This window comes from Rhipicephalus microplus, chromosome 2, assembly GCF_043290135.1.
Source record: "Rhipicephalus microplus isolate Deutch F79 chromosome 2, USDA_Rmic, whole genome shotgun sequence".
Taxonomy (NCBI): domain Eukaryota; kingdom Metazoa; phylum Arthropoda; class Arachnida; order Ixodida; family Ixodidae; genus Rhipicephalus; species Rhipicephalus microplus.
This window is the reverse complement of record NC_134701.1, coordinates 244164039-244308217: the sequence shown is the minus strand read 5'-3', so window position 1 is coordinate 244308217 and position 144179 is coordinate 244164039.

Genomic DNA, 144179 nt, shown 5'->3' with positions numbered 1-144179 from the left:
ATATCAATTTCTGTATTCGCTCTCTGCTGTCTGGTGAACCTCCCTGCCTTCTTCCTTTTGTGTTCCTTCTTTCTCTCACGTCATCGGTGAGGAGTGTGACTTCAAACTTTCTAAGAGTTTTGATTTCCTTCAAAATCAAAATTTGTGTCGTTTAGAGTGAAATTCGCTCATAATGGCATGGCTGTAGTGAATGAAGCATGTGGGAGATATATGATGTGCAGAAAGAAGGACATATAAACGGTAGGTTGTTCCACTTTTCCATAAAAAAATATGTAAGACTAAAAAGAGAGAGAAAGCGAGGTGAATATGACTGAAGTAGTAACACGCGAACTGTCGGCGTAGTAGTGAATGATTCTAGCAAAGTATGTTCGCTCAGCTTTATGCCGGCCACAGCAGGCCGAGGTGGGAGGTATGGTGCTCAGTGGATAGAGTCGTGTCACTTCCTGGATCGCATCACTCCCTGCCATTATTCTTGCTGCACGCATTTCGCCGAATATTTTAGCCTGCGACACTTGAGGAAGGGGTGTCTGTCGTTTGAGAGTTCAATTACGTGTAGCACTTGCACTTTCTTCTTCTCCCTAAAGAAGTATGTAATAACTCACGAGGCCAAGAGTAACCTTTAAGTGCTGTTTTTGGAATGCGAGACTTAGCATCTACGTGTGAAAAAAAAATGTATTTTTTCCCAGCACATGAAGTTTGGTTGAAATGAAGTCGCAAAATCATTTGTCTACCTGTAATTAAAAGTTTGCGTAATTTCACCTTGGTGGGTTCAGATATCAGCAGCAGAATGAGTGCTTTAATGTTCACTTCGATTCTCCTCAAATTGCGTCATAATCATTACTCTAAATTAAAAAGCAGCAAATGGCGTCCCCCACGCTTTCCTCGACTTCGTTGTCTGTTTTTTTCAGTTGCTTTATGTAACGAGAGAACGAGTCTCTTGAACAGTTCCTACTCCTTCGTAATTCAGATTTGACACTTGAAATATATAAAGAAAAATGAAAATATTACAAATGACTATCGAACAATAAACGTTTATTTTTCATCCTCCTTCTTGCAAATACCTCTCACCATCTCTTCATGCAACATGCCGTGGTCACTGCGGCCTTTAATTTAAGATACTTCGCGCGCTAAACAAGTTTAGAAGTAGTCTCTTGTACTATACTTCTCTTCTTGCCTTCTTAAAGAGAGTAATGCTAGCAACTAACAGCCGGTCATGCGAACAACTCGCACTCCAAAACAAGTGCCAGTATAGTTTCCAGAGGCGAAGGTAGGAATAGGGTGTAAGGTGTAACTCGGTTCTTTTCAGCACCGCAAAGGCGCCTCTCGGCAAACCGTATCGATTTACACGTGACGTCGACTGACACCGCAGATATGCCGACTCGCGTGTAAAATGACTCGTCCACCGTGATAACGTTTTAAAAGGTGGCTCTTTGTATTTCATGTATAAAACAAAACAGCTAACATAGATTTGCCTTTATTACGCCCGACATATTGTTTATGCAGCAAACCAGCACAACGTAAACAGTCGTGACGCTGCATAGCAGGTAAATAATATTAGCAGCACCTCTCTAAAATGTGCTTGTTTTATTTTTGCACTAAAAGAACGCTAAACTCCTATGTTGGTTCTGCAAGCTTCGCGTGCAGCGGGTGCCGAAGAATCATCTGTACACTCTTAAACACCGCGTAGCCGAAACGCACCTGCTAACCCTGCAAAGCGGCGACTCTCTTACACGTGAACCATTTCTTGCGTGTGCTGATAGTGTTTCGTGTGGATCTTTGTTTCTGGCTTTTCGCCTCCAGAATTCAGAGGTATAGGCCTATATATGCCGCAGATATTCGCGAAGCATAACGCCCGGATGGTCCGCGTTCTCAAAAAACTGGTTACTTCTGCCGTCTCAAATGTGCACCAAATAGAAGTTCCCGGAGAAGTCTTTTGCTACCAGAAATAAGAAAGGATAGCTCCAGCCAGCAATTAATTGTGGCGTGCTTACTTCGAATGCGGTTTGCGGGTTCAGCAGGCCAACCCAAGCACTCGCGAAGAACGCCCAAGATCCCGCGAGGTATGAGCGCATTAATGATGCTCTTAAACGTCCCCAGCTTTCAAATCACAATGACGCCCGTTTCTAAGGGACGTAATGTGTCTTGCGCTATGCACAGCACGTGTGCGACGTTACTCGCTGTTTCGGCTCCGAGGTGCACATGGTGGAACTGCAGCGAAACTGACACTCTTTCCGCATTCGATCGTGATTTAAGATTATGCTTTGAACAGAGACTCTAAAGCTGAAACAAGCGAGCAGAAAATCAGCTTTGGCACTTTTCAATCAAAGCAGGAGTGTAGGCCTTGATTCTCCGCTTGGGGGTAAATATCCTATTTACTACGCTTTTGAGCTCACCACCCGACTGACAAAGCGCACCAAATTACACTTCAGTGGTTACCCAGTCAATGTGGAATCATCGGCAATGAACAGGCTGATCAAGCTGCCCGCTCAGCCCATGCAGAAGACCATGAAGTGCTGCTACCACTTTCTAGGACAGATGCTGCACGAAAGCTCCGCTGGCTCCCTCGCCAGAAAACAACATCACAATGAAGTCAGCCGCACTTCAAGCATACCCGACTGTACTCGCTTGACCCTACGTTAAGTCTTCAAGTCCCATCGAGACTTCGCCGAGCAGACAAGATCCTCTTATGTAGGCTGGGCATTGCGTTCAGCAACGCCTATACGTATACGCTTTCCGCATCGGGATGGCTGACACCGCAGCCTGTGGCCGCTGTGGCAAAAGAGAAGCCATCAAACATATCCTTTGTGACCGCCTAGAGCATAGTGGACAACGACTATGCGTTCGCAAGGAACTCAGCGAATTAGATAATCAACCTCTGTCGGAGGAAAGAATTTTAGAATATCGACAAGATGCAACTTAACACAAGAAGGCCCTGAAAGCGCCACTGCACTTTTTGCGATCGACCAGCCTTTTTGAATGGTTGTAGCCAGAACGGCTTTCCTGTGTGTGTTTTCGTTTTCTCATGTGTACACGTGTGTTTTTTTTTGGGTCCTCTCTATCTACCCCCTTTTTTTCCTTTTTCCCCACTCCCAGGGCTGAGTAGCGAACCGGATGCCATTATCTGGTTAACCTCCCGGCCCTCCTGTCTCTCTCTCTCTCTCTGTGTGTGTGTGTGTGTGTGCGCGGCGAAAACGCCTCATGTACTTCGGCTGCACAAGATGCTCATGCAAGCAACGACAGTCTTTCCCTCCTTCTCTACTCTTTGTCCTCTTATAGAAGCTTCCGCGCTGCTTGTACTAGACACCATTTCATACATAAATGACTGGTCGCCGAGGTCCATGGTATACGGGTTACGGTGCCCGGCTGCTGACCCCAATGTCGCGGGCTCGATCTTGGCCGCGGTGGTCGCATTTCGACGGAGGCGAAATCTTTTAGGTCCGTGTGATGTCAGTGTACATTAAATAACAGTAAATGGTCAGGATTTTCTGGAGCCCTCTACTACAGTGTCCCATATAATGGTATCACGGTTTTAGTGCAAACCTCCCCCCCCCCCCCCCCATTGCTAATATTAGCACGGATAACTGCGTGTGTGGTTTTCGTACATGGTCGACATTGGTCGAGTTGGTGCGGTTCCAAGTGATGCTAAAAGATCGCAAACAATAACGGCAAAACTTTGTAAGACTTAGCAAACAATTACGACTAACTGGTGTCCCTGACGCTCCTTCAATCTTAGAGAGTTTTTTTTAAAGTTTTTATTAGCTTTCATGAGAACTAGTTTGAACTTAACTAAAAGCCAACTCTGGTGATATTTCGACTATCTCAAAGTAATGGCGTTTCTTTGTTCCTGAGACACTCTTGTCACGAGCCCAATAGCTGCAAAACCCGACCGGGCGCCCTGTCTGCGTTTCATGTACTATTTGGTAAGAACCGCAAGCCGTATACTGGTCCGTCCAGCGCGTAATATGAAAACTGAAAGACAGACCAGCGAAGCACCGGGCTAACACCAAAGAGGAAGGAAGGAAGTTTTGCCATGCTGTAGCCGTGCCAAACACTACCACCGTCGCCTTGTGGTCAGCATAATAAATGCTGTAGCGGCCAAAGTAGCGATGTCATCGGCTGCGTGACTTCTGATGACATGCCAAACATGACGTCAGATAGACACTGTTGCCAATAATTCTGGCAAGCGAGGTGAGCTTTTCGAGGCAATCTTAAAAATTCATTTGCGAACAATCAGCGCAGCTCTCAAGCCTGTAATTTTGCAAAAATGACGGTAAGTGCAAAGGAACGTATCCAGCAGTTTCATTAAGGTACACTGACCTAAAGAAATTGCTGTAATTGGCCTTTATGCGTTGAAATGACAGCTCAACAAGCGAATTGGTCTCCGAGAAAGCGCAATGTACAGTCAGCGCCTTAAACTGAGCCCAACCATGCCTTCTTGTTAGCATTAACATAGCTACCTAGCGTCTTATCTCCTTCTTATTCAAATGCTGTTGTGTTAATATTTTTGGCGAAAATGTGGGACGCTAGGTTACGTTATGGCCGGCTACCGCAACATCATATTAATAATATACAAGATACACACAAATATAAAAAGTTGATGACAATAAAGAGAAAATTCATCAAAAGCACTATGAGCATATATGTACAACATATGGCGTAGAACACCTAGCATAAGTATTTCATTTAAATCTAGCGCATGCTATCAGAATCTCTCGGCAACAGAACGCTGTTATTATTTTTTTTCTTCATTTATTTCACCTGTGCAGTTTGGTCGAAACATCATGAACAACCTTTTAGATATAAGAGACCCTGCGTCGATGCTATGGAGCTGCACTAGTAACGTTAGAAAAGAGCCTGACATTTTAATTGTTGTTCACTGAACCTATAGGAATGCCTCAAGGAGGGATGAGTCGGTTTACATAAGCGCGAAACTTTGTGATTCTGAAAGCGCTGGTAAGTACCAGGCCTTTAACCTGTAACACAAAAACAACGTCATCGAAAAGCCCACGAATACGTAGGCGAGTCATTAAATATCCGAAAACACCTGATCTCACGTTTTTATTTTAGAAAACGGTGACTATGCGACACAGCAAGAGGTAATTCCAAGCCGTTTTTTTCTTGTCGACTTTTCCTGTAGGGCAGGCCTGCACGAAGGCAAAACCGAGCAGAGAGCAGCACGTGTTTGCGGTTGTTGCGTAGCGCGGACCGATCCCGCCGAAGCCACCACTGTTGCGAAGCGGACCTCCGATCCCGCCGCTGACCTCCACTGTTGCGAACGACGGACCGATCCCGCCGAAGCCACCACTGTTGCGAAAGACGGCGACGGCAACACGGCCCCGAAGAGCGCCACTGCTTTCAACTCCGCCGGGAATGTCACCCGCCGTTTGGTAGCGTATGTTTCTCAGCTCGCGACTGCTTCTGCGCAGAGCCGATAAGACGAGCGGACGAGACGACGGTGAGTTAAACAAGGTTTATGTACAGCATATATACAGAGGCGTTACAATTTCGGTACTGGGGCCGACAGAGACTCGAAGAGCCGAGCTCTCCTCTCTAACACATAGGTCAGCCTTTCGCCTAAGACCGCTGACTCACACACATGTCGGGCCTCCGACACGGGGACTCCTCTCCTAGGACCTCCGATCACGACACGCCGCGGGGCTTCTTTTATTTACACCGAGTCCAACCAAAGTGTCCAATCAGAAGCGCCGCTGGTCGTCCGGGCAGATTCCGCCAATGGGGGTCGCCGCGCCATGCGTCAGACCACCAGGCACGAGAACGCCGGCTCGCTGTCACGTGCGCCGATGACTCAATGCATGTGGGCGAGAGAGGCGCCGCGCGTGTTCACGCCGTCGAGTTGATCGCGCCAGGCGGACTGCGGGCTGGCCTTGACCCAGATTGCCTTTTTCAGAGGCACGGACGTTTGACGAGGACTCGCTGGCATAACAGCACCCCCGCCGCCAGACAATGCACCGGAAAGACGAGCTGCTTCCACGGGGCTCGGATGTCAGGTGCGCTCGTTCGCCTGGTCCCTCCAGGTTCGCCTCCAGGGCCATGGGGAGAATACAGCTCCAGACTGGTCCGGGAACACATCCCATTTTTGACGACGGATCCCAGCTCCACTGGCTTGTCGCCACAACGTGCTGACCAGCTTCACTCGTCTCTTCTGACCATCTTCGGGTTCAGCACTTGTCGATGGTTCTGCAACTTGCTAAGAACGGTTCGACAGCAGACAACACACGACACAAGCAAGTGCCCTCGGTCACCCGACAGAACACCAGACAAAGTATAGTACAACATATACCTATCTACGTGTCTATCGGAATTTTGTTCCCTCTACATCAAGAGGCACATGTGGGACAAAAGACTCTTAAAATGACAACTCAATTTTTTTTTCCCACGTACAACAACGTAACGAATTAGAATACCACAAAGTTGGCCCCTTGAGAGCACTCTGAACGAGAGCGCTCAGCCCAGGTCGTGATGAGGTCAAAATTTTGCCCCGAATCGCCAGCCAGAAACCGAAAGATTGAGAAGGTACCAGCTAGAACGCACTGCTCAATGCACCTGCATTAGCGTTTAGCTTTCTCCCCCCCCCCCTTTTTTTTTTCTTTAGCGAACGTCAAAGTTGCGCTGTGGAGCAACATGCTCCACCTCAGTAACCGGCCACTTTTAGGCGACGATACCTATGCGGCACCAAGAGCGGCTCACACTTGCGACGTTGCACAGGGGAACAACGATACGGCTTGCTACTGATTGACTCCTCACCGCTTAGCTCGATATCGTGTTCGATCACCCTCATGTTTCCGGGGCGGTCCGAAAACACGTCTTCAAACTCGGAACCAATCTTTCTCAGGTCCTCTTTCTCAGGTCCTCCTTCACTTAAGCTAGGCTCTAGGTTTATCTGCTCCCAAATTACTTTCGATCCCCCTTCGATCACCTCACTAGAACTCAAATTTTCTGCTTCCTCTTCCTCTGAAGCCTTCAACAGCTGATTTACGACCGCTTGATGTTGAACATTGGGTTTCATCAAGTTGTAAATTTTGTTCTGCCGCCTTCCTACTTGCACCTCATAAGTTGTATCGCAAGGCTTCGATAATACTTTGGCGGGCCCTTCCCAATCAACCTCAAGCTGGTTCCTTTTGGATGGCTGCAGCCGCATTACCTGATTATCAACTTCAAAAGCGCTCTTCTTCACCGATTCCTCGTAGTGCTCCTTCGACAGCACTTTTGCCGCGTTTTTCTGGCTTTCCACTAGCGCTTCAATTTGGCTTTCCACTAGCGCTTCAATTTGGCTTTCCACTGGCGCTTCAATCGAGAGATCCTCACGCTGCTCTCGAATGAGCATCTCTCGATCAACTCTCGGCAGCTCGCTCCAACTTTCCGCTACAGGCGAGAGCGTTGCAGCCCTCTCCCTCTGATCCAATGGCGCCATGTCGTCTCCCTTTACGCATACCTCGCAGGCCGCTTCCGCGACGGGCCGCTCGCGTGACTGCTCCCATGACTCATGCGGAAACTTTCCTTTCTGGGGTTCCGTCGACCCGCCGACAAGGCCACTTGAGAGTTCACCGCATGGAACCAGATCAAGCTGCCGCGATAGCTTCCGCGCTTGCGATCGCGTGAGAGCCATGCACGCTAAGTTGGGGAAGAACGATTTGCCCTGCTCTTTGAGAGGCTGCTCTGAGTTGTTGGAGAATAGATAAGGAAAACGATCATTTAGCGCGGCAGACACAGCTGCTTCGGTGCGAAGCTTACCGAACGGGCCTTCAATGACAACCGTGGCGATTGGTAAGCGAACACTCTGCACCTCGGCGACTTGCCTAATCCACGCGCATTCTCCTGTGAAGTCATCCGGAGACACCAATGAAGGATGGACAACGTCCATGGTTGCCGCTGAGTCTCTAAGTGCTCGGCACGTTTTCTCATTGACCCTAATTTCTTGGAGATACGGCTCCAACAACCGAATGTTTTTTTCTGATTCTCGGATCGTTGCGAAGGCCAATTTTTCCTGACAGTTTCTCGCGATGTGCCCTTCCTTTTTACAGTTGTAGCAGATTAGCGGCTTCCGTTTGTTTTCCGATTCAAATGCCTGTGTGGTAGAAACCTCACTCGATCTCTCCGCTTCTGTTTGCCCTTCCCCTACACTGTCCTTCGTAAGAGACGGGTCCTTTTTGAAATTACGGTGCGGAACGGGTTTCCGTTGATCAGGTTTCCTTGAAAAGCCCTCTTTCTTTTCATCCTTTTCAACGCGCGCTGCCCTGCTATGCAACTTTCGGCGAGTATAATACTCCTCAGCTAACTCAGCTGCCTTGTTTAACTGTACTTCACCAAGTTTGTCCTGCAGCCAAAGTTTGACATCCTCCTCGATGCAGCGGTAGAATTGCTCCAATGCAACGCATTCCACCACTTTATCGCGGTCGTCATAAACACCTTCGCCCTTGAGCCATTCAATCAAATCGGCTTTAAGACGAAACGCGAAGTCAACGTGTGACTCATTCCCCTTTCTAGCATACCGGAACCTTTGCCTGAAAGCCTCGGGTGACAACTTATAACGTCTCAAGAGCACTTCCTTAACCTCGTCATAGCTCTCAAACGCTTCCCTCGACAAGCAAGTTATCGCGTCGGACACTTCGCCGGGAAGAAGAGCTAGCAGGTTCCGCGCCCAAAGAGACCGCTCCAAAGCATTTCGCTCACAGACGTGTTCAAACTTGACGAGATGCTTCGCCATGTCCTTGCCTACTACGAACGGTGGCAGTTGGTCCCGAATTCTAAAACCGCTGACCTGAACCGTCGGAGAAGCTACGCTAGGCGCCTGCGAACACTGTAGGATCGCCAATTCTAGTCGTTTCATCTCAAGGCGCTCCTGTCTCTCGGCCTCCTCGCGCTCGCGACGTTCTACTTCTCGCCTTTCAGCCTCCTCACGGCGTGCTTTAATATCCACCCAGGCCTCATCGACTTCCTCAGCCGACACTCCCTCATCCTTCATGATCTCAAGGATCGCTTGCTTTCGTTTCGCACGGCCCAAAGTAATGCCGAGTTCCTCACAAATTTCGATGAGTTCCTTCACTTTAAGGTTCTCCATCGTTCACACTAGCCTCTTGCTGTTTGCCCCTGTTAACAATTTACTTGCCGTACCCACTATAAGTCAACTAGCAAGACGCGCAAGCAATTTTTCACTCTCCCGTGTTTACCCCCTCCGCATTAACTTTGGTTTCAAAGCACTTTGACTTTGCTTGAAACGATCAAAGCTCACTCTAATGCTTCACACAGCCCTTCTCTAAACTACTACAACCTGAGCTAGAGCAGTCTGGTGAACTGAGGGGAAAACATCAGGCACTCACCGCATCGATGTCGCTGACGCCGGCCGATCCCGCAGCTGCCAACCACTGTTGCGTAGCGCGGACCGATCCCGCCGAAGCCACCACTGTTGCGAAGCGGACCTCCGATCCCGCCGCTGACCTCCACTGTCGCGAACGACGGACCGATCCCGCCGAAGCCACCACTGTTGCGAAAGACGGCGACGGCAACACGGCCCCGAAGAGCGCCACTGCTTTCAACTCCGCCGGGAATGTCACCCGCCGTTTGGTAGCGTATGTTTCTCAGCTCGCGACTGCTTCTGCGCAGAGCCGATAAGACGAGCGGACGAGACGACGGTGAGTTAAACAAGGTTTATGTACAGCATATATACAGAGGCGTTACAATTTCGGTACTGGGGCCGACAGAGACTCGAAGAGCCGAGCTCTCCTCTCTAACACATAGGTCAGCCTTTCGCCTAAGACCGCTGACTCACACACATGTCGGGCCTCCGACACGGGGACTCCTCTCCTAGGACCTCCGATCACGACACGCCGCGGGGCTTCTTTTATTTACACCGAGTCCAACCAAAGTGTCCAATCAGAAGCGCCGCTGGTCGTCCGGGCAGATTCCGCCAATGGGGGTCGCCGCGCCATGCATCAGACCACCAGGCACGAGAACGCCGGCTCGCTGTCACGTGCGCCGATGACTCAATGCATGTGGGCGAGAGAGGCGCCGCGCGTGTTCACGCCGTTGAGATGTTCGCGTCGGGCAGACGGCGGGCTGGCCTTGACCCAGATTGCCTTTTTCAGAGGCACGGTCGTTTGACGAGGACTCGCTGGCATAACACGGTGCTCATTACGAAATAAGGGGTCGCTAGATTTATAAGCTCCTGTGCTGTATAACATATGAAACAAAGAGTAGAGGTCCTGGTGAGGATAACTCTGATAGCCGAGGTGATTTAACGCTAACATAACCGCGCTAGCAGTTCTTGGAGCTCGCTGCGTGCTGTTCCAACCGATCGATCTTGTTTAGATCGCGTACGGGTGTGGCTATTACAAGGCTTATGCTCAAATGTTGTTCTGTGCGTAAGTGCCGTCAATTACGAGTCAGTCATCAATAGAATGAGATCATCGCGTCCAGTAAATGCACATCTGGTTTATTCTGCCAGCAATTTTCACTGTCGCGTACAAATATTGCTTAGTCTTCAATTTAAAAAAGAAATTAGTGCATTAGTTATTTCCACAAAGCTAGGTAATCGCAAACTACTAAAAAAAGAGTGCTTTGTGTTAGGCCTTTGAATCCCTTATGGCAATTGTTTATTTCACCTCGTGGTGATGTGCCTACTGCACATTGACGCAGTATTTTTCTGAAGATAATCCCATGAAGGAGCACGCCGATAATGCCACTCGGGCTGCTCTTGGTAGCTCACGGGACGATACCACACCACTTTCAATGTCTGACGCGGCCACAAGTATTCGAGGGCTTGCGCAAGAGATCACGCTCTTTCTATGGTGCCCACCAAGCAGCCGAACCAATCGTACCAGTCGTCAACAGCGCCTGAGCTTTTTGATGCATCCTTATATGCCAAGTGGACTCCGCTGAAGAGAGGCCACACTGCTTTATCAATTATGGTTAGGTGTGACACTTAGGAAATCGCATGCCTTGCTCAGTGGAATGGCCGACAACGCTCCCTGCAATCTCTGTAGTTGTGAGTAGACGCTACGCCAAATTCTGTCTGACTGTATGGTCTATAATGTTCAGAGGAAATCACTGGCGTCCTTTACTGCGCACCTGAATAAGAGACCAATTTCTGTTTAATATGTTATTGCATGTCGTCGACAGAGGAACACGCAGCTGAAAGTGACCAAAGAAATACTGAGGGTTTCGAGAAAAACGAGCTTGGACAAGCGGCTGTGACATTGATGTCGCGTTCTACGCCAGTTGACGGACTGTTACTGACTGCGTGCCAGTGTACGTGCTGTGTGGTGTGCTATCTTTCTATCTCTTTCCTCTCCTTCTTTTAATATCCCTTATCCTGTTCCCGCATGTAGGGTAGCAAACCTGGCCTCCTGGACTCATTGACTTACCTACCTCTCCTTTATTGCCATTAATTCTCTATCTCTGAAGATAGGTGCAGCGCATAAATGTAATACTATATGAGCATGCGAGAACTACATTTCTTGAGACGCGTGGAAGGTTAACTAATGTAGTCGTATCAGAGTACAGCAGCAGCAACAACAACGACTACAATAAGAAGGACAACGACAACAAAATTCAACAAGGACGACGACGTCTGCAGGTCCCTCGCGCTCACTGTGTTGTTGTGTTCTTTAATGTATCTATTGTATTCTCTAATGAAATTTCATTGTATCTTCTCATCCTGAGAAGTGCATAAAGAATCACCAACATTGCGTCACCACTAATGCCGCTATACGGTGGCCAGCTATGGATGAGCTCATCGCGAACACATCGAGGCACGTCAAGATCCCGACATATCCGAAAAGCGCTGCATATGGGAGGAAATAACAGAGTGTTGGCGTTCAACATTCGGAACACGCGAGCCATAAAATGCTGACGGATGCTTCGAAAACCCGCTCCAGGCCATCGCTGAACGCACCTCGGAAGTGAAACCTCAGCATGCGCAGCAATAAAGACATGTATGTTTTCGTGAAGATTCCTTTCACCGCCTGAAAGCCGCCCCCGTCCGAAGAAGCTGACCCCGGAGCGTGAATGGAGGATCGCTGTGGGTTGGTTTCTCCATCGAAAAGCCGTTATCGTGAGCGAGAGAGCTAAAGAGAGAGTAGGGTAGGTCGGGCAGCCTGTAATGTTCAGTGCGGCCACGAGAATGTCACATAAGCGCTAGCGCGCGCTCTCTCTCCGAGTCGGGGGATAAATCCACTCACGGAGGGCCTCCGTCTTACAAACTGGCCAGCACCTTGGCGGCTCGTGAGACCCTATAACGGCGTCGTCATCTCTCACTGGCCCCACAAAAACAGCCCGGGGGGGGGGTCCATCCGGGGTACATTTATTTCCGACGTTGGAGTCTGGAGTCACGTTCCCAGCGTCGCCGAGAGATCGTCGAACCCGCGAAGGTCCACTATCTCGCTCTTAGGGTTCTGCGGGACACGCCAGCTAGCGCGCACATTCCACGCGAGGCACCTTCTCAGGTTGCCCGACAACGCTAGAAGCTGCCGCAGAGGAGGCACCACCGCCGCTGACTGGAGGGGGTGCCCGAGGCAAGCAACGCGAGCACCCGCAGTGCCCCCAAAACCGGAGGCTCCCTCTGCAAACTCTCACATGAAGTCCGCCGCTTGATTGGCCGAGGAGCTTTGAAAATGCGTGCGCTGACGCTGCTTCTTCTACTACACGTACGTGTACGGGCAGTCCGCATTGCCCCCCTCCCCCCTATTAATGCCTCAAATACCGCTAAACGCGAGCGTGCGGGCGAGAAGTTACGGTGCGGCCACGGGGCCGAGAAGCGGCAGTGCTGCGAAAAGACGTGGACCGTGCGCGGAGCTTCTTTCCTTTTATTAGAGCCGGGGCCAGCTGTTCCTCTGCACTCACCTCCTTGTTAACGTTGCCCAGTGTCCGCTATCACCCACCTTCTCTTTCGACGCACGTGTAGCGTTCGGGGCGCGAGTGCGCTTTAAAAGGCTTCTTTGGGGGATGGCGTCCCCTGTTGAGCATTGAACCAGGAGCAGAGGGATGCCGCCCTATCTCCTTGTTCGGCTATTACGAAGGAGTGCCCGGCAAGTAGGCGTATTCCGGTTCGTTTCGGCGAACAGAAACCGTCTTCTTTGATGTCCGTGGAATGTGTCTTACTTTTTTGTTCTCTCTGTGAGAGTTTTTAGGCGTCATCATGCCTTGAGTTTCATCGCCGTTTGTTTCACTGTATTATCTTTGGTACAATGGTGATTTGAAGCACGGTCGCTCATGGTTTTTGTTCAAAATGCACATGCGCAAATGTAGAAAGAAAAGTAATCTAATAACCATGGGTTGGCAAACTCCCTCATGACTTGACTCACTCGGACTTACTCCGACTCAGATCGAGCAGTGAGTGTGAATCTGAGCGAGTCAAGGTGAGTAATGTTTTAGTGAGTCGTTTGAAGAAAGCTTTCGTGAGGGTGAGTCCGAATGGGTCCGGCCCAGTAAAAAAAGGTTGCTGTATCTGAGTCCCAATGATTCGAACACTCTAAGTGTATTTCATGAGTGAAATTCAGTGAGCTCCATAACTTTTGCCGACCTATGCTAGTAACAAACGATCACCTTGCTAACCTTTCTTTTATATTTTATGTCGGGCTCTACGACTACTTCACCATCGTACTTCCGTCACGAAAGTGACGTTAAAAATATACACTAAGAGATTGCAAAGAAAAAAAATACAAGAAGGCTACCAGCAGCCTCTCAATTCTCAGCGCGCGGCGCTAGCCACTACGCCATAAAACGTACCCTGTCTAGATTGTCATGGCAAGCCATTTACATACACCATGCACCACTTGGCTGTCTTCAGAGCTTCGAAACTTTCACGCGCTTTCATTATCAGTGGCGAGTTGGCACGATGGGCTCGCATTGGGCGCCCTCTAAATTTCGTCGCCTCCACGAAGCAACGAAGCGCAGCCTCCATGGAGCGTGGTCTCTACTGCTCGCGCGCTTGTCAGACTCGTTATTCAGGAGAGGGCAAAGGTCACTTCGCACGCTGCCGCGGCCGCGTTTATAAAAGGAGCACGCTGCTGACACACGACGCAGGAAGAGTTGTGACACTAGTTCGCGCTTCTCCTTAGTCTACTTGTGCGCTCGTTTCGTGCGTCTTTCCTTCAGTTTGAACAACGCGCTTTAAGTGTCGAGCTGTGACAGATATTAGTTCGAGCTTCTCCTGTGCATACCAATTTCGTGCGTGCTTTCTGCTTGAGCATTGAGCTGCAAGTTTTGAGCTGCTTGCCATTCCTAACGTGACTTTTCAATTAGTTTCTGTTGCTTAAACAATGCAGAATAACAGCTCAGTTATCTTTCTAAGGACACATTTTACTTTCGTGTTATACCGATTCTTATATAGGGGAATCAATCGCATTTGTTAAGTAAATCGTGAAATTCAAGGAGATATGCCGCATGTCATATCCCAATTTGATGCGATTCCAAAGTGGTGGCTCTCATGGCACCTTAGATAATTTTTATGAGAAACCAGGCAATCTACTCGCATTATTAAATTTTGGTAGACAGAGATTACAATGAAAGCTTGACGCCTCAAAGTGGTCAGTAGCACTGAATCAGGATGCTTAAACTATCAACAACTTACGAATACGATAATTCCACAGTACGTAACAACTAATACTGCTCAATCTAGTTAGGTACATCGTTTTGTTGCTTAAAGGGGCCCCGCAACACTTTTTGAGCATGGTCAGAAAACGCTGCTGATTGGTAGTGACGGATCCTGAAAACATGCTTCTCAAATATTATTACTGGGCACGTGGCCTTGAATCCACAGAAAATTCTCGGTTAGCTAAAATTCGCTTTCTCCTCTCTCGACAAATGTCCCTACATTCTCAAAATCACTAGTTCTCATGCCTAGTATCAACAATTGGCGGATTAGAACATGGCACGCTCGGTCGTCACTGGGGCCGCCGCGTGGGGCCGTGACTCGTCCACGCGTGTGCACTGGATCACACTAGAATGCCGCGCATTCGAAATAAACAAAAAGACGCGTGACCTCTTTTCTACCTCTGTGCCATCCCTCCATGCTTAACTTCCAGTGCTTTTGTCGGACGAGAGAACACAGAATGCAATTGCAGCGTGTGACAATCTTTTGTAACTTTGTTCGTGTTAGACGAACTCTGAAAATTTTTGCGGTGGTGAATTCATGAGGCAATAAGCTCCCTTAGCGAATCCTTCGCATGGCTACTTAGAAAAGTTTTGCATGGCCCTTTTAGGCTGTCAGATGTTACTGCTAAAATTTGTCCAGTCGGTCTGGTCCTTCTTTCTTAACTAGAACCCTAACAGCCTGAGTCATCACGTTAATTTTAGTGAGCAGCTTATTCTCGTAACGCCCAGTATAATTCGGTTCACTATATTTCAAAGCACGGTTATATACGAGCAATTCATACCGAGTGTTCGCAGTACCCCATTTGTGAGTTAAGACAATGACAATTTGCTTACCTAGGCTCCTAGTCAGATGCTGTGACAAGTGCTAGCTATAGAACCTTCAGTGTAGTTTCTCTGCAATAAGCAGCGCTGTACACAGGAAATGATAGGCAGGAATTTCGAAGGGCATCACCTTCAGTCCGTGATTATCGATTGTCTATGTCACGCTAAGTGTTCCATTATGCCAGTGCTGTCTTTATGATTGGATTCGTTTACTATTTTCATTTATTTGCCCCCAGTCTTCATAACCATCTGCCTGACTACACACCTTTCGCCCCCTAAAGGCCCATATGACTGCGCCCCCTATTTACCATGTCTTGTGCTTACTGGGGCCATGAGAGACGTGTGACGCAGCGTAGGATGGCTCCAGCGTATATTAGTAAACAGAGTGCTCAGATGACTGACATCTTGTTGCTCTCTTCTTTCTTGCTCTCTCAGATTGGAGATATCGAGCAAGTCTCTCACGATAAAACTTCCACCCCTAAGTTTTGTGACCTTCTATACGAAACCCAGACGCGGCATTCCTATTTTGGGTGCTCACAAGCAACCTCACATGACCCCTCAAATGTCGTGCTGTTTAGACTCAGCCGACTGCCCCGCTTCCGCAACGCGACCTCATATTAAGCCCACATCGGGTTCATGCTTCTGCCGCAATGTAATGACAATGGTTTATGTAGGAAATGTGCGTGTGCCGGTTGGAAATAAGCGCAAGCAGAAACACTGCCTGAATGTGCACTGCATGAGCTGTCGGAAACTCACGCAATGCAGCTAGATCCGCCCCTTACATGGTCGGCGTAACGACCCATGCACGCACTGCATTTATGCATGTATAAACTGTACCTGCTTCATACTCTGGAGTATACTTTTATGTTTAGAAGTTTACTCATCCCCGCTCCCGCTCGTATACCTTTTTTTAGATAAAAAAAAATGTAACCTCATAGAAGCTAGGTGTATACCAAAATAGTGCTTGGTTTTTGTATACGCACAGCGATATGGGCATTCCGTACATATTGTGTTGGCCCCGCTGGAAAGTAAGCCTACTCGGTCGTTCGTCAAAGCGGACTGCAGGTACATCATGATATGGTTACGAGGACCGCTACGGCACACTTCGTGCAATATACTTTTGAAGAAAGGCTCGTAAACAAAAACAAAAAAAAAACAAAAAACAGATAAGGGGGGGGGGCGCATTGCACCCTGCTCAGTCTCTGCTTCGAGCGCTCGCATGGTCTTCGACTGGTCTACCAATTAGCTTCTGAAGCCTTTAGCGAGCAAGGCATGTAGTTAGGCTTGAAATTAATTAATAGTAGTCCTGATAGATTGTTCACATATACCGTTTCCTTCCATTTGGTGTGTGCTTAATCCTTTGTGGATGTTTCGCGCACACGTATACGCAAGCACGCGCTTAAGCACTTGAGTTTTGATGAGACACCCTCATTAAAACGTGACTGTCTCAGTTTATTTTGCTATTTTTGCTTATGCTGACCGTTGCCTTTACTAGTAGATAGAAAGTTGGTTGCCATGCTACGAGCTATCAAATTATTGATGACGTGGCTACTGAACTGCCCTACCTCATTCAACGTCCGCACCCCGTAGATGGTCCCACAATGCTTTGCGACTGTGACTCTCTTACACCATGTCCCAACCAAAGGTAGAAACTCAAAAGTCGTTAATCGAAACAGCTGAGCGTGGTGGTCAGTTGCAACAATATTGAATCTGCGTGATTAACGTTGAATTTGCATAAACTATTTATTTTAGTTCTACCACGTTGCCCAAAAGAGTATGTCATTAGCATCACGTTTGGATAGCTAATGTACCCTAACATTTACGTAACCATAAAGCTCAATAAAGGGGTGAATACTCTGCTCATTCTAATTGTGAGTTACTGAACAAATTACGCGGCCAATTGTACATGGATGCTTAGTTTTGAAATGGTGCGGAAAACACTCAAATTTTATATATAGAGTTAAATAATATTCAGCCGGCATACAATTCAACATACTGATCAAAACTGGACGCTTTTGAAACGGGAATTTAGAGGCTCTGACTTCGCACTCCCCATGCTATACACTTTGTTCAAAGGAAAAAAAAAGAATGACAGAGGTACAAAGAGGCCAACGAAAACGCGGATTTTCTTTTATATACAGCAAAAAGTTCTACTTTTCACAGCGATAAGGTGGTTGAGAAGGCTACGGGGTTTCAACAGATAGTCATTATACTTACTGTTGAAAAACTTGTGCGTATGACTATTGAAAAAAAGGTGCCATATCTACAATCCGCCCTCTCCATCCATACATTAAACAGTTTCTATTATCAGCGTCTTATACATGATCCACCAAATGCATAATTGGTCAGAGACATCTCCAATGCAAAACACTAGCTTTCTTTATCGTTTATCGAGAAGAATTACTTGGCTATATTTCCACAGAAGGGAAACTGTCAACGCTTGATGCACTCCAGTGGTTTCTTGAACATTTAGCGTCACCGTACAAACCTTAAATACAGAGGCTCGTAATGAGACCAAGCGGATTCACGCCGACATCGCGCTTCAAGATCACATCGTACAGTCCACAGCGTTGAATATTACGGCAGTAAATGATTACTTCGAAGGCCTTATTGACACAATACTTCAGTGCCAGCTGGTATAAACGTGTTGGTGTATTACATTGGAGAAGCAAGACCTCAAAGTTTTTCTCACCATGCAATAACCATACCATGCCGGATTGAGCGACGCATTGTGGCTGCATATTGATTATGTGCATGTTAATTAGGCAGTGTCAGTTATAATATGTGGGGCTCTCATCGACTCTTTGCATTTATTCCCTCATACGCCCTTTCTCCTTCTCAAGTATAGCGTGGCAGACTGGACCAGGTAACTTACCGCTCTTTCTCTCTCTATCTCGTTTTCCCTCTATCGTCTTGTGTAAAATTCATTAGCTTACACGTGAAAGCTAATAACGAGTACCTTTCCCCGTCTCTTAACGGCAAAGGGGATTGGCTGAAGGGATAAACAAAAAAAAAGAAAAGACAACTGGAGAAGATAAAGAAGAGGAAGACATTACGAAGGGGTGGTCAGATGTATCATACCTGCAAGCCCGGAGCTTGCCGCGAATCTCTTACGTGAGGCACAGGTAATTGAAAAGTCATGACTGCCTTTTCGCGCCCGTAATCTATCCACCAGTAGTGCACGAAATAGACGGCATCCGGTGGAGTGGCCTTTAGACCGTAGGTCGAACCTCTCTCGCGTTCCGCGCAGAACGGACCACATCACGCCTCCCGGTAAACATCGCATGTGCCCGGTCACGTCGAATTACAATCACGGCTGCATCTCGCCGCCCACTTGCAGTTGGAAGCGAGAGCAAAGGAAAGAAAAAAAAATATTAGCTACGCGGCAGACTGGATTGCCGCGGAAATGTTGCCGAGGCCTTTTCAGAGGCCTGCTGATGAAGATTAACGCAATCTCAGAGGTGGGTAAGTTCGATAGAAGGTGAAAAACCAAAATTAAAAAAAATCCTAATGCTTCGCAATGAGGGAGGCCTCAACAGGGCGAGGAAGCAGCAAATGCAGTGTGCAGGTAAGGATATTTACTCGTTGGGCGATGATGCCACACCATTTTTACGCTCATGTATTTTGATTCTCGCCATTTGCCGCTGCGCGTCTCTCTCTTAACGCCGCAACTATCGCATTGCTGATTCGGAAGCGTGCGTGCTTATTTTCTGGTACCTTCTTATTTTTCGTCTTGTTGCACGAACTGCGAGCGAACGGGAAATGTCGGAGTCGTGATTCGAGTGCCGCGATAAATCTTCGCCGTTTGGTATCCCACATTTATTGCTCGTCACTTCGCTTGGAATCTCATTTTTTTCTTGATTTTTTTACTTCGTATTCAGTGTTCCGAGGATGTGCAACCGTGGATGATTTTGTTCAGCAGAGATAGTACACAGCGAAAAATGGGAAGCATGAAGACAGACATGCATGCCCGCGCACGTACGCATGTGCGCGTGCACACACGCACCTTCACCAACGAATTGACGCAAAAGTGATATACTAACATTCTATAATGACAAGAAGGTACAGTTGTAACCTTCGGTGAGAAAAAAAAAAGATGCTAGTGACGTGTTCACTATAGTAGCATTCGAAAATCATACGTATTTGGTTGTCTGTTGATTATGTTCACTTCACATTAAACCTCATCTGGGAAGTATCTATCTATCTATCTATCTATCTATCTATCTATCTATCTATCTATCTATCTATCTATCTATCTATCTATCTATCTATCTATCTATCTATCTATCTATCTATCTATCTATCTATCTATCTATCTATCTATCTATCTATCTATCTATCTATCTATCTATCTATCTATCTGTCTATCTATCTATCTATCTATCTATCTATCTATCTCTCTATCTCTCTCTCTATCTCTCTCTCTATCTCTCTATCTATCTATCTATCAGGTAGATAGATAGATAGATAGATAGATATATAGATAGATAGATAGATAGATAGATAGATAGATAGATAGATAGATAGATAGATAGATAGATAGATAGATAGATAGATAGATAGATAGATAGATAGATAGATAGATTTCGCGCAGCCTGTAGCTGCGCGAAATCGAAAAGACCAGCATGTTTGCGCAGAATACTCGCCAGGTCATTACGCTCATTGGTGCTGAGAGACTTGTCAATTATTGCCACTATAGAGGTGTCCCTGGCGTGAAAATGATTGGAATCGGGCTTATCCGGAGAATCACTTCTCTCTGCAAGGATGGCAAGGGAGAACGCCTGATGTTGGCGGATCTTAGCAAGTTGTAGACCCTCTGGCAGTGCCGAAGGTTCATTGGAGCCGTTGATCACCCACAAACCAGTATGCCCTTGCACAACCGACAACGTACAATAGGGTTTTATACCATTTTTCTTTATGCAGGTGGCATCAAATGTCGTCTCGGTTGCAGGGGAACTGACGATAGGAACACACTTGGCAGACAAGGGTGGTACAGTTGTGTCCATGGACACGGTAAGGGTGCTTTCTATACAGGGCGGGCTTTCCATAAACGCTACAGGAACATTTGAATCTACTGTAATCTCTCCTGCGCGGCAATCGACAGTGGCACCACAAAGATTCAGGAAATCGAGTCCTAGAATTACATCATGCGTTGAATGAAAGAGAACAGCAAGATCAGCGATACAATTCTGGCCACTCAAACTAACAGTCACTGTGCAAACACCAATAGGTTGTAAGACATCTCCGCTCACTCCACGAAATCTATCAGCACGGTCCCAACGGAACATAACCTTTCGTCCAAGAAGGAGTTTGAATGCTAGACTCATCACTGATATGGTTGCACATGTGTCCACTAAGGCCATTGTTGAGACACCGTCGATTAGCACACGAACCTTATTTCGAAACATGCAAATTAAAGAGACATTTCTGTGGAAATCGAAGACTGTCCAGCGACCTCACCTCCAACGGTCGCGCCGACAAGTTTTCCGGTGGCGGCGAAGGGTATAGGCGCCTAGGAGACGGCGACCGATTGGAGCGAGGGGCTGGCGGGGGTGTCAGACTGCGGTCAGAGGCCGGAAAACGGTGTCGCAGAGGCCTCCGTATCTCGCAGGATGCGCTTCCAAGGAACGTTGGTGCTCGTGCAAAGCCAGACAGGTGGGATTTCGGTGAGCAGTCGTACCTTGGTGGCTGCCGGTAGTTGCAGTACCTGGCAAAGTGGCCTTCGACGCCACAGTTGTAGCAGACGGGTAGGGGTCGTTCGCCGAACCACTGCTGAGAGCGCTCCGCTGTGTAAGGTCACCTACCCGAATGAAGTGGAGTAGCTTGCTGAACGGGAACTGCCCGCCTCTGTGAAGCGGGGCCGGTACGAAGGCGTAGGTCATACCGCTGGTTAGGCGCGAATGAGTCTCGGCGTGGCCAGGAAGTTCCAGCTTCGCTAAAGTCCGTCACACATACCGATGGTGGCATAGGAGCGAACGGCGCCGGGTAGTAGGGTGAACAGGTAGGCGGATGATGGATGGTGTCATCGACCAGTGTGTCTTGTCGCTGTAGCTCTTCGCGCACTATTGCCCTGATAGTAGCGGTAAGGTCTGCAGGCGGGCTTACGTCGACGCTGGCGACCGTTGTGACATTTGCCAGCATACCAAATTTCGGGGCAATACGACGGGTCTTGAGCTTCTCGAAAGTACGGCAGTGACGTTGGACGGCGGAGACGGAAGTGAGGTATTCCCTGCCTATCAAAAAATTGTGGACGTCGTCAGCTACACCCTTCAGAAGCTGTCCGACCATTTCCTCTTCAGACATATACGGGTCTATGATCTTGCAGAGCATCAGAACCTCCATTATGTAGCTGGTACACATTTCTCCAGGATGATGATGAGCCTTCAGCTTTGCTGGCACTCGCCGACAAAGGGGGATGGGCCAAGAACCGGGTGGCAGGATCATCAAGTGTGCTAAGTCAGGCATTCAGGTAGTCTCGTAGCCGTAAATAATAATAGACTAACAAGGTAATCTTTTCTGGTGCCATTACGTACTCACACACGGCAGAGTAAACCTCCCTGTGGCTATGAGTCTAGGCGCTTCGAACCAACGTGCGCTGCACGCTTTTCTTTTTCGAATCAGAGTCACCGAAGCATTTCTTGAGTTCTTCGACGAAACGATCCCACGTTGTTAAGGAATATTCGTGGTTTTCGTACCACATCAAAGCGGTTTCCGTGAGAAGCAGCGCGACATTTCCCAGTTGGTTGGTGGGATCCCAGGCGTTGTACCGGCTTACCATTTTATAATGTGTCAGCCACGCATCCACATCTTCCCCTGCTCTTCGCGCGAACGGGCGGGGTTCCATATAGCGATACCGAGGTGCAGCCGGCACTGACCTTTGCGTGGTTGAGAAGCCGTGACCTTCGCTCTCGGTCATGACGGTTGTTGTCGGTGCAGACCAGCAAGACGATGGCTCCGGTGAAGTTCAAACAGCTGTGGCTCCATGGTTCGTCGACGTGCTGTACCCCGCACCTCCACCATTCTATTACGTTTAGTAATGTGTTTATTACGCTGTGGCATACTGGTAGACTTGAAGGGGTCGTGCACCGGAAGCCTATCTCGCTAGCCGAACGTCCTCTTCTCTAATCTGCCTGTTCCCCGCTACCCAGAGGCTCATACCCAAATCACATATGCATAACACTATCTATCTATCTATCTATCTATCTATCTATCTATCTATCTATCTATCTATCTATCTATCTATCTATCTATCTATCTATCTATCTATCTATCTATCTATCTATCTATCTATCTATCTATCTATCTATCTATCTATCTATCTATCTATCTATCTATCTATCTATCTGTTTGCTTGTTTGTTTGCATGCTTGTCTGTACGTCAGTCGCGATCCATACGTTACTGCTCGCTATCATTTAAAATCCATCGACCAAGTGAGGTAATCTTGCCAGTCAGGCATGCAGTCAGCTAACCAATCAGGCTATCACTTCACCGTGATATGCAATAAACGCCACCGCAGTACTATACCGTTACTTTCAGTGACTATTGCAAAGGTGCACTCAACTGTGGCACTTGTAAGCTTCTGCATGTATGTTTCCTAGAGCGTAAACTACAGCGTTTGCCAATTAAGTGCCTTGCGCCGCTGCAATGTCGTCTTCAATAGAAAGAGCCATTTCCACGTGCACATGTTTACTCGAAATGTGTTACTTGATGACCTGAGCTGCAGGAAATTAAGACATGATAACTAAAAGAGCAAGCAAATTATTTCAGTTGGGAGTGTACGACATGTACGTTCGGTGATTTGAAGAACGCTGACCTGGGAAAAAACAGGCATCCATCCATGACACTCATTTATCATCGCGTACTCACGACCAGATCGCGTGCTTGTTAGTAAAAAAGTAAAGAGAGAGAGAGAAGCGAAATTGAGCTATTCGCGCCTTTGTGTATCCTGACGCAGAACGTCGCTTGTGTTTACCTTAGCTCTTTTGTTTCCAGTGTGCCTATGAAGTGAAGTGGGAGCTCCGGTATAGTTCATTAATAACACTTTGTCGCGTCGCCATGACGCTGACCGCGCACGCAGGAGGCGTCATTGACCCTGCCGGAGGCGACACTGAAGAAGCGAGATCCTGCAAGCCTGCTTGAGCTTCGCACACGCATAGGACACGCACAGGGTTCCCAGCAGCTACCGTGACGTGTCATTCGAGCCTCTTGTCCAAAACACCGGTGGTCAGGAGAGGCGCTCGGACTAGCGGGGTCCACCACCACACTCTTCGCGCAGCTTAGTCACTCGGCGTGCAAACGTATGCCGTGACGAGGCTTCATTACAACGTTACTATATATAGGCCCGGCACGGCGTGTTACTCGCCGAATAAGCCGTAAATGTCGCGTGGCGGTATACTTTCATAGTATAGGGGGCATCGTGAAAAAAGTGAGCGCACGTGGACGGTGACGAATTAGTCCTCTGTATATGCTTGCTCAGAGAAGGATGGCTCCGCTATTGTTCGCATACTGTGTGGTTACCGGAGGCTTCGCCTTCAAGGACGGTTTGTGTGTGCAGGACCTGGCGATTTCGTCAATGCACGGTCAAACACTTGGTGACACTGAGAAACGCACTCTGCTTCCGTGTGCAATGCGACCTCGCTGTACACGCGCTAGTACCGTGTGTTGATGAGTCTTTACAAATGGGACTTGGTGCATACTCGGGTATAACCGGAGTCATCGCCTGACAGAGTCGCCCTGCGTTATTTCGTGCGTGCTGTTCCCGTGTACGATGACCTGAAGTATCGGATATAGATGCATTGATATTTGGAAGGGTTATCTCAGGTGCAGGTACAACGAAATTACCGGCGCTCGCTCACCTGCGTCTTCTCTGGACATTCAAAAAAGTCTCCGTCATCATCATCACCACCACCGGCACTTACAGACCTCTCAACAACGCCTAATTTATTTTAATGCCCAAATAGTTTTCAAAGATAAATCATGTTTAGCTCATAAGGAAACAAATGTATACTCTAATTAGGGAGTGCTGTTGTGTACCGAGACACACTAATTGGTGTCGTAACCTACCTAAGTCTTGTTTCTCGCTTGTCTTTCTTTTTTTATGGCGTCTCTTGTATATTGCCACGTTCCTTTCCTCAAGTTTTGTTATCGCCCCGTTACACTATGTTCAGCGCGAACCGCGCCTACGGTGTTGAAGAAGCTTCGAAGCTGAAGTAGATCATTTTGTTAAGGTTACGCCCACTTCGTGAACCTTTCAGATTATTATGGAACCTACGTCGCTGCTGCGAAACGCTAGAATTTTCCATGGCAAGTGTATAAATGACGACACGCTTGATCGACGGCCAACGCTCTATTCACCGCTACCAGTCCAAGACTGCCACCGTAATCCGACTTTCAGTTTACTGGACACGCGTTCGCCCAAATAAGCAGTTTATTATTCGACTCGCAGTGTGCCCCATTCGTCCACATCATGAACCCGTGACATCACATTACTTTTTCATTTCCTCTTTCTCAATCACAAGGTTGCCAGCCGGTCTAAAAGTGGCTAATATGCCCGTCTTTACGTCTTTTCTTTCCTCTCCTGTTCCAACGCTGTCGCACATCTCGAAGTCATATCAGAACAAATTACGCAGAACACCTGCGTTACCGCCACCCGTGGTTTGTTCCCAAAAACTTTACCTCAAGTATAGGCGCCACCTAGTGGATGAATATATTGAAAAGTTGCCTTACGGTAAATCAGCAGCTGCGGCGAAAGAGCCCAGTTTGGACGTTTCCGTTTCCAGGTGCGGGGCGCTCATTTTAGCACGCATGCCAAGAGCGGGTGAGTCTGGCGGATGCGTGCCTACGCCGCAAACTACTCGGGCTTTAATCATTCCCAACTGGAGCTCTGACGGAATGCCCATCTCATTGAAAGTTGAGTGCCCACACAAAGCGAACACTTTTGGAGTTAAGGCGAAAGCATCTGGTCTTTACACCGTGCAACCGTGCACTTTCCCCGATAGGAACCGCACTCATGCGGAGGATGAACGGCTTGTCTTCGGCTTCCCTATGACACCGTAAAAAATTCTCTCCATCTGCCGCAGTTTACGCAGTCTCTTACTTCGAAAGTGCTAGTTGGAACAGCCTTGTAATATGAACACTTTAATTTAGAAGCACAACATAGTTATTTGTGAAAAAATAACGACATGCTTTCTGTGTTGGCAAAAAGAGTGGAAATTGGGGGAGGGGCCAGACACATTTGCCCGCAAGTTTGGGCACGTGCGAAGGTCTGCCCACGTGCTATGAAAACCTAGCTGATGAGCCTTACTCGGTGGAAGAGCTGTGCTAGTGCGTCTGCTTGTCCTAATTAATGAAAACATGATGAAGATCTTGTTTCAGAGAAACCTGGTCCTGGACGATGAACTCCATCAAGCATCGTTCTTGGAACTTCAGTCATTTGAACTTGTACCAGCACCGAGAAATGCACATTAACAGGAAGTGGCCAAGGAATAATAATAATAATAATAATAATAATAATAATAATAATAATAATAATAATAATAATAATAATAATAATAATAAAAAGAAAAATACTTACAAAAATTAAGAAGAAGTAAGTTACACAACCGAATCACTCGATAGAGAGTGAATAAACTGTTAGTAAGAGGTAACTCACATTCACTTTCAGAAAGAAACCACGCATCCCGATTAAAATTTATATATCAAATCATTAATGGGCATTACAAGGTAGATATTGGAAAAATTATTTTATTTTCTTCAGGTTACGCCAATAGGCAACGCCATGATCGTACAAAAACTCCCCTCCGTACCCACAATAACTGATTCAAATATTCTTTTTTTCCCCAGAACTGTGCAAGATTGGAATATTTTAAATAACCATCAAGTCACAACACAGTCTTTAACATCCTTTGCCACTAGTGTGAAAAAAACATAAAATAATTTTACTTGTGCTAGTTTTTTTTTTCTTAAAATGAGAGTGACTTGTCATCTGTCAAATTTTGTTATATTTGTTTACGTTGTAAAACGCAAGCGATAGTTATTTGTTTGCTTTGTGTTATATGGCTGCCTACTATATGAAATGTGATAGGCTGTTCCATCTGTTTGCCTTGTGTTATATGCTGATGTGTACGTCTTTTGTACTCACCTGCTAAAATCCCTCCAGGGGATTGTAGTACCAATAAATAAATAAATAAACAAACAAATAAATAAATAAATAAATAAACAAAAACAGTGTCAGCATTTACAGCCATATCTTAGAACACACAACCCAGCAATAATACCGACGAATGACACTTGTATGACAGGGAATGCAGTATGGAAAGTCATGAGACAGGGAGACGATGTGTTTGACTGCGTTGCTTTCGGAATCCCCCCCCGCCTTCAATACTTGCCCCGCCGCGGTAATCTAGTGGCTAAGGTACTCGGCTGCTGACCTGCAGGTCGTGGGATCGAATCCCGGCTACGGCAGCTGCGTTTCCGTTGGAGGCGGAGATGTTGTAGGCCTGTGTGCTCAGATTTGGGTGCAAGTTAAAGAACCCCAAGTGGTCGAAATTTCCGGATTTTTCCACCACGGCGTCTCTCATAATCATACCGTGGTTTTGGGACGTTAAACGCCACATATCAATCAATTATCAAACCCTCAATACTTTTCCCTTTCTATTTTTTCCCAGAAATCGAACACCCCACACACATGGTTACAGAGTCGGAGTGGAGGAGCGTTAGAAATGATCATACTCCCACATCCATTCCCTAGCCCCAACAACGGAAAAGGTCTATTTAAATGACGGAACATTGAGCGATGGCAATATTTAGCGTCTTGAGAGCTGTTTTTAGAACGTGCGTGTGTGAAAGGTGCGACATGCTTCTCTTTACTTCATTTCTTATATTACTCGACTAACTAATGTTGTAGAGACCATGAGCATGATATGATAAATGTCATCCACCATCTCTAAAAGAAGTTTCTTGAGTATAGCTGCAGGCGCGATTTGCGACTGTGGCCTGTTTTGTTTGTTGCTAAAGCTAAAATGTGAAACAGATTCGATTTTTCATTCCAGTTCAAGTGCATGGGAGGGAAACGCGAGGTCAAATTGTTTTATTGCGATAGCAATTATATGAATCTCTCGGCTGGAATTCACTGCTGGCGTCGGCGTCGACGTGTACGTCGATGCCATGCACCGTATGTGTATACACCAGAACACAGTGAACTCAGTGCTTGTCACCAGTCTGAAAAGCGTGTGGCGCCATCTGTTGCAAGCACAGTGAAGCAACACCCTCAGATGCCACGCGAGCAGACGCTCTGCAAATCAAATGCGAAGCTTCACAACCTCAATCCAGCTGTAAGCATGTTTCTCGCTGTTCTTTTGCTGAAATTTTATGCTGATTTCGTGGGAAACGTCGAGGAGACCTTTCTCGAAAGTCCGGAATGTCTGCAGCATGTGTAATGCAGACTGCGGAAGCAACTTCATTAGGCACGCAATATCCGACTGAAAGAAACACGAACAGCGGAAAGCGTTAACTGCGACGTGCCTTGGCTGTGACAAGGCAAAATTTGTGCTATAAGCTGGCGTCAACGTAGTGCTAGAATGTGGCGCCAACTTACGCTCATGCACCACATGTGTATAAATTGCCAGTCCTGCGGGGCACTCGAAACACACACGCAATGCAAAAAAGTCAGCCAGAAGAAGATTTTAAAATGCTACGGTGATGCCGGTCGAAAGCACATGTAGATTAGCCTAGTGACAGTCAAGGCATGTCGCAGTTCGACCGAGTCGAAAGCCATGATTTCCGCGCGCGTCACTTCTCTTTACATCGCGATAGTAGACCTTTAAAGTTGTACTAAACATGTGCGGTGTGTGCATCCAAGCGTGAGTCGTAATACGTATATTCTAATATTGACATGCGGCCTGCGAAAGAGTACGGTAATAGTTTTGTGTTGCATACTACAGGCATACTGCACGCAAATCGATGCTGTAAAGTAGAGCAGCTGGAGTCGTGCTTGAATAAACGAAATAAGTATACTTGCTCGTACACTTTACTGGGCTCGTAGTTTTTCCTGCCGATTGCGATTATATCCTAAGGCGGCGGAGCTCAGCATTTTCGTTGTGGACAAAAATCTCTCCAATATCTCCAATCACAAAACACCGCACCTGCAAGATTCCCACGATGCACTGTTAACTTCACAGGCAGTGCTCAGAAATCTCTTTTTCTTGCGCTGGTTGTTTTCGCATTAGATGACAGCGCAGTGGTACTTAGATGACATTTTATAAGCGGGAGCAGCGTGAACAGGTGTTCGCTTTTTAAACTCCCAGAGCCACTGCATGCTATCAAGGCGCGCCTTGGCAGTTCAAAACAAACAATGGCTTCTCTGGGAACGAGCGTATACCACCAAGGGCGCCTGGGTGAGATATGGGCGTGCTCTCGTCTATGCGTATTTATATATGTGAAAACGCAAGAAAGAAAGATATTCCGAGAAAAATGACCCCGTATCTGCGTGTTTCACTGCAAATGTCATCGACAGACGATAGTCTTGTGTGTGGAGAGAGTGAACAAAACGTTTATTTGATGTTCTGCGCAAGAAAATTGGTGAATTGCATTCTGGGAGCTCTGCGTTAGAGAGTCTTGAACCGTGCAGCGAAGGCGAACCAGCACATCGAGGCACATTAGACACGAGCGCCATCTAGCAATTATCTTCGAAAACGAAGGAAGGCGTGTGCGCCCGCGGAGAAAGATGCGTGGCTGTCTTGGAGGCGATAAGGTGTAGAACCCAAAGCGACGGCCAAGTGCCACCGCCATGTCGTCTTAGCAATGCGTTGGAAACACTTGCCTTTTTGAGCATCGCGTTGCAATATCAGCGCAGCGTGACAAACGCTACGGTTCTCAGAATTACTTGTGTGTGCCTTCTCTAGTATAAAGACACACATACAAAACATCGGCGTGCTGTTATTGGGCTTCAGATATGCGCAATAATTGCTTTTCAATTGACGATTGCACCAGTATGAACGCTGAAACGTGAGCAATATTTGTGGGCGCTGCGGATGGAGTTGACCGTTTCAGGTATCGTTAAGTGCTGTTTGGGGCATCATTACCATGGGCAAAGAGACAAATATACAGACAGACCATATTTTAGCGTCGAAGGTCCCCAAGAAAGACTCTCATCTTTAAAGGGACACTGAAGGCAACTATGAAGTCGACGTGGATTGTTGAAATGGGGGTTCAGAAACCTCGAAGTGTTACTTTTGTGCCTAGGAAGGGCTTATTTAGAAATAAAATCACGTTTCAGTGGTCTGCATCGGGTTAGCGCACTTCAAATTACCCGCCTCAAAAAGCGGTCCGACTGGACCGACTCACGTCTCTGTTGCCGTGCACAGCGTTGCCCAGTTTTACTGCGCTAGCGGCAGTAGACCGAAAGCAGCGGAGCCACAGCAGCAACACCGGTCATTGATCAATATCCTGCCATTGAGTTCAAGATAGCCAACGTTTTTTTTTTTTTTCAACTGCACTACGTTAGATGGCACCACATGTCCCGTGTAACCACGCGAAAATTGTTGTGTAACCACGCAAAAGCATGGCGCCATAGTAACATGACAAAATCACCCAATGAAGTGCACGCGTCGGCTTATGCCTCATAAAACATAACCCAACCCGTGGCCTGATACTACGGAAAATTCAGGAGCATTTTCCGTAGCTGAGTTAAGCGTGCCTTGCCTTTTGAAGAAGCTTTCAATTGTGATCTCTTCTTAGTAGACGCAACACGCATCCGTGGTGCTTTTGCCTACAAAACGTGCCTGGCTTACATGCACGACGTGGAAGTCAGCAACACACCTTCTTTTTGTTGCCTCACAAGGATGCAAACATGCTTGTTCTAGATACATTTCTCGCAAGCTGTTTGCGTGGCTTTTTGGAAACAACTGTTGTCGGCTGGGTGCTTGTCTTCGGCAGCGAGCGATAGCGTGATGGGTTGGCCGTTGTAACAACAACAACGATCGGTGCTCGCGGCTCCTTTAGAGCCTCATCTCAAGCGCTCTTGTTTTTGTTTCCCTCGATGTTCTCCCGTAGCTCTCAGGAGACGCCCTCCTCAGTCTTGATGACTATAATTGCCGTTTTAATATTCGTCTTTATTGTGCGCATACGGGCACATTCACTTCAAGATGAGCATAACGCAACTCGTTTGTGCCTGCAGGAACAAAGAAATGTTCTTAACAAAGTGGGAGCGCCACCTGTAGTGCGGCTTTAGTCACATGACTCGGCCAGTGCCGCCGGAGATAAGAACAAGAGCTTTGGGGCCCAGCGCAGAAGTACGCTGAAGCGAGTAACGCATCACCAGTCACTGAGCGCAATATAACAATAAAAAAAGTAGAAAACAATACTGTTTCCGAGGCAAGTGACAAGTGAGCATGAATTTATTAATGCTCCCGCGAAGATATCTCCGTGTGCGTCCGTGTGTGCTACCACTCGGTTATAGATAAGGAAGCACCAGCGTCCGCGGCACATGTACGAGGTGGAAAGGCGGACATTTGGCGCCACGCGCGTGTTTCAAAACATGGAAGATGAGAAAAAGTCAAAGCGGGAACCGGGCAAAGTTTACGACGCTGAAAAGCACGGTGTACATTTTTTCTTTTTCTTTCTTTGTTTGTTCATTTTTTACGTTGAGAACGAGTCTATATTGCCTTCAGTATTTTGCTAGTGTCGTCATTGCTTTACACTACACCACCCAGCTTCTGTTTTTGTTGTCAAGCCGGGAACGGGCAAAGTGGAGGTGCGAAACTGCCACTGGCGCGCCGCTATCTTGAAACCAGAGAACACGAATGTTTTGAATTACGAAGCCTACATTTACGAACTATTACTCTTGATTACATGATCTGGAAGACAGACCATTTGTTTCGCAGTAGCGGCAAAAAAGTAAGGCAGGAGGTATGTATGTGCACACGCGTCAAGTGATGGAGAGGAAGGAGAAATAAAAGAGCTGATGCAAAAGCACTGAGGTGTACGCGCGCATACAAATTCAAAAGATAACAAAAACACAGAAAAGAAACAACGTGTTAGCGATAGCAAGAAAGTCTATTTGGCAGCTACGATTGGGGAAGGAGAGAGGTAAACGAGATTAGTAAGGCAGGAAGGAATGGGGAACAAGTGAAGGCAATATGTGGGATATGAGCCAGCCGGCTCGTGAGTGCGCAATATGAAAAGCACACGAGTTGAAATGCGTAACGCGAACAGCTTGGGAAGAAAAAGCGGGCTTACTGTTGACGGCTACTGTATTGTTTCTTGTTCATTTTTGCGCTTCGCTTTTGCGATTCAGTCTGCACTAGTCCGTTCCCTGTTCAAGCGTTTTCCCGATGCGCTTGTCTCCTTTTACCGACACACTCGTACCATGAGTCGTATACCAAATATGTAACGATCATTACTGTCATCAGTAATACTAAGAGGAGCAAATCAATAGGCTTTACCCGCCGACGTGGCTCGTATGTAAAGGTGCGTGTCTGCTGAGTCAAAGGTCACGGGTTCGAATCTCGCCCATATGGCAGCTGCGTTTCGATGAAAGTAAAGTGTTAGAGGCTCGCGCGTGAGCGTAGGCAGGGGGGTGCGGACGGAGTACTTATCCCACTTTCTCTTCCACCGCTCGACGCTCTAGAAGATTGCACCATCCTAGGAGAACGTCCTGCCTACACTCACAGGCCCGGGTATTTATATTTATATGTGCGGAAGTTCAGGTGGTCGAAATTTCGGGAGCACTCCACGATGACGTCCCTCATAATCATATCGTTGTTCTGTTACGTGAACCAGCGACAATTATTATATGACTTGAGAGGTTTCATGTATATGTCTGCGGGGCATAATTTACCCATCCATGTATCTGGAAAAATGCTCAAGCCATTCACTAAAGAAAACGTCACCGGCTTCGTGGTAGGCGACGTTTGGTTTACTGGCGTGTATTGTAGACCAAATAAAGTTGTTTCACTCACTCACTCACAAGCACACACTCTCTCACTCACTAACTCACTCACTCACTTACTAACTCACTCACTCACTCACCCACTCACTCACTTTCCGCCTTCGTGTTTCGCAATATGTTGCACGGGATAATCACTTTCGCACAAAACAGAGAAGGCGGAACTGTGGCTTGTTTTGCGTATCAGTGATCCTTCGATAAGAAATAGAAAATGAAAGAAGAAAAGAAAGAGTGAAATTGAGAGAGAGAATAAAGGGAGATAAATGAAATAAGAGAGAAAGGAACAAAGCGAGGGAGACGATGGAAACAAGAAAGAAAAAAAAGGAAGACAACTTCAGCTCACATTACACATTATAGCGGTTCAGTCAACCACACTGAAGATAAGCTGGCAGCCCTTGTCGCCAGTGGCGTCTACGATGTCACTACCTGCCTCCAACGATTGCAACTCTCGGTCTGCAAAATGAATGCGACAGGCCCAAGTCACAAAGTAAAATGATAGCAAATAACAAAAATAAAAGATAGAACACGTTTATAGTCAAATGCACCCCGTCACGTGGCCAGACCCATCCCCCTCATTCTCCGCCATCGTGGAAGCTATCGGACCGCGAATAAGGCTGCCATAAAATAAATTAACGGCTCCCCGTTCTTAACGACCACGCAATATTCTACCGATTTTTTTTATAACTTGAGCCCTCTGTATTTGCCTGTATTCAAATTTAAAACGGGGAGCTGACGTCAGTGTGCACGACTTCGCTAAGGGTTAACATACATAAATACATACATACATACATACATACATACATACATACATACATACATACATACATACATACATACATACATACATACATACATACATACATACATACATACATACATACATACATACATACATACATACATACATAAAATTATTTCAATTCTGAACAAGAAGAGAAAGAAAGAACGTTTCTTGTGGGGGCAAGGTAAACATCTAGTGTAGAATATCGAAGTAACGAGAGAAGCGAAATTGTCGAATGAACAATGGACCTGGTGGCGGGGAGCGTCACATGGAGCGTGAAAAATGTGCGTAGATTCATTAGGCACGCTTTGTCAGGCGGCAGAACAAGCTTAACGGGACACCTGACCGGAGATGGGGACGATCGAGACGTAAATTAAAAGCGATATCTGACAGGAAGGAAGCCATGGAGAGCGTAGTAAAAACTGTCAAACGTGCTTTCGATCTTATCGATTTTCGCAGACTCTCTTTGGCGGCGTCTAAATAACTTCTTGCATTTATATACATGGCAGCGTAATTGTTTCCGTTTTCCTACTTCAGTGCGTGTTATTTTTCGCCACACTTTTCCTCTATTTGTGTGTGCGGTATGTGTAAACTGCGGTAATGTGGGACAAATATGTGAGGCCAGAAAGCGCGATCAGTCAAACGACTAATCTGTAAAAAAAAAGAAAAACAACAACTTCATATCTTCTAATCAACAGCTTCTTTTCTTACATTATTTTCATGAGTGTGTAGTTTACTGGATAATTCTCAATCATAAATCGAGTATACATATAGAACAAAAAGATGATTGCATGTCCAAGAAGTGAATGAAGATGAGTAGGTGAAGCAACGGGACCGTTCGGTGTTACCGTAAATCACCCGCGACACTGACCACTCACGTGTGTAAGTGAGTGATAAACCGTTGTGCCGTTATATACATTGTTTGTTCGTTATAAATGGTACGTTGTACTCAGTTGTTAATTTCGATTTGCCTTCATTATTGCTGCTTTGTGGTAATGAATCCAGCCTGAAGTTCGCAAAGACGATGTCTGTTAACGTTCCCCTGGTGGTTGTTGGTTGTTTCTAGTTTTACGAAATGGATCGTAGAACATATCGAGAGATCCTATACTGCACAATCCAGTCGCCCGTGATCAAAGTCGACATCGTCACCAGCGTCATCGTCATGGCATACAGTGGGTAGCTTGCAGGTGCTGTACTAGCGGTGGCTACGTTGCGACATTGGATAGACCTTGTTCAAAAGCTGCTTTGCATCTAAAACTTTCCAGGGCACCAAAGCTGTTTATTATCTCGTTTGAACGCCCTGGCGTTCACAGATGCATGACGATTCTTGCGGTTACCTCCGAAATGTTAGCCTGGTTTATCGCTTGCCTTGCTACTCCAGGTTTCGGTAAGGACTATAGAAAATGGGAACTAATGAGTTTGTGTCTACGGAATGCTGGAGTCATACACATATTAGATAAACAAAAACCCTTGTTACTCCCGGAGCTTGAAGTAGTATTGCGTACAAAGCAAGTTTGGTGGCATCATTCAGCGACGTTTTCAGGTGGCATCGGGAATTATAGAGGGATCAGTTGGATGCGAAACAAGGTTGTATCAATTCGTTGCCATGGTCACACCAATAAACGTTTTCTCAGTGGTGCAGCGTCAATGGAAAAATCTCGGTTTTCACATAAGATTGCAACATGTTCGTGCAATGAACAGCGTAGAGCGAACTGGAAACCAAGGAAAATTCACAACGGCACAAGGTGCTAATTTCCTACAATGTGCAGGACAGAGACCTCGGTCCGTGTACGTAAATTCTTTTTGTGTGGTCATTCGCATTGCAAAGGTAATGCGCAAACAAGCCCGAATCACAGCGTTACATTTACGGTTGCTCCATTAGAAAACTACAGGTAAGCAGTGAAAATAGTTTGAAACTCGCACTCCTTGAGTACACGGCTTCATCTGGCTTCTTAAATTTGGAGTGATGCTTTCACGTAGTAAGAGAGCAAGAGTAAAGGACAGCTGGTTGTACATAATGAAAATTGTCGTGTGCTATTAGGAAACGAAGGGTGGTGTATGGAACCACAGTGGACAACACAAGTCCTTTGTACAACGACAGTCCTCTCTGGTTCTATCTACAACGTTTTGCGTTGCCTAGTAGCGTGCTGAAAATTTTCTCGAAATTATGTGGACAATAGAGCGCACTGTTTATGCATCAAGCATAGAGGAAGCGATGAACAAAGTGATGGGTGGGATTGAGATATTAAGGACTACTTGGATTGAGATATTAAGGACTCGCGCAGCTCTCCTTTTGGTGAAAGTAAATTTTGACTTTTTAGACTATAATATACCAAACAACTTACCCCTGATGTTTAAATGCCGTAGATTACGTCCAAGTTCGTCATATATGGCAGCTAAATAAAGATATTGTCTTCTATTGACGCTCACGCGGCTGTATAATGTATCGAAATTTGACTTCCTCGCATAACCTGTGATCCACAACCTTTCATGTTGTCCGCCTAACGGGTGTTGCGTTCTTCCTTTCAGCATCTCGTGCTGTTTGTGAGATATCCATACCAATAGACAGATGACCGGGGTGAAGGACACGAGACTGCGATCCCGGGCCAACCATTACACTGCGTGGCTCATCGTAGTGGTGTGCCTACGCGTTACATGGGCCCTCAGGTCTCGACTTTTTTGCCACCAGCCGTGATTTTGCTGTTTTGGCTGTAACCGGAAGTGTCGCTGGACTCCATCGTACATGTGCGTACTTTAGAAGAATGTTAACTTGTCCGTGTGTTTTTGTTCAGCCCGACCACCTTTGTTTTATGAAGGCCGAATCAAGCCAAGTTTTTTCTTTTTTTATGACGCGTGGGCCCATGGCGGACAGCCGCGCTATTCGGGTTTCCCACTGTGCAGGGTTTCACAGGTGGGCCCTCAGTGATGTTGCCTTCAAGAACTGCAGCAGGGCTCATATGGCAGTCTGGGCTGGTGTACTTGGAGACCATGCTCCCAAGGCACATTCGACACTGTGGCTAACGCTACCTTTCGAAATATTCCTTTTAAAACGAAATCTGTGAATGCCAGTGCGCACAAATGTGTTCACGATCAACGAATGAGACGCCATTGAAACGTGGCGCGTAGAGCTAATGGTTTTAAAGAAGCGTCAGCGTCAAGGAATAAGTGTTTACGAATATCAAAAAAGTACCCCTAAATGTAATCTTTCAGCAATGTTTGCTTTACACTAGACGCAAGAGGATCTTCAAAGCAATATACAGAATCAGATAAGTCAGGCTTTCGCACTTTTCCCTAACAGCAGACAGCAAAGCCTAACTTATGCCAACGTAACGTAAAATTCCAAGCGTCATTTTTATACAGTGAGACTTTTACGTAACAGGTTATAGCATTTTGCTTGCGTTTTGTGAAACGTGTTATGCTTAAAAGCAAAGAAACAACAAACGGAAAAAAAACGTTAATCGATTCTCTCGTGTCTTGCTGCGGCAACGCTGAGCTGTGAACACTGAAGCTGTTCCGGTCGCGTGTGTGCGAAAAACTAGAATAAATATTTTTTCGACGTTCCCGGAAATGGCGACCAAATTGCGGGTGACGAGCAATTTCACCCGAAGCTCACGTTTAAGTGCCGACTAATCGCTTTAGAATGAGCCTGCGAGCTCCCTGCAATGAAGCAGGAAGTGTACGACAGCCAATATAAACAGAAAAAACACAGCTAGCCACATGCCACACCATTTTAAACAAACCAGAATCACCCATAATTTCACACAAGAGAGAATTGTGCATACGGTTGCCTTATGTAACATAATGACGGGGTAATCAACAACAACAACAACAAAAAAAAAACCACCAGGCCTGCCGGTTTGCGCAGCAGTGTCATAGCTAAACCTAGAAGAGCAGTCTTTCAGAGCCTTTTTTAACACTCTTTGGGTAACCGCTGTAAGCACACTTGCAAGGTACCCACTGCACCATGAATCATTGTGTGGTAGGTAGGCATTCAATATGCCATAATTTGTCCTTCTTCGTAGACGCATGGTACCCACTCCACACTTGAAAGACACATTTTGAAATTATTAGATGTGAAGTAGCTCTTTGACTAGCCTGTGTAACCATGTCCCGTGCGCCCACACGAACCTTCTTGCCACAGGTGTTGAAGTGGTACTAAGTAGGTCAAGTTGCAGCTGTGCGTTGACGTCACTCTCTCCCTCACCTACTGCAGCTGCAGGCTCCTCCGCCCGCTCACAACACACTTCTCTCTCACTTCACCCTCTCCACCATCTGCAAATCTTGACCACACGTCGAGTTGAAACACTCTCTGGGCTCGTTTATTTGCGATGAAACTTACAAAAAACCAAACCAGCCTCCCTTGTCCTTGCGTTTCAAACAAACGTTTACTTGAGTAAACGCTACACCGAGTTTCGCTTCAAATCGTTCTTCGACGATCCACGTCGACGCCCGTTTCAACCGGGTCCACGCCATGCGCACCACCGCTGTTTCGCATCCCATCATGGTTCCCTTCGCAGAGATGGTCCAAATTTTTGTGCTGTAGCTGACGATGATGAAAAATTATTCCTAAAACCTTTTTATTCGCCACACCCCCCCTCCCACAAAGAGCATTTGCGCTACAGTATATAGGTGAACAAGATCAAGTGGTTGTAAAGGGTTGGAGCATTCGGCGAGCCACTCGTTGCGCGAATTGCATTGTGTGACCGCTGGTTGTTCCTTGGCTGTAATAAGACGCCTTATTACTCGTATTAAGGCGATTCCTTTTACGACATCATCCCTGCCTAAGGCCAGTTTGCAAAGGAGTCGAGAGCACCGGCGTGGCTCAATGGTAGAGTGCTGGGCCAGCACACAGGGGACCCAGGTTCGAACCCCATTGTGTTCTTGGTGTCTCTTATTTCGTGCGAAAGTTGTTACGGGTGCTGGTGGTGGCAGTGGTGGCGGACAACTTCGGCGCATGTGATCCGTGTTGTGATCTCATAAAAGCCTTCGCTGTAGAACTTATTTGTAAAGTGGCACTTGAAAATACATACAGCCTATATTTATCGATTTGCGCGGAAATGGTGCAAATAATAATAATAATAATAATAATAATAATAATAATAATAATAATATAGACAAAACTTAACAAAATGTTGAATGTCACGTGTGTAACATTCGCGTGTACGGTCGAGTGAGTGAGTGGACTGTTAATTGATGGAGGAAAAGGAGGAGCACTGGGAATACCACATTTACTTGCCCACAGTTAGATGTCGATTCCTGCTTGACGCCCATAGTTCTGCGGCGTTAGCTTCCTCGTGTCTTAGAAGGGCCATTGAAGCTGCTCTATTGAAACGAGCGAGCATCCACCTCAAATTCGGCAGGTACTGTTCTATTGCCAGATCTACCGGATAACCCCGACAAGGCACTTGGTATAGTGCGTGGGTAGTCTTATCGAGTACCCACATATTACCAAGTATGCATAGACTATGTTGCTTATTGGCCTTATGCATACGTGCGTGATGAAATTGTTAAGTGGTTACATGCAGTGCAAACAGTGCTAACTTTCTAACATCAGGCGATCTATGGTCGCATGTGTGGACGCACTTTTGTTGGGTCACGGAGCGCTCAGAGTGGTGACTTGTGGATATAGTGATGCAGTAAAGCGCCTTTTACTGACTGAATAATCTACAGACCAGATAATTTAGGCGTAGATTTGTTTAGTTAATTAAAAGGACTGCGCTCATTATCACTCATCTTTGTTTCTTTGTTTGTTTTGATGATATTTAGGTACGATGTTGCTTTACCATGTAGTCCTGCGGATGACGAGGTCCGCATCCAAAACACCTGTGTATAGTAGAGTTCTGAGGGGGCTATAGTATACGTTAAAACTTACGTGATGTGAATGCGTATATGCGTTTACTTGGCGATACTGTGTGTCAAACTTTCTAAATATTTCGTTCTAAAAAGACAGGCATGGAAACACGGACTCACGAAAAACGTTACAACACCCCAGATGCCAACTAACAAGTGAACAGATGGACAACGGGGGAAAAGAAGGCTTGGAAACTTACATCGGACATGTTCATGCAACAGGTTGAACCAATTAATGCGGCAGGCGTGGAGGTCTACATGAAAGATAAACTGTAATGCCATTCGATTTCATCTTTATGCAATTTAATCGACGGTTGGCTTAATTGAGTAAGCGCTACCACTATTTCATCAATATGTCATGCATCAATTATCATACGCATTTCTTCATTTCTGTGGCTGTACAAAACTGTGCATTCATATACTTTCAGCATGCCCTTACACCCCCGACAATGTGAGCCTGCCGTGAGCAATCTCTTATGTTCCAATAAACTCTCGTTAATGCAGTGACCCGTCTGTCTTACGCAGAAGCGGCCACTGATGAAAGGCGGCAATCAGATTATTTGTACGTGTGTTTTACGAAACAAATATCTTCCGCTTTTCGTCCTTTACTCGCCTATTCTTTCCCTGCACATCTGCGCAAATCTTACATAGTTCACTTGAAGCTTTAAAAGCAACATTAAAACCGCAACTACTTTCTACTTTATTTAGGCTGTGAAATATACAATTAATATACGGTAGACCAATGACACGTTTTTTTTCCATTGCTTTCGGCAGTCATGCGCGGACTTGACTTAACGGACATTTTTTAAACATTCGGCGACAGTGGTACTGCCATTCAAGGATAACCTATATCTAAAGGAGGTGCGTATTATTTATGTTAAAGCTATCGCTCATGCATCTTTAGGCTCGCACGACTTGGTGAGCACAGACTTAAGGCAAGACATGACTCTACCATTTTTTTTACAACCACCAAGTTCTTCGACAAAAAAGTAACAGTGGTTATGAATATTTGGCAATCAAAAGCGAGAAAGTTTTGTGAAATGCGTAACAGCTGAAATCCACATCATGCCATTGTTCACTTCATACAACGTAGTAACGTTATGTAGAAGTAGTGACTTGGACACGCCTGTTACCTATAGTTTACTCACTCACTCACTCACTCACTCACACTCGCAACCACCGTGGTGGTCTTATGTGCAACTAAGAATTTGCGTTCACTGCTGGCTTGAAGGTGGCGTGGTCGCATCCTTGTTGCGCGTCCCCATTTCTATTGGGTAAAGTGCCAATGACCCGAGTACAATAAGGGGCATGTTAAACAGCTTCAGGTAGTCGATATTTCTGGAGCTCTCCATTGCGGCGTTCCTCATAATTGTATCTTGGTTTTGGTAATAGTTCTCAATCAATTAATCAATCCGTCAATACGGGGAATCACTTTTACCCTTTTGTATGAAATTATTTCACTTGTTCAACACAGCCTCACGTCAAACTTCGAAGTTTGTGCAAGCAGTCACGGAAGACTATCGGGCGTGTACCAGAACAACCAACGGACCAGAACAACTATCGTTTCTCCGATTACATTTCCCACGCGAACAGCTATTGCGCACCGGCCGGCAAGTGTGTGGCAGCCTTCCGTTTGTACAACGAAAGTCTGCTGATATTCGAATAGATGTGGTATATAGTTGACGAAAAGACAAAAAAAAAAAGCTGCTGCTGCGGCGGCGGGAAGCCATTCGCGAGAAACGGGATGATCGGGACGACATTCAGGGAGAGCCTCGGCTGCCAAGAGGTCGCGAAGTGCAGGGTTGACGCCCTCCCTGGGTACGTGAGTAGTGCCGGAAAATGGCTCCCTGGGATCGGCTAATTTATTCATGCAGCATCTGTGAAGGGTCCGCGATGGTGGCAGCAGCAGCCGGCTGCTCTTCTAGCCTTGATAGATCCCGACGTCGCGTCAACGAAAAAGAAGCATTGCCTGTCTGTGAACGAAATTCTTTGTTCAATTTTTGTTTCAGTTTTCAGAATTTTTTATTGGCTATAAGTACTGCGTTTTTCCGTACGTTTTGAAATTGAGCTGTTATTTATTGGAGTGCTGGCGCTGCAAGTTTTCGGGTTTTTTTCTCCACTGAATGTATCTTGTTAGAGGTAAAAAGTCACAGTAGAGTGCTCTTCAGACCTATCACTGTACATTGAAGCGCGCATTAGTAAGCAAACTTTGTTTCCTCCAAACCCCTCCGGTAATGTCTTCATTGCGTTAAACTATTATTGTCATTAAAAATATTATTAGTGAAATATAATCTCTATACCTCTTTTTCAGTATTGTTAGCTTCGTTCGAATAAAAGGACTATCCTTCGAAGACGCATCATGTGGCCCATTGCTATTTGAGCACGTCTGTATTGTGGCCGGACACGTGTATTATTATTATTATTAGTATTGAAATGTAACGTCACTAGATAGAGGTGTGACCTTTGCATATACGCGACGCGTCACATGTGTTTACAATCAACTATGTAGGTAATTGATATCTGAGGTGTCAGGAGTCAGAGAGAGAGAATAAAGATGAAGAAAAGACAAAGAGGTTCACAATGGCTGAACCTGGTCAGCTACCTTGCACTGGGGAGGGGGTAAGTAAAATAAAATTAGAAAGCGAGACGGAAAGAAAAGTCACTCCTGCTGTCGACAAACCGGCAGTTCTGTGCTTAACAACAGAGATGGTGAGTCATACCCGTGTCTTAACCAAATGAGCACATTCGTTGCATTACATAATTTGTATGCGCGGTCCCATGCACCCAAAATCTTTTCGATGATGAAGCCATGATGGTGCTGCTTGCCTTCTAAAGCAGCAAACTTCTAAAGGCTTGCGAGAACATGAGTGATGATATCAAGCAGCTGCAACTCGCTTTGAGCTGTCGGTGTCTGCATCTTGCTCAACAGCACGCTCATAGCACTGACCAGGGTGCTGACCATGCCGATAACTTGTCCTTCGTCCGTCAATTTATGAGGTACCGATGAAGTGTCCCTCACTGTCGAAGTCTGACGCCTCTCGTCAGGCGCATGTATCTCTGGAAGTTCGGGCTAAGGGTTACCTTCATTTATGGTAGAGGCATCACTGTCCTTCGAGACCACTGCGTTCGGACTGGGTAGTAAGAATGAAGCGTCTATTCCACTGCTAGCAGAGGCGCCTATGTACTTAGAACCGACAGCGCTTGGCCTGAGTGGGAGATGTGGAGGTGGTTTCGGGCGCGCTTCGCGAGGTGACGAGATTTTGGAGGCTTTGTTGCAGCGCCAGCGACGGGACCGTCGTCGCGTAATGGATGCGCCTTTTTCTCGGTGTGAGATGTCATCTTTAGCTCTTTTCTTCAGTACTATTACCTCTCTTCAAATAAAAGGACAATCTTTCAGAAGGACACTTCATTGTCGTCGCCTGGCACGTGTCCTTGTTGTGGTGCCCAGTGCACCGGGAACAGACGGTGGAGTTCGTGCATATACCACTCAGGTGACCTAACTTCGTGCACCTCTATCACTGAAGTGGCTTCGGTAAATAAGTGTGAACAGGGTAAGTGGTCGACTTTTATGTGTGATGAAAGTGATTCGCCCTTAAATGTAATTCTTACGCATCGTGAATTTCCAATACAACGTATACTTGTAATTTTGGCATCTACCGAAGCCAGCTTGATAAAGACTGGTAGGTCCGAGTTGGTAGTGGCTTCGGCAGCATCATATATTACCCCTGTGCTGACTTCTTTGCCAAGCGTTGTATAAGAGCGGACTTTCTTCCCATTAAGTTCCGTAACTTCACGCAATTTGTCAAGCGCAGTCGCATGATTGACGTCAATTGCTAGGACGTTCTTGCGAATGTTCACTGTGACTTTTGCTTCGTTCGGTACCGGTGCCTCTAGCTTTACAGACACGGCTTTCCGCTTAAGGCGTCTCATGTTGTCATTGGTGAGAACTGGCATGATAAGGGTGGTTAATACCTCGGTATTCCGAAGATCGCATGGTGGGCTCGTGCACTAGAATCGGGTGACGTGCTCAGAAATCGCCTCGGTCGCTTGTGGTTTCTCACAAGCTCGTTGATGTCGTGCCCTGATTCTTCAATGCTGACGTAGTAGGATACGGTGTGATCGCTGTCAGTGCCACTCTCGGAGCTGTAGCACTTCTTGGAAGCAACACCCTTGGTCATTCCAGTGTCCGGTAGTTTCCGTAGGGCTCTACCTCCACGGCACACCAGCAGGAGACCGCGCTTGACAGGCGAAATGAAAATTCACTGAAATTCATACAACTCAAACATTCGGCATTCTGCGACAGTGGCACTTCATCGTCGTCCCTCCTTCTAGAGTGAAAACAACGATATGATTATGAGACAAGCAGTCGGGTGGGGTGGCGAGGTAAAATTTTAGAATAATTTTAACGAACTGGGTTTTCTTAAGGTCACCCAGAATACAAGCACATGGTATACCAGCATTTCGTTCTTCTAGAAATGTGGCGCTGGCTAAGGGAATGGAAACCACTTTCGCGAGCTTGACAGCGCGGTACGTTACCCGCTAAGATACCATGGCGTGTCCATACATGCATTCGAGGGTCGAGTTCTGCAGCGGAAGAACCTTCCAGGGCAGCTATGGGGGCCTCCTATTGACTTTAATGTCGGCTGTCCTGAAATATGATGCAACATTCAGATGAAAAAGGGTGCCCAAAGATAGGGAGAGATAGGGAAGATAACCCGAAAACAAATATCTGACTTGGTATCATGCACTGGGATAGAAGAGATAGAAAAGAAGGAAAAAGAGGAAGGAGAGAAGGAGGCGTGGATGTAGGAATACGCACACGGACAAACATAAGTGTCACAATCGTTCAAACAGGCAGGTCATTCGCAGGAACTTCAATAGCGCTTTCGTCGCTTTCACGCGAAAAGCTCGGTCTTTCCGGCATTCTAAGATTTCTTTCTCAGAAAGCGGCTGGCTGTCGAGTGACGCAATCAGTGCTTCTAGGAACTGCCTCTGATAGCTGTATTAAGGGTATTGACATGAAACATGCTCAATTGTTTCACCAGTTCCGCAATGTTCGTTTGCAACACTGTCTGCCCATTTGATGCGGCAGTCAAAGGCGTTCGTGAAAGATACCTCAAGCCACATGTGGCAGAAAATAGGTGCACAGGAAAAGCGGAGAGTTCAGCTATACTGTGTACAGTTTGCTACTCTACACACTATGAAGGGAATCGGCAGGCAAATGAGTGGGAGACAGACGAATAAAAAGCAATCTGTGTTCAGTGAGTGACGTTTCTTTGAGACCAAGCTGTTGAGACCTGATCAACAGCACACAACGAAGACTCGTAGTTGGGTACTTCAAAAACAAAAGCTGAAACGTTACATAGCAATGCACAATGCCCTACTTATATAAAAAGTACACTTACGTAGATTGATGAAACACGTGGAAAGATTAGAATGTCTGCTACATTATTCCTTGGGGGTAAAGTCATCGGGATCTGAATTCTTTAATGAGAATAGCGGGATAAGCTTCACTGACAGAGAGGGATTAGGCTGGGTAGCGAGCGACCAGGTGGATTTCAGTGTTACATGTGGTGATTGTTTACTAAGCAACAGAGAGTTATGAAACTTTTCGCTAGGTAATGAAACGACATATGACATTGTCTTCCTAAATATTAAAATATCTGCTGAGCTAAAAAAGCCGTAGCCACCCGCAGTCTGAGGTGGACCACGTCGCACGTTGCACATCGGTGTATAGTTGGTCCTGAGGAACACCATGTACTAAGGATGCACCCTATTTTATTAGCAGAACTGATTTGTGAACGGTTTTCGAGAGACTGTGTTGACAAGTTGCTAAGCAGTAGCGTGCTTGACTATTCGGTGCATTGTGAAGAAGAATAAAGCAGTGCTTCGGACTGGAGGAATCGAAGACGACAGACATTGTGCTGGTAAGCAGGATACATGAATGTAAGCAACAATTGAGTTGTCCTTTTTTCTCCTTGTCTCTGATACGTCAGTCTCTTTGACCCTCGTTATTACTCTGCTCGCCACGGCTGATCAACTTTTAGGAACAGCGGTAGTCTTCAAAAGCCACGTGGGTATCGATTTGCCAATCCACGCGTGGTGGCCGATTTTACAAAAATGCCCGAGCCACGCAGGCCAAATTCATTTACATGAAAAAGAACTTGTTGTTGGGCTGGTTGGTACAACATTTCTAAAGTTAATTCGAGCGCGAACACACGACACAATCACTCACACGCGCACACCTAGGCATCAAACACACAGAGCGCAGTGTGTGTTTGATGTCATGTGTGTGCGTGCGTTCGCGTGTGCTTGTGTGAGAGATTATGTCGTGTGTTCGCGCTCGTGTGCGTGTGTGAGTGATTGTGTCACGTGTTCACGCTTGAATTAACTTTTAGAAATAGATTTACATGGCACCGTCTCGCGAATAGAAGACTGGCATCAAGCTGCGTGCGACAAAACTTCGCGCGGAGCGAGGTAGCTTCCAGTGAAGTGAAATGAACTTTATTTGGTCCTAGAGAACTGGTCAGACGCATCCCTAAGAGGGGACCACCGCAGTTGCTGGCCGCGTCCACGCCAGGACTGGAAGTCCGAGGCCCTCCGCTTGTCCGCAGGCTTCCTGGACTGCCGAGTATTGGACTGAGAGCTCAGAGCTATTAAGTGCCCTCTCCCAGTCTGACGCACCACGAAAGACGCCAAGCCATGGCTTTCCCAAAAGACCTCTGGGGGCCACGTGGAATGGATCGGAATACAAAACGCCACTCTACTTTTTTCGTGTTTTGCCATTATTGCGTTCCGTAGAGAGAGAATGTGGCGTCCTAGCGAAGCGGGTCGGAGGGAGATCCGGGCTTGACAATTGAAGGGCCCCGTTCAAAGACAGCTTAGTTTGGGAGGCCCACTTATGCTATTCGTGCTTGGCCTTGCCCTCGTCAACCAACTTCTGCTATGCGCCTCTTCCCTCCTCGCCTCGTCCCGGCGGAGTTGGAGGCAGGCTTTTAATCTTCCGGCACGAGCTGTTTCTCCGAATGAAACCACTGGAGTCATCTTCACTGGAGCTGGTGCCCTCTGTCGGACTCAGAATGCGTGTGTGCAACACATTTTTGGCTTTCACTGTCAGCTGCCTACGCACCCCCCCCCCCTTCAGAAACGCTTGAATCGCGATCTATTTTTTTTTTTGCGAATAACTAGTTAGGCCTAGCAATCACGTTCGTTTGTTGCATGTTTGAGTCCCGAGAGGAGATCCACAACTGATTTCGACGACGTTGCAATACGGGGAACATGAATTCTAAGAAGGGGAATAGTAGGGTTTTATAGATTATCTTTAAAATGTCTCTACGTGTTCCTTCGATGGAGGAGTATACATAAAAAAAGTGCCTTCAACGTCATGAAGTGCTCATTATTGAGCGAATTTCGGCCGTTTAAAAGCATGTATTAAACGACAGGTTTAGTTTCGCGTCCACAGCAGCCGTACGGGCGCGGCTTGTCATTGAAAATTGCTAGCAGGCTGCGTCCGTACGACTGCTACGAGCGCGCAACTAAATCTGTCTATTATTAGATTTGTCCGGTTAAGGTGCCTTCTATTTCTCATCGTAATACGTGAACTTTGGGTTCTGTAGGTGCCAATGCAGAAACTTCTATTGCACATTGACCGGAAAATCAAAACTTGGCATTTCATCATGTAATTCGAAAGCAAGGAATCATGAGATTGATACATACCAAATTCTTTCATCGAGCTCATATTTGGTGCGTATCACTTACTATGATGAAAAGCTACGAAACACAACATGCAATAACTGAATGCAGGAACAGCGCAACCTAGAAGTAGTTGCTTCGTATACGGAAGCTAAAAAAAAGGACAGAAAAGAGTGCTGTGTTTTTCACTTCCGTAGTTACGAAGTAACTGCTTCTAGGTTGCGCTGTTCCTGCATTCAGTTATGTCCTACCGACTTAACCAAGCTTCCACGCTTCACAACATGGAATCTTATAGAGAACAACACTGTGCAAAAAAGCGTGAGGAATATAGAAGTTTGCGCCTGTTGTGTTTCGTTACTGTCATCGTGTTTCTTGAGTCAAGTTTTTATTTTTTTAATGCGAATGCATTTCTTATTTGGGATATGCCAGGCGCCCGTCGGGATTCATCCACCACACTCTCCCAAAGCAACAGCTGCGGGCGCGCGCGTCCCTAGCAACCGGAGCCCCACCCCCTCGACTTGAAAGTGACTTGCCACCGCCTCAGTGCAGTGCGTTTGAAACGCGTTTGTAGCGTTTGTGCTGCCAGCGTTAGTGTAGCATTTGTGTTGATAAGACACTGACATTATGGCCGTCGGGTACACTGACAGCTACAGTGCTTCGCCACTCCTTCTCTCACTGTTTGCTCCTCCCTGCGCCCCGCTCTCCAATCCGAAAGAGTGAAGCGCACGCCTCACTCTTCTGTTCGCTGGCTGGGCGCCTCTCAAGGCGATGGCTGAAGTCGATCAAGACAAATGTCTGACGGACATTGTACCCTCTCTCGGCACAACAAATACATTCGCATTTCCTTACGACTCCTTTCGGGGAGGTGGGGGCTTTTTTTTTTCTTCGCTATGTTAATACCAACTCGCACACATGAATCTCATTTGGCCTCACACTGAAGCTGTCACTCAGATTAGGGAGCTTGCACGATCGGCGGTGACGCTATGCACTCTGGGTAGGCAGCAATTTTTTTTTTTGGTCAGAGGCGGCCAGAGAGTTCAGCAACGCATTCACATTTTCGAGCGTTGGCGTAGCTTGCAGGCGTGATTCGAGTGCGAGCGCAAAGCAAATTTAACTCCAAGGAGTGTCGCGCACGATGTCAGCGTCACTGGTGGACTACACTGCAACGCTGTACCAAAAAGCCCTCGAGCGGTGCGAAGAAGGGGCGAGAATTCGCTGAGTAGATCCATTCACAGTTCGTGCGGGCGACTATGAAAGCGACGTGTACTTGTGGCCGCGTGTCGAGAGCTCCGACGGTCACAAATTTCTTGTACTGAGAACGAGTTTTATTACGCGGGAGCCGTTGAAGTCGAAAAAGACCTTCGAGGGCCACAACTTTGTGACGAGTGACTGGGTGTGGGAGCCGTGGGTGAAGAAAGTCGCCGCCGACACCATGACCGTCGTCACTCAAGTAGGACGTGTTAAACTGAGGAGCGCTCTTCTCGCCCACTTACGCCGCACGCCACGTAGAATAACACTGCAGTGAGAGGAAAGATGTTTCGCCGTTCCCGGCCATACGTGTGCAGTGCGCGGCAAAGACCTCGCCATCACTGTTGCTCATAAACAAGACGTCGACGGGGGCTTGTTAACGCACTAGGAGTGGTTAACCTAGGACAGAAACAAAGATTAGCATCTACGGCAAAAAAATAATAATTTGTGCGTCTCACTTCAGTGACGACGATCACGGTGTTGGCGGTGACTTTCTCCACCCAAGGCTCCCCCACAGAACCACTCGTCACGAAAATGTGGCCCTCGAAGGCGCCTTTCTCATCTTCAACTGCTCCCGGGTAACCAAACTCGTCTTCGTAATGTGAATTCGTGAATATCGGAGCTGTCGACGCGCGTCCACAAGTCCACGTCACTTACACGCGGGTGAATGCGTAGTCGCCCTTGCGAAGCGTGAATGGCTCCACTCAGCAAATTCTCGTCTCTTCTTCGTACCACTCGAGGTGTTTTTGGCACAGCGTTGCAGCGCAGTCTTCCAGTGACGCTGACATCGTGCACGATATTCCTGGTAATTGAATTTGTGTCACGCTCTCACTCGATCACACCTGCAAGCTCGCACGAAGATCGAGATCGCGAGCATAAATACAATGTTCCATTGCACATTAATCCACTGAAGTTATCTGCTGTGTCTTCAGTGAAGCCTTCAGCAGCGGAGGATGCTTCGTATTGACCAGCTCTGGGGTCAAACGTTTTTTACGAACGACAATGATGCAGACTGAGTTGAACCTGAATGAGAGAGCAAGATAAGAAATGAATACTGAGTAAGAAGAGTCGGCGACGTAAATGCCTGAGAGCAAGATGAATAAATGCAACACGATGGCGTGTCCTTAGCATCATACACAAAAGCACCGCGTGGTGTTCGTTCATGCTGGCTTGAAGAGGAGAAAGACGGGAGGCGGGTGGCATTCTTCGCACTGCTTTCACCGAGGTCTTTCCTTTAATCTATCTTTCAGGTAAGCGGGACAGGTGCAGCGGTCAGTCCTTCTGAGTATGTACAAAGCGGCAAGCGCGACGCACTTCCTGCGCTGCAGGTGGTCTGTGATTTGTTTTCACTCGCTAGCCTAATTAATTGACGGCGGCATAGAATTACCATTGAAAGCGCCACAGTTGCGCGTGAGGGGGCGAGTGGATACAAGTGCGGCGTGCCCTTTAACTCTGAAAGAGATGTAAGAGGATGTGTTGAGAGACGAGATTAAACGGTGACCAGATTAATTTGGCCGCACTGCGCTTAGGCGGCATGCCTAATCAAGGTAAACAGGTGTGGGCAATATTAACGAATGCAATTGAGTAGCCTGAAGCGCACTGTTTCTAACTATACTTCTGTTGGAACATATTTAACTCGGCGTACCTAAAGTTAGCTATGGCGCGGCACGCGCAGTGTTGATTTAGCGTAAATAGGCGGTTTCAAGGTTACACTGCTTATGGGCGTTGCGACGTCCCCAATTAGGACACCTTCCAGAATGTCCAACACTTATTCGTATACAAACTTATTTAGCGGATTCAACGTACTTTGGAAATAGATGTTATGCGGAGCATGCGGATCCAAGGTGAATGCGCTTTAATTTTTTTATTGAGCAAGGGGTTATAAAGTGGCTCTAATATATGTACAAATTCACGCATAACAATCGTCACACAGCCGCATATGTTTGATATTTGCAGTTTCGTAACGATGCCAACTGCAACTTGATTATTAGCAACACCAGAAGCGGTCAGATATAGGAAGCGCTGGTGTTAATTTGCACCGGGGCTCACGAGGATGTTAGCCTTCGACGCTGCTACACAAAATGAACTTTAGCGGAGTGCACCTAACCACAATTTACGTTAACCTGACATGACGGCTGTATTATAGAAGTACATATGTAATATTTATAAAATTTATTAGCCAGTAATTCAACCAGAACGGACGTTTCATGAACAATAGCGTACATTTTGCAAAGTATTTCCGAGACCTGGCGTGGCTCTGTGGTAGAATACTTGATTGTCACGCAGAATGCTAGAATTATGTTTCTGCTGGGACCCTATCATTTATTTTTTTCATTCGTCTGGTCAAGACTGCCTATGTCAGCTTTTACTGAACGCTCAAGCGTTAAAGGTACCCGTGTGTGTTCTCGCCGTTCTTGGGTATGCACCGCATACTAGTTGAAAAAGTTCAGGCCCGGGTAAGTGTCACTGTTTGACAACGTTCTGACGACGTACGCGATAAAATTGTAACATTAATATTGTCATGGCCTGCGCCTCGTCTTTGTCGAACCATCTTACCATCCCCTACTGACTTTGGTGTACACCAAGTAAAGAGGGTGATCACGAGAGTACCCAGACATAGATAGATAGATAGATAGATAGATAGATAGATAGATAGATAGATAGATACCAAACGTGCTTGCAGTACAAAGAGATGATTGATTGATATGTAGGATTTAACATCCCAAAACCACCATATGTTTATGAGAGACGCTGTAGTGGAGAGCTGCGAAAATTTCGACCACCTGTTGTTCTTTAACGTGCGCCCAAATCTGAGCACACGGGCCTACAGCATTTTCGTCCCCATCGAAAATGCAGCCTTCGCAGCCCAGATTCGATCCCACGACCTGCGGGTCAGCAGCTGAGTGCCTTCGCCACTAGACCACTGCGGCGGGGCTGCAGTACAAAAAGAAATGCTTCGCATTAAGAACTATAACTCGTTAATCACTTTGCGTACAAAGCTTCGAGATAACTGCTTGATACTGTTTAGATTTAACTTCTCGAACCCGCCATATGATTGTGAGAGACGTCGTAAGGGGCGCTTCGAAAATTTCGAACACCTGTGGTTCTTCAACATGTACATAAATCTGAACACACGGGCATACAGCATTTTTGAAAACTTCGAGATGGGAAGTACTGTTCACTCAATGAATCCCTAAATAAGTTTGCGACGCTGTTTTGGTGGTGGTGTACGTGGTACAGTTATGGTCTCAAACCATTTTTGATCTCTCTGAAAAGAACCTCTACATATGACTCGTGACATTGACACAAATGCAACTCTTGAATGTCATTCTCAGCCCATGCTGGAGCATACAGTACATACAGCACATGCATTTAGTGCTTACTGGAACCGAATAAGGCAAAAAAGAGCATGAAAGCTGAGTGAATTTGACAACAGAATCACTGACCAAGTGACACGCTCTTCGTAGTTATTCTTTTATTTATATAGAGAGAAATTGTTGGAAGGTACGCTACGCTAGAGCTGGCTATCCCAGTAACTTGTTAGTAATGGACAAGGCAGAAATACGACAAAGAAAGAATGAAGTCGGGAATGCACGGTAATTTTTGTCCGGCATATTAGGGAAACTGACGAAACGTCGCAATGTGACTTTTCAATGACATTTTGGCGTGCAATTCTTGTGTAGTTCTCGCTATTTCCATGGCTTAGTAGTGTCGCTGGCATAGGCCAGCGCAGGGGCGCTGCCGCCTCTATATTCACTATAGGGCAGCGGAGGGGGGCGCAAAGTATGCCCAATACATTAACGTACTTGGAAAGGAAATAGACAATGACCCCTCCCCCCCCCAATTAAAGTGCCTCTGTGCATCTAAGGTCGTCGGAGAGACTGATCTTCCTTCATTATTTCGCTACCCCTTATCCTTCCCAACTGCAGAATAAGCTCCCCGTCTCTGCATTAACTTTTACTCTGAAGACGAAGAAGTGTGTTTTGAATAGGAGCTACTTCTGCTAACTCCAGCGTATTTCAGTGGTAATTTAAGTCTGTTGATCGGTTTTCGCTGCTCCCTTGGAGGGGATGGATGTAGACCACCCCGGGCGCCTGCCGGCACCAGCGGCGTCAGCGGCGGCCGCCTCCAGAAAGCGGATGGGACAAGCGAGTGACAGCGGCAGTGAAGATACTCATGCTTACTATCTCAGCAGTGAGGACATTTCAGATCACGGTTTCCAACCTGTGCTGAGCCGCAAAGCGAAGAGGAGGAACAAGAGGACATCCTCATCCTCAACTATTCAAACTGAAAGTGAAGCGCCAAAATCGAACACTTATACCATCCTGTTTCTGCCTGCACTTCCTACCGTCAACATGAAACGCCTCAACATACAGTCTGTGTCGAGGTGTCTGGAAACGCTCGTGCCAAATGAGATCACGGACATAAGAGTGAACGCCAGAAAGAATATACTGACTGTTGACGTTTTGCACGCAAGTGCGTTGGGCGTTCTGCGCAGTGTAACTGGCTTGGACGGCAACCAGGTGCGCTCTCATGCTCCTTGGGATGTGATGTAGTAACCAGCGCGATATACGACATAGATGTGGCTATTTCCAATAATGACTTACAATTTCTTGTCAAGTCAACAACTGATACTCCAATTGTTGATGTCACCCGGCTAGGCAAGTCTCGCTGTGTGAAGATTGCCTTTAAGAGCACATCATTCTCCTCTCATGTGAAGGTGGGGTACTTCAGACATGCTGTGCGGCCTTTCATTCCAAAGCCTCTCCAGTGCCGTAAATGCATGAAACTTGGACATGTGAGCAGTGTCTGCGAGAATTCCGTGGTATGCCACCGCTGCGCCGAGCCCCATGAAGCGGATAAGTGCGCCGCAACTGTCAAGAAATGCTCTAATTGCAATGAATCCCATGAAGCCACATCGAAGGACTGCTCGCGGATTCAGAAGGAAATTGCCATCTTGAAGGAGATGGTGCGCGATCACTCATCTCATCGAGAAGCCGCAGCTAAAGTCAGAAGGCGTCGTTCACGTCGACGTCGGTCTTCAAGGACGCCCGCTACCTCCTCGACACGTTTACCAGATCCCTCATCAGAACCACCTCCTTTGTCTCCCAGACCACATGCCGTGGGAAAGGCTGTAAAGGACAACGCCTGTGAGCATACCCTAACTGCGACAGAGTGGCCTGCACTTCAAAGGGAAGCAGCATCAAGCGAACCGAAGGAGTTTCATGACGGCCAGTCCGCGATCCCGGTTCGAGATCTTTCCAACCAAGACAGACAAGTGACTGCAATCGTGCAATCATTAGTTGCCACGATTCGCACGCTACTGAGCAGCATACAATCTCCGTCTGCTAAGAGTGCACTGCAAATACTGGATGCACTGAATCCAGTTCTTGCTAACGTCGTATAAGCATAATGGCTCAACAAAAACTCATCTTCCGCACTGAAGTTAAAAGTGCGTCGATTTTTCAGTGGAATGCCAGAGGCATGAACTCCCGTATCTCGGACTTTCGCCAATTTGTTTGTTCGGGCAAATCAATTTCCTATACTTGTCATATGTGAACCAAACGTATCAACGTCTTATAGATTGTCCGGTTATGAAGCTTTATGTTCAGCCGCTTGCGAAGAACGAAGCAAAGTAATTGTTTACATTCGCACAGACTTGACCTATCTTTCGCACCCAATAAGTTCAAATGACAACAATTAGTACGTGTGTCTTCGTGTAAAGAAGAATGCAGTTTCGTTCATGCTTATTGGTGGATATATATCTCCGTCATCGCGATTTGACTGCGACAGAATAAAAGACATTCTAATGAGGACCGATGGGCCCTGGATCATCACCGGTGACTTCAACGCCCATCACACGCTTTGGGGGAGCACTAGGATGAATGCCAGGGGCCGGAACATTGTTACATTCGCTTCTGATTACGACCTTTCCATCATGAACGATGGTACCCCAACATATCTGCGGGTCTCACGTATGGCAGTTGCCTTGACCTGACATTGGTGTCACGGTGCTTCTCTCACCAAGTTAAATGGTTTTGCGATATTGAGACTCATGGGAGTGATCACATACCCACCTACGTGACGATCGATGGTATCATAAAAAATTTCTCTTCCGGTGTTGTAATTGGCACTGACTGGTCGATGTTTACATCGCGTGTTGAGGACGCTTGCCAAGAAGGCGTCGCCTGCAGCCTGGAAAATACCATAGCGGAAGCTATGCAAGCGTCCAAATGTAAATTACCATTTTCGTCTAAAATAACACAGCTTGACATCGAACTGGAAAGATTACGAGCTATACGAAGGCGTGCTGAACGACGATACAGACGCACAAGATCAATTTACGATCTGAGGGAAGCAAGACGGCTCCAGAAAAAGATTCAACGACGCATTTACAAGCTGGAGAGTGAACGCTGGAAAGCATTCTGCGAATCTCTAGACTCTCATAAACCACTGTCATATATCTGGAGAACAGTTCGTGGTCTTCGCTCCTCTCCGCAACAACGGCCCCCTTTTAAAGCTTTGGCACTCCATCATGGAAAAACAGAACTCGAGGTGGCTGAAGAATTTTGCACGAGAGTTGCCGGGAATATTATGAATGAGAGAATCGACGCCGTGATCGTTCCTGAGACGCGATTACCAGAAATGGACATTCTATTCACCATGGAAGAACTGGAAGGTGCGTTAGTCGCTTCTAAACGCATGTCATCGCCAGGTCCTGATGGTATTACTAATAGTGCGTTGGGACACCTTGGACAAAAAGCCAGAAAAGAACTTTTAACATGCTTCAACAACTCCTGGCTCAGTGGCAGTGTTCCCCGAGAATGGAAAATAAGTCGATTAATACCACTTTTGAAATCGGGAAAATCACCATTGGACTTGACAGCGTATCGCCCTATTGCCCTCGCAAGCTGCCTCGGAAAAGTGATGGAAAGAATGGTTCTATTTCGTCTCGAGTGGTACTTGGAACGATACACCAAATAACCTTCTTGCATGGCAGGCTTTCGTCGGGGCCGCTCCTCCATCGACTGTGTCCTTGACTTATCGACATTTCTTCAGCAAGAAAAAAGTCGCAAGCGCATATCAGTCACAATCTTTCTTGACGTGAAGGGTGTATATGATAATGTAGCTCACGATGCCATCCTCACTTCTCTCGCAGCAATGGGCATTGGTGGACGAATGTTTCAATGGATAAAAGATTATATAACTGGCAGGGGTTTCTTTGTGCAAACATATGAGGTTACAACTGCTGAACATTACACCCTGTGGAGTACCTCAGGAAGGTGTTTTAAGCCCCACATTGTTCAACGTTGCCCTCATTGGTCTGGTGAAGGTTCTGCCAAAGTCGGTGTGTCTATCCATATACGCCGATGATATTTGCCTCTGGAGTGCTGCAGCTAGTCGCCCTCAGGTGCGTGGACGAATACAGCGGGAAGCAACCCTCACAACAGCCTACCTTCAAAAACAAGGCTTAACTATATCAACTGTGAAGTGCGTGTTCATGGCGTTTACACGCAAACCAATGACGCCATACCCTGTTTACATCAATGGGCAGAGTGTCAATTATGCACGGACGCATCATTTCCTGGGCATAATAATCGACAGAAGCCTTTCGTGGAGCCCGCATTGTGCGTACTTGAAGAAGAGACTGCTATCTATTGTGCATATAATGAAATTCATGTGCGGGAAAGCATGGGGAACTTCTGTGGCCTCCATGCTACAGCTGTACAGGGCCCTATTTCTGGGTCTATTGCGCTACAGCTTGCCGGTACTGACTAACACTTACAAATCCAATACTCATTCATTGGAGAGTTTGCAGGGTCAGGCGCTGCGTATCTGCCTAGGACTGCCCCGATGCGCTTCTACTTATGCCACAATCATGCTTGCCAAAGACCACCCGGTCAGGACATATAGAGTTGTGGATTGCCTCAGAGCGCACATTCGACATGCTATCCGTGTCCCCGACCACCACTTGGCCCTTCTACCCTCCGGAAGACCACGTGCTACGTTTTCAGACGTCATAGCCAAGCACCTAAACAGCATTCCATCAGGATATACGCCAGCTGCGAGAATGGCATGTCCTTTGTGGTTCCTCGACCAGCCGCAAGTACGTCTAGAAATTCCGGGGATCAAAAAGAAAAACTATCACTCCAGAGTATCATTGAAGCAAGCAACACTGCTATTATTACATGAGTTGTACTTAGACCGAACGCAGATATACACTGATGGGTCCGTCTCGTCCAGCAGCTCATCAGGTGCCGCTGTAATTCCGGCTGCAGCAATGACAATCAAGTTTAAGGTGTCGCTAATGACTACACCTACGGCATCAGAGCTTGCTGCTATGAGGGCTGCTTTACAATATCTCGTTCAAGAACGTCCAGCAAAATGGGTCATATTATGTTATTCGAAGGCAGCGCTTCAGAGTTTGCAGTCTGCCATGCGTAGGAGGAGTCATGACTAATTGGTACAAGAAATAAGACATCGCCATCATGAAGCTCTAGCACGAGGGCATGATATTATATATCAATGGCTGCCTGGACATATCAGTATTACCCGAAATCAATTAGCCGATGATGCAGCCCGCTCAGCCCATGAAGGAACCCGTGTAGTCCCGATTCCTCTATCAAGGAATGATGCAGCAAGACAACTTTACCTGCTGGCTCGAGATCTCACACACACGTTCTCGTCGTCTACCAGCTTCCAAAGGTGTCAATTTTATGAACTGGATCCTTCGCTCAAGCTAAAGCTACCATCACAACTTTCCCGCTCCGATGCGACACTGTTATGCCGCCTTTGGTTGGGTGTTGCATTTACAAAGGTGTACTCCTTTCGCATTTGTATGGCGGACACTCCTACATGCGACTACTGCGGAGCTCAAGAGACCATCGAACACGTCCTGTGCAGCTGCGCTTGCTACGACACACAGCGATTCCAGCTCCGGATGGTTTTGAATCAACTTGACCCCGGATCATTTTGTGTGCAGAAGATACTAGGACCTTGGGCATCTGCCTCAGCTGCGCAGAAAGCGACTAAAGCACTGCTACTTTACTTAAGGTCAACAAACCTGAGCGACCGCCCGTAGACTGTGTGTGCTCGCCGAGTGTGCTCGTGATTGTGTGTGCCTTCTCATCTCTCTGCAACCTCTTTTCTCCCCTTCATCCCTTCCCCAGTGCAGGGTAGCAAACCGGTTGTGCGTCTGGTTAACCTCCCTGCCTTTCTTTGCATCTTTATCTCTCTCTCTCGTTACTCTGTTTTATTCATCTAACTATAGATAGAGAAAAAGCTTCGTAAGTGAGCCGTGACGTGTAAGATTTTTAACATTGGAGTTGTCTTTCAGCCTTAAGGGATAGGCGCAGTCTCACTTCGCTATTAAAACGTATTGAATGAAGGAAATGTGCCGTACCTAGTCATAATGCTATCTCGGGCCCTACGTGCCAAGAACGCGATATGATTGTTTGGCATGCTGTAGCGAAAGCATTCGGACATTTCAATTATGTTTTTTAACGTGCACTGATATCGCGCAGTGTAGGGAAGCATTTAGCAATTTGCGTCTATTGAAATGTGACTTTCATGTCACCATCTGAGCACCGTAACCGTTGTATCGCTGAGACGGTCCTTGCTGAACAAAGTCTCAGACAGAATATGTGCGCATATGCAAATATCATGCAATGATTTATTGTTGCGTTATACAGAAACAAACGTGTGTCGATATGTAACTTTTGTGCAGGCCAAAAGAAACATATAAGTGTGGAGCACGTAAGAGGTCCAAGGCTGTCACAGGCTGTCGTACGCTCTAGACGCTTGGCGTAACGCAGGCGAAAGCGCAAAGTTTGAAACACCGGGAGCAAACGAGAAGTAGAAAGAACAAAGAAAAAGAAAATGAAAATAACGATGGATAAACAGAGAACACGCAAAAAAAAACTTGACATTGAGAATAAGAAAAAGAATAGGAAAAAAAGATGATCGGAGAGGAACGAGGAAGGCTTCCCAGCTCCGCACATCCATCAGGCTTGGCGCCAAAAGTGCGTAGCTGGCTAAAAACTTCGTTTTGCTAAGCATTCATTCGCTGAAGCCGCGATTTTCTGTCGAGCTAGCGATGCAGCGAATGTATTGGGTGAATTTTGTCTCTTTCACCAAGGGTGAAACAGGTGCACACGGAGGCTTTGCGACGACAAATTAGTATCGACAGCTACAAAGGCGGTGTACGCGATGCTAAATACATATGAGGTTCCAAACTCTCAGCTGTCTTCGATATAACACTTACGGGAATATATAAACCCACATTAACATCGGGATCTGAACACGAGTTTGTATTTTTTCCAATCATATTCGCGGCTTGCGATAAGGTTACTTACGAGCGGTCCTTCTTGAAAGCTGCATGTTCAACGGCCAAAAAAATCTGAAGGCGTTTCTACGTATAATGATTAACAGCGCATGTTTAACGCGAAAACATTTTGCTGCGCTACATCGTGAAAGAGACAAAGAGTAAACAAAAATTTTGGCATTATTCATGTACTACAGTCACACAAAGGCATACTGTCCGGTTTCTCACTGTCCTTCCTGTCCTCCTCTTCATCCTCCCCCTCCTGTTCGATTTAACGCAAAACCTACAACATAATATAAAAAAAAGAGAAAAGGCTGGAGAATGGGAAGAGCAATATCTTATACACCCCTTGCAGAATGTTTGCCCCGAGGCACCACTCCACAGTGCTTGCAATGCCGTCACCCGCCTTAATTAGGTGTTAGTTGCCGCGAAAGCGTATACTGGCTAATCTGGTTAGTAAATCGGTGACCGGCTTATTTTGCCGAAGCGCTCGGCTCTGTTTCATAGCTCGCTCAATTTACGACTATTATCTACGTGCATGCTGTTTCTCGCTCTTCCCACTATTTCCCAACAACCTCGAACCACAGCGCGTGCAGTGCAGGCGTGGGTTTTGCGGACACAGAAAACACCTTACGGGAGCCTGATTATGAGTGTAAAAGAGCGAAATAAACAATCACAAGACTTGAGTCGGTGTATAGGGAGCTCCTAATTGACGCTTGTACTGTGCTTCGTTAAACAGTAAGTGCGGGCATTTGTTCGGGGAATGAACCGCGCGTAAAGAGGCCGCGGCTGGTCGAGATTTTTCGCAGAATCGCGCCAGGTCTTGCTGCCTCGTGCAACTATTGAGCGCGTTACGCTCCTCATTAGGGCCTCGAAGGCACTACCACCGTAGACTCCCGTGCCTGATTCCAAGCCTGAACTAACATATAAAAGATATAACAGAGGTGGGGCAGGATCTATATAATGGGGCCTCTTGCTGTTTTGCTGCGAGCGGCAAATCGACGTAAAGCTTCCTTGTCACGTTGTTGTCATTCTGTCGTGGTGCCAGCAACAGAGTAACAATCGCATTACCGGAGAATGTACGGAGACGGCGTTACACACAGAGGCTATTGGGCACCTCCCTTTTAAATCCGGCTTAACAAGTTTGCCAGAAGCGAGAATCGTGTGCGTGGTAGCGTGTATAAGAACTGCGTTGTTAATTTGCCGCTGTAGAGCAACAAGCGTTGAAATCTCGCCTGCCAGGAGCAGCGTCCATAGCGGGCACAAAAACAATTTCAGGCAGCGATTATTTGTCAACAGAAAATAATGTTTGCAAACACAATCAACAGAACGCAGGGCGTGAAATGTAGTGACTTTATCATCACTTCTATTCTTCTCTTCATCAGTTCCCCGTTGAAAGAAGAAGCTAGCACTAACGCATGGTGCCTAAGCTACTTTGTTATAATTTCCGGATACGTCGCAACATTGAACCATGGCCATCTCATTTTACAAGCGACGAGACGTCGAGACATGCCACGCACCTCGCTAAGCTCCCACATCTTAGTGCAAAGAAAGAAAGAAAGAAAGAAAGAAAGAAAAAAAAAGAAATAAAGAAAGAAACAAAGAGAAAGAAAGAAAGAAAGAAAGAAAGAAAGAGAAAAAGAAAGAAAAAAGGCCGTGGTTGCCAGTGGTAAAATTCAGTCAAGAAAGAAAGAAAGAAAGAAGAGAGAAAGAAAGAAAGAAAGCCGTGGTTTCCAGTGGTAAAATTCAGTTAAGCAGGACCAGTAATAGAAGAAAATCGATTGACTCACCATCTATACGAGCGGTAGTTTCGTGTCTGGCAGTGGCATACTCTGCGGGATGCCCCTTTTTTTCTCTTTACCGTCTGAAAGCGACCATCAATCGTCAACCCTTGCCGTGCCATTCATTGCTGCTCCCCGCACAAGCGGCCTGATAGTCTGTTTCAAATCGAAATTGTTTGGTCTTTCTCGAGGGCACTTGAAAGAAAAAAAAGAAGAAAACAAAAGAGAAACCATGAAAAAGCCCCTCTCAAAAACTTACTGTGAACTTTGCCGACCGCTTTTGTTGACGCAGCATCTTCTCCGGGTGGTGACTTCTCCGGGTTACTCTTTACATCTGCGCTGCGCATCGCACGAACAACGCAGTTTTCCTTTATGTTGTTGTGGTTGCTGTTGCTTTTTTGTTTGTTTGTTTCCGGAGAGATGACGAAACCCGATGGCACAATAGTTGCAGTTGATACGTGCTTGGAGGTTCACGCTGAGATTATCGGTTTGCTTTGAGCTTCCAAATTTCTTCTCTGCAATTGACCAGGGGAAAAAAGAGCTACGAGGTCAGAAACACTCCTGTGGGCACTAAACCGCAAATGAACGTTTCTTTTGTATCATACTATTTTACGTAACCTGCGAATAGTTGAAGAACCGATATCTTCACGTACTGGGCAGCCAAGTGTAATGATTCACGTAGTACTCTGATCACATCTTTAAGAAGCTGAGCTTTATCTAGTATACTCCACAAACAGCCGATTAACATATTTATTGAAGTTTAAACACTCGTAGACATTTGTCTGCGTTTTTATAGCAATGAAATATCTACGACTCACATTAAGTCAAATTCACCAACTTTTCCACTATGCGATTGATCATGTTCCTGTAAAGAAAAGAGGCATGGTAAATTTCCATCAAGCACTGTGTTCTGTTGGCCTCAGTAAATGCCCCCATGCTACCACTCTCGTTTTCACTGTGAGACCAGGAGCGCGGCGTTTCAGTTTTGAGAGTAGAATGCTCTCAAAACCGGTTTTGAGAGTAGAATGGGGAAGAAGAAGTGAATGGAAGAAGCCCGTAGCTTCATTTCGATCTCTTAATTCAGTTATTATATTGAGTTCGGGATCTTTTTACAGCGTGTGCGGTGGGTGGACTGTCTCCAGAGTGGCAGCTAAACATCGGTGAGTCGGAGTTTCACTACGCATCGCGATCAGAATCGCCCCTTAGCGTGCCCGTGCCTCATACCTGGCAAAGCCCGGGTATGGGTGACAACGAGATGCCGCTAGCGCGAAGCGGAGCACCACTTATCCATCCCGCTCGACTTCTAGTTGCTGCAGGCTAAGCAACAATATCGACGTCCCATACAGAGAACAGAGAGGCCTCGCAGTGCAAGAAGAGGCGTACAGAGGAGGAAGAAGAGGTTGAAAACAATGACGCTACATCAACGTACTCCTTTAATGACATGACACAGATGGATACAGAAGCACCCAAGGAAGACGAGGGAGCTTACACGGTGGTCACCCATCACAAGAACCGAGCTACGGGGATACCATTGGTGTTCAGACCAATCGCTGCTGAGGACTCCTTCTGGAAGGTGAATCCCAATCGCATGACATCTGAGATAATCTCTGCTATCATTGAGAAAGTGACATCATCAAGAATAAACAGAGACGGATGTTTTTGTGTTGGAGTACGGTCTTTGTACTCAGCAAACAAGTTGCTGCTGATCAAGAGTCTGGCTGGATTGCCTGTACATGTGATGATACCTCAGTCTTACATGAAGACCCTAACAAAGATAAGAGATGTTCCACTCGAATACAGTGATTATGACCTACTTGAATATCTTAAAGATGCTGGAGTAATCTCAGTCACACGACAAAAGAGATGGGCAAGAAATGAAGATGGAAGTGCCACAATGCAGCCCATACGTAATGTAATACTCCAGTTTAGACATGACATGCCATTGCCAAAAAGAGTTGCTCTCGGCTTTACGGTTCACACTGTCGAGGAATACATTAGGCCGGTGGTAAGGTGTTACAACTGCCAGAGATATGGGCATAAGGCTAAGACTTGCAGGGGAACCAAGAGATGCAAGGTATGTGCGGGCGCACATGATCAAAAAGAATGCACCTCGAAGCGTCAACCAAAGTGTGCCAACGGTGCTGGACCACATCCGACGTCGTTCTCAGGCTGCTCTTGAAACCGTTTGGCATCAGCGGCACAAAGAGAGAGAATTGTAAAAGGGTACCATAAGATACAAAGAGGTCCCGCACCCAATGTGGATATGGTCGAAGATGTTCCTGCGGCACAAAGAAATGCAAAACAGTGGCGCCACGACTTTTACTCGGAAGTATTTAAGCGCTCAGCACCAAAACATCGCGTTGGCAAAGAAATCCGGGCCCAGGAACATGCTGAAGTGGAACTTTCTGCCGGGCCAGACACAGCCAAGGAGCCACTGACTACCAAAAGGAAAGGTCACAGCAGCTTGCTGAGGAAAAATTCTTCAAGAAATGTAATCTCGGCGGAGGCAGCCGGAAACGAGCAAGTCATTTTGCCAATAATCTTTGCGGCTCTTAAAGCAATTCTACGATCCCTGCCACAAGCAGGTTCTTTACCAGAAGTGAAATTGCTGCTAGATGTTGAGCATCTTCTCGTAATCATGGCTACCGGACTATCTAACTGGTACAAAAGAAGTGCAATATTCCAGTGGAACTGCAACGGTTTGCAGAGTAAGAGTGGAGATTTTCGGAAATTCGTCGCTCAGCACGGGTTTCCGATTTTGTGTATTTCCGAAGCAAGAGTATCCACTAACTTTCGCTTGTCCAGTTATGTGGTGTACCAAGCAGAACGTCCTGTTGCAAAAAGCAGAGTGATGTTGCGAGTGAGACGCGATATTCCGTCGACACTTGTGGCTACTTCAAAAACAGATGCGCCGGAATTTGTTAGATTCAAGGTGAAGTTTGGTAACGTTACTGTAACCGTAGTTAGTGTTTACGTGCACCCTCAAGCAAACGTTTCATACGCAGAGCTGGCTGCAGTGTGTAGATCTGAGCATGATCCCATAATTATATGTGGTGATTTAACTCTCCGCAACCTCTTTCCTCCCCTTTATCTCTTCCCCAGTGCAGGGTAGCAAACCGGATGTGTGTCTGGTTAACCTCCCTGCCTTTCCTTGCATCTTTATCTCTCTCTCTCTCTCTTAACGCGTACCATGAATTGTGGGGTAGTGAGCGTTGTAGTGTAAGGGGATCTGCTATAGTAAAAATATGTGAAGAATATGGTTACACTATACTAAATGATGGTTCTCCGACGTTTCTACGGGGGCATAACTACTACAGCGTACTAGACATCACTGTGTGCTCCTCTGAATTAGCGGCTGGAGCAGACTGGACTGCAGACGCTGATACAAGAGGAAGTGACCACTTGCCAGTATTCATATATCACCCAAAATTGAAGAAAACGAGAAATAACCGCACAACAAGAAGTACAAATTGGGCAATCTTTCGAGAACTACAGAGACAAAATCTTGAACCTTGTTCTGACGCAAAACCGTATGCATCGAAGATAAAAAAAATTTCTATCAAACGCAACTCGTGCAGTACCCATTCCAGATGGGTATTCGGGTGTTGACGGTGAGTATGAGAGGCTTCGGGCAATACGACGCCAATGTGAAAGAAGATATCGCAGGTCGGGTAATTTAGAAGATTTCAAGGTTGCAAAGAAAGTACATTCTGCAATCCATAAACAACTGCAGAAGCTTTCAACCAAGAGGTGGCAAGATTTATGTGCCTCACTTTCTCCATTTACCTCGGCGCCTCAACTGTGGAACATGGTACGCGCCCTCTGGCAGCCAGTAGTCCACTCGAGACCACTACAGGCTCTAGCGCTGTCTCGAGCAGTTAGCGAACGTGTGATTGCCGAAGAATTTTGCGATCTTATACTGAGAAATGGAGAGACCGCCCAAACTGGCGAATATAAATCCTCAGCAGAATCAGCTTCGGCGGTTGTAACAAAGTTCTCTGCGATCAGTTCATCAGATCTGGATGACAGCTTCACACCAGAGGAACTCCAATATGTGCTGTCTTCAGTAAAACGAACAAATTCACTAGGAACAGATGGAGTTACATACGCTGCTCTTGCTAATTTGTGCAAAAAAGAAAAATTACACCTGTTGGACATCTATGCTAAAAGTTGGCAAGAAGAAAAGTTCCGGAAAGTTGGAAGATATCAAAAGTAGTACCGTTGCTAAAGCCAGGGAAGAGCCCTATGCAGTTGGACTCGTTTAGGCTGGTTAGTTTGACAAGTTGTTTTTCAAAAGCGATGAAAAAATTATCAATGAACGAATTTTATGGTGGCAAGACATGAAAAAACTACTACCAGAAAGCATAGCCGGCTTCAGAAGAGGTAGATGCACAATGGACTGCATTCTGGATTTGGTCACAGATGTGGAAAACCAACGAACGCAAGGAAACATCACTGTCGCTGTATTCCTTGATGTCCACCGAGCATACGACACAGTGAGTCACGTTCACGTTCTGGAAGGCTTGGCGTTAGAGGGATTCAAGGGCAAGATACTGCGTTGGATCGCTGACTTCCTGAAGCACCGGAAAATTTTTATAGTTACGCAGGAGGGCCCAACATCAGAACATGTTGTCAACCAAGCAGTGCCACAGGGCAGCGTGCTAAGCCCTACACTCTTTAATGCAGTCATGGCGCAGCTCCCGTATACTCTTCCACCTAACATCAGATGTTCAGTATATGGTGATGATATAAGTATATGGACGTCTGGTCCATCGTTTTTGGATGTACAACAAACTCTACAAGAAGGATTGGATTATGTAGACCGTTTTCTAAAAAAAGAGGTATGGCACTGAGTCTGGCTAAAACAGCCATACTTCCGTTTACATTAAAAAGACCTGGAAATTTCCAGATTATTCTGCAAAGTCAGCCTATTCAAATGGTTAAAACTCATAAATTCTTGGTAGTAATTTTAAACCGGAGACTAACATGGTCGCCTCATGTCCAGTCCCTGGAACAAAAAGTGAATCAGGCCATTCGAATCCTCCGGCATCTCTGTGGGGCCAAATGGGGTGGTACTACAGAGTCGTTATTAGCCCTACATATTGCCTGGATACGCCCCATCGTAACTTACTCACCGCCTCTGCTGCACAGACTCCCAGCCTCCACCGAAAGGAGACTTCACTTGTTATTGGCAAGGAGCTTGACGGTATGTCTGGGTTTACCACGGTCAACTTCCAGTGCTTTAGTGTATGCGGAGGCTCGAGAGCCACCTTTGGCAGTACTCCGAACTAAAGAAACATCTCGAAACTTATTTAGAATTTTCACGCAACACGAAAGTCATTTTTTATCTGGTGCACTAACACAAAGGACGGTAACGAGAATACAGGATACTATATCATCATTTCAAGCAGTAGTATCAGAATTTAAACAATGGAAACCTTCAAAACCACCTTGGACGCTGCCACTTCTCAAAGTTATCCGTGAAATAGACGGCATAGAGAAGAAAGCAGACATGGCACCTCTAATAGTGGCACAGTTGGTACTTCATCAGCTTCATGTAATGCATAATGAAAAAACGAAGATATATACAGACGGATCATGCACAGAAGAAGCGTCAGCCTGTGCGGTCTTTATACCCGAAATTCAGAAAAAGAAGATGTACAAGTTATCGCACAAATCTTCATCGACGACAGCAGAATTGGTGGCTATCTTTGAAGCAGTTAAGCTTATCTGCGAGAATCCTGAGCAACGAAAATGGGTGATATGCACTGATAGCAAACCTGCTCTTCTGCTAAACAGAAATGTGAGATCACCTTACAAAAATGGTGAAATAGCACAATGTATCGCAGAAACTGTGGAACATGCCTCATCGCAAGGTCACAACATCGTATTCCAATTGATACCCAGCCACATTGGAATAAAGGGAAATGAATATGCTGATAGTCTCGCGAAGAAAGCATTGAAGGAAGGACGGGATTGCGCAATCCCTATGTCTGGGGCGGATATTCGACATTTTATATCGCAAGGAGCTAACCATTGTTCGATGGAGAAGTGGTTTGAGAGCCCTAAATCAAAGGAAACGGTACTTTATGAAGTTTATCCACACAGAAAATTTTTCATAGCGCCAGACCTCCCACGACACCTAGAGAGATTGATCCACCGACTTAGATTGGAAGTAGCATACACAAACAGCTTCCTGCACAAGATACATCGATCCAACACACCAGAATGCCATTGTGATCATGCAGAAGAAAATGTTCGCCATATTCTTTTGGAGTGCGTTAAATACGCGAATGAAAGAGAAAAATTAAAGAACAAGTTAGCAAGTTTGGACAGAGGGCCCCTCACAATAAAGAAACTACTTGGACCATGGCCTGAGATGCATCTCCAGAAAAAGGCAATAATCTTCCTGACAGACTTTTTAGTGCAGACCGGACTGGACAAGCGCCTATGACTGACAGCCAGAGATGGGTATTATGTAAAATGTGGTCATGTATATACTGACATTAGATTAGTAAGGTGTGCGTGTAAGTAGTTTATGACTGTGAACTGCGTGAAGAAAACTGTGCATTGGCATGATATTTGAACTGGTTTCAGTGTGCTATTATGTTTTTTTTTCTTTTCCGTATTGTTAATTTTTGGGTACCGTTCTGTATTATTTTTTTATTTTTCACTGCAGAACTTTGTGATATGGAGTAGCCGAGGCAATAAGCACCTCAACCTCTCCACAGCAAAAGAGTTAAAACAGAACAGAACAGAACAGAGAGTGGAATGGAAGCCGCTGAAAGGATACGTGCACACCTATTACCACAGGACGATGAAGAATCTACAAAAGCTTCTTCTTTTATGTGTGTCTTCTCCCCAGCCTCCCAAAGAAGATATTTAGATCCGAAAGTTGTCTAAAAAGGCGAAAAAAAACTACTTTTCCCATATTGGTATATTACCCCGTCACGATTCTAAAATCATCACACTTGCCGTAAGACAACGCGTGATAAGTGAGAAAACGGAAGGAAGGAAGCAACAAAACGGGAGAAGGCAGGGAGGTTAACCAGAAAGACATCCGATTGGCTACCCTACACGGGGGATTAGGGAAGGGGACAAGAAAGACGAGAAAGAGAGAAGAGACGGAAAAGAAAAAAAAGGGTGGCGGAGAGACTGACAGTAATTTCACTGCAGCGTGTAGAACTCTACCGCATGTCAGAGGCGTTCACACAAGCCTGTCTTTCTCAGGAAACACAGCAGGGCTTTCACTGCCTTGTGGGCTGTCGAGGCATGTGGAAGTTGCTGTAATAGCACCTGCACAGAAAGAGGCCGATCATCCAGTCGCCACATTGCGTTGGCAAGTATTTGTCTACCTGAGGCAAATCGAGGACAATGGCACAGCAGACATGGCACAGCAAACATCATGGCACAGCAAACATCGCACACCGCACTGTCAGTAATTCCGATTAACGTGGTATAAGCTTTCGTGAAAGCAACTCCCAGCCAAAGGCGATAGAGAGAAAAACGGGTGAGAGTGAGAAAACGGGCATAAAGAAAATGCTTGTGGTGATGCCACATAAAAGTTACAGCACCAAACGCCATGAAATTCTAAGTTTTGATGACATCTACTCATCCGCGCGTAGTCTGATCTGCAGAAATGAAGTGCAGTGTCCTCTAGGGGTGTGGCAGACTGAGAATGCGAAATTTAAGGGAATATTGTTGAGGCAGCGCAGCCGAAACACGCGAAAAATGTTCTATGAAATTTATGACGTGTCCTGTGGTGATTTCGAAGGTGATTTGATGATGAAACCTTGACCATGACTTGTTCCTCTTTTAATATAACAAGCATGGACAAATGAACAACGTTAGTTCCCGGAATAAAATTGATCAATTCGATTCAATGTTTCAATTTAGTGTCCCTTTAGAAATACTATTCATCATTTCAGCGTGGTTCTACCTAGAGAGTCTATATACAAAAGACTTCAGATTTAGATGAGCCTGCATGGACGCAATGACATGAAGGCCAGTGGAAACAAGGACTACGACAACGAGTCGGTACAAGTCTGTCACTGCTGTACACGACCATTTTAGCATAGGACATGGCGTACCACAAGTACGCACAGATGTTTGCGCACGTCGCCACCAGACAAATGCATTCTTCGCTTCTGTTAATCGAACGTCAGACCTTCATTTCTAGCGGCAACTCGCCACATAGTCATTTAACCACAGTCGCGTGCTTGCAGAGGTACAGACGGATTGAGATGGAACGCGCGTGCAACGAACAGCTGGCACTCGCATATGGCGTCACCCTAGGTGGGGTTGACTAACCCGTACAACATGCAAGCCCGCTAAGTACGTTAGGTGTTCTTCCACTGGAGTGACACCGTGAAACGACAATGGACACCACTTCTCATGCCGTGTTCTTGCAACTTTTTTGTTTGTTTGTTTTTTCACGACGTCTCATTCCTATTTTTTTTTCTTGTACGCATGGTACGACCCCGTTTGTCAGTGTTTCTTTTATTACAGCGCAAGTGGCGTGTAGATAAATTGGAATCAGCGTATAAAGTTCGTTTCACGCCTCTGCGAGACGGTATTCTCGAAGAGACCGTTACACATCAACGCCAAGCATGCGGCAGCGCTACTGCGCAACGTGTTTGATCGTGCTGCGGAACGGTTCCTCGTCGGCGGCCTCTCTGTCTATGGTGAAGTGTGAATGCGTCTGTTGCGCAGCGCAGGGAGCACGCATGATAGAGATAGCGAAGCAGTGATCGTTGTAAGGGCCGTTTATAAATCGTGAATCGAGCACAGACTTATGAGCCCACGTTGATCGATGAGACGCTATTTTGTTATTTGTTGTTTTTTGTGTGTGTGTGTTGAAGCAGAGCTGCTAAGGTCCAGAATTGCCGCGTGTTATGGATAATAAATTATCATCATCATAAACCCGCACGCACCAATTTCATCGTCTTGTTTCGCTCTGCTTCCCTACCAGAAGACGCTTGCCGATTTGTCCGGTGAGGGATGCACGGGCTGGATGGATGAGAGAACGAGTATGCAGAGAGAGAGAAAGAGAGATAAACACATGAATAGAAAAAAATGTAATGTTTTTATTTCCTTTTTCTTTCTTTGGTGCCATTCGAACTCGCGTACCTAGGATCTTCCGGAGGCGAGCGTTCCAAAGACTCCGCTATCCGGCCACACTGGCAGAGCAGAGCATAGCCTTGTATAGAATAGCAACGCGATGTGGCGGGAAAATTAAGTGAGGGCGAGGAGAAGAGAGATGAGGGTTAGGAGGACTGAAAGGAGTTTGGGAGACTGAGTACAGAGACAGGAAGAAAATGAAAAATACAGAAGCAAATCAATAGATAAAAAGAAAGAGAAGAAGCAGAGAAAAACTTGGCGAGAGACCGACAACGCAGAAAAAGACACAAAACCAGGGATATCGAAAAAAAAGCAAAAAAAGGGAGACGAGTGAGAGAGAAAAAGACAGAAACACAGAATGATAGAGAAAGAAATAGCTAGCGAGGAGAAATAAAGCATCGATGATACAAAAAAAAACAAAATATTTGGCAGATCCCACGTACCTTAGGAATCGGCGTTATGGAAAACATGCGGAGAGAATGTGAGCGTCTTGTAATTTGTTTTTTTTCTTTTACCGACATGTTATGAAATCGTGCTAAATATACGTACAAATGTTGCACGCACAGTTATACTTTGAAGAGTTTCAGATGTTTATATAAGCAGTTCTTTGCACTTGCGCAATGATGCCAACAGAACCATGAATGTTAGCAACACTGAAAGCGATAAGCTGATCTGAAGTGCATGTTACCGTGCTCGCGAGCATGGTTGCCCTGGACACTGCTACATAAGTCAACTTCAGAAGATGACACCTAACTTCAACTGACGTTAACCCGACGTGAGGGCTCAATCGTAGGAGTACATATGTAGTGCTTATAAAATTGGGTAGTCAGCCCTGCAACCACAGATGACGTTTCACGAACATTAGTGTCTATTTGAAAAGTAGTTCCGAGACCTGGTGTGCAATGTATTCACATTTCCTCACGATTCTCTTCGGTGAAAAGGGGCATTTTTTGTTGACACTCACGCGTTAACATGTGTCCATGTCCGTGTGTGTTCTCATCGTTCCTGGATAGATACTAAGTGTTAATCACCGGTGGCATACCAGTGGCATATACCCGCATATACCAGTAGCATATACCCGCCCGCGGGTGTGTGCCGCTGTCTGGTGTAAGATGTTTGATGACATACGCGACGGGATTGTGAGATTATTCATGTCTTGACCAGCGCGTCATATTTGTCTAACCATTTTACCCTCCCGTACTAATGTTGCTTCAAGCCAAGTTATGGGGGGGGGGGGGATCACGAAAGCACCCATACGCAAGCGGATAGATAGATAGATAGATAGATAGACAGACAGATAGATAGATAGATAGATAGATAGGTAGATAGACACCAAAAGTACTTGGAGTACGCAATGAAATGCTTCTAATTTTAAAAAGAGTGAGAACGTCGCCATGTGTGTATAGTGCAGTTTCTCGTGCAGCAAATAAAAATTATATATTATCTTCGTGAACAGGCGCGCTGCCTTTTCGTTGTCTTCTTCAACTTTGCGCTCTTCTGTTTCTTCTGCCTGAAGTCCCCCAGCTTCACTGTGTCTCAGCCTGGCACGATAGTGCGATCTGCGCTAATATTTCTTTCTTTTTTAGGGGCGATGCCTCTTAAAGCGGCACCCGTTCGTCCCTCGTCGTAGTACGTAACATGACTTGCGTTTTAACCTGCAGGGTGGTGCCAGTGAAAGATTTCTCCTGTGCGTTGTTGAACAATAAAAAATTCGCAGCTTGCGCGTTAATCCGAATTCTCGTGTCTCTCATTCCCCATTAGCAGCCATTGGCATGTAAATTGAGTACTATCTGACAAGAAAGGGTTGTTACGTTATACTCACTGGGCGTAACCTCCTTGGTTTTAGAAAGGTTTAGCGAGCGTTGGGCCGCAGTGCCATGAATACAGTGAACTAGTATATACCATGAACTCAAGGTGGTTGAAGGTGGGAAGTAGACCCGAAGCGCAAGCCGTAAGAAAGTGTGCGTGTGCCACCTCTCGTTTAGTCCTTGGAATGTCCACTGAATGGCGGTGCTTCTATATGGGGAATATATGATAAAAAGATGCGACATGGTGGGACTTGGAATGTTGACTAGATGGATGCACTAACACACAGACAGATGAATGGACGGACGCATGGATGGCTGCACGGACGGATGGACGCATAGTTGGCTGAACGGACAGATGGACGCATGGATGGACGCAGGCGCGTATGCATGGACGAACGCAAAGACGCACGCACGGGTGGTCACACAGACGGACGCATGGACGGACGGAAGCAAGAACGAATGGACGGACGGATGCTTCGCCCCATTCTCCATCATTTACCCCGCGGATATGCTGCCATTTTTTTATTTTGTTCTGAACGATAATATTAATTTTTGTTTTGTTTTGGTAGATCGGAGGCATTTCGTAAATGGTGCACTGTTAATCTTCCCGAAGGTACGTGACCGGGGTGGTAGCTGCTCTTTCACCTTGATCACATTGCACTCGGTCTCGTGATGCCATCAAATAGTAAGATATGCTCGTGTGCTGGCGTTAACTTGACTCCAACGTATCGTAACGTCCAAAATGACATCGAACGCCTGGAATCCGGTCGCATTCTTTCGCTCAAAGCGGTCGCGTGCATGGATATGCCTAATACAGCAACATCACAATTGGCTCACCTGGTTCCATCACATTCCATCGGGTGGCCGTGTTCTTAGTGAAACGAGCCCTTCTGGGGTTCCCTCGACAACGGCCGCGACGTTAACTACAGCACCATGGCTCACTGGAGTGCGGAATATCTTGCCCACGACGGCTTGTGCAATTCGCGCGCAGGATAGAGTGGTATCGTCGACTAATGGGACACCCAACCGTGATCAATCGAGAATGCGGCTTCATGATTCTGGAAACACTAAGTATGCCGGGAAGAGTGCAGCTAAGCCGTTGAAAGCAAATAAAAGAATACTGGCTACGTGACTATAATTGCCACTTAAGAGTTTTCATTAGGATCCGCAGATCTTCTTACGGCCTTATTTGGACATAATGTGCGCAAAAAAGGATGTCAGTTGTTTCTGTATATTGGCTCAATGTGTTGCTTAATATAATCCTCGGCATCATGAATATATTAAGCTTAAGTCCCAAGTATTACGTATGCGGTATTCACTATCGACCACATCTATTTCCAGGGTTCTTGCGTAAGCTTGCAAGCACGCCGTTACACGATTATTCACTGAGCTTCGAAGCCCCTCCGCAGAGTTTAACAATAGGACGTCTCACCGGTTCGCTGCCAATTTACCTGGATGAAAGCGCTTTGTTATACAGGGTGTTTCAATTTTTTTACAAGCGAAACTCCTGCCGTACTCGGCTCCGGAGTATATACGTCCTTTCTCTGGCTAAACGCAAACGAGTACGCCATCCTCTGCGGACGAAGTGAAGCTCATCAATCTTGTGAGCCTATGCTTGAACTTAGGCCGCAGCACGTGAAAAAATACTTTCCGTACGTGTTGCTCATTTTGCATACCTCTTGTACATCAAATCTCTAAGTAATAAAAAAGAAAAGTAGCATAAGAGCACGAATCACTCATTTGGAGTAAAATTTTCTGCAACCTATTCTTCGATAAGCAGTTGCAATAAAATAAACGAAAAATACCGTCACAGTAAAGGCCACAAAAATGGAGATATCTGCCAATAGACTAGCTGAACTGGTGTAATGTAGCGGCAACATACGGGTAAATAAATGCAGAAAGAAACATAAAAATATACGCCTGCTTCCACACATTTGAACTTTATGAGACTAAGGAACGAAAAATATTTAATGTGGTAGGTGATCTGCAATAAATAAGCCATTGTTGTCGCGCTTCAGATATTGTAAGGTAAGGATTTAAACATCCGCACCCCGATATGACACGAATGATAGTTTTGAAGCGACTGAAGTTGAAGGAAGAGGGGGAATAAACGTTTATAGTTCGCAACGGTAGAGTGGTGCAGGTTCCGCTTCTACACATAGGTGGGAGGTCTCCTCATTCCCGGAACCTTCCAGGCCTCGCTGCCTCCTCGGCCCTTGCGGCGAGACTTAAGTCACTTGTAATTGTCGTGTAATCGAGTCCAAAGCTAAAATTCTTCGCTAGCTGAAAGGACAAACAAAGTAAATTTATAATAGCACACAATGTTTAAAACTTCCCGGTAGCTGACCAACATATGCAAGAACCAAACCACACGAGTCAGAGACCCGAGAAAGACCACACGTAATACTGCGTGTTTTACAGTAGTTGTTCAACGGGAAATTCGAACGATAATGTTTACTTGAATAACTGACCCATGCGGCCTGGGCGGTCAATTGCTGCGAGCGTGACACATGCGCACAAAAGCGCGCCCTCCCGGAGGGAGGCGTGCTTCTGAATAACGGCGTTCGATCTTCTTCAAATCCTTATGTTCGGTCGGCCACATTTACTTGTTGAAGTGCGTGGCTTGTATATAAGAAGGAAAGAAATGCTAGAGAAGGAAACAAGTAGGAAGGCCAACCTGTCTAGGATAGACCGTTTGCTACCCCACGAATGGGAAAGGGAGTTCTCGTAGGACGCGGGAGAGGCTCGGGTGTGAATAAGTAAAAAAAGTGGAATTGAGCAAGATAGAGTTCTGATGCGCTTACTCTGCGGCTCTTCTCTTCCCGGAGGTGGATGTCTTCTTTTTTGTGGATTATTGCCGCTGTCGTTCATACCAGCACTTGCGGTTTGCGCCTTTATTTGGATTAGTTTAGGCCTCTTAGTGTCTCACTCTCTTCGTTATTTCTCTTTCATCCCTAATCACGTCGCTATTGAGAGTTTGGGACGGATCAAACCGAATGTGCGGCTGGCTGACCTCTGTATTTTTCGCTCCATAAGAGTCTCGTTAATTTAAGTCTCGTTAAACCAAGATAACGAGTTGATTAGTGAGTTGCAGAGTAAAACCAACGAGAAAAATGAAAGTCAATAGGTTATGACAAATAGCATATTGTAATTGTTTGTACGCGCCATGTTACATGTTCAAAGTTAAGTTCGTTTAGTGAACTGTACTACCAGGATCCCACGAGAATACTTGTAGGACAGCATGGAAGTTTTCAGAACGCGCACATCATCAAGGATTGCGTTGAGAGCAAATAAACAGATGTTTTGGGGTTTTTAGAAGACAACCATTAGAGCTTTCAGCGACATCTACAGAAGCTCCACAATGGACTTATCAGGTCACTGTTTTTTTTTCTTACAGCGAAAGCTGTTATGAGATCACAACTCGGGTCACGCGCAGTTGTCCACCACCGCTGCCGGTGTCCGTAATCACATCACGCGAAATCAGAAAAAAAAACCTAGCAACATTGACACAGTATTGCTCGAACCCGGGTCCGCTAAGTGCCAGCCCAATATTCTACCACTGAGCTACGCCATTGCTTTTGACTGGTTGGCAAACTTCCCTTAGGCAGGTTTGATGTCGCCAAAGCAATCGTGTTAGTTTTACTCGTAAAGCGTTTTAGAACAGCGAACGAAAACCAGTAGTCACCCAATGAGAATAGCGTAACGAGTACGCCGTTTAATGCTCCTACCCATAAAAAAAGCTTGTTCTTGTTCACCTATTAACTGTGGCGCATACCCACTTCAGCCATAATTCCTAATCGTCGTCAGCCATTGCATGACCAATTGGCACAGAATTCCTCGCAAGTGTTTAGCAGATACCATGCTTCTCAGAATAATGACAAAAAACAGCATAGCGAATGCCAGCCGACTACCGTCAAAAAATTATTATTATGCCCTAGTGTAAGCCAATGAGCTTGCAGTAGTTACCCAATGAGTGTTGTGAAAAGGCTCTGAAAGGCGGCTCTTCTAGCTTTCGCTGTGACTGTGCTGCGCCTTCCGCGCTCGCCTGGCGTTTTTCTTTTTTTTTAAGGGGCGAAGTTTTTCAAAGCAGCACCCGTTCGTCCCTTGTAGTAGTGCGTAACATGTCTTACGCTTTGACCTGCAAGGTGGTGCCAGTGAGAGATTTCTCCTGTGCGTTGATGCACAATAAAAAATTCGCAGCGCGCGCGTAAACTAAAAGCCAAATTCTCCTGTCACTCGTTCCCCATCAGCAGCCATTGGCATGTAAATTGAGCACTATCTGACAAGAAAGAGTTGCTACGTTATGCTTGCTGGGCGTCACCTCCTTGCTTTTAAAAAGGTATAGCGAGTGTTGGGCCGCAGTGCCTTGAATACAGTGAACAAGTATATACCATGAACTCGAGGTGGTTAAAGGTGGGAAGTAGACACGAAGCGTAAGCCGTAAGAAAGTGTGCTTTTGCCCCCTCTCGTTTTGTCATTGGAAAGTCCGCTCGATGGCGGTGCTTCTATATGCGGAATACATGATGAAAAGATGCGAGATGGTGATACTTGGAGTGTTGCCTAGATGGATGAACGGACACACAGACAGATGCATGGACGGACGCATGGATGGCTGCACGGACGGATGGACGCATGGACACGCAGGGGCGGATGCATGACGAACGCACGGACGGACGCATAAATGGACGTGTGGATGCACGAACAGACGCACACATGGACGGGCGGATGGATGCATGGACGGTCACACAGACGGAAGCATGGACGGACGGAAGCAAGAACGAATGGAGGCTTCGCCCCACTCTCCATCATTCACCCCGTGGATATGCTGCCATTTTTCAAAGACGGTAGTCTTTCTTGGCAACCTCCGACGCAAAAATTTTGGTCTGTCTGTCTGTCTGTCTGTCTGTCTGTCTGTCTGTCTGTCTGTCTGTCTGTCTGTCTGTCTGTCTGTCTGTCTGTCTGTCTGTCCACTCTTAACGGCATCGGGTACTTGAAACTGCCGACCCCATCCGCAGCGCCCACCTATGTTGCCCAAGCTTCAGCGTTCATGCTTGTGCAATTGTCGATTAAAAAGCAATTATTGCGCGTGTTTGGGGCACCATAACAACGCGTATATATTCTGCATGTGCGCCTTTTACTAGAAAAGGCATACATAAGTAATTTTAACTACCGTAGCGCTTATCACTCAGCGTTGACCATCTAAAGCTTTCACGGAAAGGCGATTGTTTCTAACGCTTTGATAAAACGAGACGGTGGTGGCACCTACCCGTCGCCTTGCGTTCTACACCTTATCACCTTTGAGGCGGGCGCGCACACCAGCCTCAGAGCCACACGCTTTGTTTTTGAAAAAACTGCCAGATGGCGCTCGTGTCTTACGCGTGACGTATTAAGTATTATGGCGTGTGAAGTATTAAGGCTTGGTGGCGTTAGCCACCGCCCGATCTAAAGGGTAGAGCCATATCAATCCATTCATCCATGACGTGACTTGATGCGCTCGTTCACCTCTACTGCACGATCGAGGTACGCAGCGCCTCCAGAATACCATTCACCTATTTTCTTGCGCAGAACATCAAATAAATGTTTTGCTCACTCTATCCACACGCAAGGCTATCGTCTTTCGACGACCTTTGTGGATTAAATGCAGATACGGGGCCAATTTTTTTATTTGATTTTTCGTCTACATACGACCAAAGGAATCCAACACGGCGATGGTATAAACATGATTCATTGCTGCCAGCTCTACCATAAGTGGAAACCAAATGTTTATCAATACAAATGTAACTGTAGCAGGATTCCTGACAGGGCTACACGAATAGCGCCAGCTTCTAACCAGTTAGGTGAACTATTATGCATGCGTCCGACAGATAATGGCATTTTCGTGGCACCCTTAACAGCCTCTACCTCCAAGAATCAGGCTCTAAGATCAAGTGTCGGGCTTTTCAAGCTTTTCGAGGGAGTCCGCCTGTTTATGGACATGGTCATGCATATGGTTGCTTGTATCCGCAGTGCGGTCAGTCCCTGAATCCCTGCTAGTCACGCGATGCGTAACGACTGCGCCGCTCTCTCGCCGCCGATCGTCTGAAGCGTGCGCATGACTTGTGGGTTTGCGCCCGTTCCGCGACAGTTGAGTGCAACGCGTGAGAAACAGGTGAAAGCCTCCCATGTGGGAGAATTTCCATCCCCGTGCCCCACCGGACACCACCATGCCTGCGTTCTTGGAAAGCAAATTTTGTCAATCCCAAAGCCAATGCAGTTTGACAGGCTGTATTCACAGAGAATGGTGTCAGTTGTAGGCATACACAGGTAGGTTTCATACAACCGCTGAGCACAGGCTCTAAGTTTTTTGTTTTAATATTTCTGTTGAAAGAAAAAGAAAGCGCGGCCTTTAAAGTAGTTTGTGTTATATGCCTCAGGTGATTATGTGTATGGTTTCTAAACTTCTTTGCGTTGCAATGTCATGAATGACGTAAAAGGCAAAGAGGCCCCTAAATGAGCGTGACAAATGAAAGAGAGCGTTAGGTATACAGCGTATAAACAGAGAGTAGACCATATTTACTTATTTATATATTTATTTATTTATTTATTTATTTATTTATTCCTTTGAACAGTCTTTTTCTCATGGTCGCGCCTGAAGGCAGGCACCATAAAAAAAGCCAGCTTATGTGATTCGTTTAAGTGGACATGCGCTTGCACGTGCGTGGTGATTGCAGATACTTCATTAGCGGGCTATCTCACAAATGAAATTTACATACTTACGAAAAAGAGGCTAACGTACGACTGCCTGCATCTTACGCAGCTCTATTTCGCTGCATGTACAGCTGGTCATCCGACACTGACCAAAGTTGGTTTGCGTCAAACCAAACCAACTTGAGCTGCTCTGTATTGATAACGATAACAACAATACGTCCCAAACTCACCATATGATTATAAAAGACGTCGTTGTGATGGGCTCCGGAAATTCGGACTATCTGGTGTTCGTAAACGTGCGCTGATATTACACAGTACACGCGCCTTTACCATTTCACCTGCATAAAAATGCGGACGCCGTGGCTGGGATCGAACCCGCTACTTTCGGGTCAGCAGTGGTCTCCACCACTGCTCCACTGCGGAGGGCTTAAACCTGCTCTTTATCGAAGATATAACTTGGACATCGGTGCCGACACCTTAGCCTGTTAAACGAATGTTTTCCTGTTTTGTATATCGCGACGCATAGTAGTAATTTAGGTCAAGAAAATCCGTTTGCACCGACCCAACCTTTCTCATGCGCATGCGTCTATGGTAGCACTGTTCGTTTTGTTTACAAAAACGGCAAGGTGTAAAATTCAATATGGTGGTCCAGAAGGTATCCTTAGAGTAGTCAATAGATTCCCGGAGAGTAAGGTGATGATTTGGGGGGTTTAACATCCCAAAACCACGACGATATGATTATGAGAGACGCCGTAGTGGAAGGCTCCGGAAATTTCGACCACCTGGGGTTCTTTAACGTGCACCCACATCTGAGCACACGGGCCTACAACATTTTCGCCTCTATCAAAAATGCAGCCGCCGCAGCCGGGATTCTCTCTCGAGACCTGCGGCTCAGCAGCCTAGTACCTTAGCCACTAGACCACCGTGGCGAGGTGGGGAGTAAGGTGCATAACTTCTTTCTGACTGTCGCTTACTGCCACCGGCACAGCTGTTACTTGTAAGAAGCTTTCTCGTAATCACACCGGATGGTATTAAAAGAACGAAAAACCGGATGTCATAGGGTAGGAAAAGTTCGGTGCAGCGTAAGCGTTTCGTGACGATCTTGCGATTGGCAGTGCGTGCTCGTGTTTGAAGGAGCCACGCGCGTCGGCGAACCGTGAACGAATGTATTTACAACTCGCCTGGTGTTTGCGTTTCGCTTCTCAAGGTATAGCTGCCTCACGATGTTTGGACGAAGCATGCATTGTGGCGCAGGTCTTTTGGGTTTGCCTCTGTATCAACAACCGCTGCTCCATCTCCCCGGACGTGAAACCGGCTTCCTTGCGAGTGGCGTGTCTGAACGTAAACACTCCACTGGCGCGAACTCGGCCACGAAATCGCATGCAGCACGACATAAAGCTTCGCCGCCCGGTTCGCGTGGAAAGACGAGTGAAAAGGAGCACCCAGAGTACTTTGTCTCATCTTACGCGACAGCGCACTGTTTAAGCAAGACCAATTACGCGTGAGCGAATAATTGACGCGACGGTTTGTCTATACGCATGAAAAAGAAACGTGGATGCCACGTGGACAAAAATTAACAGAGTGAAGCAACTTCTTTTCCAACGGTATGACACTGACGGTTTGATGCATGGCTGCTAGAAACATGGGTTGTGTATTCTGCAGAGTAGAACGAAGGAAAAACCGTGAAGTTTCCTACTTCACAGTACACGACTGTACAACCCCGTCAGAGCACAATAAAGGCCCCGCCACTTGAAATTAGCGATCAACGGGGCGGCGACGTCCGCCATGAATTTCCCAGCTAAGACCCGTCACAGTGCGCATGCGGAAAAAACTTACGGATTCACGAACTAAGTGTTCGTGTATTCTCGCTCGTAAGCAGGCTTATAAGACAAAAAGGGGCGGTGTGGTGACAAGGCATCTTTTTTCCTGACGAGTACGTTCGTCAAAGCTCTATAGCGGCAGTTTAGTATAACGCTTGCCTTTTTTGTGCATAGCTGGACCTCCGTGCTATATATACAGATAGAAGAAAAAAACTCGCATCTTAGCCATCACTTGCATAAGGTCACCCTCCATGCGAGCGGGAGGACAACGTTTTGAATTAGCGACCAGGAAGCGTAACGACGAAGGGAACCGTATATCCTGATGTCCGCCCATCGCCACAGCCCTGTTTTCTCCCCGGCCCTCAAAACTTTTGTTGAGGGGCGGAAAAGTGTCTCCGCGTCATCGCGGTGTTGTCACTTGTCGTTGCGAGTGCCGAAAGAGGCTGCTGCCTATTCGCGTCGATTTTAGGGGTGAAGCTCCTTAAAGCGGCACCCGTTCATTCACCGTCGTAGTCGTAGTGCGTAACCAGTCTTACGCTTTGACCTGCAAGGCGGTACCGGTTAGAAATTTCTCCTGTGCGTTGTTGAACAATAAAAAATTCGCAGCGTGCGTGTTAACTACAAGCCGAATTCTCCTGTCTCTCATTCCCAATTAGCAGCCATTGGTATGTACAATGAGCACTATCTGAGAAGAAAGGATTGCTAGGTTATACTCGCTGGGCCTAACCTCCTTGGTTTTAGAAAGGTTCAGCGAGCGTTGAGCAGCAGTGCCATGAATACAGTGAACTAGTATATACCATGAACTCGAGGTGGTTAAAGCTGGGAAGTAGACTTGAAGCGCAAGCCGTAAGAAAGTGTGCGTGTGCCACCTCTCGTTTAGTCCTTGGAATGTCCGCTGAATGGCGGCGCTTCAATATGCGGAATATATGATGAAAAGATGCGAGAGATGCGAGATGATCGTGCTTGGAGTGTTGACTAGATGAACGAACGGACACACAGGCAGATGCATGGACGGACGTACAAATGGCTGCACGGACGAATGAACACATGGACGGACGCACGAACAGATGCACGTGCGGACGGGCGGATGGACGCATGGACAGTGACACATATGGACGCATATATAATGAAAAGATTCGAGATGGTGGTACTTGGAGTGTCGACTATATGGACGAATGGACACACGGACAGACGCATGGATGGACGCACGGATGGCTGCACGGACGGATGGACACATGGACGGACGCATGGGCGGATGCATGGACGAAAGCAGGGACGGACGCACAGATGAACGTGTGGACGCACGAACAGACGCACGCATGGACGGACGGATGGACGCATGAATGGTTACACAGACGGACGCATGAACGGACGGATGCCTCGCCCCACTCTCCATCATTCACAACGTGGATATGCTGCCATTTTTTTCTTGCCCGGTCACTCCGCAGTTATTATAGTGTTGGCTTAGTCTCTTCTTGTGGATGTGATGTTCTAAATGGCTAAGCTTGCCTCGCCCTATTGCTCTTCGATGTCTTCCTTCCTTACGTTCTTATTCTTGCACGACTGTGTTGATTCAGGTAGCGTACGCGCACAGAGTACGAAGTGTCCAGAGTTGAAGCCATGATTGGGCAGATAGTAGATGCATGCACTGATGCTCTTTAGTCAGTGATGCAATGTGTCAGTTCACTTGGTTGCTTTATTATACTTGTAGTCTATATTGTTACTAATCTTTCAAGAAAAAAATGTCATGAATTAGTTGGGGTGCTCTCATTTGAGCTGTGTTCATGCAAGATCTGTGCGTAATTGGGACCTTCTCAGTAAAAAATTACATTGAATCTGTAAACGTTTCATTACCATGCTTTTCTCTTGATATGTTTGTCGTTTTCCTGACTGCTGACTTATTTTACACCGTCAGCATTTATGACAACTGTTCCTGAAAAACACACCATGTGAAATGAGGCAGCTGAAGTGCGCATTACCTCAACATCTCAACATCTCCACTATATCTCATGCTAATTGAACACTTCCACTGGTACGTTTCGCCTAAGTTTCATTTAAGACACCGAATCTATAATGCAGCTCTGGAATCTCTCCAGTTTCGTGCCGGCATTCGCCTTAATTTTTGTAAGCCATCGTTTAAGTACACGTTACTACTCTTCATAAAAAAAGAGACAAAGGATTGAGCCACTTACTCCACTCTGTAAATGCGTCTGACCAACGAAGCTGTGTCGAGCACGGCAGAGGTGGTAGAGAATATTGATCCCTGAAATACAGAGCCACAGAAGTGCACCATGCAAGTTATTTTTTTATATACACAATTGTTTATTGAGTCACTTACTTATTTGGCAATAATAATCAATTTATATATATATGTTCAGTGGACCAGTGGTGAAAAACAAGGTATCGAATGCAAGTATCGAACCGGTTGCATGGCCTGACAGACTGCCTGCAGAATTCGTGCAATGGGCATGGAAAGAAGCGCGGACATTCTGCATCTACTTTTTTTAAGACGATAGCCTTTCTTGGGGACCTTCGACGGAAAAATTCTTGTCTGTCTGTCTGTCTGTCTGTCTGTCTGTCTGTCTGTCTGTCTGTCTGTACACTTGTCAGTTTGTCCGCCCTAACTATACCTCAAACGGCTACAAACGGCCAACCACATTCTCAGCGCCAACCAATATTGCTCAAGGTTTAGCGTTCACAGTTTTGCGATTGTCAATTAAAAAGCAATTATTGCACATATCTTAGGCGCCGGAACAACACTTCGAAGTTTTGTATGTCCACCTTTATACTACAAGAAGCACGCACAAGTAACTCTAAGGAAGGCAGCGGTTATCGCGCTGCGCTGACAGTGCAGCGCAATGCTCAAAAAGGTGTTTCCAACGCTTTGCTACGACGTCACGGTGGGGGCACCTGCCCGTCGTTTTGCTTTCTACACCATATCACCTCCGAGACTGGCGCGCATCTTTCTCAGTGGGCTGCACGTCTGCGTTTTCCAAGATGACTGCAGATGGCGCTTTTGTCTAACGTGCCTTGATGCGCTCGTTTGCCTCCGCTACACGCTCGAGGCATTCTAACGCAGCGCCTTCAGAATACCATTCACCGATTTTCTTGCGCAGAACATCAAATAAACATTTTGTTCACTCTCTCCACACGCAAGACTATCGTCTTTCGACTACATTTGTGGTGTTGCATGCAGATTTGGAACCATTTTTTTTGCTGTTTGCATATTACGGTGATGTGAATCACCCAGTTATATACTTCGTTACAATTCAAATTTTGATACATAATAAATGCCAACTTGATGATGGCACTGTGTTGTAACCTCACCAGCGTTTTGTTTGGTGCAAATGTCTGAACCGATAGGATTGAGTCAGGACTCCTTCATAGGATGAAAGAACAGCTAGTTTAATATGATTCGCAACAGTTGGCAACAGAACGCAAAGCCTGGATTCGCATATAGAAATTTTTTGGAGCTTTATTGTCTACTGCCTTCTCATCGCGCGCCAAATATTCATATCGAGTAAATGCTTCGTTATAGTAATTTCTTTGTTTGCAGATCTTAATATCATTCACCTTAAAAAGCAAGCTGTGCAAAGCTTTTTTGTCATCATTAGACCGAGTTCTCTGGTCTATGCCGCTGTCTGACGAAGTGTTTAACTATGTTACGGCCTGTCAAAGTGATACAGTTCCGACTATTCAGGAAGTCTGTAAATAGTTCTTCTGTAACTAAGCTTGGCTTTTACGTCCACTGATACTCTTATATTATCATCAGGATATCAGCGTAAACATGCACCATGACCAGTTCGTCACATTTTTACACACCAGTTACAAACCACACATGTATTTGAAGAAACTAATTCCCCAGTTCTTAATCAGTGGACTAAACGTTGCTTTCTCGAAACGTGCCAAAACATGGTTTCAACATTTGGAACCGTTCCTTCAGCTCCAATGCAGAAGCTGCAACGTGAATTCTCCCTGTGACGCATGATCAAAACAGCGACCGACTCAAAGCGCACATACGTTACCGTATTTAAATGTAAATCTGTTTTTTTTCTTTACTACACGGCGAGGAACGACAGTTGTTTACGCCGATGAAGCCGAAGGTGTGCAGACTACTACCACAGCACGTTTCCGACTATTCAAATTCTTCGAATTTCTTCACCACTTCCAATAGACTGCCGTTACGAATTCACGGTGTCTCTGAAATCAACCTCTCTTCGGTACTGCCATTTATTTTGCCGCATTATTCGTGCCTTCTATTCGCTAGCTCAGCCACACTTTTGGATGCATGTGCAAGCAGCTGATGTTTTTGAGTTTTCAAATTCTAGAATTTAGAACAGGAACCAAATGTTTCTCTCCGCATAATGCGACTCTTTCATTTGTTTGTATTCTTGCTACCGCAGAGATATCGTGGTGTGGAATGTTGAGCTCCCGCATCGATACGTTACAGGCCTCGCTCTGACACGCTTACTCACTTCGGGCTAATTTATCCTTGCGCGAGGCTTCAGCTGTGAAATCTCGCGTTCTGCATTTTTAAAATGTCTACGGCGCACGCGCATCCATCGGCGTTGCCCATGCAAGACGTTTCGAAAGTACGTGATGCTTTCCCCGTTATTGTATGCGCGTGATCTGGCGTCTTAATTCCAGTTTTCACGTTGTTTTACCCTGAAAAACTTCCTGCGACGGAATCGTGTCGCGGTGGTGCGTTGTTCACTGTCGGTGAGAGAAATATCCCGAAAAAGAACGTGTCGTCTCCCAAAAGTTGTATGTAGGAAACACAAACCTTCCCACTTTTGGTCTTTCTTCTTATTGCGGTAGAAATTACTTGAACATACCAGGTGCGTTTTTGCTGTCAACATCACCTTGAGACTGCGCATAAAGTACAAGGGCAACAAAGTCGCATTCAACGTCTCGTACACTCTTTGTGAGATTGAAAAAGTGCGAGGGCAAGGGAAGATCGCAGCTCAAGTGGAAAGGAAACATGCTGGCAGTGTTCTCTCTTGCGAAAGATCCATGGGATAGCCAGGAGGTGTCTCTGTGCCAACGGCAAAATTTCGCAAGTTCAGGTTCGGTGTTCCCTATCTCGACAGGGATTAGCCAGTGGCTCATACCGTTGTCTATACAAGTTTTTACGATAGCGTACATTCATTGCATTGTCTTCAAGAGTGCAGCTACTTACAAATTAATCAATATTATTATTAGAGATTTTCAGGTGTTGATTTAGCGTCAACAACAACTACACCATCTCCCGCAAAAGGGCACCATGTCTGGATGCGAAGCAGCGGGTGCAAATGCTTACGCTGGCAGCGACGTTGACGCTGGCACTCATCGCGGCGTTGCGCAGGAGAGAAACCTGCGAAGGCGCAAAGCACGAAGAGATAGACAGCTGTTTCTATACTGGAACATAGCAATCGCTGCTAATGGGTCATGAGAGACATGCGACTCCGACGCACAGGAGAAATCTCCCACCGCCACTACCTTGGAGGTCAAGATCCAGTGTCTATACACATAGAGTGCGGCCAGTGAACGGTTGTGCAGCGCGAGCAGTCGGTTTTTAAATGCGAAGCATTTCTTATCGAACTTCGGTGACTTTGAGCGTATCTATCTATCTATCTATCTATCTATCTATCTATCTATCTATCTATCTATCTATCTATCTATCTATCTATCTATCTATCTATCTATCTATCTATCTATCTATCTATCTATCTATCTATCTATCTATCTATCTATCTATCTATCTATCTATCTATCTATCTATCCGTTTACTACCTTTAGCTGCAGACATGTATGTCGTGAATGTCATGATTTACATTTCATCGTCTTGCGGTGGTTTCGTTCACGTGAAGTGTTGCAAAACTGGTGTGGTATGACATGATTGCATGGCGAACATAAGCGACAAACCCTAACATGAAAATCATGACATGCGTGTCATGTAACAACATGACAACACGCCACGCTCATGATGCGTACTCCGTCATTTCGCTAGCGTCACATATGCCAAATATGGTATTACGTGACGTCAATGAATGACGAAGGTATGTGACTGGCGCAAACATGATTATCCTGACACGTGTGTCATCTAAGAGCATGACAACATACCACGCTCATAGCGTGCTCGCGGCCGTTTCGCTAGCTCCACGTATAATAAATTTGGCATCACGTGACGTGAATAAATGACGAAGGTAAACGACACATCCAAACATGACAATCATGACACGGAAGTCGTGTACGGCATAATTTACCTCAACCTCTTAACGTCGCGGAGATTTGAGAGTGACATATCAACCTTCCTCATTCGTGCTTCGCTTACCATCGATTCCCACTGTACGCGGGATCTGCCATTTTTTTTTTCACTCAAGAAACTCGTTAGCTGCCAGTGTCGGAGTTGCGGGGCAAGACAAGGGGTATTGTGGGTGAGGATAAAAAGGCGGAGCAGACGTGCAAGCGCAGTAAAGATAGTCACGCTGCACACTGGATCGAGCTCGACCCTAAGCTGCTTCGTATATAAAAGTTCGTGCAAATACTGCTAAACATGCATGTGTACAGTCAGTTTTTTATTCTACAAAACTTCCACAAGGAGACGCTCACTCCTCGAACCAGCTGTTTCGCAGGAAAGGTATGCATCCCACAACTGCAATATCATATGTTCAGGTGTAGCCTGCCTAAGGAAGCATCAACAGAGGTGTCGGATGCTTGCGCATAACCATGGACTCATAGCACGCCGTGGACCAGTGATAAGGACATTGTTGGGCTTTTTTTTTGTTTTTGGGGAGGGGGGGATGCTGGCGAATGATGTGTGCCACCGCAATCGGCTCGACAAATGCCTGAGTGTATAACCAAGTGTCACGCGACGTGGCTTGAATAATGACGCTGGCCGCGTGGCAGTGAAAAAGTTGCGCATCCAACCAGCCCCGAGATGCGCAAGCATGTCAGGCGGGTCTCTTGCTGCACGCCAAGTATTTATACGGGGAAGCAAACGGTACGCGTTGGGACGCACAGCAAAAGTGAATCTGTTACTTACACATAAAAATGTATGTAGAGCAAAAATTAAGTCACATCAAAACATGGTAATGTGTGTATACGTCGCTTCACAGGCATCCCGTCCTTTCATGCTGTGTCTTTTTTCTGTACGTATTTATCTTCGTTGTTGCCGGGCTTTGAATGGCGTGGTGAGGGCGACGGCGCATCAGAATTTCAGGTAAAGACCCACTGATGTACTTGGAAAAAGTGAACTCCTTCTGTATTCTCCTGAGCGCTGTGCCAGAGAAAGTTTATGAAAGTTTGTACGGACAACTACCGTCCGAATTGCGCAAAAGCTGGGAAATAATGCCGAATTCCTAAGAACAATATACATAAACAGAAATTGACATTCAAATGAGCAGCATTAAAAATGCAAGCGTTTCAATCGTAGGTAAACATTTCAAGTTTTTTTTTTTAGTTCCATATAACAAGTTGCAACATGGCTATTTCATTCACTTTAACAATCTTCTTCCTCGCGTCCATCGAAGCTCCTTCACGGGAAGTTTCATTGTATTGTGTAATACTCGGTGTGACGTATTCGAGCCACTACTGCGGGGAACCCGGAGCAGCCACGTATGGTTACGCATATATTCTATGTGATAGATTTTATTTTACAGCGTTCATATATGTTTTGAGAAGACTGTGTTCTACATACATATCTCGACGACAGTAAAGCTATCGGCCCTGACGGTGTCTCTCCAAGAGTTTTAAAACAGTGCGTTAACCCCATTTCGCTCTACCTTTACCTGATCTTTGAAAAATCACTAAGCACTGGCCAGTTGCCACAAGACTGGAAAGTGGCAAATGTAGTCCCGATCCACAAAGGAGGTCCTAAAAAAGATGTCACGAATTATAGACCTATTTCGCTTACCTCGATATCATGTAAAATCATTGAACATGTAATATATAAGGCTCTAATGAAGCATTTATTAGATTACGATTTGTTAACAAAGACTCAACACGGTTTTCGTAAGGGCTTTTCCTGTACGACCCAACTTCTCGAGTTCTACAACGATCTAGTATCCGAAATTGATCTAGGTGGGCAAACAGACTGTATCTTTTTAGATTTCAGTAAAGCTTTCGACACTGTTTCGCATCCTCTGCTCCTCGAAAAATTACGAATATTTAATATAGATGAGAGAATTTTTAATTGGATAGAGAATTACCTGTCACAACGCCGCCAATGTGTTGTCCTGAATGGTACTAAGTCGGAATTTCTAGAGGTCACTTCGGGCGTCCCCCAGGGATCTGTATTGGGGCCTCTGCTATTCATAATTTTTATAAATGACATTAACAAAGATATAAGCTCAAGTATACGGCTCTTTGCTGATGATTGCGTAGTCTACAGAAAAATTCAGAAAGAACATGATGTCCTTGAATTGCAGGCTGATCTTGCACGTATTCATCAATGGTGCCTTAAGTGGCAAATGAAGTTAAACACAAATAAGTGCGTTCATGTGTGTTTCACAAAGAAGAAAAAAATATTTGATGCAAATTTTTGTCTAGGAGGAAATAAATTAGATAAAAAATACTCGTACAAATATTTGGGTGTATTGCTGTCGCATGATTGTTCCTGGAATGCACATGTGGATTATGTGGTTTCCAAAGCCGCGATAGCGTTGAATTATATTCAAAGGAATTTGAGATGTGCAGATCCTAACCTTAGAAGCACGGCCTACCTCACTTGTATTCGTCCAATCTTGGAGTATGCCTGTACTCTTTGGGACCCAACACAAACAGGTTTGATAAATAAATTAGAAAAAATACAAAACAGAGCAGCCAGGTTTGTTTTGGGTCGGTACGGACAAAAGCAGAGTTGTACCGAAATGAAAAAGGAGTTAAACTGGGAGTTACTGTCGTCCCGTCGCAAAAAATTGCGTTTGAAGCTTTTATACCAGATATTTCATAAAAAAACGGGACTAGACAGCGACACTTACTTAAAAAGACCAGATTACATATCTCAACGTACAGACCACATACACAAAATAAAGCCGTGCCGGGCCAGGACGAACCTGTATTCAAACTCGTTTTTTGTTAAAACTATTAACGAATGAAATTGTTTGACATCTAAGCAAGTGTGCAGTGTTAATGAAGATGTATTTTTTTCAACTTTGTAACCCCCCTGCTGTAACGCCTCTGGCAAAGCGGGGATATGTATGAATAAAGAAAGAAAATATGTAAATGCAAAGTATTGTGCAAAGTAGATCGGGCTTTCAAGAATAATGGTTGAGTCAAAATATTATTAGCTGAAACTGAAAAAAGCAAACAAGAGAAAGCTAACTATACTGATGTTACATAGGACATACAAGCTGCCTTAGGAAACTGTGATCATGACAAAATATACATTACAGCAGTAGAAAGTTTTAAAAATTATCAGTGTGATGATTACAGAATTTTTTCGCACAATACCAGCGTTGTGTAAATGTTGATTATCCGTGAGCTAATAAGTGTCGCTCTGAGCTCTACGCTGTTAAAACAATGTAATACATTAATATAAGCCTAATCCCACGATTATGTTTCACTGCAATAATTGCCTGGCATGCCATGAAGGCTTCCCCATGAAAGACTTGCCATAATTTCTTTTTTTTTCTCCCACCATCACAACCATAAGTGTTCTCCGTCACAGAGCGCTGGTTTTAAAAGTACATTTTCCACATCACGCAGAAGCGCCATTTTTCAAGGGAGACATGCGCCCCGCTGAAAGGCTTGCCTTTCTGTCACTTTCTTGACGACGTTGAAGCCGCGCATAGAACGTTCGCTCAGGATGGTGCACTTCCGGCACTTGAACCGTAACTAAGCGCTTTCGTCTGCACTGTTTGCCTGTGTGGCTTCTCGTACTCATTTCTTTCTCTTTTTTTATTATAAAGTGACCTAACGCAAGGAGTAGTATTGACTGAACTAGGAGACTACATCAACTGAATGGTCGAAGTCCTAAGCTCATCATTACAGTTAGCTGGCAAGCCCGCAAGCATGTAATGTATTCCGAAACGAAGACTGAGTAAAAGCGTCGATGGTCACGAGTGGCGGCGCATTTCCGCTCGCCGGAAGATGCCTCCGTGCGCACCACTGAGAGGCATCCACGGAGCAAAATAAAGAAAAAAATTGTGCAAGATGCAAAAGTTGCTAATTTAGACGCAAAAAAATAAAGTGAGAAAAGAAACAGTTTCCGCAATAGAGAACTTGGCTATACGAGCATGTATTGTGTACGCTTCATTTCTTTTTTGTTATTATTTTTGAAATTCAAGCAGATACATTGGACCATGCATGATGGTAGTGACAGATGATGCCTTTAACTTATAATCAGTGAATATCATTAGTATTAGCAAAAACTCACATAGTCCCTCATGCATTCGCCTAAGACGACACGAAGGCTAAGGCTGCATTTTTTTCCCTCAATCCCTATGTATTAATTTTGGCATACCCTCCTCCGAAAGCTTTGTGCACTTGGTAAGACAGATGCTTGGGCTATTTGGTGATAGGGAATCAACATATTTGCCCAGCGCAAGACTACGAGTAGTTACGACGTAACTACAGAACAGACAAAGACAGAAACAGCACTCTTTTTGTCCTTGTCTCTTCTGCAGTTACGTCGTAAATACTCGTAGTCTTGTGCTGTGCAAATATGTTGATTGGCGCACTTCACTGTTTTTTCACACTGCCTACGTGATCAGCCCGCCGTTAACAAATCCATGATGATTTCGTTACTTGAAGTCACGTTATTTGGTGTCGTAGTGACGACGTCATGTTGACTGCAAAATATTCGGATATACATGACGTCATGGCGGCATCATATGGTGACATCACATGACGAGTTTTTGCACCATGCGTGTTGAAGGCAATCGTCAATTTACATGTTTTATGAGGCATACGTGGTTTTCACCTTAATAAGCACGTGTTGCAGTAGCTGTTGCAGCCGACTGAATTGGGCATTTAGAGGCCGGCTTAGTCGGACGCGTTCACATAATCTGTAGCCAGAAATTTTTTTCGGCATGGGAAACGAGGGGGGGGGGGGGTCGCCTTGTCGAAGGCCTTCAAAAACATTTTTTTTCGTCAGTGAAACACTCTCTCCACACGAATTCCAGTGGGGTGGCCTAGGCTTCAAGTAGCCCCCTCCTTCCTTCCAGATTACGGGCCTGAAGGCGACGTATAAGATGTGAGGCCGCACCTCAGACCTCTTTTTTTTTTGTTCTTTGTAACGATTCCTTCAACACGTGGTTAAAGTAAATATACGATGGGGAATGATCTGGCCTCTTCATTTGAAACGAAAGTTGTCATCGTATGCTGTAGGCGGTGGCGCTATCTCTAAATAGAGGGTTCTGTTGCACTTTCTCAGCACTGTAGAATATATCACCTGACAGCCTAGCAGCTCTCAAGTTCACGACTCGTAGATAGCTTGGCCTTTTTTTTAACTGTCTGAAAGTTCGTATTTCCATTATAAAAGAATAAAAAAGACGGCGCAGTTTCGAGTTTTGGACAATGCGAGCTTAGGCCGGCTTAGTGCATTGGGTGACCCTACTTCTTACGCATTTATTCTCTTCTCACTTCTTCCTCTCTCGTGCAATCTAGACATTGTTGGCTTCGAAGTGTCCCCAATGTCGGATTTTTGCTGATTTAGAGTGGTCGCACTCATACTTTGACGTTTCTGGTCAACTGACGAGTAGCGCTCCTATTTCGCGAACTAATCGGCGACTTCTATGCGATTTTCACGTTGAGGTTAGAGTGCCTGAAAAGTAAACCCGAAAATTTTCTAACTGCTAAAGATTAGTTCGGCGCTGCCTTTAGGGCTCTATTGTTAAAGCGCTTCTTCACTAGTACATATTTTTCTAGTGCGAGCTCGACGTAAAAATGGACCTTTTTTGCGTAGGTAGTCTGCGCATACGCATCGTTTTTGGTGGCCAAAACGCGATGACAGGAGCGGACCAAGGGACACCTGGAGTCACAAATATGCGAATGTCGCCCTCCACCACCCAAGAAAATATTAAGAAGAAGAAGGCACTGATTCAGGCCTCCACGATTGCCTAGTGGCACGTGGTGAACATTTTCGGAGGCATATGACCACCAGTTTGATTTCGACGATGTCCTCTGGAGGAATAAAACTTGTAGCTGGGCGAGTTGGTTCATAATACTGGGTAAACTGGTGTGCGCACAAAAAAACAGACAAACGACAGCAGAGAAGAGACAGGGACAAGCGCAGACTTTCAACTAAATGTAATTCTTCGTCAACCTTCAATTTACAGTCGCACAGAACATAGTCAAGTGGTCACGAGGACAGAACCTAATAGTTTACAACAGGCCACGCAAAAAATGACGCTCACTATCAAAAAGCGAAATGGATATATCACTAACACAGGTATTGCCTCTAGCAGAAATATAAAACGCTTCCATCAGTTCCCGGGCTGTGGTATCAGCACTCCGACCCAAAATCCTAATCTCCGAGAAAATCGGTGAGCACGTGCAAGCTTTGCAATGCGCGGGCAAATGCGTGATCCCGTTATTTTTAAGTGACAGCTCATGTTCCCTTGCACGGTCGTTCACGCAACGCCCCGTATGACCCACGTAAAATTTCCCACAAGACAGCGGTATTTCGTAGACAACGCCCGTCGCACATTTCACATACACAAACGCGTGCTTCTTTCCGCAACCACCGGATCTCTTCTCGCCAGGGAAGATTCTGGGACAAAGTCCAGCCAACTTACGTGGGGCGGAGAACACGATCGGCACACCGTGTCTACTCGCTATCTTTTTGAGGTTGTGGGAAATGCGATGCATATAAGGCATCACCTCCGGACGCCACCTGCGACGCAGGCCAGGGTTCCCGCTGGAACGGACTGCTTTGGCATCACGCAGAAGCACTTCAGCGACTGCCGAGACTACCGTGCAAGGATACCCAGCGGCAATTAAACGCCGCACCTGATCATTAAAGCTTTCTTGCATTGCATGTGAGCATGACTTCTCAAGAGCGGACCGTAGACACAGTTTGGCAATCCCCCTTTTTACAAGTTTAGAATGCGCAGAATCATAGGACAAAAGGGCCTTCTGCGCACGGGGACAATAACGCCAACATAGGTGGTCATATAAAACGAGACGCAAATCTAAAAACTGCAACGAATTATCAGTAGGAAATTCATAGGTGAAGGTCAAGCCCTTACCGCACAGTTTAAATGCATTAAGAATAGCGTCAACAGAGTTGTCCAAAGAAGTAAAATGGGGTCTCTTTAAAAGAATTAAAAAATCGTCCACATACCTAAAAACTTTAACAACGCATCTATTATCAAGAATGCTAACTAAACCCCGATCAACATCCGCCAAGAAAATGTTGCATAAAACAGGCGCCACGCACGATCCAATACAAATACCTTCTCGCTGCAGATAAAAACCATCTTTAAATGAAACAAAGGTAGAACGAAGATAAAATTCTAGTAACGACATGAAATTCTCGACCGATAAGCCGGAAGCATTTTGAAAAGCTATGACTCCATTCGAATCAATGCAGGCACGAACAGACGCGAACAACTGCGCATGAGGAACGGAATAAAATAGATCCTCTACATCCACAGAAAACATAAAGTCCGTACAATTCTCGACCTGCAGAAACCGCACAACATCCTCTGAACTCTTTGTAGCGAAAGGATCCACAACTTTCAGCCCATTCAGTTCTTTGAGCAAGAACTGGCTAACTGAATGCTGCCATGAACCCTGCTCATTAACTATCGTTCGCAAAGGAACTCCAGGCTTGTGCGTCTTTGCAGTGAAGAAAACTTTGAGTGCATTACCTTTGCTTGTGCTAATATCTCTTGCCAACCGAACGAGTTCAAAGTCCTTGCACATGTTAACTGCTTTAGTTTTAACACGAACAGTACTGCTTTTAACAGAAACAAAGTTCTTAGAAATTGCCTTCATAGCCTTCTCAGCATACGAACCAGATCCTAGAACAACAAAACCGCCCTCTTTATCCGCTTGAAGAAGGCAAAGATCATTTTCTCTGAAATACTTCACCACCTGTTCTGTGGGATCCCGCCGCTGATGGCAGTTTGCCTTATGCACAGTCCTTGACAATGCGTCGACGCCCTCAAGCAAACAACGCACATACTGATCTTGAGGTGCTCTGGTTGCAACACGTCTGTTAAAGTGGGAGTACTCTGGAGGTGGGAGTACTCTGGAGGTGCTGTTTGGACCCAGAAAAGGGTGATCAGTATGAATTCCTTTGTAGTTCAGTCGTGCTTTCTTTGCGGATGGCGTGCATTAATGAATCTCATATCTTGTATAAAGTCACATTGAGAAAACCAACTTCAGCATGTGCCACAGAGTCAGAAGCTATTGCACGTAACTCTACACGCATCTTTAAGCTTCTATAACAATGATAAGGTCTGGCACATTAAAATTTGTATCAATAATTCTAGTCAATTGAGCATTTTAGGTACAATCCTTGTTTGAGTTAGTTGATTCATGTGAAGTGTAAATTTGAGATTTAAATAATAATATTGTGTGTTCTTGCAACAACACACTGAATAAAACTAATCATTGTGCAGTAACAGCAGAGGTGACGTCCATTACTTTTTTCCGGTAATGATTACGGTAACGCGTCACCTCTTTTTTAAAGGTAAAGTTAGGTGGTAACGCTTTTTTTTGTTTGAGTAACGAGTAACGTATTTAGTTACTCTCTTTCGGTAACGTGTATAACACTCACTACAGCCGTCCAGGATAGCCTATAATAAACTTCAGTTTGTAATTTTTCGAGCAGTTCCTTCCGATGCAGAATAACAAACAGGACATTTCTCCTTGGCAGCCTTTCTTCTTTCCCTCTTAATAATGTCTCCTTTTCCTCCTCTATTGCTCTCCCTGTCTTTTTCTTGTTTTCTTTACCGCATGTTCTCAGCGGATACTACTGCATAGACTTGAACGTGTGGGAACCTGCCGCCATGGTCTTATGGTTACGGCGCTTCACTGCTAATCCAAAGTTGGTCAAAATTTTAAGAGCCCTCCACTACGATTTCCCTCAAATTGATAGCGTGGTTTCTATATGTGAAGCCCCAATAATCATATCAATTTTGCCCGATACGTTTACATTGAACTTGGCGGTGCTATATAAACGTGTCAATACTGCAATATTTGTTACTGATCACTTCACTATTTTCTAAGTGGCACGCCCATCCACCTGTCGCGTTGTGTGGGAGTACTAAAGAAGCCCATCTATTGACAATCATATCGACACTAAAGGGTGCATCCTGTCTGGAAGCTACTAATTAAGAGTCGTCTGTTAGAGCAGTTGGAGCAAGTTCTGCGAGAAGAGGTACTGTCTTGCTACGACAAACCTTACGAATACAATGCCAAGTCAGTCGCGGCGGTGCAGCTGCGCTTCGTCGGAGTGTCTTAATTGACGGGCCGCACTTCTCAGTGAGTATTTGAGTAGCGTGAGCGCAGGTGACGTAGGCGACGGGGTGTAGCCTCTCGGGAAGCAGGGACAATCACTGGTAACACCGACGGCCCTACTCCTCGTTCGGTCTATGTTAACTCGTGCCAGAACTTTCGCTTATTAGTCAAGCAAACACGCAGCATTTCATTCAGTAGAAATTTCATCGTGCCATTCAAATAATAAGATATAAATTGAAGGACCCTTTGGTCTTTCGAATATCGTGAGTACTAACGAACACTTGCCTGTAGATCTTCAATAGAATCCAGGTTTTGAAGGAACACCGCCTGGCAGACTGAACTTATTCTTTTCCTGGCAGCAAACGAACACTCTACGTAGTTAGAACGAAAACAGTTTTGTGACGCCGCACGGCGTCTGTAGAATGAATGGCCTCAGTCGTTTAGATCATAGAAGCAGAGTACCTGTAAGGTTTTCTAAACATGATAAAACCACCTTTGTTTAAACTATGGCGAGTGTTTGTTTTCTTTGAAGTAGGAAGAACCTCCGGAACTATAATTAGGCTTGGTGCCTTTTTCTCGCGTCTTTATCTCGCCGCCATCCCTTTCTTCAGTATTAAACTGCGGATCATTGATAGGAAACAAAATTGTTCAAGAAAATTGCATATAATTTAGTTTCTGTATTCCCCCACACCCCTTTTTGTGGTTGAGCCCACGTACATAGCAAACAATTGACAAACCATTTTTATGAAGCTATTTGGTAAAGGCCAGATGGTAGTCAATCGTATTATCAGGGACGCTGAGGGAAGCAGCGTCGTGCGACCGTTTGCGACTTGCTATCGAGAAGTGACTCTATAAGCGACTGACGGTCACTCCAATGGACGTTGTTCCAGATAATCCATGTCATCTCCACGTTGCCATTTTCCCGCAAAATAAGCTGGAGTCCTGGCACTGCACATTTCGTGTTTGATGATTCCAGAACGCTGATTCATTCCGAAGAGTTTCCAGGAAGCACAATTGTAAATCGGCGCCTAGGGTACACAATGGCAAGGTTGAAATGCAAAATTAAAATATATAGTAAAATTACGCACAAAAATAATGCTGCCAGCCAACAGAAGTGAAAAGAAACTGTTAACAGCGATTCTGGCGTGGCTAAAAAGAAAGAACTCTGGATGTGAGACCACACAACTGACCTAACTTTCCCACCCAGCTACTTGCACATTCTTACGCTTCAGCTCAAGGTATACGAGCAACAACAGCACAAACATTTTAAGTACAGCTCCAAGCCTTTTAGCGAGCAGTAAGTTTCCGAGCGGTGCTAAAGCGTGGAGCTAACGAGGGTAGTTACAACAGCGTATCTCAGCGGAAATATACCTCTACATGTTTTCCGAAAAAAAAAAACATTTATGGGTGAACAAGTGGTACGAAGAAAAGTGGTGAACAGGCTGCAAGCACTCACATATTTTGTTCCCTTTTTGCAAAGACAGGCGTGCCACTGAGTTTGGAACAGGAAACATACATTTTGCGGCAAAGAGGGTCGTCATTTGCTTGCTACACGAACGAACGCCTTTCCCTGCTTGACATTGGCAGATTTCCTTGCGTTATTCTTCGCAAGCCTTGATTCTTTTAATGCTCTTACGCGCAGACCTGGTGAGACAAGTACTGCCGCATCAAGTGCCTGTACTCATATAGAATAAGCACGCTCTACAAGAAGTGCCCACCATGGTCAGCATTTTTTCCCGGCTCACTTAGTGGTAAGTAAAAAAAAAACGAATGGCTTCATTATACGAGGCTGTGAAAAAGCATGAATGCATGCAAGTTTACCCACCACAGTTTGCGTACGCATATATGGATCTAGCCACACACAAAGACAGGCACGGACGTGTTCATGCATCAGGACTTTTTTATTATATTTTATGGCTGCATGCATGCACGTTTTACAAGAATAGTTAAGCTTACGTAATTTCCTGTCCAGACTTGTTTATACCAAGGAATGATACAGCGTATAGTTAGGTAAACATGAGGTTATGCGACCTATCAGCACACCAGAACTTGTATCTTCAGCAATTTGATCATAAGGTTGACAGAACAGCCTGCAGTGCTTTTTTCTCGATCGTTTTGACGTCTCTTTGTCTTTCGATCTCTTCGAAGGATCTAGAAGAGGTTGACCAACTCGGGCGATAGCGACTCTTAGAACGTCTATTGCTACGGGAGAACGCGAACTGGTGTTATCTTAATATATGCTCATGCTGTGCCACCTAATAATCCTTCATATTCCTCTCATATTCCCAAACTGTTGCCCATAGCCTTCTTTTTCTTTTAAATAAAGGTTCCATCCATGCATTCACGAATTCTATACAGCAGTGCATGATTTCACCTGTCGTGACTGTGACCAACAATAGTGCATCTGTGATCCCGTACTAAATATATCATTATATCATCTTTCTACTTGGTCCACCGCGTGCTTCAGTGTATAGGCTAGCAAACCATACTTTTAAGTTTTAGCGTCTACCTGTGTTTCTCTCTCTGTTCTCTTCAAGTGTATCACCCAAGTATATTGAATTCTTGACTTGCTTGTTAGCATTGCACTGAATTTCGTTGTAAATCCTCTATGCCCTGTAATCGTGGCAATCGAGACTATATTTTGTGTGAAGCAGTCGCGAGTTTCTTTTCTTCCGGCACAAGCAAGCTTTATTTTTATTGTAGTTTTTGAGCATGCACTGTTCCCAGATTTTTTGCGCGTGAGCTTCCTATGAGTGGTGCTCTTGTTCTCAATTCAACACCTGTGCTGCACCTGATCTCCTTATTTTTTTTAATTCCTTGGGTTGTAGTCCTAGCTCCACACTCCCCATTAGCTGTCTCAAACCTACTGTGACATGGTTCTCTTAAGGCTCTGACGTACTGGCTGGAAACGCCAGCCTTCAAAATTGGTTCACGGATGGTAATCTTCTAGGCTGACTAAGTGTGAGGGTGTCTGTCTCTCTCTCTCTTTCCACTTTGCTATTTTTCAGCTCATCGTTCACGGTTCTCCAGCACAGGGTAGCATACTAATGACGACAGGAAACTTGTTCGTACGTTAGAAGTGTGGCGGTTTGAGCTAGTTGGTATGACATGACGATTGTTATAGCGCGAGAACAGAACGACGCAAAGGGACAAGAAGAGCCCTCGTCTTCTTCTTGTCCCTTTGTCATCAATCTGTTCTCGCGCTCTAACAATCGACTTGTTGGTACGGATTCATGATAAAACAAGCACCGTGTTCATGTTGTTGCGTTGTTTGTGTTTGTGTTATCTCTTCTTCTGTGTCAATGTCTGGGTGTCTTCTTCCTTTCATCTTGTAGCATACTGAACATTTCCTTCTAGCTACTGCCTTTCACATCTGCTTCCTCCCCTCTTTCTTTTACTCATTCCCCCTGTCTCTCTTTCTTCCCAAAATGAATGCTTCTGTCCGCGTGCGGTATTGCTACTAAGTGAAGCGTGTAAAATCCCCTTGAATACGCGTGTTCAGCGCTATCATAATCACCTTCCTGTCATTCTTTTTTTTTTTTGGGGGGGGGGGGGGGCGCATAGAACACTCGTTAAATAAATCGGTCTGGTGTGGCGTTGTTAGGAACATCATAATTTCTTCTGCATTCCCCTTTACCTCCTCTTCGCATTGTCACCACGTGAGCAGCGATTTTTGCTTCTCCACATAAACCATAACGACCCCATGACGCCCCTAGAAGGCGTGGCCTCCCTCCCCGTTTTCTGCCAGTTAACCGCTTTTTTTTGCCAGATCAATTTTTGGAATAAGGCGTACACTCTTTACGCGAATTGTGGGCAATATGCGAGAGAGGGACATAAATTACACGTACGAAGCGCTAGGACAAAACACGAGATTTTAAACGACGGAAATATAGGAAGAAAGGAAAGCAAGGGCGGCATGGTGCTTAAAAGAAGCAGCACCGTGGACTTACACCACGAGCCTCGGTTATAGCCTTAAAGCTTTACCCCACTTGGATAGTTCATCTTCTCGCGAGGTTCGAGCGCTGCAAATCTATACATGTTTGATGCTGTGAACGCGACTTAATGACCGGTGCGGCTCGTGATGTGAGCCGTTAGCGAGGTCTTGTGGTTTGATCATAGCAGCGGCCCCACACCAAACGTCCTGTTTTAGGAGCGAATAATGAATGTTCGATCCAATTGCTGGGACTCATGAGCTCCGGTCAACGATATGATGGGCCGCTTCTCATCAGCTCTCGGCAGCAAACTTCTCCTCAGCTCCCCCCTCGGGCCAAAAAACAGGATGGGGGAGCGGAGCCGCGATATTAATCTCGATGTCCCTTCACTCGTATGCCTTGCAGTCACTGCGTGAAGCGGCTTTATGCTGAATTAGAGGCCCTGCGTGCCATATATATGGCGTGGCGGTGGTGGACGTCCGTCTGTCTTCTGCGGCTGATCTCGTCTCCCCTTAATTGCGTTAGCCCTAATTCGATGGAAGACCGTATCGTCGCATTTAATTTCGCGTCTTCGTAATACCCTCAAGATCGGCGGATATGGCCAGCCTGTATAGCTCGTGGTGTGTGCGTTACTGAAACCAGATATTCTTGCGGTAAAACCTCGATATCGCGTGTCTGTTTTCGAACATATACGCTGCACTGAAAACGTCAAGAAAACTCGTTTTCTTTTGACGACGTGCACAAGACGCGGCTTCGGGGACAGTTATCGTGAAATCTATTGCGGTTCTTTTCGCTGATTGAAGGTTTGTGCTGAATATAAGGTCGGGATTACTTGGGCGAAAGGAAGTCACTATGGAGAGCAGTTGGCACTCAGGACAAAAAAAAGATACCCGTTGTGATGTCCTGGTGTTCAAAAGTACCACGTGTCTGCTTCCTTTTGCATTCTATGAAATCCATGCCACCATTTGGATGAAGTTTGACGCTGCCAGATTACATCGTAGCGTCCCTCATAACAATATTGTGGTTTTGGGATGGAAAGGCCCAAAATACTAATAAATGTATTACAAATACATTGAAATACTTTACAGTCAATACCACTTGGGCAACGTGTATTATTGGAAAGTTAAAAAAAATAAAGGCAGCTATGTTCGGGACGATGTCCGCCATGGTGGAGGCAGCCGAGCGCCATAATCGTCCGCTATAGTCGCGGTTCTCGGCTGCTGGTTCTAAGGTCGCGGGGTCGATCCCGATGAAGGAGCAATTGCATAGTGCCGTGTACAGCATGATGTCAGTGCTTGTTATAAAAATCACCAGATGGTCAATGTTTCTGGAGTTCTCCATTATGGCACCTTTATATTCATATCGTGGTTTTCGGGCATAAAAGTCCCCGTATAACTATTAGACTTATGACAATATGGCATATCAAGTTTTCACGTAAATAAAAAAAATGTAATGTAATTAGCGGCTCCAGTCACCACGTACTTATTTTTTTCCCTCTGTGAATGTTCTTCGCGCTAAGGCCAGCCTCCTGTAGAGAAGTTAGGTATGCATTTGTAACATTTTTAACTTCAAAAGGAACGTGCGCGTGTTATCACACAATAAATTCAACATTTCAACTATTTTAGCATTATCAGAAATTCTATTTTTGGGCGATTGTACTGGGACACTTGAAATTATTGTATAACAACAGGACTACTGTGGAATGCTCGAACAAATTAATTTAATAAAAAAGTTCAGTGAATAATTTGATGATAATTTTTTTTAGAAACCAGTAAAATCCCACTACATGCCTCGTATGCCATATAAAAACAAGGCGAAGATGAGAACGAAGGTATTATACTCTAAACAAATAATTTTTCTACAAAATTTAAACTTCTGGCATTCTTCACAACTCAACAGACCTTTGATCGCTCTAAGTGTTAAATCTCGGATGTTTTGGGTCCTTGCAGTTAGGACGAGCCACCTTGTAAGCGTTCAGTATAACGTCTGTAAACGAAGCTGAATTGAAGGTCCAACAATTTTCATTCCACCTTCATAGCTTGCGCACGCTTAAAGATACGCTCGAGTACTCCTCTTAACATCCCCCATATATGTTCAGAATATAGGTCACGTTAGGGATCCGCCTCAGGGCACTATCAAACACAATAATTTTTCTATGAGTTAAAAAATGCCTCACATTGTCTTACTTGTACACCATCAAGTGACTGTCGACTGCTGATAACTCCGTCAGTACAATGATTCATAATTATGTAAATTAAGTATTCCTTTATTACAGAAGAAGCATGTAAAAGGACTACGTTCGCTGTGAGAGGAGGTTCGATAAAAATATCAAGTGAAATCTTCACCTTTAACTTCTTCTTCTAGTGCTACAGCCTTAATAGCATGCTTCAAAGTTTTCTAAGCAACAAAATCCTTCATAAGCACCTTGGCGCACGGAAGCGTGTAGTAGCACAGGGGACGTGCATTTATAAGTACATGCTCTTGAAGAACGGGATAGACGAAGCTACCCTAGAGAAGGCAATAAACGCATAAAGGCAATGGTAGACATCCACACCCCTCACATAATTCGAGGATTTACCGAGTGCAGCAGGTCGTTCAGCTACTAATTGGATCCACATCAGTTGACTCGAACGTAAAAGTCATCATCCTTTTCATCTCAATTGATTCTACACCCAACGTGGTTTCGTATTGCCTCGGAGATAGGAAGCACTGAAAGCTTTGTTTACCTCGCGTAGCTCGACAGGACCTCCAGGATCGGCCCGCTTTTCACCAAGCGATGATGTTATGCGGTGAAGTCGTGACAAATTTTGGCGACCTATGAAGTGATAAATAGGTTGACGTCTTCCCCTGATGATGATCATTTGCATCACTTGTCTTGACGTCAAGGCCACCGACGGTCTCCTTCCGCGTTTATTGAAACACTTGAGGCCTCCGGCTAAAAAGGAAAGGGATGGATCGCAAATTTAGTGCCATGTGATAAGCGCTGACACGAGCCTGCCTGAGAGTTTCCTGTGTGCTAAATTAATCAGCTGGAACTGATTGATCGGACGCTTGCCGGTACTGTAAACTACATACGATCCCTATAGATCAGTGATGAGTCAGAGAGAAATCCGTTTCGCGTTTGATAGGGACAGGCACGGTATGTTTTCGCAAAAAAAGGCGACGTCAGTGCAGTCATGAAAGGTCGGAAATGGCGTTGGCCGGAAATCATTCGCGCCGGTGTCTCGTAGAGACGACACGCTCGCTTACAGGCGCACACAACGGGAGATACCGAGTGGATTGTCTCCTTCACCGTAAATATTGACACACGGATTCGTGGACCTCGTTTCTTTCGCTGTGCTTTCGGAGTGCATCGTATACCTTCCGTAGTCTGTTCGGGCCTCGTAAATGCGTAAGTAAGGGCACAAATTATTATTATCATTATTTGTATGTGGGGGTGTATGGTTTGTATTGAACTTAAGATCAGCCACGCTCAGACATGACACAGATTTCATTGATGTTTGATCTACCAAAGCAACGGCGGGACAGTGAGAGATGCTCCTCCCAAAGTGTGTCCCACAGTGCATGTTTATACACCGTGTCTATTACGCTACCTAAGACAGCGAAACGTGGATATGAATCAAACAGAATTCCTTAGGGAGCGCTCGGATTAAAACAAACGACTGCTTTTACAATTAGAGGCGGTTCGATTGAAAAGAAAATAATATAGGCTCATGTGCTCAGATTTGGGGGCACGTTAAGAACCCCAGGTGGTCGAAATTTCCGGAGTCCTCCAATACGGCGTTTCTCATAATCATATGATAGTTTTGGGACGTTGAGAGCCAAAAATAAATCAAATACAATTAGAATCGAATATAATTCTTGCAGACCAGCAATAGCAGCTGCATGAATAATTTCGGCTTCACGTTGGGATTTCCATCCCATCGCTGCTTCTTCGGGCGGGAACGAGATCTTTATGCTACGAAACGCATTGCAGGAGATATGCCGTGTTATATCAAGGAGCAAGACAGAAAGTGGGCTGATTTATTTTCATTCACCGTACTTAGGATAACATCGCAACTTCAGCAGTTCTACATTGTGTTTACTTTCTTTTGTGCACGTCATAATTTGCAATGCTACCCACAGTAAGGTTGTTTACATTGTAGCGACGCAGCCGCCACCGCGCACACCGCGGTCATAAAAGACTGCGGAGCAACATTCCAAGCAACGTGGCGCTCTCCTCTCTGTTTCTCCTTCGGCTCTTTCACTCATGCCACTTCCGGTGTACTGCGTTCACCTGCTATATTTTCGACTCTCTTGTTGGCAGATTGATGTAGACGTCGTTACTGAAAAGAAATGTCCGTCTCGTGCAACCTGGCTCCACAAAGTGGTGACCCGGACGTGAACCATTTTACGAAAGTTTCGTTTCTCGAAGATACCTGGTGACGGTCTTTTGCGTGGCCGCTACATACAGCCCCCTTCACTTGTCAGTATGCGGCCACGGTGGTTGGGAACTAAACCAGAAACCTCACGCTAAACCGCAGAACGTCTTAGCCACTTACTTAGTGGTCTGTGGCGAAGTCACCACGAAGCATTGTAGTAGCGTCATGAGCCAGCAATCGGGAGTTGCCTACAGTTGGAAAATGTCGAGGTTCGTCCTAAATCACGGCTTCATTATGGTGTCCCTTCAATAACAAGGAAGGAAGGAAGCAGAAAAAAAGGCAGGGAGGATAACCAGAGAGGTCACGTGATTCCTTGTGCGTTTGCCTAAGACGAATCGTAGTCCTTGTTTATTTTTTCACCTACTCTTGTTGCTCGCAGCTAATGTGGGGCATGCGCCAAGAATTTAGAGGGCTTATACAATCTTGTAGAACTTTACGATAAAAAATTATGGAACAAAAACATTTCAAATTTTATATGAAATTCACGTCCCCTCAAATGTACGAAAATAATGCTTTTTTATTTGTAATAGATAACAAATAATCAAAACCTCATTTTTTCAAAAAATAGAGGTTACCAATATGTCAACACAGAATTAAGGATAATATTATAGAATATTTAAAAATTTGTTTGGTTTTATTGAGTTATCTGCACACAGCCATGCAAGCGTTCACTGTGGAGAACCCAGAAGTAGAGGTTCCAAAATACAAAACCATAGGCACAGATGATTTCATTCAAACAGCACGCAAAGGTCTTTCTTACTTGGTTCTTCGACTCGAAAGCAATGTTCTCCTTCCTCCTTCTCAGTCGACACTACACAGGAAGGCAATGATGCTGTCGAAGTGGGCATGAAATAGCGTAGTCTCTTCAGAAGGAAAGAAGTGTACATGATTAGTCCAATGTATCGTAGTATGTGTCTGCCACCGTCCGGCCTTGCGTGTACGGTCCAGTTATATAACGTATTAGACGGTATGGGCAAGCATAGCTCTTGGAGAAAAGAAATAGCCCCTTCAGAACACTGCGCCACGAGCAAGCGCAGGTGTACTGCAGGTGACCACGCTGGGAAGACGTGTAAACAATGGAATGGCCACATTGAAACGCTCAGCATGAGTTGAAAAACATCGTGATGCTAAGGAATAGTAGAGTATACTAAAGTAACGAGCACGATGGAAAGCATCCTTGCGCAATTGTACCCGCATGTCGGAGACGAATCGGATATCGAGCGTTGGATGGCCGACATGGGCAAACAATCACTGCGATGTGATTATCATGATTTGTAATTGCTATTGCTTCTCGACCACCCAAGGGGTCACGTGAAGCTTGTGAACGAAGTAATTAGATACAAGCACTCCAGGGGTTTCTAGGGCACGTTCTGGAATGTACGTAGCCGAGACATGGACCAATGCTGTACTTAAGAAAGGTTCGTGAACGCCAGGAACAAGATACAGGTAGTCTTAATACTTAATAGTTTATGATACAGATTCGCTGAATATGGTCCGTTTGATTTTTTTGAGCTGATTGAAAAAAATTACATTAATACAGACACATCTTACCACGCATTCGTAATGAAATATTCACTTTAATTGGGGTTTTACACCACATTTTCCCACTCTAGTAATGTTTGCTGGCGAAAGCTATTACGAGATCAAAACAGCAGTCAATTTTGGTAGCGTAGTCTTCCCCCGCCACCAACGGTGTCTGTAACCGCTACCTAGCGAAATAATATTGAAAAAAAAACGAAATTAAACAAAATGATTCAATATTAGATTGGAGTTAAACCCGGGCCCTGTGTATGGCAGTCGCGCGTTATACCACAGAGCCATGCCGGTGCTATAAACTGCTTCACAAAAAGACTTCATACAGGCGTCATGTCGGGCAAGGAACGACGTGAACATTGGTAATATCACGTAGTTGAAGAGTAATATAACAACCAGCCGTAAAACAGTGTAATTGCGTAACGAGTTTGTCTCCTAATGCTTCCAAGCTATTGAAAAAGGCCCAGCCATAACTCTTCATTGTCATCAGCCGCAGCATCTACACATTATGTCATATATATGTCTAGAGGGTATGACGCTCCTCCGCATATTGACTAAATGGCATGATAGGTGTTTGCCTATACTTCGAAACAGTCACAATTATTCATTGCGTAGTGAGTAGCTTAAAAGTTTGCTTGTAGTATCTGCCCTAAGAGGGTTTACAACGAACTCTAGAAAGTCCGCTCTTCAAGATTTTGCTGTGGCTGGGCTGTGTTTTCTACACAGGACCGGTGTTTCTTCCAGTGTCGCGTTTGGCAGTGATACCTACGAAGACTGAGAGGAGAACAGCTGTCGTCAAAAATTGTTTGGCTAACCCAACCTGTACGATAGATGTACCAACTAACCAACCACGTCGTTCTTAATATGTGCACAGAAAGTCTAGAACTGACAGAACTTCGCGTATCGCTAGCATGGCGTCTTCTCTGTCCATGCCCCTGTTACATGCTCATGCGTGCACCTCTCCGAAAGGAAGAGTACAAAATAAGCAAGGTCCTGTAACAGCAACCACCAGTGACATATATTCTTCATAAATCTGTTGATATACGTTTTGGGCGGGAACCACCGCGATTCCTGCTTCAGTGTTCCCTACCTTTAACCGCGTCCAAAACGATCATCTCTTTTCGTGACTTGGACCTATTGTACCCATTTATAGTGAATTACGGTCATATCTTTCTCATACAGTCCGAATCCTTGGAGTACTGGAATTTTATGTCGTGTCATTCGAACAAATGTGCTGAGTCGGACGTGGCAAACGCCTGCAGTGCCACAGTTTTTCATTTACCGCGCATCTAAGCGATTGGTGTTTGGTCTCGCCCGGGGGTTGAAGCGTTAAAGCTATGAGCAGGAAGGAGTGGTCACGTAGTTTGTAGCCAGCTAGCACAAAGCCATTAGGTTCACCTACAAGTACGTCGCATGCGCATATGGGTGATGCACGCAATCTCGAAAACGGCAAGAATACGAAACAAGTGCCGCGACAGAGTTATTTCAAATCACTTGTGTTGTCCTTTCACTTCATTGGGTGTAACTGTAGTTAATTCCTGATAAATGATTCCATCATCTGATTCTCTACCTAGCGCATATCAGCACTTTGCTTTCGTTGTGATTGATGTTGTGTCGTATACTTGTCTCCAATGCAAGATCATCGTCGAGAGTGCTTCTTGCTTACATCAATTTATTTTTTAATTATTATCTATAAGGAGAGGTTGGTGCCAATGCGTGGCGCTGGCTATTCTTCTTCTCTTTCAAAAGAGTTGACATCACATATTTTGTAGCAATCACAAGGCTATACACATGTACATAGCACAGCGCCTACGAAATGAGTCCACGTTTTCTATACTAAGTGTCCACAGCAGAAAGAAATGTGTGCACACTATATAGAAATGTGTCCACACCACAGAGAGTTTGTAAAAACATAAATATTCTCAGTTTAATCGTAATAACAAAACTTGCGTGGGCTTCGGCGAGCTTGCTTGTTTCATCAAATATTAATAATGCACACTATTTCAAGCTATATTTGCCAACCATCCTTTGTGTCCCGTGCAGCAATATTTGCTCTATAGAAACTTCTGGCAGCCATCTCCCTGCCTTTCCTTGCATCTTTATCTCTCTCTCTCTCTCTCTCTCTGGCAGCCATGTGACATTGTCATTCGATATGCAGTTTCCGTACTTCGGGTTTCGCACTGATATTCGATGTTTCTCTGAGATGTGCCCTAATAAGCGAGGATGCATGGGGTATGAGATTCTGACATCTAAATAAGCACACCTAGCGCCAGCGACTATTGGATTCCCCTCATCGACTAATACTTTTCCTCCTCATCAAGAATTTAAGCAATTGCTCAGTTACACATACCATCACCGATGAGCAGCAATATCAGTATTTTTGCTTTATTCGTTATTTCACTACGCCTCACTTATAATTTCACGCTATTTATATTTTACCCTCTCACTGAGCCAAAACTTTACAGACATAGTTATATCGTATATCATTGAAGTTTATTCATGACAATTAAACGGAAACCCGAATCAAGGCGCTCCTTGGCCACACGTGGCCCCCGCACCAACAGCATCAGTACCATGCTTTGTTCGGCGCTTTTTTTCTTACAGCCAGTTTAGAATAACGGGACCTCGAATTACTCCAGTTAACATTTTCTGTCGCTTATGAACAACTAACAAGGACACCATGAATGCATACAGTACTCTCGGATGGAAACGCTACACCAATTTGTTTTAGTACAGAGACTGTTTTTAAGCAGTTCCTCGGGCTTTTGGAATCTGGTCGCTAAAGAAATGACGGTTCTGATGAAAGCGTTCGATGCAAAATTAAGCCTACATGACGCGAACTGTGACGCTGGAAACGAAAACGCGAGCATTAAATAGCCCTAAATTTTCTCGTTTCAATTCGTCAGTAGTGAACGCAGTTAAGTAAGGCATCATGCATGTCCTCTGATGAGGTAGACAAAACGCCTCTTCCGGTATGAGGTGCACAAGGACCACACTGAATCCTCAAGCTAGGGCCTTCCTGTATGTCCCAGCACCGTTGCTTACGGAAGTGATCTCATATCAGCGGACGTCGGAAGGGCACGCGGCAGGCCCGCTTTAGTCAATTAGCGGGTTTTAATCATTCGGAGCGAGGACCCGGCCAGGAGCTGCTGGTCTTATTGAAAATGGAGCTGCGCCGGTCGCAGCCGGGCTTTAGGAGTATGCGCCATCTTCTCGTCAGCTCTCGCTCGCTGAACGAGAACTGTTCATGGCGCCCCCCTACGTCTGTCGGCTCGTACTTCGCGGCGCCGTGAAGCAATACGCGGGGCACAGCTTTAATTACGCGCTGACGTATCGGTCTAGCTTTGGCTGGGCTGTAGAGATGACGCCCTTCACTCGAAACGGACCTGAGCCAGCGGCCAAGAAGGTTTCTCTAGAAGAACGCATCGATTGTGTATAAGTTTACATTTGCTGGAAATGTGAGCGTTAGTTTTAACAGCGAAGCTGTTAAAGCTCGAGATGATGTGGACGAGCTCAAGAACTATCATAGTCGCGAACGGGTACGTGCCACAAAAGTTGGGCAAGTCTCACTGGTCCACCAAATATGAAGAAAGTAACAGGTAGTCCAATAGATTTGGGTGCACGTCAAAGAAACCCAGGTGGTCTAAATTTCCGGAGCCCTTCACTACGGCGTCTGTCATAATCATATGGTGGTTTATGACGTTAAACCTCACATACCAATCAATCAACAGTTATTCCAACAAATGGCTATCGTTACGAGCATGTGCCACGGAAATTAGTTAAATGCCGCTGTTCAATACCGATCCTTTAAGTAAGAAAACTTCAGAAGCCATAGCCGAATAAATGGCTGCGAAGCGACTGCGGCGAGCAGAAGACCCCGAGGACATGCAGCGATGCAATATTAGTGAACGGGAAAAGCTACGGGGTCTGCAAGACCCCAAAAGCATGAACGTCGGCAAGGAGTTGCAAAGGAGGGCAATTGCCCCCTCAAGCCACGCCAGTGCTTGCCCTCTACTCAAGCTAAACTAACGTTCCACGCCTCCTCAGGAAGCAATGCAAGATGGGTTAGGAACCCCCTAAAAAAAAAAGAACCTGCCGACGCCCATGTCCCGAGGCGACGGAAACTCTATACACGAGCGACAATGTGGCCGTAATTTTATGAAATGCGTGAACGTTCTGTTTCAGCACATCGTTTTGCCTCTGGAGTTCGGATACGCGAATGATGTCTAACTGTGTCTCTCTCTGCTTTATATAGAGCCTCCCTACGCTGAGAAGCAGCCTAGAAGCAGCCTAGAAGCAGCCTAGAAGCAGCCTAGAAGCAGCCTAGAAGCAACCAGGTGAGACTTCGGAATCACCCAGTTTCGCTCTTTTAAGCCTTGTCGGATTTAATCCAAGCTTCTTTTTTTTTCTTCTATTGTTTTTACAAAAGCTTACAAGTGCGGCAAATCGGCGCTTAAAATGAATATGGCAGTTGTGCATTCTGCACCACTCACAGCACCTTTGAGACAATGGCCCCACAGAAAAAGGCTGCAAAGTGAGATGGCCATATAACATAAAACACAAGAAAACAACTCGCTATGCAGTGATCAATCAACACATAGGTATAAATTCAAATTTCATATGAACAAGCAATAGTTATTCAGTCAAACAGTCAAGCAAGCAAGCGATCGGGTGAGCAAGCCAGCATTTTTTTACATGACAAGAGAGAATATATATATATATATATATATATATATATATATATATATATATTTGGACGAATAGTCTGAATAAATTGTGACCACTTCTTGAGCAACATGGACTGGTAATACTCTACTTACTGTTGCAAACAAGTAGTGCATATCGAGAGGAAAAAGTCGTTCTTTTTAGATTTTAACGTTAAAAACACGCACACACACACGCGCACGGACAAAGGGAAGAAGGTATACAAACACCGGCGTTCCCTTGCTACTTGTATTTCTTTTATTTCGCTCATATCCAAGAAAAATGACAGACAAACATGTACGCATCGCTACCCTCGTCAGAAATGTCAAATATAACGTTCTAGAAGGCAGAAATCACTTTTTGGAAATCCGTAGGAAATATGTTTTAAAAATATATAGCATGGCTGACCATGCTGAGTCAAGAATAATAACAGTCTAGGCAAGCTTGAAACACAAGGAAATATAGAGAGAGCCATCGTGCTATAGATTTTAACGTTAAAAACACACACACACACGCAAGGACAAAGTAAAGTCATATATATATATATATATATATATATATATATATATATATATATATATATATATATATATATATATATATATATATATATATATATATATATATATATATATATATATATATATGTGTGTGTGTGTGTGTGTGTGTGTGACGCAGGAGGCGTGATGGCTGTACGATGAACCATTTATTTGTCTTCGTCTTCCTCCTTCTCAACCATTCCGCCACACCGTTCTCGTGTGGTTCGTCACACGCTTCCCCCCTCCCCCGAGATAGACGTAGGTGCAGGGGTGGATGATATCGTTTAAGTCTCCCGACATGAACGATGTCAGTCTGGCGACCGAGTGGATCCACGCTGCGGTCGATCTCGTAGTTAACTGCCGAAATCTTGCGTATGATCGTATAGGGTCCTTCCATGATTGCGCTGAGTTTGCCACAGTTCGGGTGCCAGGGTGTTTCATATAGAACAAAGTCTCCCACTTGAAGCTCTAATGGAAGGAACTTCTTGTCATATATGATCTTGTTTTTCTCGTGATATGCTACTGAATTGCGGACTGCGTTTGTACGAGCTTCCTGCAGATTTTCGGTAACGCCTGGAAGAAGATTGGGATACGATGGTGTGCCATACATAAGAAAGCAGGGTGGGTAGCCTGTGACTTCGTGAGGCGTTCTATTGTACTCGTCGAGAACGTCCGACAGGAGACGCGGCCACGGTTTTCGGGGTTCATCGTTGATCTTGCATCGGAGGCGAGTAACGATCGTCTGATTAGTGCGCTCGTTTAGGCCATTACACTGCGGGCGTTGTGAGCTTGTTAAAAGCTGATGAATATTGTTGTGCTTGAGGAACTGCTTAAATTTGCTGGCAGTGAACCCTGTGCCGCGGTCGGAAAGGAACTTCCGCGGCTTTCCAGCAGCGAAGATACTCTTCAGGCAAGAGATGTACGCGTCGCAAGTCTCATTCTTGTGTGCGAAAGCCCAGACATAACGGGTGGCATGATCAATGGCTAAGTGAATGAATCTTTTGGATGAGCCGTAGTTGCCAAAACCTCCGATAGTGTCCATGACCAGAAGATCAAACGGTTGTTCCGCTGGTGGCAAAGACTCCAAGGAACCAAATCGTTTGCTCTTCGGTTTCTTGCAGCGCTGGCAGGTATCGCAGTGGCGTATGTACTCGCTCACGTCGGTGATGATGTCGGGCCAATAGTACTGTGGAGAGAGAAGCTGCAGCGTCTTCTTTACCCCGACATGACCGAAAGCGTCATGAGCTTTTTGGAGAAGATAAGACCGGAGGGCAAAAGGCACATAGACTTTTCGTATTCCCCTGCGTGTCACTATACTCAGTCCGTTCTCAATGGTATGCTTTCCGGGTGGTTTGTCGTTGTCATGCTCTCGCAGTTGCTCAGCAGATAGGAGTTGAACTACCGGGCTTCGAGATAGTGCATCAGCTTCAATGTTGTCAATGCCCTTTTGGTGTTTGATGTTCACGTCGTACATGGAGAGTTTCAAGGACCACCGGAAAAGTTGGCCTTGGGGATTCTTGATGCTTTTAAGCCATTGCAACGCTGCGTGATCTGTGATCACAGTGAAAGGTTTCCCGTGTAGATAGCAGTGCCATTTATCAATGGCGTCAATAATTGCCAAACATTCGAGTTCTGTGATGGCGTAATTAATTTCGTGTTTTAGTAACTTACGTGAATGGTATGCGATTGGGTGCTCTCTACCTTCATCATCAGCCTGCTTCAAGACGGCGCCGACACCTCTGTTGGATGCATCGCAGTATAGCACACAAGGCTTAGTGGCATCGTAGATGTTAAGGATTGGCTCTTCCGTCACGCATTTCTTGAGCTGAGTGAAAGCCAGTTCACACTCCGCATCCCAGTTCCAGGTGGCGTCTTTGCTGAGCAGGCGCGTCAGTGGGTGAGCGATTTGACTGAAGTGGTCGATGTATCGCCGGTAAACATTGACAGTGCCGAGAAAACGCTGCAACTCTTTAGGGCGTGATGGTGTCGGAATTCGTATGATTGCGTCCACGTTGCTTTGCTTTGGAGTGACGGTGCCATGCCAAACCTTGTGTCCCAGGTACTCAATGGAGGTTCGAGCGAATTGACGTTTCTTTAATTTCAGCTTGACGCCTTCGCTTTTGAAAGCTTTCAAAACGCCCTCCAGATGCCTCAGATGGTCTGAAAACGTGTCAGAGTAGACAACAATGTCATCGAAGTAATTCGTGACGTTCTGCAAACGGTGTTTTGCCAATACGAATTTGACAGCCCGTTCGAAGGTGACCGGAGCATTCCGAAGGCCAAAAGGCATGACGAGCCACTCGTAGTGACTGGTACGTGTGACAAACGCCGTTTTCGGAATGTCATCAGGGTGAATCTTCACGTGCCAGTAACCTGACGTATGTCTAATGTCGAAAAGTACGTAGATTTCCCCAGAGAATCGAGAACGTCATCGATGCGAGGGATGGGCTGATAATCAGGCACTGTCAATTCGTTCAGCTTGCGGTAGTCGATGCAGAAGCGCGTGCGTCCTTCCCCTTTTTTCTCTGCCAGAAGTGCTGGCGCAGCGTATGGGGAGGTAGATAGTCGTATGACACCTTGCTTGAGAAGCTCATTGATCTGTCTGTCCATTTCAACGCTGTCAGTTTCTGAGCATCGATAGGGAGCTCTACGAATGGGAACATTGTTGTTGAGATGAATGCGATGCATTTCGCCGTTGATGCACCCAATGTCTGTCTGTGACTTGGAAAAAATGTCATCGTACTTGTGGATAAGCTGCTTCAATGCCAACTGTTGAGTTTTATTTAGATGTAGTACATCACAAACTTCAACACCTTGCAAAGACGCGCCCTTGTTAACCGTGATTTGGTTCTGTGTACGAGAATGGAGGATGTCTTTCCCTTGGCGTAGAGTCATAGTGTCATTGCAGGTGAAGTGCCTTCAGCACTGCTTTGTTGATACAGGTAATTGTAGCTCCGGTATCAAGTGTAGCGCTGACAGGGTACCCGTTAATGAGGGCATCAAACTGAATCACATGAACTCTGGGTCGCCCTCCTCGTTTCCCTGGTTGGTGGAGAGGGCGGAAATGCTTGCGCGTCGTGGGCATTCATTATGCCAGTGCATCTGTCGGGGTAAGCCATCCATCGCGCAGTGTTTGCACTCACGCACGGGTGTTCGTACCGGGGAATTACATGGACGCTGACTAGTTCTGTCACTTGTTACGTTAATCTGTGTATTCCGAGCTGGTGGAAAGCGATGTAACTTCATTCTCTGCATGGTTGACTCTACACGAAGTGCAGCTGTAAGCCATGCCTCTGGTGTAGACGAGGTAAGCCCAGCAAGCGCCATCTCCATATGCGCAGGAAGGCCGTCGATGAGCCCTGATATAAGGTGCGTGTCCTTTAAGTCGGCGAGGCGTCCGAGAGACATTTTTTCATTATAGTATTCCTGCAAGCTTTGGCCTGTTCGCAACCGGCAATGAATGAATTGGCGAAGAGGATCCGCGACGCCGCTCGTAAAGCGTCCCTTCATGCGTTCACACAAGCTCTCCCAAGACGCGTCTGTGTCGAAAACCTCGGTGAGAAACCATCGGAAAGCCTTACCTTCAAGGTAATCGGAGAAGTAGCACAGCTTGTCTCGCTCCGTCCATGCTGCGGCCGCAGTCCTCACCTCAAAGAGTCGGAGCCACTTGTCAAAGGGGACGTCCGTAGATGCTCCCGAGTACTTCGGGATGTTGATGACTTTCTTGGATGTGGCCATGATGAAGGGCACGGTAGATCCTGTCGATTAGTGTGACGCAGGAGGCATGATGGCTGTACGATGAACCATTTATTTGTCTTCGTCTTCCTCCTTCTCTACCATTCCACCACACCGTTCTCGTGTGGTTCGTCATATATATATATATATATATATATATATATATATATATATATATATATATATATATATATATATATATATATATATATATATATATATATATATATATATATATATAGTTGAAGCAAGGAAGTAAAGCTGGCCCCGGTAGATTAAGGGAAAATAGAGTACGACGCACGTTGGTTTTGCACGGTATATTCTGACTGAAATTTCGGCTGGTGGACCATCCCAAACGTCAGTCGTCGTACTCTAATTTTCCCTATATATATATATATATATATATATATATATATATATATATGGGTGAACATATCCTTTGAACGGCCTGCTAGCTCTCTCCCCGTCCACCCGCTAAGGGCGGTGACCCTTTCTAATTGCTGCACGCGAAGAAACGCGCATACGCTGCGTGGCCTAACGCGTCATGGCCTCCCTTCTCTCGACCGCTGAAAGAGACCTCACACATTCGCACACACAATAGCAGACGCTTCGCACAGTGGTTTAGGTCATTCATTCAAGGCAAAGGATCGCCTGGAGGGCATTAATCCCTAATTGCCCCATTAGGTTAGCCGGGTTGTGGACAACGGCTGTGTGCTTAATGTAAGTGATCCATGGAGAGGCCTTCTCTCTTCTTGCTTCCCCATTTCTCTCTCTCCCCTCTCACCCTTTGCTATATAAATCGCTGCCTTTTAGAGCACGCCATGAAGGACTAGCTGCCTTCGCCCGCGAGCTGTAATTGCCGTGGCAAATGAACACGCGGCCGTTGAGAGCATCACTGGCAAGGGTCTCTCACGTCGCATGATATAACTGCTTGAATCTACACGTGAGCCATATGACACGCCACACTGTGAAGATAATATTTTTTCGCTTCATTAATCTGCCTAAAGCTTTGTTGACTATAAGGACAGCAGCATTTCGTGCGGTTGTCAGAGAACTGCGTATGCAATGCCCCTGAGTGTGTTTTATGTGAAAAAGCGCCGGCTGATGGGTTATGTTGGCGATGAACACGCGACACTGTTTTTGCCTAAATATGTCCGTACATATTCTAATTGTGCACTCACATTGTAGTTCTTTTACCAGTAGCAATTCCAGTGAAGGTGGTAAGTGCATCAACTGTTAGGAGTCTTGTCCGGAGAGCCCCATCATCGGTTCCTATCAGGCCCCCACCATTGTACATATGGCGCATGCTTTCGAGGGAGGAATGTGGGTTCATGTTTTAAGATAAAGAGAACAGTTTTTCTGCGTAAGTCCACGGCGTTTACAGCCTCACACACACAACCCCCCCCCCTAACACACACACACACACATATATATATATATATATATATATATATATATATATATATATATATATATATATATATATATATATATATATATATATATATATATATATATATATATATATATATATATATATATATATATATATATATATACATATATATGCGAATTCAAGAGAATATTCGACAGGCCCGGGTAATTTTTCTATTGAGAGTAGTTGCAGGTAGGACACATTAAAAATGGCAATGCTTTTACGGAAATTTCATCCGTGGCACGGCCTTGCTCAGAGTAAGTAGGCCTACTACACTACAGCCTCTTTTATGGGCTTACGTGTGGAACTATCAGTACAGGAGCTACTACATTGGAAATAAAAGAACAATTGACATTTCGTTGCGAAAGACTGTTAACATGACAAGCATGATAGGTACATGAATGTACAAGTTTTATATGTTCTTAGCGTATAAACACGTGGTGCACAATGTAAACAGATGTCCCAGCATGAACTACCCAAATACTGATATGAAAAGCTATGCCATTTTATGGCGAGACAGGTGATACTTCTTACGTTTTCATTGATACCTGAACGAATAGTAATAAATTCATGGATCAAGAAGGACTATTTCGCTTCCCTATCCATCCAAGGCTTGTTTTTGAAACAGGACTGAATGATTTTACTCCTAACTTCATCGAAACCATGGTCAGGTGTGTACTGACAAGTTTGGACAACGGTAGATTGGGGAGGATTACGGCTTGTGCACGATGTATGTTGAAACAAATTCTGAAACTGCTCTCCGTTTGACCTATTTACTAAGCTTGGTACGTTCTGTACTCGAGAAAATAGACGACATTGGCACTGTCACATGTCTGGTTACCATTGATTGTTAATAAAAAGTTGGGCGCGCTACTTGAAACTGTTTTTGATGTGGTCGTGTGCGCGCACACTTTGCAACGTGGTTTGTTGTAGGGATGACAACCTTCATGATCTGAACGCTTGGTTTTTGATGAAGTTAGTGAAACGCGGAGGTTCCGTGATAGTCGATAGCCCACGCGTGGTTATTCCGGGAAGATTTCGTCGAGGTGCTCACTTTGTATTAAAATATTGAAATGTTTAGGTACGGTTGACACTTGAAGCTGAGGCTACATGTGTCAAACTTAAGTCAGTACGTGAAGTTGATTCTTGAATTTCTTGTTAGTACCCAGCAGATCAAAATGATAGCGCTGTTTTGCGCGTTTCATAGCCTCTGTGATTATGCTGGACGGATAACTTAGTTTCTCTAGTGCGCTTCAAAGTTGCTCACAGTTGCAGGAAAATTCATGGCTATCAGAGCATGTGCTTTTAAAACAGCATGTGCTTCTACAGAGCATGTGCTTGGCTGTAGGGAATGCTAGTTTTATTGTGTTTAACGTGACTACTACTAAAATGAAAACATTGCTGCTGATCTGTGGGTTTGCTGTACAGATTAGTGATTAGCTTCCTATTACGTAGAGTGACCGTGACATCAAGAAAGTTTATGTTGACAGGCGAATACGAAAAAAGAAATCGTCAGATGAGCGTTGCTGAAAGCTATGAAAGAAAGAAGACACGATTCACTAGAATGCCAGATTAGAAAAATTGCGTCAATTAACCGCTTGGAGTAAGATGGCTTATAGTCGTTGCTTGAAAGAAAGTGGTTTTCAAGAAGAACCATGAATATATTCGCAAATTTAGTCTGGTTCTCGTGCCCCTAGTTGTACCGCTCATTTGAACGAAATGTGTTTGATCGAACTATATACCAAATCGTATATCTATAGATCAATAAAAAATATCCCATATATATATATGTATATATATATATATATATATATATATATGTATGGGACGAGCCGAGGCACCATATATTTCTATCGCAATAAAGGAAACAAAGTGCTAAAGGAACGTAATGAAACTCGCACAACCTTGCTGCGTGCCATCCACTAGCGAACTTAACATTCAATGACGTCATCTTTCTGCCTTATATTTGGGCAGAGTAGGAGGTAAGATGGCTAAACAGTCTGTCAGAGGCGGTATCCACGCTTGATCGTTACCCACCATAAAAGAGACCTTACGCGTAATTTTTCACATCGTAATGGCATTGTCCGTGGTACTTTACACCAGAGTAACACTACTTTCCGGGAGAGTGCTGGTCTACCATTCTGTTCTACCATTTCTGGTATGCAGCGAGCGAGGTCTGATAGAAGGAGATGCAGAGCGTGTATCCCCTTGTGGAAGCGTTCGCGCATGCAATTCATAAACGAAAGCATTTACATTGGGTCGACACCATCTTAAGATGCACCTAAATAGCTTACTCTCGCTTTCTCAGCCAAATTTTTCCCTATAAACACCAAGAATTGTTTGCGGAACTCCGACTAAATGTGTTGTTAGGCGGATGTAAGTATAACAGGCGTGAAGTAGTTCTTACTCTATAATGAGTGAAGAAAGAGAATGTGAAGGCTAGCTTCGCAGTGAATGATGAATCTACAAAATGTATCAGGAACGGTAATTATACCGTTTAGGAATATTACAGTAATTGGGGTGCAGATGCGACGAAAGCAAAATAAATGAGTATACAGCTTGCCACTAGACGTAACTCTTACGGTAGAAGATGATGTGAATATATCATGACACAGTTGCCCCTTATGACTGCAAGTGTAGTTTTATATAAAACATCGCATTTACGAACCATGTGACTTTGCCCAATGCGTATTCAATAAAGTTATGCAACTGTTTCAAGAACTATAAACACCACATTTACGTCAGCCTTGTGTTTCATTTTTGCGCGTTCGTTAACTTCTCCAATAGTGACAAAATCCCAAGGCTTAAATTTGTAGTTTATTAATGCAATGTATTTTAACATGTCTTTGTGTTCCTGTCAAGATGCCAAGACCTCACACTTATCAATAATTTGCGCCCCCTCCCCTTTTCGCTTTCCATTCCCTACCTCCCTTTCCATTATAATTTTTTTCTTATCGTGTCCTCTCTTGTAACATCAGTTTATTTGCAAGCATTTCTTTTTAAATTTTATCGCACAGCGTTTCGAACTCTGAGTTTTGGCAATGATGGCGTCCGAAGAAGACATCTTGTGTACCAATTTAAGAGCCGTTTATTGCTATTTTTACTTTAGGGAAGACAGAGACGCCACAATATCATGAACAATTTTCACTAAAGAAGTTGCAAGAGACGGTTCTAGCCAACCCGGATTCAGGACATATAATTAGCAAAGCCGGCTGGTCAATAGCAAGAAAAGTACCTATAGGAAAGTGGCGTTTTGTGAATTCCGCCCTTGGCTACCGAAAGCGAACAATTGTCAGGGTGACTTGCCTGGTAGAATTGCCTCTTACCAATCAAGGCCCACACTCAGTCACGGACGGTGGTCCGCACGTTGATGAGCCCATTCGTAGTGACACCCTCGTTTGCCCTCTTGTCCGTGACATGTGTCCAAGAGCTCGTTCGTCTTGTAATTGAATTACAAGTGGAAAGGAGAGAACAAAACCAACCGTGACATTGTGATGCATGCGGCTGAGTGCTTGGCCTATTATACGCGGTGAGCACACCTATCCCCCCTTCTGTTTGGTTGTTTGTATCATTCCTTCCTTGATGAGATGGTCCGGGCATTGAATGCAGCGCATACGACACGCTGCTGCAATCAGCGAAGTGCAGTGGAAGGAGACGAGACGCATTGTCGACGAGACGGCGAGAACTGTGTACGAGATATCCGGAGTCCATTTCCAATGACCAGTGAGGGTCAGTGATTTGCCCACGACCGGCGTACAATCGCCGCCTACGGTGCGGCTAAAGTGGTGAACAATGCTCGTCGAACTTGCGGTTCAGCAACTATACCTAGCTTGGACGCCGTCCAGTTATGAGTCATCTCGCAGCTAACTAACCGACGCACCATCTCAGAAGGCGTGAACTGCAACGCCTGCTGCTGTTTGCGGAGCACAGACATCCCTCGTCTGCATTTCTACGTTTCATGATCTTTCATCCACTTTATTTTCTTTTTATAGATAACAAAAGAATAGTTTTAAGATAGCCTTAAGCCTAAAGATTGCATAAGCCTCTGCTAAAAGCAACTCTGTAGATAGATGGGAAGAGCGGCTTCACCCTTTTTTTTCTGCATCCCTTTACCACCTTTGCATAGGCAAACAAACATCTGTGACTACTTTTCCTGTCGCCTATGCAACACTCAATCTACCCGTGAATTTCTCCGTTGTCTTTCATTTCGTGTCCCTGGAACCTTCTCAAATAAATGCCTTCATTTTCAATCACTTTCATCTCGTGTAGAGAGCGCCTTTGAAATTGTTGTTTCGAGTTTTAATTGTCCCAAATATGAATTCAGTAACTCAGTCTTCGTTCCTACATTGCTGTGCCCTCACAGGCCTGTGTGTCCTATCACACGGTAGTTCTCGTAGGTGTTGCTGAGGTACAGGAGCGTCGTCATGCTCGGGTGTTTTTTTTGTTTTTTTTTGTGATGAAGAAGTGGCCGTGCTTCACATTCGTGCTGAAAAAAAATCGCGCAACAAAGAAGAAGAAAAGACGTGATCTGTGGTCTGAGCTTTTTTTTTTTTCTTCAGTATTCGCTTTTACGAAACAGCAGTTCGCTGCTCGTTTGTTGCATACGCATCAGAATCGCACAACCCCTGGAAGAAAAAAAATACTAAATCGCGAAAAGCTTCTCCAAGTTCGTTTTAGCGACCTGCTTACATGCTTCGGTGAAAAGTGTGGTTATCTATCGTTCTAAGCTGGCGCTTCAGGGCATCGAGCTCCTTCCAATTGTGCAGCTTCTAAAACGAGTGGGCGGTGCCTTCCACACACCTGAATATTTTCCCTGTTCATTCCTCTCAAGAAAACCATCGGGGAAAAAGAAAGGAAAAACACGCCTACTGCATGTATTGCGGAATTACAGAACTCCAGTCAGACTGTTTATCTCGATCTTCAAATGCGCGCCCAGAATGACAAAACCAAACGTGCATAGCGAATTTTAATACGCACTGCTGACGCTTGTCTTACAGAAAATACCATAAAGATCGGCGTGTATAGCTCCCCAGATTCGCTTCTTGAGAGTTCGCTGCTCCTTAACGACTCGTTATCATTTCGCTTACGGTAGGCTACATCACTTCCGCTCATATAGCAAAGATATGAAACCGACAAGTTGAGAAAGTCAGCAAAAAAGTTTGCTTTTGAGCATGAAAGTTGAAATGCAAATCTTGTGCCTATTATGCCTAATTACTGTTTTTGTTGTTGTTGTTTTGTCGTTCACACCAAACCTTTTTTTTTTTTAGAAGAGTCGTATCGTTAGGAAGCCGTACGGCATGCGTTTAATCCGAGTCGCACATGCGGGCCCTCGGACGACGCACGTCGCTATGGTGGACTACGCAAAGACGCTGTTTATACAAAACTTCCCCGAGAATGCGAGCTCACGTTCCCTTAACGACGGGACGCTGCGGAGATTTGTCTCCGAGGGATTTGCAGCGAGGAATTGTTCTCAGCCGCCGTTGTTGCATCCATAGTCAAGCCCCACTTGCTTCAATTTCCTATAAAAAAATCCACAAACTGTTTATACACTCACAACTTCAACCACCCGCCAATATATGCACAGTCTCCATGCGCATGCACCGTTCGTGTGTGACTTCTGTTTCACCAAACACGAACGTTATAGTTGACGTTCCCTCCATTGCGATGAGGCTCAGCGACAGTTTTATTCCAATTAGATACGCTGCAACTTGGTATATACAGCAGTACTTTGTGCGGACAATATACATAGGTGATCTGTTTTTTAAGCAAGAAATATTTACACCAACGCTCTTTTTCTGGCTCGCTATAGAAAAATGAGATCCTCGGCGTCACCGATGTGGCTTAGTGGTTGCTGCTTTACTAACAAACAAAATACAGCAAATATAATACATTTCGGTTGTTGGTTGGCTTGTCGCCACTCAGGTGTACATATGTGCAATGCTGTGCTGGTTACTAGTTATAGTATGCTTTTTAACACCAATATCCAGCGATGCAGGCAGAAATGCTGTATGTCTATGTGTTGAGCTTTGGAAACACGTTAAGGAACACCAGGTGGTTGAAATTTCCGGAGCCCTCCACTACAGCGTCTCTCAAAACCAAAAACCATATGGTTTATGGTTTTGGGACGTCTTTCAACCCCATGTATCAATCATCAAATAAACATCAAAGTCCACTCCGACTAGATAGACATAAATACTTGAGTCAAAATAATAGACACCCCTTTAATATACAGCAGTCTATACGGACATATTTGAGGAGAGGCCAAGCAATCGCTCACTGGATTTCGTGCCGACTGGTTGTGCCCCCGTGATCTCCGAGGACAGCGCAGCTCTGGCCGACTGGGCTCGCCCTACGCCATCTCCTGACGCCGACAAAAGCTCTCGCCGAGTGGTACCCCGTCCTCGGACTCCTGCGACCATGTCCATCTTTCCTGTCTCCTTTTTACTTCCCTTGTTTTCTGTCGTTCGCTGTCCCTGCGTCTCGCTCTCTCCTTCCTCTCCCATTCTATTTACCTTTTAGTCCTATAGCCACAAAGAAAGCATCACTGAACTTGCAGGAAATTTACCGTGTCCGTTACCGTGTCTTTTTTTTTTGTGTGTGTGTCCGAACAGCCCCTCCAGTCGAGTTGGACGACATAGAAAGGGGGGATCCTTGGCCCATGGACTTCGCATTTCACATGCCTCTACAGCGCATGCGCAGACACCTGGCGGTGGCTCTGGGAAACGAGTTGTGGGGTGCCGTTACAGACGTGGCCTGTATTTTCACCTTGGCATCGCTGGTGAGAGTGTTGCGGGCAGCACAAGTGAATTTATCTATACCCGGCGACCACGTTTCTTGGCAGTGAAGGAAAGGCTACGGAGGCGGAGCTTCTGCACACGTAGCACTGCGCGAAGCGCTCCGTTTTGGCTCGCGTCTCGTAACGCTAATGAAAGTGACGAGAGTGCACTATCAGCATTTCTTGTAGACGCGGACGCTGCTTAGCGTTTGAGGTGCACGTAAAAAGGTGGGACTTTCTCGGGCGTTCATGAACGTGAAGTCAGGGCGAATAAATTAAAGTAAATACAACTATCTTAATGGTGGGAGCTGCATCCTGTCTCAAATATCTCCACGTAGAAAATAAAGAGGGACATTTTGTATATTTCACGGTGAAAATACGGGTGCTGTTCTGAAACTACATTCACTGGCAATAGGATACCCGTGATTTGGCTATGTAGCCTTCGCTCCAATGCCAAGAAAAGTTGTCGCCGAGTGTATAAATGTGGTTCTGTTAGTGCAATGCCAGCAATTATACTCTGTTTCAGAAGTTCCCTTCAGCATGCACTCTGGAGGCTACAGGCCCCTCAGCAATATATGACGGGTGCTTCGCCCCTCCACATGTATTCATTCGCACCGTGTCGTCTGCTGACCGTAGTTGCCGCGTATATCAGCAATATCAGCAAGATGGCGCAATGAGCGTACGGTGGCTCTCATCTCTCACGCGTACTCTGGCCCGCGGAGAGGAGTTGAGTGGACGATCTCTCGCGCGCCCTCATCTCCCAGTGGAGAGGATCATATGTCTTGGCTGGCGTTTGGCTTGCACTGGAACGATTCTGTTGCATTTACGGGGTTTACAAAGGTCACTGTAATTGTTGCAGTCTCTCCGTTTCCGAAAAGGGCGCGCTTTCCGACACAGCGAAGTAACAACTGAGACGCTTATTCGCATTCATCTGCACCTGCGAATACGTTTCATGCGTCGTTTCCGCGTGAGAAACGCGGGGCACGTTTCGATCATTTTGCCATTCTGCGCGTGACCTTCAATTTCTTGCTACCGCGTTCATTGCTTCGCCTTTGCGGCAAAGCTGTGACTTTTGTTTTACAATTGCGCGTTTATGACACCACATGTTCCTTAATTGGTCCACTTCTATTCTTACACAATTGGTCCACACCTTTGCCGTGTTGTTTGGACCACCAAAATTTATGGCGCGTGCCTCATAGACGCCAGTAGGCATGCACGGACGACCTACGCAGAAGAGACCCACTCTGAAGCCACGATATGCTTTATGGCATATGGTCACAGAAGAAAATATTTGTCCAAAAACATTTTTTTCGTTCACTTTCGCCCGTTTAATTACTGCAGAAGTTTGTGAGCGTTCGTGTGAGTGTGTTCAAGATCAGCTTCACTGGCTCCAAAACATAGCTGCCGTTGAGGAAAAAAAGAAGCAAAACTTCTTTTCAAAAGAAAGTTGACAATTCTTATTTACTTTGTAGCAACCATTTTGTACTAAGTATAATAAAATCTACCATATTTAAACATTTCTCAAAAGTAGTTTCCTTCGTTCTACAAGTATCAAACAATGTTTCTTCACTGTTGTGCATATACTTCGTACACATGTCTTCTTTGTAACAGTAATACTTGTATGTTACATAATTACGAACCATAGAGAACCACTGCTGATGAAATTACTCCCTCCCTGTTCAATATGTACGATGTTTCTTACCTCGTAATTTATGCAGCAAAAAAAAAAAACTAAGTTCTTTGTGAGGCTACTGAGTGCTTTGTGCGTAAAAGATGAAGTACTTGATCACATCTAAAATATACTTTTTCACATTCGTGTCGATCTCTCGTGGGATGACCAGTTTGTGAAAGTTGCGTAGCCAAGGGTGGCACACAGGGCGCGTGCACTGCCCCCCCCCCCCCTCTCTGATTTTTTTCATACATATCGCCAAATGACCGTTCGCCTACCCGGCATTCACTTTAGCTCAAATAGGTGCCTCCCCCCCCCCCCCCCCCGACAAAAATTTCTACCTAAGCCTCAGCTTAGGAATAACCATGGTTATGAGATTAACTGTGGTCATGTCTGCCGTGTGGCTGTCTGTAGCTGGTGTTCACCGTAGTGTTCCTGTGGCAGCGGTATTAAGGTGGCGGTTCCGCTCCGGCGTCACCCGTGCACTCCGCATTTTAGTCATTGTTTGCTGACGCACTACGCTTACTGTGCTCATAGTATTTATGTGAATTCTACTGCAAAAGAAAACTTACGTTCTCTTCTTTATAATGACAGCTAGTATTCTCGCCTAGTTCAAAGCGGTACTGCACAGCAATTACCGCAGTGGAAGCAAACACCAGTGTTGCTCTACAAGCCTCTTTGTACTGGTAGTCCGGCAAAACTTTTCAACGTTACCAAATGAAATTCGCTGATCCTTTTAATGAAGCGTCATGCAAGGTTGCTATGAAGAGATATTGCAAGTAAAGCGATTAGAAAGCAATGCAGGCTGCAATTTCAATGGGCAAAACAATGTAAGTTTATGAGTGAACAACTTTTTGTAATGAGTACGTTACTAAGTTAACGAAAAAAGCAACACGTTACCGGCAACGGCGTTACTTCTAACGAGTTACCGCCAACACTGATTTGCGGTCTGCTCCGCTTTCTTTTCTTACGGATTCCTTCTCTTCGCCTTCATTCACGTTCCCCAACTCTGATCTCAGTTAATCGCGCTGCTCCGCCACACGATGCCAATGACTTCTCTTCCCGCCCATCCATTACCCTTTCTATAGATTCAGTAGCAAATGTTTAGCCGCAATTTCGGCTTCTTTTCTCGAATTCACACCCACACAAGTGAGCTTTTAAAGAACGAGAAAAATAAAGCCGTTTAATTTTTTTTTTGACAGTGCCGCCCGTGTGTTTGAGGATCGACGCTATAGCCAGACGGCTGTCAAATAAACTCGCACATTCGATTGTGAAGATCGCTCCTATATTCGCTATATGCCGCCCCTTCTTTTATTCGCCTCTGCCTCAAGTTTAATCGAGTTTCTTTTTTTTTATCGGTTAAGTGGTTATATATCACAGGTTAAGGCTTCAGTGAGTCGTCATATCACATTGTCATTGCTCTGCGGTTGAGCGGTGGTGCAGTTAACGGGAGGCGAAGAGCAGCAACGGCTCATCCGTATGCTGGATCAGACAAGCGGGGTCGGCCCAGCAAACAAAACAGGCGTCCTTCGACAGCGTACGTGGGCGTCAACGGAGCGTCACACCAGAATGTGGTCTCTTGAAAGTGTCGTGGCTGATACCGAAGCTTTTTTTTTTTTTGTTGTCATGACTCGCAATTATGCACGTAGTATGCGCGAGGTGTTCTTGCAAGTATATGAGTATGCATGCGCCTTTCGACGGAACCAACTCTGGCTATGAGCACCGCCAGGCGCCTCTCGCCGCCCGACTATCTGCAAGCTGTCTGCGTTTCGTAGCTTGCTTGTTTGGCTCAGCCAGTGCCTTTCAGCTCATGCAGGTTGCCTTGCGTCCTAGCACGGAAAAATACACAAAACCTGTCGTAAAGGGCATGCTTAGAGACTCCTGTTTTTCGTTACCGTTGCCTCTATGGCACGAGCGAATATTAAGGCATTTGCAGTATTGCCCTGGCTTTGGCATTCGCGTTGACACGGCATCTCTTTATTTACAGTCCCTAGAGGGTACATTCGGCGCTTATGAAACGCTCTGATGAATGCCACGTGAAGCCAATGAAAAATGGTGCTAGGGAAAAACATGCGAGTTGTAATGCGAAAGCGGTCGATTCGCTTTTAGCGCCAGCGAGATGTTCTTTCGACCACTTCAATTATATTCACGAAATAATTAACACCCTATAATAAAGGACTGCAGGTCACACTCCCTGTGCTACTCATTTCTACGTGTAGCCTCAATAGCCCTATCTAACAAAATCCACACCCTTCCATGCGTTTTTTTTCTTTCTTTTGTTCCTTTCAAGAAAGCCACAACTCATGACTGTGACAAGAATATAAGCAGGTGTGTATATCATCATCATCATCACCATCATCATCATCATCATCAGCATCAGCCTGATCACGCCCACTGCAGGGCAAAGGCCTCTTTCATGATCCACCAATCAACCCGTTCTTGTGCTTTCTGCTCCCACGTTGTACCTGAGAACGTTTTTAAATCTCTTCGGCCCACCTATTATTCTGTCTCCCCCTCGTGCGTTTTGCGCTCTCTGGGAATCCACTCAGTTACCCTGAAAAACCAGCGGTCATCCTGCCTACACGCTACGCGCCCGGCCCATGTCCATTTCTTCTTCTTGATTTCAGCTATGATATTCATAACCCCGGTTTGTTCCCTGGCCCACACTGCTCTCTTGTCTCTTAAATTTACACGGATCGTTTCTCTTTCCATCGCTCGCTGCGTAATCCTCAATTTAAGCTGAACCCAATTTGTACGCCTCCAGGTTTCTGCTCTACCGGCAAGATGCAGCAGTTATATACATCCTCTTGAGGGTTAGTGGTAGATTACCACTCATGATTTGAGAATGCTTGCCGAATGTGATCCACCCCATTCTTGTTCTAGTTATTTCACTCTCATGGTTCGACTCCGCGGTTACTACCTGATCCAAGTAGACATGCTCCTTTAAAACTTGCAGCATCTCTCCACTTATCAAAAAGCGCTGTGTTTTGCAGAGACTGTCACACATAATACTTTAGTTTTCCGTGTCTGGTTCAGTAATCATTCGTCCACTGAGTTACTCATAAAGTCAAGGTCCTCTGTGTACTGCAGGTTACTAAGATATTCTCCATTAGCTCTTATCCATAACTCTTCCCAATCTAGGGCCCCTAAATCATCCCGCAAAGACGTGATAAATAGTATTTGAGAGATTGTGTCTTCCTGCCTTAGACCCTTCTTTAGTGGTATTACGTCGCTTTCTTTATAGAGAACTATGGTGGCTGTGGATCCACTGTAGATTTCTTCCAGTATGTTCATGTAGGGCTCGTTGATGTCCTGATTCCATAGTGCCTGCGTCACTGCTTATTTCTCGACTTAGTCAAACACCTTCTCGTAATCTACGAAGGCTATGTATAGGGGGATGATTGTATTCCATGCATTTCTCTACCACCTGATTGATAGTATGAATATGGTCTATTGTGGAGTAGCCTGTACGAAATGTTGCTTGGTCGTTTGGTTGATTGAACTGTTATTACCTTAATTCTATTAGCTATTGTGTTTGTAAGTAGGAGCTGATCGGCCTATAAGTTTTGAAGTCCTGTATAAGGAAAAATAGACCGCAATTTCCTTCTACTGCTCTTAGGCAAAAAAAAACTATAACACAGATACTAGTGCTGGTATTGTAACACTGAATGCGGCCCTAAAAAGTCCACTGGTGAAATGAGTATTTGTAGGTGCCTATTTCCAGTAACAGATGTTCTTTCGATAGCGGGATCATCGGCGATCAGCCGTTTATGATGTGGCAGTATGTTTTTGTTTTGTTTTTTACAGAGGTCACTTGTCATTCCACGTTGCCCTTATTTCTTTGTTACTTCAATGTGAACGAATGTTTGTTGTTTTTGTGTGCAGAAACTAAACAGTTGCGCTGCTATGATCGTGGATGAAAGTATGACTACCAGCATTAAGGAAGGAAAAAGTTAGGAGGGGGTGTTTTGAAGATAGAAAAAGAAAGAAAGAGAACAAGAAAGAAAGAAAGGAAGAAGGAAAGAAAGAAAGAAAGAAAGAAAGAAGGAAAGAAGGAAAGAAAGACAGAAAGAAAGAAAGAAAGAAAGAAAGAAAGAAAGAAAGAAAGAAAGAAAGAAAGAAAGAAAGAAAGAAAGAAAGAAATATACCCTGGACTGCACGGGCGTGCCTTTCCCGATAAAAGAAGGGCACTTAAATTATCACTTCTTGAATGTGCAAATGCTGTATTATCAGAATTCTCCGTCGACGCGTGCTCATATTGACAGTGACCTCATGCCTCTACATAAGGCGACCACTGCTATGAATCTCGCCCCAACCATCGAACGCACACGCTTCGGCTGGGAATGTATAGTGCCGTTAAAAGCGCATAAAGCTCAAGCGCTGTTATCGCTCTTTATCCTTACACAACCGTTACTCCTGCAGCGCTTCAACACCACAGCGTGGTCTCGGCCGCTGTGGCATCCTTGCAAGACACCCACCGAGCAGCGCATTCTGCCACCTACCGACCTAAGGTACACTGTGGCTACCTATGAGTTCACGGCGTAGCTTTATTCTCCTTTCGACGCTGAAAGCTTTTTCACGATGTCCTTGCATCGCAAAGCGCACCTTTTCTGCACACTCTGTTTTCGCTGCGCTTCGTAAAAACCCTGCAATTGCTTCCCTTGTCATCATTTCTTGTTTGTCTCAGCACCACTCGTAGTAATAGACCTCCAACGGCCACCACACACCCGCCACACGGGGGTCGTTTGGTTTTACTGCACGGGCCTTTTTGGCGGGCCATTCCTCGTCTTTCCCTGCTTGACCTTTTAAATTTTGAGAGCACCCCATCCCGCGCTTACTTTTCGGTCGCACCCGAGCCCGTAAAAGTTACACTAAATGCCGCCACGTACCCCATATATTAACAGTATGCCTCGCAAATCGGGACATTTCTGCAGGATGTCTTTATGTGCGTTATGGTATACTGCGTTGATATTAACTTCAAGATGTGATATACCCAAAGCCGTTTTCGCCCTTTTTGGGAGGCGGTAAATGGGGAAAAAACACTCAGTCTGTGTTGGTTGGAATTGGCAAAGGGACAGACCAGTGAATTTTGAAAGAAACTGACCAGTCTCGTTCCAAGTACTGTCGTTATTGGCAGTGCAGTGATGACACGTAGGAGGTAGGTCTGGAAAGCTTGCAGCCTGATGTAAAAAAAGCGTATAGAACCTTCAATATTATTTTTATTTTTCAACATAGCCTTTTCTCAACTCTACACACTTGTTCCACTGATGTTCCAGAGCCAGGATCCCGTGTTTAAAATCACTCTGTAGAAGATCTGAAAAATACTCATCCACAGCAGAAATTACTTCTTCATTTGATCAACAACGGTGTCCACCAAGAAAAATTTTGAGTTTTGGCATTAGGTGGTTGTCCTACGAAGCCAAATCAGGAAAATAGGGTGAATGCTTCGGCAAGTTGAACCTAAAATTATGCAATTTAGCCATTGCAACATGCCTTTTGTGCACTGGTGCATTGTTTTGATGAAAGATGATTTTCTTCTTCGCAAAACCTGGGCTTTTCTTATGAACTTTGTGAACCAATTAAGTTATAAGGTAGAAGTAATACCCCCGTTATGGTTTTGCCCTTCTCCAGATAATCCTCAAGCAGAATGCCTTTAGCGTCTGAAAAAGACGCTAAAGGCATTCTTTCATTTTTTTTATGGCTAAAAGACCATAACTTTCCAGCGGAAGCAACTGACTTGGGTTTCTTTGGTCCGGAAATACCGACTTAAGTCCACTGCTTTTATTATTGTTTTGATTCCCGGGTGTAATGGTAAATCCAAGTTTCGTTCCTTGTTATAAGCCTGCTCAAAAAGTTCACTGGAGTTTAAGTATATACAGCTCCAACGCATGCTGTGACATGTGCTTGCGTTTTTGCTGAGGAGTATAAAAGCATGCGCGGCCCCCATCTTGCACAGAGCTTGTCCATGCGTATATAGTTTGCTATGCAAAGTGTGACCTACACGTACCACTGAGATGCCAACAGCCTCCGAAATTTTGCGCAACTTCACTTTCCTGTCTTCCAAAACCACATCTTGCACACGGTAAATCCATTCGGGAGGTGATTCGTTTTTTGAGCACCCTTCGCGGGGGTCATTTTCAATGCTCCATCTTCCCTACTTAAACTCAACAGCCCATTTCGTGACTGTGTAGTATGGAGCCTTCTTTCAGAAATAGCTTTATTACCACAAGATATTGACGCTTCTCCATGCCTGAGGGTACTTCCCAATACACATATACTGTGATCTACTGTCAAAGCCGAACGGCTAGTCGGCACTAGATGAGCCTGAGTTTAATCTGAGTGTATCGTGTTGATCAGCTACCCCCCAACCCCCCAAACCTTTCAAAAACTTGTTGAAACTGACGAATTATCACACTTCTTCCAAACTCTAAAAACATTTTCTGCACCTAATCTTTTTTGCACAGCCTCCTTTGAGCAAACGACTATGTACTGCAATGACGTCACGTTATGACTTCATGATCATCTCATGATCATCTCATGATCACCTCACAAATTCTGACGACGTGCGATGTCATGATGAATTCATGTTACATTGAGGTAATGTGACATTCTGACTCCACATACATTCACTTCATTATCGTGTCAACTTCGACCGACTTTTGTTTGTCTCGTCCGTGTTCGTACCGCTGCCACCGTCAACCAACTTATCGCCGAATATCTGCAGAACTTACCAAATCTCGAGAACCTCTTGCATGAGCACACACATAAGGCTTTCACCTTAATTCAAATATAAAGCTAGAAAGGGGCTAAACAGTGGCTGCAGAGTGCGAACAGCAGCAGCTAGCACTGTAGGCAGCGTATCAACAGAAACAGGCCATGAAGGTCGAGCTGAAGCATCGCGGACGTTGGGCTGGTGATATGACATTCCTCTTCACTACATTAGCAATCGTTATCATACCAGGAAATGGTAGAAAGGTTTTAAAGCAAGAAGAGCAGTAACGTCAATGTTTAGTGTATTGGGGTATACTGTCGGGCGTTTCGCGAACTCCGGGGCAGGTGCACACCGGTCGAAATTTCAAGCACTCCTTTTCTACCACGCCTTGCGATCACGCTTTGCTATACGACCCCGTGAGCCACTCGTCTTAAAAGGAGCGCGAGCTCACAGCCGTCGAAATACTGCTGGCCGCACCTTATTCACTCTGCCGTGCCAGCACGTTCTCGGCGAGATCTTTCTCTTCCTCCGGCATGAAGACATAAAACTAGAGTGCTAAGCTTCATGTTGTGCACATTTACTGTTGAGGAAGACGTAGGTTTTTCAGAAAGCTAACAAAACAATCATAATGACAAGAAAAGCGCACTACCCTACCCCACTTCGCGGATGTGAAAGTGAGAGCGAAATAGTCCTGAGTTAACAATAAAGATAAAGAAACATGTTTTTTGGGATATCCCTCAAATTAATTTCTGCGCACTTTAGTGCCCTGTCAATAAACAACTTCGATGTGCATCGTGTCCGACTACCGAACAGTTGCTGTCGTCAATAGTAAAAATAGTTTTGGCCGAGAATCTGCTTGTTTCACTGCAAATGTCGTAGAAAGACGATAGTCTTGCGTCTGGAGAGAGTTAACAAAACGTTTATTTGACGTTCTGCTTGAGAAAATCGATTAATTGTATTCTGGAGGCGCTGCGATAGAGAGTCTCAATCCTAGCAGCAAAGGCAAACGAGCGAATCGAGGCATGTTAGACACGAGCGCTATCTGGCAGTCATCTTCGAAAATGAAGGAAGGCGTGACGCCCGTCTTGAAGGTGATAAGGTGTAGAACGCAAAGGGACAGGCAGGTGCCATCACCGTGTCGTCTTAGAACGCACCCTAAAAAATATATGCATGGAACTTGAGCCGCGAACGCGCTGCCCTACCCTCTGATTTTACCCTCCGCCTCCGGTATGAAGGCGAGCGTCTCCGACGCCGCCCCCTGCGAACACATCAATGCTCTGACAGTTGCCTCTGAGCAGCCGTGATGCCACGCGACAGAGTGGTATGGTCATGTCACGTGATTGAGCGGTACGGAGGTGAGTGGTCTCACGCGGCTGCCGGTTGCAACACAAGGCAGGAGACATGGCCTCCGAGATTAAGCGTTGGCATTAGGCTCTCAATTGAAAAGAGAGCGACGTTGCAGGCATATTTTTTCTAGGAGGCGTTGTCTTAGTAAAGCGTTGAAAACACTTGCCTTTTTGAGCATCGCGTGGCATCGTCAACGCAGCGTGATAAACGCTACATTCCTTACCCCCGTATTCAGAAACACTGCTTGACTTAATCTTGACTTGCCACCGACTTCAATGCAGCACAAACGCGTTTCGAACGCTCTGTTTTTAGGCCGCGCGAAGGCAGCACAAACGCACAGACGCGTTGCGAACGCGCTGCATTGAAGGCGGTTTCAAGTCAAGTTCAAGTCAAGTAGCGTTTCTGAATACGGGGGTTAGAATGGCTTGTTTTTCGCGAACGATGCTGCCATGACTGCCTCGACGCGTAACTCACATAAGCTTTGTTTAATCATTATAAAAGCAAGACTAAAATATAAGTCAGCAAGTATTTGTTGTCATTGCGTGCCTATAATTGTTGAGCAACAAGAAATGGTATCCACCTCATAACAAGTCGGCCGTGTCCACTGTCGTTTGTAAGCGCGTGGCGCTGCAACTGTATCGCGCTGCCACTGTACCGCATAGCTTCTACGCAAAGAAAGCGGTGCAAGCAACGAGGGGAGCTAGCTAAGCGGTGGCGACAATGGTTTGGCCTTCGGGAATGTCGCCTCTGGCAGCCTAACGACGTCGAACATCGGTTTCGGCTTTCTTTCCTTCACGACGGATGTCATCTCTCTCGGACAATTCTTTACCATTCGGTTTCTGTCCTTCTCTGTCTCCGTGCGTCGTTCGCCTACAAAAGGCTTCTATATAGCCCTAATGAATCTTTCGGTTTGCGCCAACGACCCATTGTGGTGTACAGTCAGTCCAGGCTGTATAGCTTGTCTCCCTATCACTGTCTACATAGGAGTGCGCACATTTCCCCATCATGGGGGAGGCAGATAAAGTTTCTTCGCAGATGCCCCATCCCTCCTCCAGTTAATACATTCCTGAAGATATGCTTCTCTGTGAAAAAATAAACGCAAACTAAGTGATCACGTGCCTTTCCCAATGACCTACGTTAGGTCTGCAGGTTTCCCGGAGGAGAGATTAGAGGTAAGCTGTTCTTGGAAGGAGGGACCAGGGACCTTCGGTCGCCATTATCGTCAAATATTTGTGTGTCTGTAGCCCGGCCCTTTAAAAATGACGGGAATGGTTCGACTCGGTAAAAATATGAGGTACGATTTGCCCTCTTGCTTAGGTGATTATTGGCGGTCGCTATGAAGGCGCCACCACACGTTGGCCGGCGAAAGCCATGATGCGGTAATAGAACGAAAACTTGCCTGGCGGCCACGTACAAGCCGTGCTTCGTCGTTGTTAATTCATTGATTGATCTGTCAGGTTTAACGTTCCAAAACCACCATATGATTATGAGAGACGCATTAGTCGAGGTCTCCGGAAATTTCGACCACGTGGAGCTCTTTAAAGTGCAACCAAATCTGAGCACACGGGCCTACAGCAATTCCGCCTTCATCGGAAACGCAGCCGCCGCAGCCGGGATTCGATCCCGCGACCAGCGGGTCAGCAGCCGAGTACCTTAGCCACTAGACCACCGCGGCGGAGCTTCCGATCTCTCTAGTAGCTTGTAAGCCGGTGCTCTCTCAGATAAGTGGCACACTCGAGCCCGGCTTTATTTCACTAGGAATCAGTTTTCATAATAAAACAATGTAGTATCACCTTTTTTTATGCCAGAGTTAGCCCCACTGCCGGTAAATGCCTCGACATCTTCGGTCAAAATGATCAGAGTGATGAAAAAAATTGGCAGCATATCCACGGAGTGAATGATGGAGAGTGGGGCGAAGCATTCGTCCGTCCATTCGTTCTTGCTTTCTTCCGTCTGTGCGACCGTCCATGCGTCCATTCGCCCGTCCGTACGTGCATCCGTTCCTGCGTTCGTCCATGCATCCACCCCTGCGTCCGTTCATGCGTCCATTCATGCATCTGTCTGTGTGTCCGTTCGTCCATCTATTCAACACTCCAAGTACCACCATCTCGCATCCTTTCATCATATATTCCCCATATAGAAACACCGCCATCCAGCGGACATTCCAAGGACTAAACGAGAGGTGGCACACGCACACTTTCTAACAGCTTGCGCTTCGTGTCTACTACCCACCTTTAACCACCTCGAGTTCATGGTATATACTAGTTCACTGTATTCATGGCACTGCGGCCCAACACTCGCTAAACCTTTCTAAAACCAAGGAGGTTACGCCCAGCGAGTATAACGTAGCAACCTTTTCCTGGCAGATAGAGCTCAATGTACATGCCAATGGCTGCATGGGAAATGACAGATAGGAGAATTCGGCTTTTACTTTCTTATGGCTTGCACTTCGTACCTACTTCCCACCTTTAACTACCTCGAGTTCATTCATGGTATATTCTAGTTCATTGTATTCATGGGACTGCGGCTCAACGCTCGCTAAAACTTTCTAAAACTAAGGTGATTACACCCAACGGGTATAACGTAGCAACCCTTTCCCTTCAGATAGTGCTCAATGTACATGCAATGGCTGCTAATGGGAATCGCAGCCTGCACGTTAACTAAAAGCCGAATGCTCCTGTCTCTCATACCCCATTATCAGCTATTGGCATGTACATTGAGCATTATTTTTTGTTGTTCAACAACGCACAGAAGGAATCTCTCACCGGCACCACCTTGGAGGTCACAAAAAATGCCGCCATATCCACGAAGTGAATGATGAAGAGTGGGCGAAGCTCCGGAGGTAAACCTGGTAAACCATGAATCCTCCGTACATTTTGCCCACTCGATTTTATTGCAACGCTCCCCCTAGCGTACGTCGCCGCACTATATCGAACGATGACACGCGCCATATGTGGCATCATTCCTATTTTATAACACCTCGCATCTTTCATAATCAACTAAACGTACCGCCGTCTAGTTTATAACATCTTGCATCTTTTGGACGGACGGATGGACGGACGGACGGACGGACGGATGGACGGATGGATGGATGGACGGACGGACGGACGGACGGATGGATGGACGGACGGACGGATGGACGGATGGATGGACGGACGGACGAATGAACGGATGGACGGATGGATGGATGGATGGACGGACGGACGGACGGATGGATGGATGGATGGACGGACGGACGGACGGACGGATGGACGGACGGATGGACGGACGGACGGACGGGTGGATGGATGGACGGATGGATGGACGGACGGATGGACGGACGGACGGACGAACGGACGGATGGACGGATGGATGGATGGATGGACGGATGGATGGATGGATGGATGGATGGATGGATGGATGGATGGATGGACGGATGGACGGATGGACGGATGGATATGGCTGTACCCTTTAGATCGGGCGGTGGCTAGCGTAATACTAAGAACTGAACGAGAGGTGGCTACATACAGGGGACGCACAGCTCACTTAAGGAGCTTCGCTCCTAAATGTTTGCAGGTCAAAGCGTAAGACTGGTTACATACTACGACGGGGCGCGGGATGAACGGGTGCCGCTATAAGGAGCTTCGCCCCTAAAAACGACCGGCAGCACAGGCGACTCCACGTCACCTTCCTTTCGTGCCATTATGGGTGCATTCGGCCGAGTAATCACCGAACTCAGCGGATGAAAAAAATCTGCCGAGTTTGACGCACGCTGGAGGCCCCATCTGGTAACCCAGTACGATGAAACATAACAGATCCGGCTGCTGCGCCAGCGTGTTGGACGTCGAATTCGGCGCAAGATCATACCGCGTGTCATGCATTTCATGCACTCAATCATGAACTGCCTCCTTCATGGGAATTTCAGTGTCATGGAATATTTTCCTAGCCGCATCGATTGATATGTGGGGCTTACCATTTGATTATGAAAGACGCCGTAGCGGAGCACTCCGGAAATTTCGACCACCTGGGATTATTTAACGTGCACCCAAATCTGAGCACATGGACCTACAGTATTTTCGCCTCCACCTAAAATGCAGCCACCGCTGTCGGGATTTGTTCCCGTGACCGGCGGGTCGGCAGCCGAGTACATTAGCCACTAGACCACTGTGGCGGGGCATTTTCTTAGCCACAAGCGGTGGCTACTATGCAGTAACAACACCTGCAACGAAGGCTCCGCGCACGCAGGTGATCACTCCGACGACCGCGATTTCAGTTTTCTTGTGGCGCCCCGTATAGTCGCTGAAAGTTGCGAATAGGTGGCAGCCGTCACCCTTGCAGATTCGCAGATTCGTGAGATAATCGGCGGTGCTTAGGCAGTGAGTCGTTGCGCCGAATGGATATAGTCACGATGTCAAGCTATTCGTACGTGCAGCCGTGGCTGCTGCTGCCATGGCGGTAAGCACGACACTGCGCCTACGACGCAGTTAAAGTACTGCCGTCGAAGCCATTTGCTCTTGATACATTCCACACGTGTTCAAGCCGAACAACTTGCTAATACTCCGTCTCAGGGAAACTGTCATGTGCCACTAATGCTTATATACGTATAAATATAGGTACACAGAATTACAACAACGGCTACATTTGCGTTTAATCCCGTCGAGTTGAGTAACACATGATGCGTTCTCTGGTATACTATATGTTTCTCCTCGTTTCCATTCCTCCTTTCTCTTCTTCTGTGTTGATATTAGGCACTCTTCTTTGCTTTCACTCTGCAGGCGCTGAGCCCCTCTCGGTGACAGAACACGGCCCGCTCGTTGCACGCACGGATTTTATTTGTAATTAGCACATTGCCATCACTCGCGCTTGGTAAACAGAAAAGGTTGTCAAGTAACGTGGTGCGTCACCGTTATCGTTGCTTTTGACGCCGTCAAGGGTCATGGTGTGTGAGCAAGGGCTGAAGCACAGCTAGTCAGCCTGCCACGAACATATTAACACAATTGCCACTGCATCCATCCTACAGTTTCTTGTTCGTGTTGATAGAAACGCCAATTCAGCAACCACGCATCTCAGAAGCTAACTTGTCCCATTTTGCGGGGAAAGCGTGCAATCATGCAAGACTGCTAATCGCAGCGAGACTGATTAACTATGGGCAACGAAACGAGCCGCGGAGGGTTAAAAAATTAGAAAGTGAAAGAGTACTGCATGACCGCGTGTTAACTGCAACTTTGTATCATTGGTTCATGCCTGCTGGTCTTCATTCTTGCCCGTTGTAACTAGCGAGGACGACGATACGGCATGATGGCCAGAACAAGAAGTGGCATCGGTTTATTCAGTCACTGATTATATAGGCGCACGATAGTGTGCCGTGAGTATCTGCGCATGTCCGATGCGCAGTCATGATGCAATAGCCTTGCCGCATACACCTGTCACGTCGGCGTGCGCATCGCGTTATCTGGCACATGCCTGTATGTTTGAACTGTCTCTTTTAGCACTTGTTTCTTTTTTGTGCCTCTGCGCGCTGTCGGAACAATTCATATGAGTTAAGTCAGGAAAAGAATGTAGTGGAGACGAAAAATTAAAGCTGCATTTTTTCATGTGTATAATTTCAGATAGAAAAAAATTAAAAAAAAAACAATTGAGGATTATCTACGATATTAGGTTGGAACATTTTGGAGGATAAGAATATTTCTTCAAGAGCATATTTAAATACGTTCGCATACGGTAGAGTGAAGAGAGTGTTTTTCTTAAAAAAGCACTTGCTCTTTACAGCCTCGAAGGAAATGGTCGCTCATTACTATCAGTCAAGTCGATTCATTCTACAAGAGAGTGTTCACGCAAATTACCACACGTACAGATGAATAGAAGCAAAAGAATACCGACTGCGAACCAGCGTACCACGTTTTTATCTTATCATAGTAATTACCTTCAATAGTACAGAAATCCGAGCTCGCTAATAATGCATTTTAAAATAGCGCTAAAACGCACGTGTCCTTTCGGTATTTTACAATGTATGTACCTTCTAGCTCGCCAAGCTAGATCACCACTGACACCACAAATTCTCGAATGCGATACCCCATTGGGCTTCGGAATTGCTTTTTTTAAATAGACTGCAATCAACGAAGTAAAGGTGTTTGCTTTGTATAAGAGTCACCAGTTAGTTATAATGGCAACAAAATAGTCCATTATACATTCGCCAAGATGACTCAAACGCGAAAGTCATGCGCATGGAATCACCTATGTCACGGACGGTATTTATTGCCCCGATTTCACGATTTCGTGAAGGCAAGTTGCAGTCATAGTGGTTCTAATGAAATGAAGACGCTCATTTCTGCAGCCTTTTAGGTAACACGGCATGAAAGTTACGCGAATTACAGTTTTTATTTATTATTTATTTATTTATTTATTTATTTATTTACGTGTGCACAACGCGAAGGAAAGCGGACGAAGTTAACGGGAAGCTCGCGCTGTTGGAGCCACAATCCGCGCAGGTGGCTCCAAGCTTCTTGTTTAAATTTTAGTGCCTTTCGCGTTGTGTCCGTTCACCTGCTCAACTTCGTGGCGCACGTAAGGATTTTGCCCAAATAACTGCAGCTTGATAACACGTGTTCTTTTTCTACCACGCTCCCACGAATCATAGTCTGTTATAGAAAGAAGAGGAGAAGAACCACTAGGATAGTGAGCCAGGACTGAAGCTGGTTCGCTAACCCTCATTGAGGAAGGCGAAAAGCAGAAGTGTCGAGGGTGCATAATTGATTTGACCATAAAAAGCACCATCGTCCGTTTCACTCACCTCTGCCATGTTCCTCGATTTGTTATTCTTCTTCGGTGTAGTTCTAAGCAAGGCATTCGGCACGCGACGAAAGCATGCTTTAGAACCACTTTCGTGTGTATGTGTGTGTCTGTTGTGGGGGGGGGGGGCACTTTTTTTTACCCTAACTTTCGTTGACCAAATGTGAATAGTATGCAGCTTCGTACAACTTGCGCGTGCAGTTTTTCTTCTGTTTTGATGCACCTTACATTACCAGCCTCTGCGCTTTACGATGAATGCCCTAAACCTAACTCGGAATGGTTCGAGGTGGTGACGAAACGGAACTGGTTTGTGAATGTCAGTTGCGCGATGGGTGAGTCAGCTTTAATGGATGCACTCAGGCTGCGACTACGATCAACCACGGTAAAGAAAGAAAAAAAGAAAGAGAAAGAGAGAGAAAAAGAGAGCAATAGAGAAAAAAAGAAAGATGTGGGAGCAGGTGGAAGGGCCTCGGGCCAGCAAACCAGCCAGAGCAGGTGAACGACGCTGCCTTCCCAAGTGGTCATGGTGCCGGTCGCCGGTGATCTGTCAGCGTGAGATGGATGGTCGCGTAAGCGTACGTGCGAACTCGTTAAAACCACAATCGCAGCGCCTTGAGGTGCCTGGCCACAGCGACCACAAAAGGAGCAGGATCTTAGCCATTCGCCTCCAGCACCTGCGTGAAATGACAAAGTTCGCGGCATCCTTTAGATGTCGCGTTTCGTTAGCAGCTTACCTGTTTTTCTGAGGCTATTTCAAGAAAATTTTGATGCTGTGCACGTAGTGATTGGAGTTTAAAAAGAAACTATAAAAAAGAGAAACATAAAAAAGAAATGGAGTTCTGCAGCAATATATATACATATGTTTTCTACCAGCGAAAGGACTCTAGAATTATTCTGATGATTCTTTTGTTCGAAATAGGACACAATAATCCTTATTAAAAGAAAAAAAACATGAAGAAGAAAAGCATGCTGTTTGGGAGCTTTTCCACCCGAGTATTGCTTCCTGTATGAGTTTTAAAGGGTTTAACTGTTCCTCGCGTTTCCGAGTTCAAGGGGTTGATTACCGAACTAGCTGAACGCATTTCGACAGTAGGCCAGATGCAAACAGCCGTATACTTAGATTTAGGTTTTCATTAAACAGCTTCCGGGGATCAAAACATGATACGCAGTCCTCCACTAGGGCATGCCTGTTAATCATACTATTGTGGGAGCAGAAGGCTCTGCACAAACGCACATTTATAATTTCGAATGAGTGAGCTGATGGCACAGCCATGATGTCCGAGCTTCTCTGTATCTTCTTTTTCCGCGGATGCGAAGTACACTGCCCACTACATGGCTCTCACCTCTAGCGATTGTCGTCTAGCAGTTCATCTGCTTGAGAGGGCGTTGCCAGCGTCCACTTGAGCTCGCATCAAATGGTCTATAAAAATTTTCTCTTCGCATCCGTTAAGTAGGATAGTGAAGTACCTAGGATCGCACTTGAGGACCTCCATATGGCCCCCGTAAGGCGCTTGTAATACAGTATGAGTCACTTCGTCGCGGATGAAGACTTGGCTGGTATGAAGTAATGATGGGCTCATATAAACGCTCTTGCAATCATGACGAAACATCGGTGGTACACCCATAGCCATAGTAGTTCGCAGGTGGTCCCCGTTGGACTTTAACTCAGCCGATGTCGGCTCCGAAGCAAAGAACTTGCCGGGTACGCGAAGCCGTGCCAAAAACCATCTCTGTGGACGAGCACTGAGAGCTTTCATTCATCGCGGAGCGAAGACTCATATAGAGAACTAAAGGCAGGTGCTCTGTGCATGTAATAGTCGTGTCTTGCTCCCGTAGTAATGGTTTGAGTAGACGGTGGAAGCGTTCTAACATGCCATTCGACTAGAGCGATAAGCTGTAGTTCGTATATGTGCGTGCGCCTAGAAGGCGAGAGAGAGCCTGAAAGAGGGACGATTCAAATTGTCTCCTTCTGTCTGTCGTTATGGTGTGTTCGACTGATCTAGGTGAGCACGAGAGCCTGTGCAACAGATTCAGCAGCGATGCTGCTAAGCTGCGTGCCCTTCGACCGGGCAAATCAGTCGGTAAACTGTAGCTTGAGCACGTGTAAATTCTATTAATAGACCGTTCTTAGACATTTCTCGGTAAGTGTAACAGAACAGCAGGCGTAAGGTAAACGAGAAAAATTATTGAAAATAACACTGTGCTATTTTTTTAATATTTTAGCTCTAACAGAGAAGGGTGAAATGGTGACTTCAGCACGATGCACTGCATGGTGTGTCACGTTGCGTAGGTCTTCCTGCTAGTCTGGTTCACTGACGTTCAGAGGAATTCAAAGTTCTAATTACAACGTTTTCCAGACGTGGCAGTGCAATGTGCTTTTTTGCTATTGTGATGCCACAGCAACAACTGTACAAGCAAATAACTGGCTAGAAACACATATACAAATGCAAGAAACGATGAATTAACCAAGTTGACCGCGATGAAAAACGAACCAGTGCAAAGTGAGACTCTGTCTATTTTAATATGTATTTTGTGTCACACCGAAATAATCACGTATCAACAAAAAGATTATCTTGGAAGAACAGGAGCCTCACATTTTATTTCCGCTTACTTGTTATTCCTCTGTTTCCACAACCTATGCTCTCGTGCATTCACGACTTGTTCACTCGAAGCCTGGCTTGCCTGCATTAGACCACGACCGCACTGCCGCTCGCATAGTGGAGTACCAAGACTGACCTTGTCATCATATACATTGCCCACCCCTCCCCAATTCCTGGCTAAGCCGAGGTTGGAAGGAACCCGTATGGCATACTGTTTTTTTTTTCACTTCTCTTCTCTTTCTTTTTTTGGGGGGGGGGGGGTGTAAAGAGGGCGGAGGGAAACCCTGGCTGATGCACGCTGTGGCTCTACTGCCATGTGACACCGACACCCCCGAGTCATTGTTTTCAGCCTTGCTGTTCTAGGTCTAAGCGCGAGAACTATGCAGTGACGCATTGCCGCGGTGACCCCCAGCGTGGCCCGGCAGAGTCTTGACACGACGATGTTTTGTTTCCGGTAGAGTTCTCTGCTTCGACTCGTACATGTAGTATTGTGCGAGCACTCGAAATGTCTGCACTGATGCACTGCTCCCGTCATGAGACACTAAGGTGTAAATAGGATATAATACATTCATGTTTTTGGAGCTATATTGTCAGTAACTGTGCCATCATAGCAATCCGTCAAGCCGGAAATTATTGAACTGATTTCGGTGAACTTGTACTCAGCAAAACAGAACACGCAGTATAAGGGCAGAAGCGAGTACGGTCGTCAAAACACGGTTTTATCAAGGATTAACTGCACTGTCGCTTTCAGTGGAACTTGCAACTGCAGAGCGTGTGCTTCACAATCTCAGATATGGCACATGGCTTGAAGTCACCCTTATGTCCACAAATAAATGATATTTTCTTATCTGAGATCACCTTCAAGTTACACAGCATAATTTATTTGCGGAAATAAAGGCCAGTGAAAGCCGTGCGCAATTTTTGAGCTCATGAGGCCGCCTGATGCCGTGTTGAAACTCATGCTTGGCGCGGCTGCTCATTCCAGCGCAATCATTGGTGTTGGTATAACAGCGCACTTTGCGCTGGGCATGTTATTAGGGCTCTCTCAGCCCCATTAGTTCTCTTTCCGTACCTATGGCGATGCTGTTCAGGCTGTTGGTAAAATGTGCCTCATTGGGTAAAATGTGCCTCATTGTCATCATCCTGAACTGCACGCTCGTTTTATCATTTTTACAGCGAACCTATTTGAGTAATAAAGTTTCCCAATAATAACTATATTGATTTCTGGCGCTGTGATTGTTCATCCAGCATAGGAATGGGGTGTAGTGCACTGATTTGCCCAATTTTCATGCTAGCGGCCTATAGAACACACTCGTGGCTTTGTTTGTCGCTGTGCTTTGGGCTTTGTTTCGGATAAGAGAGCGAACTGTTGCGTGAAATTCGTGAGCTGATTGGAATTGGCGAGCTCCTAAAATGGTCAAGGTGGTGGAGTGGAACTGTTGAACGTTTGCTGGACTTCGTCTTGCAGCAAAGCGGATGCAGCCCTCGTGGAGCCAAACAGGGTCGAAGAAACGGAGTTGAGACATATTGATTATTCTTGTGATGGCTGAATATCCCATAGACGCTATTGCCAGAGTTCCCTCCAGAGCGTGTAGAGAAGACTATATATTTTAAAAGTATCGGCAACTAGTGCTTCTTGGTGCGAAACTTCTCAGGTGGGTATAACACACGGGAATTGGTCAAGTCCCACTACAGTGTACAGCGGGTGCCAGTGTCAAATGAACATGAGATAAAAAAAGAGAAGGAACGAGATAAAAGGGAAGTCGTAGTAAACAGACCGAATTAAAGAGAGATAAAAAGGAAACTACATAAATAAAAACAATAAAAGACGAAAGAGAGAAAGAGAATAAGGAAAAAATAGATAAGACAGAAAGCCATGGAGAGAGATAAAGCAATAGAAAAATAAAGAGCAAGACAAAAAAGGAAAATAGAAATTCAGAGAAACATTGAAAGAGAGAGGGAGGGAAAGAAACGTTTATTTCAACGCAGTGTTGCGAGCGATGCCAGCCTAGGTGGCAAGGTTCCCTAGTCCAAGAACCATGTGGTTTCGACTGCCCTTTCGGCACTTGCGACGATTTGTCGCTGGTCTTCCAGGTCCTCAAGAATGAACTTAGTCTTCCGCGTTTCGGTTGTGTGTCATCGTTCGTTTTTGGTGCTTGGTTGACGTCCTGCTCCGATTGGAAAGAGAGAGATAGAGAAATAAACCTTTATTTGAACACAGTGTTGCGAGCTATGCCCGCCTAGGTGGCATGGTTCCCTAGTCCAGGAATCATCTGGTTTCAACTACCCTCTCAGCACTTGCGACGACTTGTCGCTGGTCTTCCAGGCCCTCGAGAATGAACTTAACCTTCCGCGTTTCCACATGACACTGGTATCCCTGGAGCAATAAAGATTGAGAAAGAGAAAGACATAAAAGAGGTAAATTAATATATAGAGAGACAAAGAAATAGAAACTTATAGATAAAATGAATACAAGATAAAGAAAAAAATAGGCAGAAGAAAGAAAGAAAAAGAGGCCTGACGCGTGACGCCTGATGAAGAGCGCTGACGACCGCACGTCATCCTGTCCATCTGATAATGATGAAAACTAAGACAGGCCAGCCTGCTGCGCTCTTATTCCAGGCTTGGGTTTCACTTCAAAGCTGACGCAATTTTCTTCACCTTGCAGGGTTAGTAGACCGAATGCGCGTCTAGGGAGCCTGTCTATTCTCACGTCAGCTTTTCATTTCCATTTCCTTCTCTCTGCGTCTGCACCAAAACACAGCCTGGTGCACTACACAGGGCAGATTTTTTTTTTTAGATGCGGAGCATCTAATACTCGAGGCTTGTAGTGCGGCGCCGTCCGCAAGCTTCTTCCTCCTTCTTCCACCATCTGTGCATCCCTTCCTCCTCTACACACCGCGCGCGCTTCAATCCTCCACCATCTGTGCACCCTTCCTCCTCTACACACCGCGTGCGCTTCTCCTCTTCACGAACATTCGCTAGCTGTATAATGTAGCGCGCATGCGCCGTCACGCTTCGAGAACATCGGCAGCTGACGCGCGCGCATGCGCCGTCGCGCTTCGAGAACATCGGCAGCTGACGCGCGCGCATGCGCCGTTGCGCTTCTCCCCCTTCTCGAACATTC